Source organism: Hyperoodon ampullatus (assembly GCF_949752795.1).
Source record: "Hyperoodon ampullatus genome assembly, chromosome: 2".
Taxonomy (NCBI): Eukaryota; Metazoa; Chordata; class Mammalia; order Artiodactyla; family Ziphiidae; genus Hyperoodon; species Hyperoodon ampullatus.
The window spans coordinates 115224694-115365525 of NC_136915.1; the positions used below are offsets into that span (position 1 = coordinate 115224694).

The 140832-nt window shown below is 50.6% G+C and overlaps 5 protein-coding genes across 7 annotated transcripts; 2 read left to right on the forward strand and 3 right to left on the reverse strand.

Annotated features, from left to right (window-relative positions):
• Positions 1–7228: 7228 nt before the first annotated feature.
• Positions 7229–20422, reverse strand: MEF2D (myocyte enhancer factor 2D; the record flags this gene model as incomplete). Of its 3 annotated transcripts, XM_079728435.1 has the most annotated exons (11): positions 7229–7355; positions 7682–7988; positions 8462–8684; positions 12638–12767; positions 14033–14053; positions 14568–14758; positions 16420–16476; positions 16695–16905; positions 17954–18091; positions 19552–19755; positions 20369–20422. In XM_079728435.1, the coding sequence occupies 11 exons, from the start codon at positions 20420–20422 to the stop codon at positions 7344–7346; spliced, it is 1548 nt and encodes a 515-aa protein (XP_079584561.1). The 3 variants fall into 3 exon arrangements, with proteins under 3 accessions (XP_079584561.1, XP_079584562.1, XP_079584563.1); XM_079728436.1 differs by lacking the exons at positions 7229–7355; positions 17954–18091 and adding an exon at positions 17762–17896 and having other exon boundaries at positions 7673–7988; XM_079728437.1 differs by lacking the exons at positions 7229–7355; positions 17954–18091 and having other exon boundaries at positions 7673–7988.
• Positions 20423–60736: 40314 nt separating this feature from the next.
• IQGAP3 (IQ motif containing GTPase activating protein 3) lies at positions 60737–99749 on the reverse strand. The gene is made up of 38 exons (XM_079697965.1): positions 99698–99749; positions 97043–97130; positions 92289–92445; positions 91568–91645; positions 90165–90241; positions 89353–89420; positions 89150–89263; positions 88731–88909; positions 88206–88284; positions 87466–87629; positions 86856–86943; positions 85083–85246; positions 83424–83581; positions 81578–81699; positions 81312–81475; positions 79854–79944; positions 78808–78975; positions 78576–78715; positions 78301–78471; positions 75133–75216; positions 74902–74973; positions 74731–74800; positions 71819–72027; positions 70955–71107; positions 70496–70659; positions 69934–70158; positions 68927–69067; positions 67437–67521; positions 66780–67012; positions 66278–66410; positions 66079–66181; positions 65341–65467; positions 64179–64266; positions 63222–63434; positions 62564–62730; positions 62152–62253; positions 61603–61711; positions 60737–60922 (listed from the first exon to the last, which is right to left on the reverse strand). The coding sequence occupies exons 1-38, from the start codon at positions 99732–99734 to the stop codon at positions 60809–60811; spliced, it is 4899 nt and encodes a 1632-aa protein (XP_079554091.1). The 5' UTR covers positions 99735–99749; the 3' UTR covers positions 60737–60808.
• A 3394-nt stretch (positions 99750–103143) lies between these two features.
• On the forward strand, positions 103144–108573 carry TTC24 (tetratricopeptide repeat domain 24; the record flags this gene model as incomplete). Its single annotated transcript, XM_079726416.1, has 10 exons — positions 103144–103849; positions 104040–104243; positions 105062–105190; positions 105343–105455; positions 105811–105909; positions 106954–107051; positions 107208–107308; positions 107970–108066; positions 108235–108390; positions 108492–108573. 10 exons carry the CDS (start codon positions 103144–103146, stop codon positions 108571–108573), a joined length of 1785 nt encoding a protein of 594 aa, XP_079582542.1.
• A 4395-nt stretch (positions 108574–112968) lies between these two features.
• NAXE (NAD(P)HX epimerase) lies at positions 112969–116196 on the forward strand (the record flags this gene model as incomplete). Its single annotated transcript, XM_079697195.1, has 6 exons — positions 112969–113150; positions 113290–113398; positions 113543–113653; positions 113737–113850; positions 114969–115116; positions 115438–116196. 6 exons carry the CDS (start codon positions 112969–112971, stop codon positions 115638–115640), a joined length of 867 nt encoding a protein of 288 aa, XP_079553321.1. The 3' UTR covers positions 115641–116196.
• GPATCH4 (G-patch domain containing 4) lies at positions 116104–120498 on the reverse strand. The gene is made up of 7 exons (XM_079697196.1): positions 120405–120498; positions 119862–119935; positions 119658–119750; positions 119471–119557; positions 117780–117871; positions 117476–117526; positions 116104–117252 (listed from the first exon to the last, which is right to left on the reverse strand). Exons 1-7 carry the CDS (start codon positions 120481–120483, stop codon positions 116535–116537), a joined length of 1194 nt encoding a protein of 397 aa, XP_079553322.1. The 5' UTR covers positions 120484–120498; the 3' UTR covers positions 116104–116534.
• Positions 120499–140832: the final 20334 nt, after the last annotated feature.

Consider the following 140832-nt stretch of genomic DNA (forward strand, 5'->3'; position numbering starts at 1 on the left):
GGTATCTAGTAAAGAAGTGTTATCTCTCCTTATCAAAAGAAAACCAGTGACCTCTAGGGTTGCACCGGGGTCCACCACACCTGACCCTGCAGTTATCCCTGGGGAGCAAAACACTCCTCCCTACCTTTGATGCCTCAAAGAATGCATCAGTGAGCTTTCCCTTTTTCAAGGTAAGCACAAGCCTAGTGAGTCAAGGGACTTCCCTGGTGGTCCAGTGATTAAGACTCCGCACTTACACTGCAGGGGGCATGAGTTCGATCCCTGGTTGGGGAACTAAGATCCTGGATGCGGTGCGGCCAAAAAAAAAAGACTAATGAGTCAAGCAGGCCTTTAGTGAAGTTAGGAGATCACAGATAAGAAATACATTTCTGGTTCTTCTGATCTCTACAACTCAAACTCTTATGCAGCTTGGGGCCCTCTACGAGTCTCTCCTTGCCCCGCCCTCCAGCCTTTTTCCACGGTCCTTGGGGTTCCCACGTCCCAAGGACGACGACTTCACAGGTGACCAACACTATGAATGGCTTCCCTCTTCATAAAAACCTTCTCTCTACCCATGGGGTGACCTCACCCTGCTGGCCTGGACAGGATGACCATCTATCAATACCATAGGAGGGCTTCCACGTACACCTCCAACTCCGTTCATCTGAGACGAAACTCATCTCCTTCGGACGTACCTGGTGGCCTTGTCTGGCGCCACAGCACCACCATCCAGTCAGTAGTCCAAGCACGAGTTTGAGAGTCGTTGACTCGCCTCCCTTTCCTTCGTCCTCTACCCTCACCAGGCAGTTTCCAAGTCGTTATTTTACCTCTTAAGTATTTACTAAATTCATCCTCTCACTTGCAAAGGACCCTGACTGGACCTCAATTCTGCCTGCCTTCCAACTGGTTCTCAGCATTACTGTCTGAGGGAGCTTATACTGGCAGGAAGCTTTCTGAAGTGCAAATCTGATCAAGTCCCTCCTCTATTTAAAATCCTTTGATGACCAAATATCTCCTGCAGAGTAGAATCCAAATTATGGCAATCAAGGCCCTTCACAGTGAGGTTTCCGCCTACCTCTTCAGCTTTCTCTGCTATACCTTTGACCTGTACCACAGTATTTGATTTCCTGAATGCACCATTTTCTCTCCATACTTTACATGCTATTCCGGCTACCAGGAATGACTTCCCTGCCCTCATTTGTACATGTCTTCCAAATCCAGCTCAAATACCTCCCCTAAGTAGCCTCCCCTGATCTGTACTGGCTCGGATTTCGGTGTGCCTCCTCCTCTGATCCCACAGCCCACTTACAGCCTTCCTACATGTCATTTAATGCAGCCTGCTGACTCAAATGTTAACTGTTGGTTCACCTGTCTCTTGTTCCCGCTTAACTGTGAGTTGAGAGGCAGGAGGTGTCTTGTTCCTCTCTCTATCTCCAATACCTAACAAAGAGTTTCACACACAGGAGGTGCTTAATAAATGTTTGTTGCATTTAAGACAGGAGGATGGCATGACTGAAGACTCAAAGGGTCTGTCAAGGAATGGACTGTACTGCCTGGTTGCCCTAGTGGCCAAGGGAGTTGCATGGACTGCGCCTGGAAAAGAGGTTGTGCCAGTTCTTTGAAGGCCCTGGGAGCCCTGCCCAGGAGTTTGGGCTTATTTGATGGGCAGTAGAGAACCATGAGGTGCTGGATGATCAGTACTGTGCCAAAGATGGGAGGATGGATTAGAAGGTAAAGGCTTGGGTTAGAGAAAACGGGTAGCTATTAGCTCTGTCTTCCAGTTGATGAAACAGTGGCTTAGGCAAATGGTGACTACCCGAGGCCACACAGCTGGTAAGTAACAGAACTAGGAGTTGAACAAGTTCTGGACTGCGAAGTCCAGAGATCTTTGTACCACACCACCGCGGGTATGCAGTAGGTGGGGCTTCAAGGTTGTCCCAGTGTGAATGGATACTCCATTAATCAGGATAGGATAGGTTATATTGCAGACACAATTCTGAAAGCTCTGTGGCTTAACATAACACACTTATTTCCCATTCACACGAAGTCCACTGTGGCGCTGGACATCACCTTAAGGCAGCTTAGCCATCCAGGCTGCTTTGACATGCTTCCACAGTTGCCACGATAGGGAAAGAGCACTTGGAGAATCACATACCAGCTTGATTTTGGAAGCGACACACGTTACTTCCAGTACGGTCCACTGGCCAGAACTAGTCTGATGACCTCACTTGACTACACAAGGACTGGGAAATACAGTCTTCTATGTGTCCAGGAAGCGGAAGAGGGCAGGAAATATTTGTGGGCAATAGTAATGCCTACCCAGGACATCAGGGGCCGATGCCTATGGAGAAGGAGGGGTGAGGCCAAACAGTCTGAGTGTGTGAGATGTGCAAAGGAGAGAGGTTTTGCTCAGGATTTGTGTTAGGTCAGGGTTATTCTAGTCACAGGCAGCCAGCAGGGGAACCTCATCCGGGCGATAGTACCTTCTTAACCCTTTCCTGCTCAGCATCTTTCACCTCTGCTCCAGCTGAGGGAGAAGTGAAGCAACATCTGTAATGACCCTGAGAGGGAGGCAGGACTGGCACAGATGACCGCAGTTTTCCGATGAGGAATCCAAGGAATGAAGACATTCTGTGATGTGCCTGCATATGCAGCAACCAAAGCATTAAAACCACGGTTTGTGGATTTTAGGCATTTGCAGGCCTGTCGCCACCATCGTATGTGGGCCCTTCATACTCCATCTTTGCCTCTGCAGCACCTAGCATGGGCCTAGTACAGAAGAGTGGCCAAACCCTGTTAGTAGTGAGCCAGGCCCTCCCTGTGCACTTCCCTCCAGAGCCCCTGCATCTGCCCTACAGCACAGCTGTGCAGGGCACACGGCTTCGGGAGCAAGAGCCACCAGCCCCTGCCAGCCTCTGCAGAAAGGCGCCAGGTGGGGAAGTCCTTTGGGGTATGTGAGGAGGGCAGGGAGAGGCTCCTGGCACTGTTAAAGGGCACTTCAGAAGGGAGAGGTAGGGCAGCTGCCCCTTTGGGGGGGAACTCTGTGGGGGCCGTGAAGGTGGAATCCATCTGTGCCTAACAGAGTGCCTGGGCAACTTTCTGCCGTGGAAAAGTTTTCCGTAGCTGAAGGTCCTCTATCACACTCCTCCTCCACGCACACTCCATCTGTTCCTGACCTGGCCTTGAGTGGTATTTGTTTTTCTTGTGTCCCAGGATCCCTCCTCTGGCTTCTAACCAGACAACCCTCCTGAGTCCTGGGGCTGCTTCAGCTTCTGACCAGAGCACCTGGAAGAAATTCTCACCTGAAAACCCCACCTCAGACATCGTGAGTGTCCGCCCGGCAGGCTAACCGCCCTTCTTTCCTGCTGAGGCGGAGCTCTGGACTCCCACCCTGGCAGGGCCACACGATCCGATCCTTCCTTCCCCAACTCAGCCGACCGCACCAAAGAAACCAGAACCCAGGCCGAAGTATCAGAAACGTGTATTCTTTTTCTTTTAATAGTAAACCTCTTTACAACAAATATAGTGAAAGAGTTTTCAAACAAAACTCATAAGAATCTCGAGGACTTTGTCTTTTCTTATTGTGTAGAATACTAAGAAAGCATCACCATACAGCACAAAAAGAAATATTGAAAACAAATCAACAGTCACACACTTGGACTCGCCCTCCCCAGGACCCAGGATGAGCCCTAGGAGTGTGGGTGATTGTCGGGTTTGAGGGTGGGGCACCTCTGGGCCTGTCTCCCCTGCCTCTCCCTCCCCCCTTCCCTCTGGGACTTGAAATGGGGAAGACAGAGAGAATCCAGATTCTCCGTATGACACTCCAGCCCCGCTCCCCCGCTACAAATCCCATTCCTTCTACCAACTGCTTAGGGGATGGAGAGGCGGCAAGAGGGGAGATGAAGCGTTCCCAGGCTCCATGTCTCCTCCCCTCCGTGAAAGCCTAATGTCACCCCCCACCCCACCCCAGGGGATTCCAAAGAGTCAGTTAAAAATATATAGATATAGATATTTCTAGATACACTTTTACATCATTTCTGTCTCTCCAAACAAATAAATAATCAGCAAGAGAAGGTGCATTACTTCCTTCCTGTCCAAGGTGGGAAGGGCTGGATAAGGGTCAGGGGTCAGTCTCGCTGCATTGAGTGCACTGCTGGGGGGAGGGGAAATGGTGTGTTCCACTGGGGGGGGGGGTGTGTGTATGTGTGGGAGGTCCTCTTGCCCACTATCCCTGAAAGCTGTGGGAAACCTGGGGAGGGGAGGGGCATTGGATGACTCCAGTGATTACTTTGGCAAATGCCCAGTTCTTCGGAGGAAGGAGTGGGTGGAGGCAAATTTGGCTTGTGAGAGGAAGAAGAAATGAAGTCCCCACTTGAGGTCTGGGTTCCCAGAGACCCATTCATCAGGCCGGCCAGGGGCCCCTACGTAACCCCAAGAGAAACCTTGGGATACTGAATTGCAGAAATGTCACATATTCATTCACAGATCGCCCCCTGCTCCCAGGGATAGAGAGAAAAGGACACACACACATCCACACATGGTAATCAAAAGCCAGGTTTGCCATTACAAGGCAGAGGGCAAAACTGGTGAATACTGCACCGTGAACTGCAGGGGCCCTCATCCCGACCCCATGTTTAATGGTGGCCAAGCCCAGCCTAGAAAGGTGGGCAGACTGATGGCGGGAATAGCCTGAGAAGGGAAGGCCAGTCATTCAACGTTTATTGAGCACCTATCATTCACCTTTCACCCAATCAGCATTTGTTGAGCGCTGGCTATGTGCCAGGCACTGGGCAAGGCTCTGGGAATGCATGCATGCATGCACAAGACTACACCCTGGCTTCTTTTAAGGTCCTGATCAAGTCTCATTGATTCTTGACACTCCCTCTAGGAACGTGCAGGAAGACTGGGCATGCTGTGTGCCCAATCAGCAGTTGGGGGGTAAGCTGTAAGAAAGGATCACAGCCCAGGTGAGTGAAAAGCTGCAGAGAGGAAGAGGAACTTGAGTATCATCCTGAAAGCAGGAGGGGGTGTGGGGGGAAGAGGGTACTCCAAGAAAGGGAGCTGGGTATAAAGGCCTGGGGACTGGGTAAACAATTGTGCGTGGAGCTGCGGGAGAGGTAGGGCTATAGGGAGAAGCAAAGAGGGCCAAGTGCCAGATCCCCAAGTGAAGTATAAACATATTATTTAGAGCTGAGGGTGAGAACAGGGGATGCAGCAGGGAAGAAGAGAGTGGGGCTCAGGAAGGAGGGTCATAGAGCTGGAAGCCAGGGCTGTGTGGCTGCAAGAAGAGCCATCTATCCCTCTGTAAACACACACTCAGGCGCGCGCACACACACACACAGGCACACACCCTCAGAGCTCAGTTCACACAGATTCACACACACATGCCCAGACGGGCTCAGAGACACACAAAGGTATACCCATGCAACCATACACACACACACATAAATACAAAGGTACACTCAGACACATAAATACCAGATGCCCTCATAAACACACTCGGGTACCTGTGTGGTCACACGCACCCCTCTGCTCTGGTTTCCTTCCCTGCATCAAGTGTCGGAATACTGCAAGCGGCTGGATCATAGAGGCAGGCAGTGTCGCCTACCACAAAACCGGGCCTTGTCTAACTCTACTTTCCCACCAGGATGAAACCCCAAGGGAGCACTGCACCCCTTGGGCAGAGGGGCTGGGCTTCTTATGTGAAGGAGTGGGGCAGGCCCCAGTCTGCCTGCCCGGGTCACCCCAGGACAGGCCCCTTAGGGCAGCGGGTAGTGGTGGATTGCGGGCCGGGGGCCTGCCCCCTCCAGTTTGATCTGTGATCCAGCCTGGGGTCTCAGGACCCCACGCTTTGGCTGCCCCCACTGGGGAGGCAGTAGAGAGGGCGGACTTGGGGGGAGGGGAGGGGAGCAAGAACAACAGCAGAAGAATCTCATCTGTACAGTACGGGCCGTTTGAGTCATTATTATTACAATATACTTTGACAAAAATAGAATCTCATTTCATATCAATACAACAACAACAACAAAAAAAACAGTTTCCTGGACTGTTACACTGCTAACGTTTTCCAAAGGTTGCTATTTACAATTACAGTAGCCAAGACAGAAGGTGGGATGCGGCCTGGGGGTGGTGGGACAGGAGGTAGCGAGACAATGAGGGCGCCAAGAGCAGGGAGGTGGGGTCAGGAGCGGAAGGAGCTGGGAGGAGGGCTGGGGAGAGAGACCGAAGAGGAAAGAAGGGAGGCGGGCCTTTTGCGGACCTCCTCCATCCCCTCCCACCCTCACACACCACCCCGATGTCCACTCCTCTGGGGATGTGTACGTGCAAGGAAGAGCAAGTCCCCTCACTCACGCTAGTCCCTGGATGGAAGGGTTTCCAGTCCTCAGGCACCCCGGGGTGCCTGAGGCCGCCTCCTGCTGAGCCACTTCACTCTCCCCAGTTCTCCCTGCACTTTGTGGCCAGCTTTACGGGGCTGGTGTCAACTGAGGGACGGGGAGCTATTGCACTGTGTATCTTAGAGAAAGTGCTGGGGAAGGGAGGGGCCCCCGTTCACCCCCTGCCCCAGCCCTTCTGCCCCTCCTCAGCCCCCTCCTCATGGCTTTCTGTCTTTCTCTCCAACTGTGCTTCATAGGGGCCCCACCTCAAGCCCCTCCCCTCCAGCCTCGATTCCCAGGCAGCCTTCCCAGCCCCAAACCTCGGCCAGCACCCGCACACCCTGGAGGTGCAGATCACACAAGAATCAGTTGAGAGCGTGTGGTGTGTGTGCAGGGGCCTCTGGGGCCCAGGCTCGGGTAGTCTGCCCCATGTGCCTGTGGCCACAGGAAGAGCCGAGAAGCAGAGACCTTCTTCAGAACCTCTGCCTCACTTTCCCCCTGAAACACAAAACCACCCATGAGGCTGACTTTGGGGTTTCAGTCTATTGTAAGGGGTTTTTGTTGTTTGGTAGTTTTTGGTTATTTCCCTCTGTCTGGGGGATGGGGTGGGAGGGCCCCGCATGCAGGGCTCGGCACCTGTCCTTTCCCAAGGCCTGTCGGGCCCCCCACCCCCTCCTGCAGCATATGTGTACAACGTGCAAAGTGTCCCCCCCTTCCCGCAAAAAAGAGCCCCCCAGCCAGTGAAACTGGTGGGGGGTGCAGAAAGAGGGGATGGGAGCATCCCCCTCTCCAAAGCGAGAATCCAAATTAAAAAAAATATAATAATAATAATAATAATATAATAATTATACACAAATGTAACCGTCAACAGGACACGGAGCACAAGAAAGGAAGTGGGGGTCGAGCGGGAGGAGCCCAGGACAGGGAGGGGTGGGCGGTGAGATTGTCAACTCTTCATCAGGGAGGCTGAGAGGAGGGGAGTGGGAACCGTCACTTTAATGTCTGTGAAGAGAGGAGATGGAGAAGGGGGTGTGAGGGCATGGCCCAGGCTACGGGGTATGTGCCCCCCACGTCCCTCTCCCAGTAGGGCCAGGATTCTAGTGGCAGGGCCAGCTCTGAGGGGAGGAAGTCATCGAGCAGAAGGACTGATGCTGGAGGGAGGGGAGATGGGCCTTTGGCAGGGGTGAAAGGGTGTCGGTGCTGCCCCATAAGGGCTGATGGAAGGGCTAGCTGGCCACCTCTTAGGTGGGAGATGAGACAGGCTGGGGGCATATGGGCCAGTCCCTGGGTGTAGCAGACGGCAGACTGGAGGGGTGATGCTACAGTACCCAAGTATCGAGCCGCATCCTCTTCACAGCTGAGCCCTCAGCCTCAGGCTCTGGGGCTGGGCGCAGCAGGCCCAGTGTGGGCCCGAAGTCTCCCCGTCCATCATCCCGGTCCCCCGTCTCATAGGAGGCCCCGGCCGGGCTGCTGAGACTGTCGCCAGGCTCAGGGCGGGTAGCCGGAAACACAGCTGGAGGGGGAGGCGCAGGGCTGCGCTCACGGCTTGGGGACACTGGTTCCGACTTGATGCTGATGTGGGGGTGGGTGGTGACTGTGAGGGCAGCACCCACATGGGGCAAGGGGCTGCCGGGGCTGGAGACAGGCAGTGGGCATGGAGGACAGGGGGCAGAAATAGAGGAGGGGAGGGACAGAAAAAGTGATGGGAGGTCACACGACAGGGAGCGAGAGAGGACGGAAAGTGAGAGGATGGGGGTTGGGGGTGGGGTGAGGCAAGTGGATGGAGACAGAGGCAGCAGAAGAGAGAGAGGGCCAAGTGAAGGGAAAAGAAGGAGAAGTCACATGAGTTGTCTTTCCATCCCATGTCGTCTTCTGCAGAGCCGGGAGGGCCCCACACCCCACCCCAAGCCCGGGCTGGCTGGGGAAAAGGCTCAGGATGGCTCTCCCAGGCCTTGACAGGGGACTCCAGGGCTATCACTTAGTGGCTTACGTGCTGTCCACTGATGACAGACAACCTCAGAGGGATCTCAGCTCTCAAGAGGCCCCTCCTCTTCCCACCCCTCAGCTCCCCCTTCCCCAACACTGGCGGGGCATCCCCTGGGACTCACATTAGGTTGCTGAGGGACACGGGGACCAGGTGGGGCTGCTGCTGAGGTGGCGGCTGGGGCTGCTGGGGAGGCTGGGGCTGCGGCTGCGGCTGGGGCTGCGGCTGCGGCTGGGGCTGCGGTGGCTGCGGCGGCTGCTGCCAGGCGGTGACACTGCCTAGCGACAGCCCCCCAGGCGAACTGAAGGCCGGTAAGGAGGAGAGCTCTGCACTGGTCAACTGGTAATCTGTATGGGATGGGGAAGAAAGTGCGGGTGAGCTTCTTGCAGTGGGAGAGAGGACCGAGGCTCCCATGGGGGAGCCGCCTCCAGGACTATCAGGGTGGGGGGAGTTGTTAACAACAGATGTGAATAATCAAATAAGCCTGTACAAATTCAGTGAAGATGGCACTCAAAGCAACGCAAATCTTAATAACCACGAGGTGCTGTTTTTTAACAGGATGCAAAGAGAGGTGGTTTTTTAAAATAGTGTTTAAAATTTTTTTTTTTTAAACCGTGTGTAGGTATCACTTTTAGAATGTCAATTTTAAAAAGGAAGGTGAGGGACTTCCCTGGTGGCGCAGTGGTTAAGAATCCGCCTGCCAAGGCAGGGGACACGGGTTCCAGCCCTGGTCCGGGAAGATCCCACATGCCGCGGAGCAGCTAAGCCCGCGTGCCACAACTACTGAGCCCGCGTGCCACAACTACTGAGCCCGCGCGCCACAACTACTGAAGCCCGCGCGCCTAGAGTCCATGCTCCGCAACAAGAGAAGCCACCGCAGTGAGAAGCCCGCACACCGCAACGAAGAGTAGCCCCCGCTCACTGCAACTAGAGAAAGCCCGCGCACGGCAGCGAAGACCCAAAGCAGGCAAAATTAAAAATATAAATAAATAAATTTTAAAAAAATAAAAAGGAAGGGGAAAAAAGGTAGGTAGGGAAGGTCTAACATATGTCTAATTGTCATCTCTTCAACTGCCAAGTCTTCAAGAGCCTTTCTGAGATTAGAAGGGAATGGCGGGAAATGCTAGGTGAATGGCGCATCTGAAGCAAATGACTGTAACTACCATTCCACCTTCCTCAAAGTCCCTGAGTCTCCTGAAGACTGTCAACACATAAAACAGGTAGGAATAGGTAGCAGCAAGCGTTCGGGCTGCTGTGCCCACAAACACAGAGGACGCACATCTGCCGCCCAGAAGGGCCTACAGAGCAGAGGGGCTGTGAGCGAAACAGGCCTGCGGTGCAACTGGCCAAGGTTCTGGTGGATTTCCCCATGAGGTGGCACTCGTTGTTTTCAAAATTTCTGTCTTAATGAAGAAACTGCGATGTTTACACTGTCACAGAACAAACAGAACCATGAAATGTTTCACAATTTACACAGCTCTGTTATGTTTCATGCTGCAGCCTGTTTGGGACACTTTAGAAAATGCCTTCCCTGAGGAACACAGGCCGACTGCACCGTGGTGTGATGAGGAGGGCACACCTGCCAGTCTTCCCAATGCTACACCACTTGCTCCTACTTGAGGGGCCATCTGCTCCAGCCCTCTGTCTTTACGCAGGGAAGACAGGATTATCTGTGCAACAGAACGGTAAGGTGAAGGGCATGAGCGATGGGGTCAAACTTCCTGGCCACCTCCACTTACAGTCCATGCGACCTTCGGCGAGTTACTTAGTCTGTCCATAAACTGGAGGCAATAATCCTGCCTGCATCACTCAGCTGCTATGAGGACTGAGCACGTTAATACACGTGAAGTATGTAGAACAGTGTCTGGCATATGATAAATAATCAAAAGATTTACCTGCTGTTATTATTAATTTACAAATGGGGCGACTTGCAGCCTTAAGTTTGAGGAACTCTCCCCAGGTCACAGAGAAAGCCAATGGCAGAGCTAAGACACGACCCCAGGCTTCTTTTATTACCTTTAAATCTCACTCTATAGATGGTCCACGCTTGCCTCTGGTCTCATAACAATGTTAAGTAGCCAGGAGTTTTGAGATGCTTACATTTAAAAAGCAGACCAAGGGCAGACAGGGGCCCCTAGGACCAACTATTTACAGCATTCATTTTACAAACAAGGAAACCAACCCTGAACAGTGCAGTGTTGCCCGATGTCCCCCAGCCAGTGCATGGCAGGGACTCAAACCCCCGTCTTGCACTTTCCCACCACACTCCAGCCCTGTCTACCTGGAGATCTGGCTCCCCAGCAGGCCCCTCGGTCTTCTCCTAGAGTGACCAAGCCAGACCTCTGCAGCCAGTGTCAACAAGGGGCCAGGTGTGTCCCTTATCCATGATACTACCATAGGCAGATCACCCCCGGCCAGAACTTGGACTGGGGCCAAGCACTGTAAATAGTGAACAACTAAACAGCAATGCGTTCATTGGGGATTTGTTTATATACGTAGGGTCACCTGAAAACACCTGCTGTTTAAACCGAGGTCTGCTTAACTACTCCTGCAGCAAGAGGAACTGGAGCCCTTGGTTTCTGAGAGGATGTGAGAAAGCCCAAACACTTCCCAGCAGGGCTCCAACGGCAGGCCCAGGGTCAGAATCTGCTTTCACACCAGACTGTCAAATAGAGTCTAAAGTCTGGTCTTGCTGAGCGCCTGTCGCAGGTTCACTGACACCCACTAACCTGCCTCCTGCTTCACAGAGACTGGCGGAGGACCTGAGAAGATGGCAGGAAACCACCACCATGGGATTCCCAAATAAACAGCAGCTCCTGAAAAGTGGCCTGTGCTGCCCTCTACCAACCGCCCCCGCTGGTAGGGCTAGAAGGGCCTCAGAGACCTCCTGTCCACCCACAACTCACAGATGAGAACTCCTACTGGCCCCCGAAGGTGCGGCCATCTGAAGCAGTCCTCTCTGAAGCTGCCCAAGGACATGATAACTTGGGAGTGGGTACACACACGGGAGCACACACAAGGGACAAGGGACTTCACAAGACACCTAGGTGATAAAATCTGGACACCGACCCACATGCCAGGGTCTGGCCTCTCAACACGAGGCAGTTCCTCCAGCTCTCTTACCTGCCCCAAAGGGCTTTCCCACACACAGGGTTGGGTTCTGGATTTTTACACACAGGGAAGAGGTGGGATTTTGTGGGTATTTGTACTGGTGTCTGGGACCTACCTAGCATGGTTCAACTCTGGAATGTGGGCTTGGGGAGTGGGTAGTTTAGGGGTCTTTTGGTCTAGTCTGATCTCACCACAGAACAGCCCTGATGCAAGCCATTCACAGGTGAGAAAAGCTGGGGAACATCAGAAGCCTCTTCAGTGGGAGAAACAGACCAGGTTCCCAGCCACATCGATGCTCTGAAACAAGGTGACAAGGCATTTCCGCACTGGGAATTCCTTCCTGACACAGCAGCTTGGAATGCAGGCAAGGATGGCTGAAAATGTCACAGACTGTTCCTGGGAGGGTGTGAGTGGGTGACAGAGGCCAGGACAGCCCTGGGGACCCAGGACGGCCCAAGCACTGGGTGTCCTTTCTGGATTTTTCTACCCAGAGGTCTCTCCCATGTCTCCAAGTGACTCTTCACCTTCAGATCCCCTCCCCCACCTTCATCAGACCTCCTCCTCCCTTTCCCCCTCATCATTCCACCAAGCCAACATCAGGGTGAGAGACCCCCTTCTTCCTCCTCCGCCCCGCCCTGGAGTCCCTACTTGGCTTTCCCAGGAAGCTGGATCAATCTTCCTGACCATGCTTCCTCTCGGGTCTCCTCAGCCTCCCTGTCTCTCTCTGTCTGTCTGTCTCTCTCATTCCTTCATTATTCTCCTCCAGGAAGCCTTGCTGACCTCGGCATGCTCCCCTCCCCACTCCCCGACCCTGGTCAGCCCGAGTCACCCAGCTGCTCAACCCACCTCAGATGGGAGCTCCCCAAGGACAGGTCTTTCCCTCTCCATTAGCTCCCATTTAAAAATAAGGGATACTCATACCCACTTAAATTTGATTTTCAGACAAAACAATGAATAATTTTTGCACAAGTATGTCTTTGAGACAGTTCCAGTAACACCATCACCATGTGAATGGCATCCGATGTTACTATTTGCTAAATCTGGCAACCTTAATTAGGTAGGGGCTACCCCAAATCAATGGCCCTCCTCAGACTGGGGCATCCCCCAGAGAATACCTCGTGTTCCTTCTCTGGTCCCTCCTGTGCCCCAAGGCCAAGTGCACACAGCTACATGTCACATGAACACTCACCTGTGTTGTAGGCGGTGGGCATGGAAGAGAAGGGGAGGCCCTGGCTGAGTAAACTCGGTGTTGCCACGGAAACCACTGGGGTGGTGAGCGAGTGGGTAGACTGGGAGACCCCAAGGCGCTGGGCATTGTTCTGCAGGAGAAAAGAGTCTGTCAAGAGGTGGAAAATGGGAGGGCTGCTTTACCCAGGCCCCCCATTCCAAGGACAAGCTGGGGTCCCTGAATCTCAAGGCCCAGGAGGGATGCCTCAGCATGGAGGCCCCGCAGACACACAAACACACACTGGTGCATTCACAGAGACACTGAGATCCATGGAGACATGCACATACAGTTTCACTGATGCCTACACACATGCGAAAAGGAAAGTACATATGCTGGCCCTGGGGCCCCAACACCAGCCATGGGCCCTGTCTCCATTCTTCTCCTGGTTAGTCCCCCTAGAGTCTACCCTCCATCCGTCACACTGCAGCACACGCCCTGGTAGAAGTGTGCTGGCATCTGTAAGGGGAATGCAGGGCCTGGCGTGGCGTGTGCCTGCGTGTACGCACACACGTGTGTGGGGCTGTCAGCTCCATCTGCCGCTGAGTCACTTGTTTATTCCAACTCCACGCTGGGGCCGTAACTGCCGCCGTGTTGGCCGCCAAAGCCTGCCTGCCTTTTCCAGCCTCTCTGGCCTCCCGTCAGGGAGTTCGGGAGGGAGGAGCCCCCGCCCCACTCCTGGCTGAGGGTGAGGATGTAAGCGTGTATATGTGTGACAGAGGAAGAGCGCTGCGTATGCCTCTGAGTGTCTGTAAGACAGGCTGCGTGCAGGAGGGAGCACCAGGAGAGAGGGAAGCAGGGAAGCCCCTGACCAAGGACAACTCTGGCCTTGCCTTGGGCCTCAGCTTTCCCTAGAAAACCGACTTTCCTGTCCGGCTGGCATCCCTCCTAAGGAGGTCCCTGTCCTGGGTGGGCATGAGTAGAGTCAGAGGGCAAGCGCAGTCCAACCCTCAGTCCAAGGGCCTAACCCAGGCACCCAGGGATACACTGAGATGGGACCTCTGAGGCCTGAGGCAGGCCCACTCCACTGGCGCACGTGCACGCGTGCGCACACACGCACATGCACACACACACACACACACGAAGATGTGTCTGCATGAACGCAACATCCCATGAAAACATCCACGGACACTCAGGTACCTACATATGCATTGAACCCCTCGCCCCCACCCCGTTCATCTCTCCATCCCACTTGGCAGTGAGCATAGCTCTTGGCAAATAACCAGATAAACAAACACCACACACTACACACACAGGCGAAAGGACAAAGGCACACACATACTCCATGCTGGGGGATCGCAGAGCAATGGGCTAACCCAGAATTTAAAGCCACAGCAAACATCTCATAACCTCACTTACCAGATCTAAATGGTCCTCAGTCTGGGAGCAGAAATAAAACCAAGGGGATGGTTCAGTCTCTGGCCCCTGCCCTCCCCTCACGCCCCTGCCCCCACAGCCATGCCGTCTACCTCTTTGCGTCAGAGCACGATGGCTCTCCAGCCTAGAAGGGCAGAGCTCTTCACTGTCCTGACTGACTTCCAGAAGATGCTATATCCCAATGCCCACCAGTTGGGATATCCTCACAGCCTAATCCTCATCCCTCTGCTGTAAAGGCAGATGCCTCTGATCATCCTCCTATCATCATCAGGGAACCTTTTCTCCCACCTCCTGTCCCTTTTTACTGCCCTTGAGACTGGTACTTCCGTGTTCCAACCTCTTGTAAGGCCCTTCGGGAAGGAAGAGCTCATAAAAAGCCACGATTCCACGATCTCTCTAGGGAAGTCCTAACTGCTGATTCTCTCTCCTGCTAGAGGTCGGCTCTGTCCTCCCACCCTACTGCTCCCCACTCTCCCATTCCCCAGCCCCTGGCCCTCGTTCCAGACACCCCACTCACCAAATGATGCATTAACCCCTTTCCTCCCTGGGAAGTGATGACCCTCAGGTCAGGCTTGCGGCTGGGGGCTCCAAGCTGGGCGCTGTGGGTGGGTGGGGGCGGAGACTTGGCAGGGATGACCTTGTTTAGGCTGTTGCCATTGGCCACAGGGAGAAGGCCAGGGGAAGCCCGGGCACTGACGTAGCCATTCCCTGGAAAGGTGAAGAGATGAGGGTAAAAGGAAAAACATGGACCCACCACTTAGCCCTGTTAACTGCTCCCAAACCAATACTCCTGTCACCCAGAACTTCTCAAAGCCATGTTCAGACTTTGAGTGGCTACTGAGTTCTCTCATTTTCCCCTAAAACCACCCTGGTCTTGGGAGTAAGGGGAGAACACTCCTTACTCCTCAATCATCAGGTTCATCCCCCTGCCTCTAAGCTACACGTGATGGGACTGGGTAGTAGGAGCTGGTCTCCAACGAAAGGAAGTCCAGCATCTGCCCCCAACTGGGCCCATAATGACGCAGGTTGGAGAAGGGTGGCAGCCTGGACGTTGAGACTCAGTGTGGATCCCGGTCACGAGGGCAAATCAACCACTCAGACTGCTCCCCTCGCCTTGAGCTCGGGATGCTGTGATTTGGATAAGCACGTGACAAGATGCCTGTAGCTCTGGGAAAAAGACGAGCCATTCACTTGCAGCGCTGGTGTTACTGGAACTGGGGGACTGATGACATGGGGGACTGATGACATAGCTGCCACCAAAATTAGACTGGTAATAACAAGCAGAATAACCATCTTTTACATTTGTTCCACACTCCATAACCAACACAGGGCCTTCACACGCGTATCATCGTATTTAACCCTCACACTAACCCTGCAAGACGGACAGGACGTGTATCATTAGCCCTACTTACAGACGAGGAAACACCTGCCAACCGCTGGCTGGGAGAGGTGCGATGACCTCTCCAGGGCCACGCAACCACTTTCTACGTGTTGCGCTTGAGGGCCTAGAAGTATCACCGTTCCCTTAAGGTCTGCAGGCACTTCACTGGACCTTTCCTTGGAGAGGGAGGGGTATTCACCCATTCCCCCCATTTCCTGCCCCCTTACACAACTGCTGCCAAGGAGGTAGTACATGGTTCCTGGGGCCAAGCTGGGGAACTCTAAAACCCAGAGATGTGGGGGTGACCAACGTCAGAAGTATCACCTTGCCCTCTGCCCTGAGAGCACACTGCTTCCCTGGAAGTGTGTGGCTGCCTCCATCCCAATTCCCAGATCACTCTGGGAATGGCAGGAATGTTGGGGTGACGTCAATGGTGACATTCGAAGTCATAGTCACCAGCCGGACAACGGCACAGGGCAGGAGGGGCTGTCAGCTGCTGGGGGGGCGGGGTGGCATGGAGCGAGCAGCCTTTCTTCTGTGGTTCACAGACGTGTGCTTACAAGTGCACATCTAATGTCTGGATATTTCCATAAGAGTGAGAAAATGTCCGTACGTGTGTAAGTGCGTGTGAGTCTGCGCCTCTTATCTGTCGACATTGTCAGATATTCGTATCTTCCAGATCCCAACCAGACGCCCCCCCCTACTGAACTGGAAAAATCTGGAACCTCTCTTCCAACTAGAAATGTTGGTCAGTTCTCAGAGTTTTCCCAGAATTCCCTGAGCCTACATCTCTGCCAATCATCCACACCAATCACTGCTACAGACAAAAAAAATCCAGGGGCTTAAAAATCCTCAGACACTACATCCAGCTCAGGCCCTGGGATCTTCCTCTCCCCTAATCTAGGTCACTCTCAGTCCCTGGAACACCTGAGGCCACTGAGCAGGCAGACCCTGGCCCTCCCCCAGGCAGAAGGGCAGCTTTACTCACCGACAGGGCTGGGGCAGGCTCCGTTAGCACTGTTGAGGTCCCCCCCCAGCATGGCCCCTGGAGGAAAAAGAGAACCATAAGCCGACAGGACACCCTCTTCCAGAGTGAGTCCTGGGAACTGGACTCACTGGGAGTCACAGTCCCTTCCCTCTGGAATCACATACGTGGGAGAGTGCTGTGGCGGGTGAAGGGCAACAGTCACTGTGGAAAATGGAATCCCAAAGTCTCACCACACCTCACTGCCACGTCACCTACCCACCTATCAGATCACTTACCTGCGCTGGCTGGCCGCTGGGGCAGGCCGGGAGACACACTGTTCCTCTGTAGTGCTGGCTGCTGGGGGGACAGGAGCCGTGGGTCCGTGAGGGATGACGTCACCAGGGAAGGGGTGACCAGGGAGCCGCTGGGATTGCTGAACTGCAGTGAGCTCTGATTGGACACGGGCACCGTGACGGGCATGGCAAAGTTGGGGGCCGGGACAGCTGACTAGACAGAAGATGGAGAGGCAGGGTCAGGCCAGGGTGATCCCTTACCCTGGACTCACTTTGCCTGGGAGGGCAGGCCAGGGTTCCTCTAGCCTCTGGGCTGTGCGTCCTTGGGCCAGAAGCTCCATCTCTCTGCTCTGGAACCCCCTGGAGTCATGCCTGCCACTCCCACCAAGGAAGTATGCTGGCTGGAGTGCTTTGGGATCCAGCTCTGGCCCAGAGAATGAGAAGGCGGCTCTGCTCACTGCAGAGAGACCCAGGGACACCTGGAACCCCCCTAGCGGAGGTGGGTTAGTCCTCAGCCAGGCAGGACACACAGAGAGCAGGTTAGAGGCCCTGAGTACAGACCCAAACTCACACACACAGCTGTTAAGGATGAGCGCGTGGGTCGGGGCGTCACCTCACTTGTCGTCTCTCATCCGTCTGCCTGCTGCAGAGGGCGTTCACCCACCTCACTGCCTTCCCCTTCAGCAGGAGTCTCTGCCTCCCCTTGACAGTGCTATTGAGTAGCTTGGGCTGGGGGTGTCAGAGCAGGCCCAAAGGGGCCTCTCCCCAAAACAAATCTGGACAAAGAGCACATTCTCTACTTTCCTGTCATCTAAGGGTCTCAGGTCATCTACATACTTCTTGCTGGTGAGGGGGACACTCCAGGCCTCTCCCGGCTTATGCTCCATCCAAGATGAGTCTCAGCAAGGGTCACGGGTTTATCATGACCAACGTCAGAGGTTCCTCAGTGGTCACCAACAGCCCCAGCATGGCTCAGAGCAGAACATCCATCAGAGGCAGCCGAGGGCCGGGGCGGGGCGCGAAGCCACACCATGCACCACAGGGAGGCTCTCCTCCATGCGACTACTCACGGCCAGTCTATAACTCTGCATCATTTTATCAAACTCCTCGTCTATCTTTTTATATTTCTCCTCCGTCTGGGGGGTCAGGGCAAACACCTCGTCCACCTCAGGGCTCTCACATTCCCTGTGCTTCTTGTGCAGCGCCTGGGGGGGAAGGGGCCGGAAGGGGGGGCCAACAGAGAGAGAGTGAGTGGGGCTCACCCCATAGCGCCGGAAGAGCCCGTCGAGCTCCTCGCTGGCGCGCCGGTACTTGTCCTCCAGCAGGGGGCTCTGTTCCAGCGAGTCCTCCCCGTCGGGCTCCGGGCTGTCGCAGCCGTTGAAGCCCTTCTTCCTCAGGGTCTGTAACCGCACCACTACCGTCAGCAGGGGTGAGGGTCCTCCCAGTCCCGACCCCCCACCACCACCGCCTCCCTGGCGTTCCTTCCAGCCCTTCCCTAAAACTCTCTTACTAGGGCACTGTGTGACTGTGTGGTTGGTGGGGGAGGCATCAGAATACAGGGTCACGTGGAAGGTGGGCCTAACCCAGGGAATGCAGCCGGCACAGGGACACGTGCTTCCAAGGTGACAGGTGGGGTGGGGGGTTTCTGGGGGATGAGCTGAGGGGCTGGTGCCCTGAGCCAGCCTGTGCCTGTCTACCCTTAGGTGAGCCCCAGCCAGAAGGCACAGAGCGCTCTCCAGCGCAAGGCAGTCAGGGCTGACTTTGCCCGGCTCAATTCCTGGGCTCTGCTTAAAAGAAGAAGGGGAAAGAGAAATCGAAATGGAGACAGAGAGGTAGAAGAATAAGAGGGAGAAAGACAAAACATTTCTTTGCATTTACTGAGTTTCTACCATGTACCGCCTTGTATGCTGTCCTCGAGCAAAGGCCACACTTTCTCCCATGCACCCACACAAAGTAGGGGATGCACACCTGGTAGCGTGGAGGAGACCCCAAAGCTGACCTCTCCATGCTCAAAACATCCTCACAGATGCTTGTTTTGTCTTGAAAATGAATGTGAATTTTACATTCTAGTCTAGAGTAAATCTGTTTTCTCTAATATAAAAATAAAGGAATTTCTTCCACATCTGTGGAGTGGAAGTCTCACTCCAGGAAGGCAGGCCTGTGGCTTCCCAGGCACCCTTCTTCATCGGCACAGGTCCCGTACCCCCAGTGTGAGAAGCAGGAACTGGGCTGTCTCATTCAATTCACACAACGCCCTTCAAAGCAGGCACTGGCCCCATTTCGTGGAGGTGGGCACCAAGGCTCTGGGAAGCGAAACCACCTGCCCAAGGCCACACAGCCAGTAAAGGCCAGAGCTGGATTCCAAAGCCCACGTCCTTTCATGGTTTACAATGTCAGCTCTCTTTGAAACAGAAAATAAAGCCACAGGGACCCACAAAGGGACAGAGACAGAGCAGCAGAGATGGAAACAAAGAGGGAGACAGAGAAAGGAAGAGTCAGATGCAGGAGCATATCAAAAGATGGAGAAGGAAGGAGAGAGAGAGAGAGAATTTGAGAGCAGACAGAGCAGAGGTGTCACGTTGTGCCTGACAGACATGAAGAAAGAGGCTCAGAGAGGGCTGGGGTGGGACTGGGCTGGGTGGGCAGCCCCATCTGACATCTACCTCACTGCCCTCCTTCCTTCTCGGGCCCGGGGTTTGTAGAAGAGGATGTGGGTTTATATGTGTGTGCGCACAGGTGAGGGGGCTTCAAGGGGCAGGTGTACATGCGTGTGTGCACGGAGAGGTCCAAGTGTGCATGCTGCAATGGGCGCGTGGTGTGCAGTTGCAGGCGGGGGTGGGGTCCGCGTGCGTGGGCCCACCTCGATGATGTCGGCGTTGGTGCGGCTCTCATGCGGCTCATTGTACTCCGTGTACTTGAGCAGCACCTTGTCCATGTCCGTGCTGGCGTACTGGAACAGCTTGTTGGAGTGGTTGAAGATGATGAGCGCGATCTCGCAGTCACAGAGCACGCTCAGCTCGTACGCCTTCTTCATCAGCCCGAACTTCCTCTTGGTGAATGTCACCTGTAGGTGGGCGTGTGGGCGGCCAGGTCTGGCTCAGTCAAGGTCTGCCCAGGAGTCCCACCTACAGGAAGCTGGACATAGCCAGCCCCTGCCTCAGGGTAACCCTGCTCTCAGGAGCCCCTGGTCTGGGCAAGGAACAGGCCAGCACCCCTCTGCCAACACATGGCCAAGACACAGCCCAGGGCCAATTCACTGAAAGCAGAGAAATCCAGATGGACAGAACTCCACACCTCTGTGCTGTGGGCTATAAACAGGTTAGGGAGGGAGAACAGAAGAGCTTCCAGGCTCTTCCCTTGGGGTAGGAGGAGGGGAAGGATTCATCTTTGGAAAGGGGAAGTGCCTGGGTGCGGCCTGAGGTTTGCATATTGCATATGGCAGGGGCTCAGGTCTGCCTGGTTGCAGCAGCAGATGAGTCTTGGGGTTCTGGGATACAGGGTCCTAAGAGCTGCAGGGAGGTGGGGATTCCTCTTCTCCCAACTCAGCCCTTGCCCTTCCATAACACTCCAGAGCCCCCTTCTTCCGGGAAGCCTTCTCGGAGTGGTTGGAAGTGGAGTGGAGGCAGAGGCCAGCTCCCTGCCCTCATCCACTCCGTGAAGCTCCCGGATCCCCTCACCTGTCGGTTCCGCTCATCGGTGATTCGCTGGATCTGAATCTTTTTCCTCCCCATCTTTTCCGGGGATCTTCAGTGCCGGGGAGGGGAGGGGATTGCTGGGTGGCGGGTCTCGGCACACCTTACACTGTGCTCATGAACAGTCTCGGACCAGCACTCAGTTCATGGTCTGCAGGACACCTTCTGCACAGCCTCCTGGGTGGGGAGGGTCACAAGAGGACTGTCAGCCCTGGTAACCCTCAGGCCTGCTCCTTTGGCACATGGGCCAGCCTCACAGCACCCCTGTGAGAGGCTGGCAGCATCTGAGTCCCATCCACAAACTAAGGAAATGGTGGCGACCTGAGGTGATGGCATGCCACAGCCAGGCACAAGCTGGAATTCACTCAGGGCCCAGGACTCTGCTCCAGGCTCCTTCCACACCATCACTGCTGCCCTCAGGTTCTAGGTCCGACAGAACACAATCAGGGAGCTCCCTGGCTCCTAAGGGTCTGGGTCTTAGAGAACATCCCACCCCCTTACTTCTCCCCAGAGCCCACCAGGAGCAGAGACACCTGGGCTCGCCAGCTGCCCCGCTGGCCTAGGATGGTGGCTCCCATACGGAGCCTGGTGCAGAGAACGTGCCGAGTGAACACCCGCCGAGGCTGTGAACAGCTAGCCCGGTGTACCTGCTGCCAGAATGGGAGTGTGTCTGCACCCCTGGCTCAAGAATATACCAGAGCAGGTCTAGAGCAGTGGTCCTCATACCAGACTCATGGAACCCTGGAGCCTGGAGTCCCAAAGTAGGGCTTGGGCTGCAGAACTCCTATCTCCCTTTAACCAGGGCTCCTCTACACCAACCTGTTTTACTCAGTGGGCCTTGACCTAAATCTCTGCTTTGAAGAAAGGATTCTGCTGCTTTAAATCAACCAACCAACCAACCAACCAACCAACCACCCCTCTACACCAGAGGTCAGTAAATTTTTTCTTTAAAAAGCCAAATAGGGACCTCCCTGGCGGTCCAGTGGTAAAGAATCCGCCTTCCAATGCAGGGGACGTTGGTTTGATCCCTGGTTGGGGAACTAAGATCCCACATGCCGCGGGGCAACTAAGCCCTCGCGCCACAACTACTGAGCTCACGCACCTCAACTAGAGAGCCCGCGTGCCACAACGAAGAGCCCACGTGCTCTGGAGCCCACACGCCACAACGAAAGATCCCACGTGCCGCAACTAAGACCCGTTGCAGCAAAAAATAATAATAATAGGTAAATAAATATTTAAAAAAAAGAAGCCAAATAGTAAGTATTTCAGGTTTTGCAGGCCATACCATCTCTGTTGTAACTACTCAACTCTGCCACTGCAGCATGAAAGCAGCTGTAGACAACACATTTAAAAGAACGAGTGTGGCTGTGCCCCCAATAACACTAGATTTATAAGAACAGGCATGGCCAGATTTGGCCCATGGGTCACAGTTTGCCAACTCCTGCTCTAGAGGAGTGGGGCATGCCTAGAACCCAAGCTCAGTCTAAGAGCACTGCCTCCCAACCTTGCTCAACTCAGAGCATGTAGAGAAAATATAGAACCAGTGCCAGACAGGAAAGAGGCTGCTGGCAGCTAGGGGGACACAGGCACCAGGTGGAAGGATCCTTGTCTCAGTACACCTATAAACCCATCATGGCCCCCTGGTTGAAGAGCTCCAATTAAAGAGCCAGGAAGGGAAACGGAGGCCCTGCACTGTACAGCGTGAGGTACCACAGGATGGAAGGAGGCACAGGGATGGCAGCCCAGCCTGAGCCAGAAAAGGTGCATGCTCTCAGGTGTGGGTAGCACCTAAACAGGCTGGGTGAGCCCCCGGGGACCGGAAGGGCCCAGGATGGAGGCACAAGATGACCCCAGGGCCCTTCTCGCCCTGTGATTCCAGAGATGGAATAGTGGGAGATGGTGGAAAGGGGCAGTAGGCATGGGACCCACGCTCTCTAAAGCCACTCTGATAGGGTCCTGGGAGGAGCCCAGACCGCAGAAGCCCAGCCCTCCTCTCCAGAGTTCCCCTTCCACAGAGTCCCTGCCAGAGGGCCCACTACAGAGTCCAGGAAGGTGGGCTCTCACCTCCCCACAACCAACCTGGGCAGAGGGTAGGTGTTTGACGACAGAGACACCTGTAATTAGGAACCCTCTCCCCAGCCCCCGTTTCCAGTGGCTGCTGAGTTTCTCTAGCCTTTACACATCCACTCAACCGTGGGCCCCAAGGTTCCATAGTAGATGCCAAAGTTCAGCCTTGGCATCTTGGCCATAGAGGGAAGGAGAGAGGGAAGGCAGGGAATCTATGGACTTGGGAGGAGCCAGGAATATCCCTCCCCACCCTTTCCTATTACCAGGACTTTCCCTCAGGCATTCCCTAGCCCAGCTGGAAAGAGAGCTTCTGCTCTGTCCAGGTAGCTTCAGAAAACAATGTAGCCCCCTCCCCACTCCTAGAAGGACCCTCCACACCTCCCTCTCTCTCCCCAGGGAGAAATCTTCAAACCCTCTTCCCCTCATCCTTATCCTCGAGGTGCTCCATGGGCCTTGGGCCTCCTACTGTCCACCCTCACACATGCCCTAGGACATCACCATCACCAGCCCAGCCAACCCTGAGTTGGCTGAGCAGATATCTGGACCCAGAACCAGCTCCAGCCACCCCATCCCTCGCCTGTGACCCCGATCTCTGCCAAACACGCCACTGCAAAGGCTCCAGCCCGAGGAGTTCAGCTGCCCTGCCTCCCAGTGCAATCCAAAGGCTGTATTTTCCAGAGTTGCAGTGGTACGGGTTTGGCAGAGAAGCGGGGAGGGCACGCACTGAGGGCAAAGGGAGGGCTGAGAAGAGGCCTTTTCTTTTTTTTCCTTTTCTTTTTTTAATTTTTCAAGAAGGCGGCTTTTTTTTTTTTTTTTTTTGCGCTACGCGGGCCTCTCACTGTTGTGGCCTCTCCCGTTGCGGAGCACAGGCTCTGGACACGCAGGCTCAGCGGCCATGGCTCACGGGCCTAGCCGCTCCGCGGCATGTGGGATCTTCCCGGACCGGGGCATAAACCCGCATCCCCTGCATCGGCAGGCGGACTCTCAACCACTGCGCCACCAGGGAAGCCCAAGAAGAAGGCTTTTTAAATGGGATTCTCTGGCCTGGCCTTGAAAACTCCAATCTAGACTGGCAAGTGCAGTCACCATCACCCTCCTCTGGCTCACAGTATCCACCTTTCATCCCTCTCCCATTTTACTATCTCCTCCTCGCCACCTTTTGTTCATCAGCAAATTTTTGCTGAGAGGTAACCTCTACCAGTTTATGGCCAATGCTATCTCTTCCCTGAAGTTGGGAGAGATCCCTCTCTTTGCTCTCACGATCCTCAGAAAAGTCATTCCTACAATCTAACTTCATTCCTTTGGTTCTCCCAAGATTATTGATTCTCAAGAGTATTTTGTTCTTTTCTTTCTAGCACTTATCATGATTGTAAATAATTACAGTTCTGTGCTTCTATTTAATGCCTGGCTCCCCTACGAGACTGAAGTTTCATGAGGGCAGGAACCACATCTGTATACTTCACCACTCTATCCCCCGTAAGGATGAGCTTGGGAAATGTCTGTTGAAAGAAAGAAAGGATTGTTTCATCGCTGTGACCCTGTGAGAGGTCCTTCTTCTGGTCTAACTTCTGTTGCAGGACCAGCTCCTCCCACTCTATCCTCTGTGGAGAAGAACTCTTCCTCTCCCAGCTGCGCCGGCAGCTTGCCTGTTTGGACGCCACCTACCCTCCAACTACCACTGCTACTCCAGTCCTCAACCCTCCCTACCCTCAGCTTGGTTGGTACAGAGGGTGAGACTCTAAAGTCTTCTAAGGAGCAGCCCTGAGTACATGGAGATGGAGAGAACTGGGTTGCTTAGGCAACTGTCACCTGGCAACCAGCTCCCTGGCTGATCTCCTACACCACCACCCCCACCCCCGCCTCATGCTGGGGGAGCTGGGATGCTAGAGGGATCAGGGCTGAGAAGACAGGGAAGCCACAGAGACCCATTGAACATCCTCTGACAGAGCAAAGTCAGGGTTAAAAAGACCAGGCCTCATCTATACCCAGTAGCCCAAAGCACTTTTTATGATTCCACGTTCCCATGGCGCCTTCCCCATTGCCACTCCTACCTCTGTGCCAACACTGCCAGAGGAGAGATGCCCCTACCTTGGGCAGTCCTTCCTCCTATCTAACCAGGAGCCTTCCTACAAAGCAGGCTCAGTCTGTACTCATCTCTTTCCCCTTCTGCTATCCATTCAACACTGTTGCAATCTTGGAAAGCTTGGGGGCAAGAATGGTAAGGGCAAGAACTCAGCCCTTACTTTGGAAAAGGGGGTGGCTGGGACCTGGGTGGGCACATGAACCCTAAACTGACCCTATCCAAGGTATGGAGGCCTATCTTGTCCAAGCTTCCCTCCTATCCAATTAGGGAGATTTTAATGAACACCTGGACCTCCTTAATTAGCTCTCTTCCTAATTACCTAACCAACTGCCAGGAGCCAGAGGCCTGGGCATCTGTTATCCAGATGTGAGCCTTTTCTTCTTCGCCTGGGCCTGCCCCATTCCTCTCCCCTTTCCAGCCTGCTCCTCCTCTAGGAGGCCCTCCCAGATGACCTGGCTTTTGGCTGCTTCTCCTGGAGGCCAAAGGCTTGGAAGGGCTTAGGGCTGCCACAGAGACGGGGTTATCCAGGATGGCCCTCCTGCTCTGATGGCCCCAGGGCCCACCCAATCCTGACCTCAGGCCACAGCTGTGACTCCTTGGGCTGGCAGCATCTCTGTCACCAAAAGTACCCCCTCGAAGACTCCAGCTGCTTCTGATTCTGATTCACCTACTCAGAGTAGTGCTGGCAGGACAGGATTGGGCAGGGTGGACCTCCTGGGGAGTAAGTGGGAGCAGACAGAGAGAAGGCCTCCCCCAACAGAGACAGAAGGAGCAAAGAGGGAGGAGGATGGCAGCTGGGCTGAGCCCCAGGGAGGCAGGCGCAAACCCAAAGTCTGTGGAGAAGGGTGGCTGCAGAGAAGTCTTTGCAAATGAGACAGGACACAGGGCAGGAGGCTCATCTGACAACACTCTTGACAAGGAGCAGAGGCTGAGTGAGGGGACCAGAAACGGCGGGGGGTTCCAGAAGGACCCCACGGACAACCGGTTTCCTCAGCTGGGCTACAGACCCAATAGGAACATGTGGGTTGTACTGACATGCAAATAAGGTGCAAATAACATATAAAATGTACCCTAAAGGGGATCTTGGTTTGGAGGGGGCATGGGAGAAGTAACATGCTCCTGCCTCCCCCAATGTAACACCACTTGGTACCTGAGCAATATTCAAACCATTCTCAGGTTTCAGAATGATGCTATCTCAGTTCCTGTGTGAGGGTGGCCTGGGGCCAGCGGGAGGAGTTGGGGGGAGCGGTCAGGGCAGCCTCCTGAAGCTGCAGTTGCAGCAGCGCTGCCCTTCCTGGGGGAGTTGCAGGAGAAGCGCGTTCCAGTGGCTAGCCTCCACCTCCTCTCTCCTGCTGTTGTCAGGGGACTACCTACCTCCCCTTCTCCCCTGCACCCTTCCACCCATATCCATCCTCTGTCCCAGTGGCCCAGAGGTTCAGAGGAACTGCAGAGCATCTGCTTTCAGAGCTGCCATACCAGCGCAAGTCAAAATGGAGCAGCTGCCCAGAGAGGCTGAGTGAGCAGCCCCCGTCACAGAGCATCGGGCTTCAAACCCTGCTCTTCCACATAGTGAGAAACTCTCATTAAGCAGGCCCTTCATCCCTTCCTCCCAGGCTGCTCAGGGCTGTAGGCTGTGGACTGGAGGGGAAGGCAGGAGGTGCTGGAGACAGCTGTCATCCCTCCTCCCGCCCCTTCCCTGTAGCTGGGCTGCAGGGCATGAAATAAGCAGCAGGCGCTGGGGGAGGGGGTGACAATCCAATCCACCTGTCACCCCCACAGTCAGGCGGCCTCAAGCAGCCTGCTCACTAACGAGGGAGGAGGCGTGGGTGAGGCAGACACAGAGGGGGGTGGCAGAGGGGGACAGACACACAGACACAGGAAAAGAGAGAGAAAAAGAGGTAGAGAGTCCAAGAGGAAGGCAGAGTGAGGGGCAGAGGCGGACAAGGAGAGGGCCAGAGGAGAGAGGGAGAGGTAGGAGACGAGACAGAGACAGAGATTGAGAGAGAAGCAGGTAGAGAACAGGAGGCAGGTTCAACAACTGCTTGCACGACGCTGATGCTAGGCCGAGCACGTGGGCGAAACTCGACAGGACTCCAACCCTGTCCTCTGAAATCCTGCAGTCCTGCCAAGAGACAGACAAGGGAAGGGCAGGGCCCACCTAGGGCAGGGCAGGGAGAGGCAAGGAGGCCCTCAGGGGCCAGGACTGAGCCCAGACCTGGCCGGGGATAGAGCATCTTGGCTCTTGAGGCTCTGGCTAGGTCCAGGCTCCAGGGTAAGCAGGCCCTGAGAGTGGGCAGAGGTGGGCACAAGGCCCAGCGGCCCTCTCAACGCCCTGGGTACTGCCTCCATTCCTGCCTCACCCTGGGGCCCACAAACCTTCCAAGCCACTCTCTCTGAACCGCAGCCCTCTACGCAGACACACGCTGAGGAGCTCTGGAAGATGGGTGGGAAGGTAAACTCAGTGACCACCAAGAGATGGGGCCCAGGTAAGAGAGCCCTGGGGTTCCCAGCCTCTGGAATCTACACAGAGAGCCCTTCCTTCACAAACACTGTACTAGCCCCGAAGTGGGGGGCATCACCCTCCCCTCGAAGTCTGGGCAAAGGCAGTTCCGGGGTCTCACGCCGCCCCTCTCCCCCACCGCCCACAGTCCAATTCTCACACCCCCGCCTGCTCCCCACCCACTGCTCCCCGGCTCCTCCCTGTTCTCCACTCTCTCTGCCCCCTCTCTGCTCCCCCTCCCACAAGGCAGCCTCTTTTCATTTGCCCCGAAGTTCTTCCAGGGTCTGCTCTCAAAGGCACAGGCGGGTCCCCATCCCCGTCCTCCTCCTCCCTTCAAAGTTCTGTTTGGCAGGCTCACTCCCCAAACCCCTGGTTCCCACCATCCTCCCCTCCCTCGGGGACTCCCTTCCCCCAGCCCAACAGCCTCAGGGTTGGGCAGGGGCTATTTTTAGTCTGGGCACTGAGCTAATTTTAACTCACCGACAAGGGACCTGGGGGCGGACTGTTGGGCTGGGGGGAGGGAGAGAGGGCCAGTCCAAGAAGGCTGGACCTGGGGCAGGGGTGGTCTCAGGTCCCAGGCACCCTAAGAACACAAGCGGAGGCCGGCACTGAAGCCTTCGCTTAAGGGGCTTAAGGGACAGGAATCGACTTGCCAAGAGGAGCACCCAGTGTGGGGAGCAGGGCTAGGAGCCCTCCCTCCAGTTTCCGCTGGACAACTCTCCCGCGCCCCACCCTAGGCTTCCCGCCCTCTTCTCCTTGGCAAATCTCCTGGGATGGGGCCAGCCTGTTCTCTGCCCAGGAGATGCCTCTCCAGTGAGGGTCTGTCTCCCGAGCCGCCTCCACTGCTTCTCCACCCCGGCTTGTCCTTCCTGTAGTCTAGCTCTCATCCTTCCTGTAGCAGCACTGAGGCTGTATGGCCCCCTACAGAGGCAGCCCCCCCCACCTCCAGCACTTCCCACCCCAGCTCTGGCCTTGCCCTGGTGGCCTCTAGGCTGGCTCCTAGGAACCACCCTGCGCCCACAAGTTCCCAGAGCCACCCTGCTGACCTCAGGAAGAATCTGGGGGTAACAGGAGATTGAGTCCTAGTAGAAAAGGGGTAGGTGAGGTAGGGTAATGAACAGCCCAGGGAAATACGGGGACTATGGGTAGGGATTCTGGATGCCTGGGTTCTAGTCCCTGCCCTGGCCCTAACTCACTGTGTGAACTTGAATAAGGCACTGCCCCTGCCAGAGTTCACCCTACTGGCCAGTACAATGGGTAGGTGGAGTGGACTAGGTACCCAAGTGCCCTTCCAGCCTAGACATTCTGTTCCCATAGGAGCAGAATGCTCTTTATAGAGGCTCAAAAGGAAGGGAGGTCAAGACTGTGTGATTCCATGGAGAGATAACAGAAGAGATGGTCCAGTTAGGTCCCCTGACTCCAGCTTAGGAGGGGAGGGCAATGTGGAGGCCAGAAGAGTGGAGGAACAGGCCTGATGAAAACAGAGGTGCTTTCAGAATGATAACCTCCACAACAGATGGCCAAGGGTTGACAGAGGCTCATGGTCAGCCAGGGCAGGTGCCAGGCAGGGGGCACAGGCCCTGGCAGCAGAGATTCTGCCAAACCAATCCCCTCACACACCTGGAATGCCTATCAGACCCAGGGCTTGGGATCCTGCTTCTGGTTAGAGTAGTGACTGGCCCAAGGTCACTGTCATGGTCATTAGTGGGGCCAGCTCTGGAACCTGAGCCTGAGCCTTGCTTCATGCTCCACCCAGCAGGTCAATCAGTAATGACTCACTACTGCTCATTTGCATGGGGATTTGCAGAGTGTCTCTGACCTTATTCCATCAAGTTCTACTTCCCATTCTAGGACCTGGGACACCCCCACCCAGCATCCCTAGGCAGTTAGGGACCCCAAGTGGAGTTCTTGGCACTTCAGGTCTCCAGTCTCATCCTTCTTCTGCAGAAAACATTTCTGAATTGATCTAGTGGTACTGCCTAGAGCTCTTAATCCAACTGGGTCCTCCACTCTTGTCCAGGTCCCCTGTCCAGGAAGGGATTTGAGGGGAGGAGGTGTAATTATGAGGAACAACCAAGCACTGCAGCTAGAGGAATTTGATAAGATTCATGGGGTAAAGTGTGATGGCTCCAAAACTGCCTGGGGGTTCCTCAGGAGAAAAACCCTATTCCCCTCTTTAGTGCCAAGGCTGGGGCAGCAGTAGGACATGAGTGGACTGTCCTTACTTCCACCTCTATCCCCACTTCTAAATTCCACTCCCAAAAGTGCAAAACGAGAGGAAATAGCCTAGTACAGCAGGCGAGATAGATGCAAGACTACAGAGAGGACTTCCCAGGCTGAGTCTTTGAACTCAAAGTAGTCTCTGGGGCTAAAATTTGCTTTGTTAGAAGTTACCTGACTAAGCATGGGCAGCTGGTAACACTTGGGAGGGCATGGCGGCCCCAGCACTGTAGTCCAACTAATGGGAGCTAGAAGACAACCAACCCACTGCCTACCTTGAAGAGGTCAAACTGACTTCTGTTTGTCCAGTTATAATACCTATGCTTCCAGCTGTACCCTCTGAAACAATGAAGCCAAGCAGGCAGTGGTCTCCTATCCCAGGAAGTCCTTCCTGCTATCTAACCACCATTCCTCCCACTGCAGCCAACCCTTCCCCTGCAACCTAAGCCCATTCCACTCATCTAAAGGAGAGTGGTGGACAGGGGCCCCTGGCCATCCGAAGCCTCAGCTGAGGAGAGGTGGGGCGGTTGGGACGGTTAGTGGGTCACCTTCCACCTCCCCACCCAACTTCCCTCTGGGGTCTCAGGAGACAGAAGTGAAAGTGGCAGCTGGGGCCTTGGGGGCGGGTCAGCTTGAGAGCCGTTGGGGTGAGTATAATGCCACCAGTGCTGGGTCTGGGCTGCCTGCCATTGCAGCAGGCGGGCTGGTGGTTAGATCAGGAGAGGGACTGCCCATGGAAATGAGGGCTTGGGAAAACTATGGAGCATGGGCCCCTGGCTGAAGGAAGAACAAGCTGAAGGGGAAAAAGTGGAGAAAAACAGGCAGTAGACAGTCTCAGAAGGGCACTGTATTCCAGGGCAGTGGTCTGTCCCCTTGTTTAAAGCAGCAAGATCCTTTTTTTCCCATCCACAGAACAGGGGCAAGGCTGCTCTAGCTGAAGCAGATGAAGGGGGTCCAGGTCCTGACTGCTGGAACGTGAGAGCAAGGAGAGAAGGGAGGAGGCCTGAGGCCTGGACCCACAGACTGGACAGCACCAATTCCGTTGGAAGGGAAGGTGAAGGATGAGAATGTGAAGTGTTCACCTACAGTTGCAGACAGCAGTGTCCCCCACAAAGAGGCCAATCCAATCACGGAAAGCAAATCCTCCTAGAGACATCGTGACCTCAGGAAGCCACCGGGGATTTAAAGGGGCCGCTCAGGGTGGCAGCTGGATCTCCTTCTGACTCAAAGGACAGTCCTCTAAGCCCCTGGCAAGGGAGGGCCGGCAGTGCGGCTACGTGGGCCTGCTGAGGCGGCCAGCCAGGCAGCTCTTATAGGATTAGCTTGCTGCTTTCAGGAAAGGTGCCAGGTGAGGCTAAGATGCCCAGCCAGATGGAGGCGCCCCGACCCCGCCACACTAGCAGGCAGCGGGGGGAAGTACCTACACACACCTAGGCAAACACTTGCCCCCAGACTTGATCCATGCCCCTCACCAATACCCAGTTTCTCACCCTTTCATGAAGATATTGTGCAAAGACCCCTCTGATTTCTGACAGCTAGGATCCCTATGTACTCAGCATTCTCTGCCATTCCTATGGTCAGGATTTATCCTTCCTCTGAGTGGGAAGTCCTGCCTATTGTCTACTCTCAATCCCTCTGCTACATTTTATAACCAGGGCCCCACCCCAGGGAGCAGGTGAGGAGGCCAAGGGGTTCCTCATCTCTGCTCCCTGTCAGCTCCCCACCCTCTGGGCTGACAGGTGGGGGAGACAAGAGGGAACAGCTGGGCCAGGACACCTGTCCCCACCCAGTCAGCCTGGGCCCCACAGGCCTGCCATGGGGTAATGCATAGGGGAGTCAGCAGAGAGGCAGGCAGCTGTGGGGGATGGAGAAAAGGGGCTCAGAGGTCAAAGAGAGATGTGCCTGGGGAGGCCTGAGGCAACCCTTTCAAGATCAGCCCTTCCTCCTGGTCTACCCCCAACCATTAACACACGCATGCTTTAAAGGTTTGAGGTCACCTGCTCCATCCCCTTGCCTCCGTGTTACTCGATCCAACTGGAGTGGGAAGACTCCACAAAGAGACCAACCCTCCTCTCCCCACCCACACCCACTCCCGCCCAGTATGTCTTCCCTTGAGATTTGAGGATGAGCTCTCTCTTATTCCTTGTTCTCCCAACCCTCAATCCCAAGTACTTGCTGGCAGGGGTGGGGGCAGGGAGATCATGAGAGATAAGTAAGCACGCAGCCAGAGGGATCTGGTAAGACTCTGGGGTGAAATGTGGAGTGGGCAGGTTCTGAGACAAGGAGGCAGCTGGCTGGGGAGGGCAGAGCTGGGCTCAGCTTCCCAAGCCCGTCCCAGGGTCCTCCTAGGTCCCCCTCACATCAAGTCCCTACCCAGGACACTGCGTGCCTCCTCCCCACCTTCTGGACCGCTGCCTTAGCAGGCAAGTCCAGGGCCAGGTTGGAGCTGATGTCTGGAAGAAAGGATGCAGCCACTTCCCAAGCACCCACTCCGTGTTGAGTACCACACGTTTTCCCATGGAACCTCCTTCCTTTTCCAGGGGAGGCATCTCTGTTTCATAGAAATGGCAACCAACTCAGAGATGTGCAGGGACATGCCCAAGGTCACCAGGAATAAGTGGCAGAGGAGGGCTGACTGCTGAGCACAGCGCTTCCCCGCACAACTTGGACAGAGAGCAGGCAGGTTCTCTCTCCCAGGAGTAACAGCACATTCCTTCCAGGGCAGATTCCCTAATATCTGGGCCTGGGAGGCTCAAGTCAGCCATGCCTCTTGCCTTTGCACAAGCCCAGGACTCCTGTGGCTCAAGTCTTTCCTGATCTAGTCTCTCCCCTCATCCATCTCATATGGCAGCTTTAGGGGGTACTAACTGGTACCCAGGAAGGGTCTCTGAGTGTCACTTGTGTTCCTGCCTACATACCCCTGCTTTGGGGGCTTCCTCCCATGGCACTCAATCAGAAGACAATACCTTCTCAGGGAACCAAAGCATGTCCGCCCCACCCCCCCACCCCATCTTGCCACCAGACCCTAATCCTCTGCACTCCTGCCAGGGAATCCTACTGGGTTCGTTCTTCCCTTCAATGTATCCTCCTCCTCTTCCCAGGTCTCCCTGGGTCTCCTTTTCCACTGCCCCTCCTGCAGGGCAGGATCCTTCCCTTAACCTTAGACAAAAGCCCTTAACACCTCCTAACTGGGAAAGCTTGAGCAAGTCACTTAAATCTCTGACTCAGTCTCCTCAATTACAAAAAACAATGTGGAGAAAAATAAATGAGTCTTCCCATGTTTCCATGCCCAGCACAGAGCTTGGCACACAGGGACACAACAAATGGAAGTTTCCTTCCTCCAATCCCCAGGGATCTCAAAAGTTTTAGTTTTTGGTCTCCAAAGTATATTGGAAAATAGGGTGAGTGGGGTACTGCCCTTGGGTAAAAGTGCTCATGACCAGGGGGCAAAAAAAGTTCCTTCTCTATATGCTTCCCTGGTCTCTCCACCTCCTAGGGGAGTGGCCAGAGCACCCAGCCAGAGGCACCGAGCCAAGGTCAGTGAGCAGGCCTAGAGCCTGGAGCCTCCTGGGAGGGTGAGTTTAAATGAGTAAATATGGTCCCACCTGGGTGAGGCCAGCAACAGGCCAGAGCTCCATACAAGTCCTTCCCTTCCCAGCCTACAACAGAGGGGAGAGAGATCAGACAATAGGCACAACTGCCACCCCCCAACCCCAGGCTATCAGGGTCCTGTGCAGAGTCAGTAAATGCAGCCCCCTGTCTCCACACCAGGCAGGACCAGCCAGAGAAGCATGGCTAGGCTCCCAGGAAGGAGAGGTTGTGGCTACAGCCTCAAGAAAAAGAAAAATCAGATGCAAAGGGTCTTGGGGATCACCCGGGCCAGGAGTTGGCCCCCAAACGCTTGAGGGCTCAGATGTAACCATGATACCTCAGAATGGCCTTGCGTATCTGGGTGAGTGGGGAGGGCAAAAGAGACCAGTGACAACCCACCAAAACACCCAGGTGCTCCGCTCACCACAAGGCTAGGTGAAACTCCCGTACATCTGGAAAGGAGACTTACCCAAGGACATGCGGTTCGAGTGAGGGGCCGAGGCAGGCTGAGCCAGGCTGAGCCAGGGGCACAAAGAGGGATAAATGGTGGCGGGGGTGGAGTGCTGCAAGGGGCAGTGAGGGAAGTCAGCCTGGGCTCCCCAACTCACACGCCATGCTCTCTAGGTCTAAACTCAATCCCTCTTGCTCGAGTCAACACTCCTCTCTTCAGAGTTTTGCATGCCTCTGCCTTCTTGCCTCCAGTCCCCTCACCCTGTCCCCAGTCTCCAATCTTTTAAATATCTTTGCCTTTCGCTACCCCCACCCCCTACAGGGTGCAGCTGCTCCATGGGTTTCTACACACTCGTGTGTATGTGCTGCACACCTCCATGCATGTGTGCCACTAAACGCTGTGGACCTGCCAAGTGCATCTGGGCATGCCAGTCTGCACGAGACCCCCACCATGCCACCATCAAGGGAAAGGAGCCCAAAGGCTAGCCATCCCACAGCTCTCAGGACAAACTCTCCTCAGGATACTTTCAGTCCCAGGCATGGGGGAAGAAGAGAAAATAAATATTACAGGAGCCAAACAGCACCATCCCCACTAGGCCAAAGTTCAAGGCCTTTCAGCAGAGCCACCAAGAGCCACTGTCGAAGAAAGTATTTTGAGATCCCATCCTTCCCAAGTCAAGTTAGAGCTCTCTCTCTCTCTCCTATCTACCTCCACTGATAAGTTCTTCCTGAAGTCTAAGCTCCATTCTGCCTGCTGCAGTTGTGGACAGACAGGGGGACATCCACCACAGAAAGGTGTTCAGCTCCCAGAACAGAACTACTAGCACCTAACGCCTCCCCCTCACCCATGAGTAAGTCGCCAAACTGGGACAGAAGGACAGACTGTTGGCCGGACTCCGGCCCCATGACTGGCTCATAAAAGTCACCAGAGGTTACAGTGATGCTGAGGCTATGCTGGCCCTGCCACCATCTCCTCCTTCCCTCTAAAAGGGAGATAATTGCCTCAAACCAGTTGGCCTCAGAGAGCCTGGAGAGTCCCAGCTATGATCGCAAGGGGTGGGGAGAACCCGCCACCACAGTGCCACAAGACCCACAGTCTGACCCTTGAGGATGGATTCTAGGCCCATGTCTGATGCTCTTACCCACTTCCAGGACCCAGGTGAACAGCAACTATGACTTGTTCCCAAGAGGTCGAGGCCTCTATTACACATCCCCCACTGACTCCCCTTCTCCAGTAAGGCCACCACCCTCTGGACTAGAGGGGCAGAGAAGCAGGGAGCCCGGCTCTAAATACAACTAGGGAAATGCTGGACCCACCCATTTGTTCCTGACTCCTCTTGCCTCCACAGAGGTACACAAGTGGGTGGCAAAGTGTCCAACACAGGGCCCTCCCATACCAGGCCAGGGTAAGCACTGAGATTCTGGACCAAAGCCAACCGGGGAGGGTAAGGGGCCCAGCTGGCCAGAAGGCTGGCAGGATGAGCAGAGGGGCAGGCCTTTCTGGGGGCACAAGGCCCAGGGATACCCACAGCAGAGAGACCTTCCCAGGGCAGGGTCGGGGAGGAGGGTGGGAGAGGCTAGGCCACCATCAATGAGGGCCTAAACCCAAGGTGTCCTCTTTCCTGTCCCCCTCAGAGGCCAGGAGGCCTCTCCCAGCTTCCTTGCTACTGGTCCTCCAGCCCCAACCTGGGGAGTCTACCCTCTGCCTTCTCCCCTCATCACACCTCCCAGGAAAGACCCAGGGAAGATTAAAAAAAAAAAAAAAATCTTCTGGCGAGATTATGTAACAGCAGCCAGAAAGACTATCATATCTCCGAGCCTATGAGAAAAACCAGGAGCCAAGAAGGGCAGAGCTGGGAAGCCCAGGCTCCTCCAGTCCAGGGACAGCAGGTACAGAGCAGTGTAGACAACGGGCAGTCCCCGCCACCCTCTCATGTCCTCCACTACTCTATTCCAGGCACTGGGCACAGCAGTCAGAAGGTCTAGCCCAACCTCTCATGCCCATCCCCCAACACAAGGGTCCTGCTTCTCCACTTGGACCAGGGCCTCCAAGGGGAAGGATTGTGTCTTCCTTCCTATGGTCTCTCTCTGCTATGAAGCCATGCCTGAAAGAGTGGTGCTTGGACTAAAGCTCTGACACAGATTTGCTGTGTGACCTCAGATTAAAAAAAACAACCTCTCTGGCCTCTAAAGGTATGTAAGTGAAAGCTCCCCCTTCTCGCAGAGAAACCAGAGACCCTGCCCTTTACAAATGCACATGCATATACATATATACACACACAAATACACTAACACACACAGGCTGCGTTGGGGGAGGGGTGGCAGGGAAGTTACAACAAAGAGAATATGACCACTGAGACCCGAGGGTCCAAATGTCTGCTGGGGAAAGTGGAGAAAGAGCTACACATAAGCTCTAGTGACCCCCGCAATCACTCCAGATAAACGGGTCTTCAGCCACCCTCACACTGATCCCACCCCACCCCCATCTCCTGCCCAACACACTGGGAAACCACAGGAAGGAAATTCATTCCCAGGCAGGCCGTGGGAGCTGGGACAGCCAGGCTAAGTCCTGGGGCGGGTGTGACCCGGCGGCCACAGGCGGGTAGACATCTGTGAGCACTGACATGTGCCTTTTTCAATGCTCTCCTTGACTACTAAGACTTCTCTGTTGGGGGTTTGGAGGGGAGCGGGAGGTGGACAGCTTCCTAACTTCAAAATACCCAATGTTCTGCTGGCCAGGGCTCCCCTGCTATCTCGAGGCCAGAGCAGCCCAAGGTCACCGCCCCAGACGGTAAACTTCCCATAGTCCAGGCTGGCCCCTGAATAGCCTAGGAGACCCACTGAGGGGATGGGGGAAGGGGCAGCAGAGGGCCACTCCCCCAAACCAAAGAAACCAGGCCTACAAGGAGACCTCAAAAGGGGGCTGGGCACTGAGAAGGGGGACACAGGATCCACCCACTGTACCCTCCCCCAACCCATCAACAATGGGCTGCTTAAGAGAAGGCAGAGAGAGTCCCCCACTCAAAGGACAAACCTGGGATAACCGAGTAAGTGGTTGCAAGGGTGCCCACACTCAGGAGCCCTCCTTCCATTGGGAAGAGACCTCGGGAGGCCACTGAGAGATGAGCTTCAATCACTAGGGGAAGGGAGACCCTGGAAGACCAAACCTGATAGGAAAGGGGCTAGCACTGGGATGAGAGACTAGATGCTTCTTAGCTTCCTTGGCCCTCCCTCCCTAAAAGCCCCCCAACACTCACTAGACCCCCACTCCCAGCCCAGTTCAGCCAGCCATAGGTGGAGAGAGGGACTGGAGAACTCTTGCCCAGATGTTGAACAGCTGCAAACTTCTGGCCGGGGGTTCTCCAGCTGGGGCTGCTGACAAACCAGATCAGGGGTCTCGGGAGCGGACTAGGAGGTCCCAAGGAAGGGTCCTGCGTGCCCACCTCCGTGGTGACTCCGCGTCCCAACTCCACAGGCGCCGGGCAAACCCGGGCCCCGGACACACACACACTCACACACCCCAACCCACCACCCTGGTGTCATCTGAACAACATCCCCCCTCCCTCCCCCGCTTCCCAAACAGCTGCGGCTCCCCCCGCCCCCACCCTCCCGCCGCCCTCCCAGGCCCCCTTCTGCACCATTTCGGGCCAAGGAGGAGGGAACAGGCGGCGCGAGGAGGGAGAGGGAGGGAGGGCCGGCTGTTAAAATGTCAGTCGCTCCCGGCTGTCACCAGAGACCCCCTCTGAGGATGGCGCCCCTTCCCAGACCACTCGGGGATCGCCCTAACCCCCGGACACCAACAGACCGGCGCGCCCCCAAGCCCCCGGTCCCCACCCTGACCCCAACACCCAAGGGAATTACAGCCCACACCACTTGTCCCCCACAGCCGACTCCCTCACCCAAACAGTCCCCCATATAATCTCCCACCAACGCCACACGAAAACAGCCCGCTCCGCGAGTTCCTCCCAGTCCAGAAGGCCACCCCATCCCACCCTCAGGGGGACGGTCTAGACCACCCTCCACCCCAACCCCAGGACGGGGTGGGGGAGGGGGCCTCTTAAAGTGGCAGGCTCATTATTTTTCTATACTCACCGGCCCCACTGGGGGAAGGGGGTGTCACGGCTGGGAGTGGGTAGCCCTCGCCTCTAGTCCGGGGGATCTTCAGCACCTGGAAGCCGCAGCTCCGGGCGGGGGGAATAATAAATGAGGCCGGCGTCCGCGCGGGCCCTGGGCGGCGCCGGGGGGCCTAGGCCCCCGTCGTGCGCGCGGGGGCGGGCAGGCAGGCAGGGGACCCGGGCCGAGCGTCCGAGTCGCCCCGGCTGTTGTTGATATTTTGCTTCCTTCCTCCTTTCGGGCTCCAAAGGTAACTCCTCCAGCCCCCAAGAGTCAAGGCCGACGTAGGCACAGCTCAGCCTAGCTTGAGGGGTGGGGGGAACAGGGGTGATGGACAGGCGGGGGGCCAATGGGAGGAACCCGTGGGGGTGTGGGGGCGGGGCCGGAGTAAAGGCGGTCCCAGGGACGCGGCCCCGCCCCTCGCTTTCCTCGGGCCGGCCGAGCCGGGCCGGGTCGGCCCCCACCCCACCGCCCTTCCAAGCTAGGCTGCGGCGCCGGGAGCGGCAGATCCCTCCGCCAGCCGGGCGGGAGGGAGACAGCGACGGACCGAGGCAAAGTAGGCACGCGAGACCCAGAGGCCCCTAAAGGGATCGGCCCGCGCCCGTGGTGCCCCCGCTTCGAGCTGGCCGGACGGCCGCCTAGCACTGCTGCCACCGTGCGCTCGAGGAGGTCCTTTCCCGGGAGCTTCCTCGGACTGCGTGCATACTCTCGCATACACACACACGCTACCTCGACAGCTCCCCCCATCCCCCAAGCCCCAGGAGATTTGGGAGGTGGGAGTCTAAGTAGATAAATTAAGGGTAGACGCTAAGTGTTGAAAAGATTCCATCTCCCTCACTTAGGGTGTGCCGAAGCTCCACTTAAAGGGGCAGGTTCATTTCTGGGGGGTTACCTGGAGAGCTCGCTTGCTCCCTCTACCTGAGACAGGCCCCCTCCCCTCCCGGAGCCCGGCTCGGCAGACGCCCAGCAATTTAAAGCGACAGCTCATAGTTCGTGGGTGACCTAATCCCCAGTGCCTGCGGCCCCAGAACACTTACAGCCGAGGGGGGCAATTTAAAGGGGTGTGACCCTAATTTCCCCCAGCACAGGAAACGCCCAAAAGCATCTTATTAAAGAAGCAGTAGTAGCTGTTTTAAAAAGTTTTTAATTCCTGTTTGCACCGGGGTGTGGTGAATCTTCTCGTGCCCTGCAACAGGAGTGTGGGTGCCATGCCTGCTGGACAACTGACCCATCAGACTTCCTCTCCCAGCATCCCTGTTACTCCAACGTCTGCTTCCTACCTTGAGCTTGAGGAAATGATGGAATCTGGCTTAGATCTCAAAGCACCTTGGAGAACAGAAGGGCTTCTTCACACACCCTGATTTCTATCTGGCTGGGTCTGATTTACTGGACAAAGACTCAATTCTAGGTTAAGGGCTGAAGAGACGAATATATCCCGAAAGAGGCAGCATGTTTTGGTGATAAGAGGCATCAACTTTGGAGTAGTCAAGCTACCTTGGTTCAAATCCTTATTCCACCATTTATTGACTGGGAACACAGGCACGTTACTTAACTTCCCTGTACCTCATGATCCTCATGGGTAAAATAGAGATGATGATAATAGCACCTAACTCATAAATTGGTGTGAAGATTAAATTAGTTCATACAAGTAGATTGCTTTGAACAGTACCTCATGCTGCATTGTAATAATTCAAGGGCTGGACTGTCAAGACCCCCTTTAGGCCCATTATCTCATACAAGCATCAGCGGAGGCAAGTTCAGTGGAATTGCTTTGCAAATAGGTTGGAGGCTTATCTTGTATGCTTGAAGACAGGAAGCCAGCAAGCTCCTATTTCCTTGGCCTCAGTTTCCAACTCTTCCACTTGGCCCCTCCTTCAGGAAACCTGATTTAAAGTGTCCCACTTTATCCCCAAACATAGCTTCTTAGTTCCCCATTAGATTTGAGAGATGGGGCCCCAGCACCAGATGTCAGTCTTCCCTACCAGGCAGGGCTAGCTTGCCTGAAGGACCTCAGTGTAGGCAGGGGGAGCCGATCTGCCCTGTCCCCAAGGACTCTGAGAAGAACAGAGCCTTGTGCCAGGCCTGGGGCTGTGGCAATAGCAGGATGGGAAAGTGCCCCCCCCTCCCTCAAGTGGGGAACCTCCCCTCACTTGTGGCCTCTATTTTTAGTGCTTCCCCAGGCTCTAGCTGGAGAAACCGTTTAGTCATCAGGGTGTTTATTTTCCGGCTGTTTCCGACGTCGGGAAAGCAGAATGTTGAGACTGGAGAGATCCAGGGCTGCTGGAAAAGACTTCTTAGGAACAGGCCTGGGAACTCAGCCTTCAGACCACTGGGTCCCAGATCACGGGAAAGAAAAGTGGGCAGGGGGCAGCCAAGCCCCCAGGACACTGAGAAAGCTGGGTTCTCAGCCTGCCTCCAGTTTTGAGGCTCTCAAGCTAGAGACCCCTCTGGCCCCAGCTCTATTGGAAAGATTCTTTCCAAAACCATTAGCAGTCCCAGAACAAATTATTTCCCAGGGCTGATTCCCAGAAACCCCCTCCCCAACATCCTACAGATCTGAGTGGTGAGCCTCCCGCCAGCCACAGCTCCAGCCAATCTCAAGCCCTAGGTAGGTTTGCCAGGGCTGTGATTGGCCAGCTGGTCCTCCCTGCCTTGGAATGTTGGGTCCTAAATAAAGGAATGAGGAAGGAAGGTAGGTGAGTCACCTAGGAGGGTGTTAAAGGGCCAGGAACAGCAGGAGGGAGAAAGGAGGGCAGGGAAAAGCTCAGTGGGGGAGATGGAGTGTCCTGGACCCTGAGATGCTGAAATGATAATCCACTAGAAAACAGAGTAGGAAAGAGTAGGAGAGGCTGACATTACAAGTAGAATAGAATTTACATATACATGTATTTATAGAGAGAACTTTATAGGAAAGGAAAAGTAACAAACATGAGGTCTTGATTTCCATGGAGGACTAAGAAAGGATCTAGGGAGTGTTGCTGGAAGTTAGATTATAATAAAGACTTCCTGAAAATGACTCACTACATCTTTTCCTTCTAGCCCCTGGACTACCCATCCCAGGATGTGCTAGGTGGAAAATGCCTAGGCAGGCTCAGATGGCTGGGTCTCATTTTTCCTTCTCTCCCTCTGACTACCAACTCAAACTTTCTTAGAGAAAAGTCAACTAACGTTGCTATAAAATCCCCTGTGAGTCGGACAGATGCCCACCAAAGTCCTAAAAAGTGTGTGTAAACTCCTCTGTACAGTATCATCTTCATCAATTTATATGGCAAAGGTACATCAATAGCTCCCTTTATTCACACCTCCCCAAGCATCCCTATCCAACTTAATTTGGAAAGGTCTTCCTCATCCACAAGGGCTGCTTCTCTCCTGACTGTTGTTTCATGACTATGGGAAGCCATTACCGTTGTTTCAGCCTCTAACTGGCTGCTTGGTTAACCCTCTTGCCTTCTCCACAGTCATTTGGACAATCTCCATCCTCGCCTCCATCCATGTCATCCTTTCCATTGGGCTGATCATTCTTCCTCCCAGTTTTCCAGTAATCCCAGCAAAGGCCCCCAATCTCTCCCATCTTCCACCTCACTTGTGAGGGGAAGGGCCATCAGCATGGGTAATATACTGGTGATCCTTCTGTGTACATATTCTCCATGTGGACCTGTGTGTCTTCCTGTACCTCTGCTTCTGTATAGTGTTCTCCACTCTGTGTATCTACCTCATCAGTACACACTGCATTGTACTGACATTTTTGGTTTCTAATTTACTCTCCTTCACTAGATTTTGAGCTCCTTGAGGGCAGCAGTTTAACTCAACTTTGAGTCTTCAGGGCTTTTCAGGGCCTGGCATGGAATGTGCTCAGCAAACGTCTGTTTCATGAATCTGTATATGTGTTTGTAGCTGTGTATCGGAGTTAAGACTATAAAAACGTTATTGAACACTTCTAATTGTCTATTGATAACTGTGCTAGTCCAGGGATGGGGCTCTAATCTGGGACCGAACAAGTCCCGTTTTGGGCGGGGGCAGGGTGCGGGGCGGAGTCGGGCAGAGAGGTGTCCAAGACTGTGTTGGCAGAGCTGTGCCCCAAGCTCAGTGCCAGGGTGCCTGGGGCCAGGGCAAAGGGCAGACGCCCCACCCTGGAACTGAAGGAGGTAGGGAAGGGGTGCCTAACCTGGGTCCTGGGTGAGTGCCCCCCCCCACGAGTTCCCTGCCCCCGGCTGGGCAGGATGTGGTGGCAGCTGCAGGAGGGTGGGCAGGATGTGGGGGTGGGGGCAGCTGAAACGAAGCCTGACAGTCGTCTCCCCAGCTCCTCCCTTCTTCCCTCTCCCCACCCCCCACCGCCCCCTCCATGTCACGTGGTTCCAGCCCGGGCACCGACGGACTATTTCCCCCTTTCCGCGGAAGGACATAATTGACATTGCAAACTTGAGTCACCACCGACTTTAGCTATACCACGCCTTTTTCTTGCCCCATAGTGCAAGACGGAAAGTTTTCCAAATACACATTTCTTTAAAGCCTTGATCGCTAACCCTGGAGTGGACCCTTTAAATGCAAATGAACCGCCCTCTCCCTTTCGCCCCCCCCCGCCCCCACCCCATCTTCGCTCCTCGTGCCCAGACTCCGCCAGCTGCCATTGACGTCACGCGTGCGTCAGCGTCGCCAGCCCAACCAGACGGCACGTGGGGGGAAGAAGGTGGCCTTAAAGGGCCAGACGCTCTCGGGCTGCCGGGTTAGTGCTGTGAGATTTGGCCTTGAAAAAGAGGAATGAAATGGGAGGTGGGGAACTCTGTTGGAACAGAAAGAAATGCAGGATAGACGTTAGGAAGGACTTCCCAGAGTAGGACGGACAGGCCTTTCCTCTAGATTCCCCAGAAGTTTGGGTATTTGCTCCTGGGAGAGAAACCCAGGAGGAGCAGAACAACTCTGAGGGTAAAGGAAACTTGGCATTTACGACTCGCGCAATTATAATTTCAGCCTTTCCTCTATCCCTGCCCAGCATGTCCACAGCGCAAGGACTTCGGTCACTTCGGGATCCTCAGCACCAAAAAGAAGGGCGTAGTAGATACTCAATTTAAGTATTTGTAGAGTGAATGGAGTACAGTGCAAAGCCACCTCTTTTAGGAGGCTTTCCCTGATTGCCCCACCCAGCCACGCGTAGCACATACCCGAAGCTAAAGGCAATCTCACTCTCTTTTGAACACCCACGGCGTTTAATGAATCTTCCTTCCAGGCATTAGCGACCACAAGGGCAGTGGTTAAGAGCACGAACTTGGAATCACATAAACATAGGTTCCAGTTCCATTTATATAGTTTACAAGCTGAGTGACTTTGGACAAATCTCTTCATCTTGGTTCTAATAACTGTCAAATGGGGCTAATGCTACTTAGACCACAGATTTGTTATGAGGATTAAATGGGACAATTTTTGTGAAGTTCTTATATGGTAGCTAATGCATAGTAAGCACTCAATAATGGTGGAGGAAAAAAAAAATAATGGTGGAGAGCAGGTTTTAAGATGGCCATCTCCCCCACTAAACTTAGAGCCTCTTGAGAGCAAGGAGCTTGCCATACTAATTTATTCCCAGCACCAACACAATGCAAGGCTTATAGTTGGTGCTTTAAAAACGTTTGTTGAATGAATAAACATGAATGGATGAGTATTTCAGTATTTCCTGAAATCTGACCTCCAAACCCACCCCTGAAGTTGTTACCAAAGGGAGAAAACATTACAAGTGCCCCCTCTGGCCCCAGGTTTTAAGCTCTGTGGTAGAGCCTCAAGGTAGAGTTGGGGTGAGGCCCTAATCTCTGCGGTTGAACCAAAAGTATTATGCAAACAAGCCTCAAATGATTGGTCTGCAATGGAGACCTGAAGGGGCCCTCCCCACCTCTCCCCATCCCCAACTGCTAGAACCCTGTCCCAGAAAACCCAGGCTGGGCATCTGCCAGGAACACGGGACACTAGGGAGCTAGAAGCAGAGAGCTTCTTGCCCCTTCAGAGTTTCTCAGCCCCAACACTAATCCATCTTTGGCCTTTTCTTCCCTGGAGCCTAGTCTCTCCCCCCATCAATTCATCTCCCCAGCTCTGCCTCCCATCCCCCACTCCAACCCTCATTCCCTCCACAGCTTTCCAACAGTTACGGTGGAGGGCGATGGGGACACAAGACCTCCTATCACCTGATTCCAGCTCCTTGGCCAGAGGAGCAGTAGCCACCTCGTCCTGGTTCAGCCTGTCCTGAAGCTGCTTATCGATCTGATTTTCAATATCTGTCACCATCTCTGAAGTAGAAGGGCTGACAGACAACAGAAGGGACTTCCTGCCAGGGGAGGAGCTATGAGCAGAAGGCAGTGGGAGCCCTCTCCTTCCTTGAAGACCAGGAAGATGTGGTGAGACCCTCCTCTGGCTGAGAGCAAACCTGTCAACCCAAGGAACCCTGGGGGGTGCGGGTGGGTTTCCCCCACAGGAATCTCCCATCGGCCTTCATGCTGGCTCCACCCCCTGCAGGGGTAGGGTGCCGCCCAGGAGCACTCTGTGTTCCAGAAAACCCCAAAATAACCCGCCTTAGCTGTCCGGCTACTATTTCTGTCCATCTTGTTTAATTATTCAAACCCAAGTTGGGGAGTGAACTATAAAAAGCTCTCCTACATGGGGACCCAGGAGAGCTGGGAGACTCGCCAGGTTGCAAAAGCAGCAGACCACAGGGTTTGGGTGAGGTCACTCAGTCCAGCCTCCTGCCTGAAAGTTCCATCTGCTGTTTGCTGGCTTCCTCTGCTAGAAGAGGAGAATCCAGGCCTCCCTCCCTAAATCTCCCTCATGCTCTCATTTCAGCATCCCTCCAACCCTGCCGTGCCTGGGCTCCACCCGGTCTCCCTTTACTCAAAGTATTTCCTCTCAGCCATCTCTTTGCTGACTGCTCCCTAGTCCTGGTTCTTAACCCACAGGTAATATTGTCAAACCCAAGCCTAAGGGACTGTGGGAGGTGGGGTGGCAGGGAGTGTAGGTAAAGAGGTCAGGTCAGATGGAAACAGACAGGGAGATGGACACCATGCCCTGGGAGGGCACTCTATCAGCTGGGGGCTGGGCAGCACTGTTCTGGGTGGGGCAGGTTCCTGCCCACTGCAGGTGCTGAGCCTCTTCAGGAGCTTCTCTTGGGGACTCTGACATTGTAGCTGATCGGGTGGAGGGAAGGCAGCAGGGAGGACTTTCTTTCTTTTCTGGTCTTCTTCTAGTTGGCCAGAAGTCCGGTGTCAGTTTCCATTGAAACTGAAGCCCAGGGCAGGCTGAGTGCAGAAAGCAGGATTCCTCTGGGGACCATTTCGGTGAAGCCCATCCCACCACAGACCTTTCCTGGAAAGGTGGTAACAAGGGGTGTGGTCATGGTTGCTGGGGCAACATGGGGTCATCCCAGTGACCAGTCTTTGGAGGTGGGGAGTGAGGGGATTGGTGTTAGTGAAGGGGAGACAGGCAGTTAGTTACTCAGTCTGAGCAGGAGGGGCTAAAAGAGAACCTAAGACAGCCACTGAGACCCGAGAGACAAACACACGTGGATGTGGAGTTATAGGATGACAAAGGACAAGGGGCCTTGAGCCTCAAGAGGGGAACAGACCACATGGGGCATATCCAGAGACCCAGGGCAGAGAAGGCACAGCAGTGGGGTGAGATGTCCAATGTGGGAGGGGGAACCAGCAGCCTGGCAGAAGCTAGGGACAGGGGAGGTTGGCAGGACTTTCCGAGAGTCAGTGTGGGACCTGTGTGTTAAAAAAGAACCTTGGGTTTCACACCTGGGCCTATCTGAGGGCTTGTTCCCACACATTCCCTTTCAGCAGCAGCAGCAACTCCTGGCAGGTCCAGCCTGGCTCTCCCTGCTGTGGCTGCTACTAGAGCTACAAGGGGAGGTTGCTGAGGTAGGGGGAAGAGGCACGCCGTTGCTAAGCAACCAGAGGCTGTACCTGTGTGGCGGCATAGGAGGGAGCCCTGGCACCGTTTGTAGGGGGCAGGGGAGGCAGGGAGACAGTAAATGAACAGGGTGGACAAAGCTCAAGGCTCCCTCTCCCGTCCTCCTCATGATGGTTACAGAGGAGAGATATACTTGTCACTCCACGTGTTAATGAGTGTGTGTATGGTCCTTCTCCAGGATGCTATGATTGTGTGTGTGGGCTTGCCTGTGAGGTACTCATCTCTTTTTATTATTATTATTTATTTATTTATTTATTTTCGGCTGTGTTGAGTCTTCGTTGCTGCGCACGGGCTTTCTCTAGCTGCGATGAGCGGAGGCTACTCTGTGTTGCGTTGCGCGGGGTTCTCATTGCAGTGGCTTCTTCTGTTGCAGAGCACAGGCTCTAGGTGTGCGGGCTTCAGTAGTTGTGGCTCCCAGGCTCTAGAGCGCAGGCTCAGTAGTTGTGGCCCGTGGGCTTAGTTGCTCCACGGCATGTAGGATCTTCCTGGACCAGGGCTCGAACCCGTGTCCCCTGCATTGGTAGGTGGATTCTTAACCACTGCACCACCAGGGAAGCTCCAGACTATCTGATGTGGGCCGTTGAGGGTGGGGACAGGAGGTAGGGGACAAAAGACCAGGTCAAGCATTTTTCATCGGGTGATAGAAGGGGTCAAGGATTTGCCCCATCCACTAAAAGGTAGGAGCTTCTGCAGAACAGCACAGGCCAGAGGGTAGAAGCTTGGCAGGAGTTGGAATGGGAGGAGAGGCTGGCTGGAACCTGCACTGGCCTCCCAGTCAGACGGAGGCTCTGCAGAGGAGAGGCAGCCTGGCAGCGGGATCCCTCACTCTTCCTGGAAGTCTCAGTGTTCTCAAAGCTGAAGTTCCCCACGGTATTTCATTATTTTTATTCTATTACTTTAAATTTATTTTCAAGTTGGCTGGAGTTTGACAGAGGTAACCATCAAAAGGAACGACTCTATTGTTTCTCCTTTGAGCCCTGTCACCCATCCAACCACACCTCTAACAGGTCTATCAGGAAGCAGCTCAGGCCTTCATGCAGTGTCGACACAGGGCCATCACCATTCTTCTGTCGCTTCCCCCATTGGCTCAGCCCCTATCCCCAAAGAGCATCTTCATTTAACAAGTTTTACTGAGCACCTGTGACAGGGAGCTGGGGAAGTGACGAGGGGTGGGCACCGTGGTGGTCCGTACCCAGCTCCCCGTGCGGAGTGCCAGCCTGCCCGCTGGTGTCTCGCCAAACTCTGTTTCTTCCATCACTCTCCACTCACACATGTTGCACATACTGGTTAATAACTGCTTGCGGTCTGTCCTGGCGTGGTCCCCAAATTCCACAGGGAACGGGGTGTGCTTCAGCCCCCTCCTGCTCTCAGTAAGAGCTAGGAAATTGCTCCATCTCACACACTCCTGACTTGCCCCTAGAGGGCTGTGTTGCTGCGAAGATGCAGGGGCCAATGAGAGGCCACCTTAGTCCTGATCCATGAGAAAGTTAAAAAATTGAGGATAAAAAAGGTACAAGCTTGTTTTGTTTTCATTCCTGCTTGATGCCAGGCACTCTGAAAGGCATTAGAGGCACTGTTCTCATCCTCCAATAGCCCATCTGACATAGAGTTATCATCCTCATGTTACAGATGATGAAACTGAAGCTCAGAGAGGTTAAGGAACGTGTTTGTATTCATACAACAGGTGGCTGTGGGATTCCAACCCAGGCCTGTGTGTGCCCAGTCGGGGCAGGGACAAAATGGTTTCACTGTTGCCAAATAAGAGAACCCTGACTACGTGGTTACAGGAACACTGGAGGGGCCCAGGACTCCACACGGAGGGGAGACCCCAGGGCGTAGTTGGGACTGTATCCTCATGAATTCAGGACTGAAAGTGCTAATGAGGGAGAAAAGGGCACTCAGAGACCCAGTATGGTCACACAGGGACCTCAGAATTGCTCAGGCTTAGAGAAGGCCTGGGGAAAATGCTGAGTCAGGCAGGTCTGAGATCCAATCCCAGCTCAGTCATTTCTAGCGGTACGACCTTAGGTGAGTCACTGACCCTTTCTGAGCCTCAATTTCCTCAGTGATAACGTGAGGGTGGTAATCATAAAGTACTGCAGAGATTACAGTAGTTAATGTAAATAACGTCTATATGGTGCCTTGCTACAAAGGCCCTCTCCTTCCATCCCCTACAGAAGGAGAGGGTCACATGTAACCAAGGCCAGATTCCAGAGTGGTGCAAATCTGTTGCTATAGTACCAGGATGCTCAGAGCCTGGTGGAGGTTTGTGGACCATCTTAGAGGTTTCTCTCTTTCTCTCATGGCAGGGGATGGGGGAAGGTCACGTCTGGAGCAAAAGTGTTGAGAAAGGGCCAAAAAAGGGTCCTCTGCTGGAGCAGGCTGAGTAATGGTGACAGATGACAGAGGGAACACAATTCCCAACTCCTGTTTTCTACCCGTTTCTCTCTTAAAACAGATATTTAAAGTGGAAATGAGAGAACTGAAGTTCTGGAAAGGTGAGAATCAAATCTACAGCCCATTCGTTCAGCAACTTCCTTTCTCCACCCTGTGAAGCGGCACAGAGGGAATTTGCACAGATGGTTGCGGTGGCATGGCCCCCGATCTGTGAAGAATTCTGGAGAATAGAAGGGGAGCCGAAGACTGGAGGTGAAAATAGGAGCTTCCAATCTTTAGGGAAGGACTTCCTTGGCGGTCCAGTGGTTAAGACTCCACGCTCCCACTGCAGGGGGCGCAGGTTCGATCCCTGGCCGGGGAACTAAGACCCCACATGCCTCACAGCCAAAATAAATAAATTAATTAATAATGAGGAGGAGGAGGGAAAGATAACCCCCACCACCATTTTGGAAGGTGAGAGAGGAAAGCAGGGGTCATCAGGAGCTAGCTGGGGTTTGCTAATCCCTGACCACTCAAGTGGGCACAGGCATCACCTGGGAGATGGTCAGAACTGCTGAGAATCTCGACCCACTCCAGACCTACTCATCACAACTTGCATTTTTTTTTTTTTTTACCTTTTTTTTTTTTGGCCTGGCCGTGCAGCATGAGGGGTCTTAGTTCTCCAACCATGGATCGAACCCATGCCCCCTCCATTGGGAGCATGGGGTCTTAACCACCGGACCACCAGGGAAGTCCCACAACTTGCATTTAACAAGATTCAGAGGTGATTCGAATGTACATTCAAGACTGAGACGCTTATCACAAGGAAAAAAAAAAATTGGAACTATGTGTGGTGATGGATTGTGCTGGTCATTTCACAATATATACAAATATAGGATCATCATTATGTTGTACACCTGAACCTAATATAATGTTATATGCCAATTATACCTTAAAAAAAGAGAAATAGAATAAAAAACAGACAAGAAACACTGCTGTGACCTACTGTTGGACCCTCTATGAGGTGAGTGAATTTTTTTTTTTTTGGCCATGCAAGGGCAGCTTGTGGGATCTTAATTCCCCCACCAGGGATCGAACCAGTGCCCCCTGCAGTGGAAGGGTGGAGTCTTAACCCCTGGACTGCCAGGGAAGTCCCAAGGTGAGTGATTTTTAAATGTGTCATCAAAAGCTAGGAGTTCTTTCAAGGAAGGGTCCCTCCCTCTATGGAATGTAGTGAGGAGAGGCTCTGTCTGGGACCCAGCAGCTTTTTTCACTTGTTTTAAACAGTGGGCTTCCAAGAATACTTTTCCTTTGAAGAGGCAGGCCACAGCTAAAAGATGTTTGAAAATCTTCTATGCCCTGTTATGGAATATCTATGCTATGGAATGCTGCACAACCTTACAAAACATGGAGTGGATCTGAGCCCACTGACACACATCAGTCTCAGAAATTGCTCAGTGAAAAAAGCAAGTTTCAGAGCAATCTATATAATAGTAGGTCATTTATGCAAGTAAGCATAATATACATAGGTATATGTATATTAATCAATTATCTAATGGTTAGTGGCTTTTTCATTCAGGGTCACACTCTGATAGGGGTTAAGGTGAAAGCTTCCTCACACGTCTGGCACATGGGGTGGGAACACTCAAGCAGGGGTCCGGAAAAGCTATGACCTATTCCCTCTGTAGTCTATCTTTGTGGTCTCTCCAGCATGGGGGCTTCAGGGTAGCCAGACTTCTTACAATGTGGCTTACGGCTCTGGAAGTATGTGTCCTAACACAGACAGCCAAGGGGAATCAATATTGCTTCTATGACAAGCCTTCGGTGTCACCTAGCACCACTTTCATCACACCTTAGTGAGACAGGCCCAGAGGTCTGCCCAGGCTGTGGGGTAGAGGACAGAGCCTCCACCTGAGGGGGTGTCGTAAGGTTTTGGAAGAGCATGTGGGATGGGAAATGTTGTCATGGCCATTTTTGGAAAATACATTCTGCCACAAAAAGTTCATATACATAAATGCAAATAATATATATAAAGAAGGTCTGGAGGGATCCATACCAAACTATCAATAAACCTTTCCTCTGGGGAAAATAGCTTGCAGATATGTTTTAGCTTACCTTCATATCTATTACTTGAGTCTTTTACATTGAGATACAATATACATTATTTTATTTGTTTAATGAAAAGGAAACTGAAGAGAAGAAAAAAGTAAAACTTTGCTGTAAGCCTTTTATAATAAAATTATTTAATAGATTGGTATTTCTGGGGAATGTTGTATAATGCATCTGAATTTCATGAAAGCATTTAATTAGGTTGATTATAATATATTTAAACAAGATGCAGAAATGTGGACAGCATTATTATTTTATTTTATTTTATATATTTATTTTTATTGGGGTATAGTTGTTTTACAATGTCGTGTTAGTTTGGACAGCATTATTATTTTTCTGTCTTTATTAAGATATAATTGACATATAACGTATAAATTTAAGGTGTACAATGTGATGATTTGATACATGTATGTATTGCAAAATGATTACCACAACAGGGTTAGTTAACACCTCCATAAACCTCACATAATTATCGTGTGTGTGTGTGTGTGTGTGGTGAGAACATTTAAGATCTACTCTCTTAGCAACTTTCAAGTATAGAATACAGTATTGTTAACTGTAGTCACCATGCTGTACATTAGATCCCAGAATTTATTCCTCTTATAACTAGAGGTCCGTACCCTTTGACCAACATCTCCCATTTCCCCACCCCCCATGGATAGGATCATTCATTCATTTAACAAATATTTATTGAATACCTACGTGTGTTAACTGAACAGCTATTCCCAGAACATTTTTGTTCTGAGTCCATTTTGAGGGACATCTCTGGTAGTTCCATCCATTGTCTCACCCTTTTTCACATATTTATCTGGAAAGAGAAAAGCCAGGCTTGGTAAGGAGTGTCATGTTGGTGTAAAAAGACTTCAATATATTAGGTAAGAATAGTGAAAATATTCAGCCTCACTCTTCCAGTTATCTATTGCTATGTAATAAACCACCCTACAACTTAGTGGCTTAGGGGACTTCCTGATGGCGCAGTGGTTAAGAATCCGCCTGCCAATGCAGGGGACATGGGTATGAGCCCTGGTCCGGGAAGATCCCACATGCCACAGAGCAACTAAGCCCGTGCGCCACAACTACTGAGCCTGTGCTCTAGAGCCTGTGAGCCACAACTAGTGAGCCTGCATGCCACAACTACTGAAGCCCACGTGCCTAGAGCCCGTGCTCCGCAACAAGAGAAGCCACTGCAATGAGAAGCCAGCGCACTGCAATGAAGAGTAGCCCCCGCTCGCTGCAACTAGAGAAAGCCCACACAACAAAGACCCAACGCAGCCAAAAATAAATAAATAAAATAAATAAATTTATAAAAAAACAAAAAACGTAGTGGCTTAAAACATCATCATCATCACCACCATCGTCATCATCACAATCATCACCTTCATCACCATCATCATTATCGTTATGGTTCTGGGCTTGCTTGAGCTCAACCAAGCAGTTCTGTCTTAGGGTCACTCATGGGGTAGCGGACAGACAATGGCTGGAGTCTTCCCAAAGGCTTCCTCACATGTTTAGTTGTCAGCTAGGACCTCAGCTGGGAACGTCAACTGGAACCTACACTTGACTCCTCTGTCACCTTGGCTTCCTCACAGCATGGCAGTAGGCTACCAAGAACAAATGTTCCGGGGCTTCCCTGGTGGCTCAGTGGTTGAGAGTCCGCCTGCCGATGCAGGGGACATGGGTTCATGCCCCGGTCCGGGAAGATCCCACATGCCGCAGAGTGGCTGGTCCCGTGAGCCACGGCCACTGAGCCTGTGCGTCCGGAGCCTGTGTTCCGCAACGGGAGAGGCCACAACAGTGAGAGGCCCGCCTACTGCAAAAAAAAAAAAAAAAAAAGAACAAATGTTCCAACAGGGCTGGACGGAAGCCATATCATTTGTGACTAGCTTTAGAGGTCCCAGAGCCTCACTTTCAGTGTAGTTCTAGGCCTGCCCAGATTCAAGGGAAGGGAACATAGATGCCAACTCTCAATGGGAGGAGTGCCGATGCCATGATAAGGAGAGCATGGGGGCTGGGAGAGTTTGTTATGGCCATCTTAGAAAACATAATCTGCTATTTCAGTAATTATCAAAAAATGAAAACTAAACAATGACGCTTGTAGTTTTCAAACGAACAATAGATTCGGTTAACACAGAGTCAAAGCCAAGTCCTTCTGTATCAGGCCAGATGGGCTAAGTTGTGCTGCGGTGATGACCACACCCCAAATCTCAGTAGCTGAAGATAGTAAGTCTCAGTGCCAGACAGTGCCTGGCTGTCTCTCCAGGGTGCCACCAGCTGGTGACTCAGCTCATGACACTTGTCACACATACGATAGTAGGGGAAGGTTGTGCTCCATGTAGCCACTCAGTAGTGACCCAGGCTGATGGAGCCTCTACCATCTTGTAGCTGCACTCTCTGGACCACAGATACCGATGAGGGAAAGAAAGACCAGAAAATCACATGTGGGATTATTGTCGCCTGTGAGCCTGGAAGTGACACACTACACTTCCTCTCACATTGCATTGGTCCAAACTGTTCATATAGACCTGTCTAGCTGCAAGGGGCTGGGGAATGTAGCAGAGTAATTGGGGTTTTGGGTGAGCATGTGGTGGTCTCTGCCACATCTTGTGTGACCCCAACAAGGCCATACACGATCTGTCCTTCCACCTTATCTCTCAAACCTTTTCTTCAGTTATCCACATGACTTACCTCTTCACCTCCTTCAAGTCATTGCCGAGATGTCTCCTCCTCAATGAAGCCTCTCCTGATCACCCTACTGAAAATCGTAACCCATCCTTTATTCCTCTCCTTCACCCGTGCTGTCCCTTATTCTGCTTTATCCAAAGTGCTTATTACTTCTATTTTTTCCTTTAAATTTCTTTATTTTTGGCTGCGTTGGGTCTTCATTGCTGCGCACAGGCTTTCTCTAGTTGTGGCAAGCAGGGGCTACTTTTAGTTGCAGTGTGTGGGCTTCTCATTGCGGTGGCTTCTCTTGTTGCAGAGCACAGGCTCTAGGTGTGCGGGGTTCAGCAGTTGTGGCACACGGGCTCAGTAGTTGTGGCGCACAGGCTTAGTTGCTCTGTGACATGTGAGATCTTCCCAGACCAGGGCTCGAATCTGTGTCCCCTGCATTGGCAGGCGGATTCTTAACCACTGTGCCACCACGGAAGTTCCTACTTCTTTTTTTTTTCAATTGAAGTATAGTTGATTTACAATATTGTGTTAGTTTCAGGTGTACAGCAAAGTGACTCGGTTATATATGTATATTCTTTTTTCAATTCTTTTCCATTATAGTTTATTAAAAGCTATTGAATATAGTTCCTTGTGCTATACAGTAAATCCTTGTTGTTCAAAGCGCTTGTTACTTCTAACATACAAAATATCTGTCTTTCTTTGCAATGTCAACACCATGAGGGCATCAATCTATGTCTGCTTTGTTTAATGAAGGATCCCAAGTACCTAGGATAGTGCCTGGCACAGAGACGGCACTTAATAAATATTTGCTGAAGGACTGAATTTTTAAAAATACTTGCTGTTGGCAAGGTCGTGGTAAGACTAACACTTCTATGCCCTCTTAGTGGGACTATAAATTGGTGTAATAGAGTTTTAAATAAAATTTTAATTTTGGAATAGTTTTAAATTTACAGAAAAGTTGCAAAAACAGTACAGAGAGTTCCTGTATATCCCTAAGGTTAACATCTTACATTGTTGTGGTACATTTGTCAAAACTAAGAAACCAATATTAACATATTATTATTAACTAAACTCTAGACTTTATTCATTTTCACCAGTTTTCCCATTGGTGTCCTTTTTTCTGTCCCAAGATTCAGTCCAGGGTACCAGATAGCATTTGGCAATCTGTATTTTTAAAATGCGTGTTCCTTGCAGAGGAAGGGGCCTTCTTATGCTACACTGGGAGTGGTAGGAAGGCAACTGAGAGGTTTCACAAGCCTCACGAGGGCAGATTTGTGTTGATTTGCAAGAGTCAGGTTGGGCTTCATTCTGGTTCAAGGAGTACTGGCCCCATAGGGTGTACCAGTTTTCTCTCACCTTCTGTGCCCTCTTTCTTTGTTAATTGATACAGATTTTCTGGAGGACATTAGGTCACATGCAAAAAGTGCCTTTAAAAGGTGCCTACCCTTGGACACAGCAACTTCCCTCCTAGGAGTATAGTCCAAGGAAATAAACCCAGGCACAAAGATTTAGGTAGAAAGATGAATCAGGAAGGAATCTTTGTAAATAATAAAACATGGCGCTGAGGAATTTCAGCAAGCAGGGATCTGTTGGGAGATGCTGATAGCACTCAGGGTTGTAAGGAGTGAGATGACTTGACCTGGGAAAGATGACACGCTGATCCCTCTAGGGATCTCAGTGCCAGACACTGGTGGCTGTCTCTCCAGGGTGCTGCCAGCTGGTGACTCAGCTTCAACTGGCTTTCCTTCCTGGGTGCTGCCCTCAGAATTCAAATTCCGATTGCAAAAGGGAAGGGAGTCTGTGTCTATTCTATAGCCTTGAGCCCAGTGTCCTGGTCAGGGGGAGGCAGATTCTGCTAACCATTAATCCCACCAGTCATTTGGAGGAAGAGAGGATCAGTACCCTAAAGGAAAAGACTCAGGACTTCCCTGGCAGTCCAGTGGTTAAGACTCTGGTTTCCCCTGCAGGGGACACAGGTTCGATCCCTGGTCAGGGAACTAAGATCCCGCGTGCCGCATGGCGCGGCCAAAAAAAAAAAAAAAAAAAAAAGACACAGAGAGAACAATGCCAACAGAGCCCCCTACAAGGGATTTGCAACATAACATTCTTCTATATATCAAAACTTAACCCTTTAGATGGTTATTTTATAGTGGATGGACTAAGTAAATTATGGTATATCCCATTTAATATGGTGAATTGTTTACAGTGTTAAATGGAAAAAGCAGGTTACAAAATAAGAATCGTAGTGTGATTCTAATTACAAATATGATTAAAAGAAAATACATCAAAATTTTACCAGTAGCTATCATTTGTTGATGGTATCATGAATTATTTTAACCTTTTTTTGCTTTTAAAATATTTTCTAAATTTTCTACAATGAATATGTATTATAATCTGGAAAAACCTAATTTTTTAAAATTTCATGCTCTTTGATCTAGTAATTTCTGTCCTAGCATTCTAAGGAGATAATTAGAAATGTAAATAAAGATCTTATACCCAAGGATATCCATTGCAGAATTACATAAATTAATGAAAATGGAAAACAGTCTAGTATTATGGGAATGTTAAATATATGAACTATATGGGCTACGTTATAGACATTAATAACGTTTTTGAAGAAATTTTTTTAAATTAATTAATTAATTAATTTTATTTTTGGCTGTGTTGGGTCTTCGTTGCTGCACGCGGGCTTTCTCTAGTTGCATTGAGCGGGGGCTACTCTTCGTTGCAGTGTGCAGACCTCTCATTGTGGTGGCCTCTCTTGTTGCGGAGCACGGGCTCTAGGCGCACGGGCTTAAGTAGTTGTGGCATGCAGGCTCAGTAGTTGTGGCTCGTGGGCTCTAGAGCAGAGGCTCAGTAGTTGTGGTGCACGGGCTTAGTTGCTCCACGGCATGTGGGATCTTCCCGGCCCAGGGCTCGAACCCATGTCCCCTGCATTGGCAGGCGAATTCTTAACCACTGCACCACCAGGGAAGCCTTGAAGAAATTTTTAAGACATAGAGAATGTTTTTCACAGCTAAATGAATAAAGCAGACTCTAAAATTGCATATATAGTGTGATCTCAGCTACTCCATTCAGTCCCTCTGGTTTAATTCAACAGTACCAATGTGGGACTTCCCTGGTGACTCAGTGGTTAAGACTCTGGGCTCCCAATGCAGGGGGACTGGGTTTGATCCCTGCTCAGGGTATTAGATCCCACATGCATGCTGCAACTAAGAGTTCACATGCCACAACTAAGGAGCCCACAAGCCGCAACTGAGGAGCCTGCCTGCCACAACTAAGACCTGGAGCAACCAAATAAATAAATATTTTTTAAAAAACCCCAGAAATCCCAGTGCTAATGCATTCTTTTTTTTTTTTTAATAAATTTATTTATTTATTTTTGGCTGCGTTGGGTCTCTCTTACTGTGTGCGGGCTTTCTCTAGTTGCGGCGAGCGAGAGCTACTCTGTTGCAGTGTGTGGTCTTTTCATTGCGGTGGCTTCTCTTGTTGTGGAGCACAGGCTCTAGGCATGCGGGCTTCATCAGTAGTTCTGGTGTGCGGGCTCAGTAGTTGTGGCTCATGGGCTCTAGAGCGCAGGCTCAGTAGTTATGGCACACGGGCTTAGTTGCTCCACAGCATGTGGGCTCTTCCCGGACCAGGGCTCGAACCCGTGTCCCCTGCATTGGCAGGCGGATTCTTAACCACTGCACCACCAGCGAAGTCCCTGCTGATGCATTCTTATGCCACATGACTAAAAGTATTCCCTGTAGAACAGTTCTTCTCAAACTGTCTGTAATGAAGGGTGACATCTTAAAATTTCCCATCTGCTATGGACTGATATTTTCGTGAGATACAATAAAAACTAGTTATTAGAAAAATGAGATGAAAAGACATAAAATATAAACTCAATCTTTTATTAGATTCAGGGGTAAAACTGCTGGCTGTGAGTTTCTAAATGCTTGCTCTCAATTTTGGTATGTGTCCCAGTAGCGGACCAGGAACAGCTTGTGGTGCCTAATCCCAGCATCACTGCTGTAGAACAAGGGACACGCCACTCCTCCGCGATGTTCACACCTCAGTTCTAGAGCCGTAGCGTGCGTTGGCTTTTCTTTTCATAAGACTAGTATAAGCTCACTGTAAGAACAGCACAGAAAGATACTTCCTCCTCCCCAAAGGTGACCACTGCCACATTTCTTGTGTATCTTTCCAAACAACATGTACCATTGACAGCTTTTAATATCATTGCACTCAGATCTAGCTCATCATTTCTATTGGCTGAATAATGTACCATTGTGTGGCTGCCCTTCTAAGATCATCACCATTACAAATAATACTGCAACAAACACTCCAGAGCTCTTTGCTCCCTTATCCAGGTGTCTCCACAGGAAAAATTCCTTACTGGGTATGTATGTTTACATTAAAAAAATAAATATAATTCACATACCATAAAATTCACCCTTTTAAGGTGTACAATCAGGTGGTTTTTTTACTATATTCACAGAGTTGTGCAGCCATCACCACTATTTAATTAATATTTTCAACATCCCCCAAAGAAACCCCATATCCATGAGCAGCCACTTTCCATTCTCCCCTTTCCCCAGGCCCTGGCAACCACTAATCTACTTTCTGTTCTGGACATTTCATATAAATGAAATCATACAATATATGACCTTTTGTATTTGGCTTTCACTTAGCATAATGTTTTCAAGGTTCTTCCATGTCGTAGCATATATCAGTACTTCATTTTGATGGCTGAATAATATTCCATTGTATGGATATATCACCTTTTGTTTATTCATCAGTTGATGAACATTTGGATTATTTCCACTTTTTGGCTACTATGAATCATGATGCTATGAACATTTATGTACAGATTTTTGTGTGCACATATGCTTTCAATTTTCTTGGGTATATACCTAGGAGTGAAATTGCTGGCTTATATGGTAACTCTATGTTTAAAATTTTGAGGAACTGCCAAATTGTTTTCCAAAGTGGCTCCACTATTTTACAAGCTCCCTAGCAATATATGACTTGTAATTTCTCCACATCCTCACCACTTGTTATTACCTATTTTACTTTAGCCATCCTAGTGGGGGTGAAGTGGTATCTCATGATTTTGACTTGCATTTTGTTAATGACTAATGATGTTGAGCATCATTTCATGTGCTTATTAGCCATCTGTATATCTTCTTTGGAGAAATGGCTTTTCAAATTCTTTGCCCATTTAGTTGGGCTTTTTATTTTTGAGTTGTAAGAGTTTCGTTTTTTTTTTTAAATTTCTTCCTCCCTCCCTCTCTCCCTCCCTCCCTCCCTTTCTGTGTTGGTTTTTTGTTGCCCAGCACGGGCTTTCTCTAGTTGCCTTCTCTAGTTACGGCGAGCGGGGGCTACTCTTCCTTGCGGTGCGCGGGCTTCTCATTTGGTGGCTTCTCTTGTTGCGGAACATGGGCTCTAGGCATGCGGGCTTCAGTAGTTGTAGCGCATGGGCTTAGTTGCTCCGCGGCATGTGGGATCTTCCCAGACCAGGGCTCGAACCCGCGTCCCCTGCACTGGCAGGAGGATTCTTAACCACTGTGCCCCCAGGGAAGCCCCGTAAGAGTTCTTTATACATTGTAGATATAAATCCCTTGTCAGATATATGGTTTGAAAATATCTTCTCCCATTTTGTGGGTTGTCTTTTTATTTTCTTGAAAGTGTCCTCTGAAGCACAGGTTTTGAATTTTGATGAAGTTCAATTTATCTATCAATACTTTTTCTTTTGTGGCTTGTGCTTTCAGTGTCTAAAGAAACCATTGCTTAATCCAAAGTCATGAAAATTTATATCTGTGCTTCTTCTAAGAGTTTTATAGTTTTAGCTCTTATGTCTAGGTTTATGATGTTTTAATTTTTATGGTGTGAGGTAGGGGTCCAACTTCATTCTTTTGTATGTGGATATCCAGTTGTCCCAGCACCATTTGTTGAAAAGACTACTCTTTCCCCCATTGCATTGTCCTGGCACCCCGCACTTATATTTCTGATGTTGCCAAATTGTCCTCTGAGGAGGTTGCACTGGTGTATAGCCCCAACCATTGGAGCTAAGTGTCTGTATCTCAGATTGGGCATTAGGAAAAGACTTAATGAACTGAAGCTCATCAGGGACCATCACTAGAGTCGAGTCGGTGAGCCTGGAAGAAGCGAGTGGCATGAGAGTGTGGGGTAAAGGAAGTGGAAATGCTTTAGAGAAGAGAAAAATGCAAGGGAATATAATCTGAGCAGATGGGCCTGAGTATAAAGACTTTTTGCCCCTTACCAGCTGTGTAGCATTGGGTAGTTATCTAATCCTCTGAATCAGTTTCATCATCTGTTAAACAAAAATGGTGACTGCTTACCTTTGTAGAGTTGTTGTGAGGAGTAAGTGTATGTAAATATCCCAGCAATAACAGTAGCTGTTGTGACTTTTCTACATGTGGTGCCTGCAGCTGAGATCATGTGACTGTGGGGGGTGCATCACAGTGGGATAGTGTTGGAGCCATTTGGTGAGTGTGAGACTTTTAATGATGACTGATCATGTGTAGAAACTTGGATCCACTGGTACGTGTCACTGTCACCCAGAGTGAGGCGGTACTTGAAGTTTTTACTGTGACATGTTAAGGGGGGAGAGGATGTGACTGAGATTGAATGTGACAGCAAGACAGATCCTGAGTGACAGAATGGAACGGAGTGCAGGGAGATGGGCTGCACCGGGCAAACTTGTGTGCGCCCGCCCAGTAGGAGCTGCTTGGGAGTTCAGATGTCAGGACAGGTGTCTGTATAGACTGTCCCCTCCTCCAGACTCCCCTCCATGCTTCCTGAAACCTGGGAGGAAAGGAGGGCGGCTTTCCTCATGGACACGGGATTTTGATCATAGTGTAGAACCCACGATACTAAGAAGCTGTGGCTCAAGCACCTTTGGTGTCATCACCCAAGGCTCAGGAAAAGAATTTGCAGCAAATGTGTGCAAAACGGATGAAGTAGAAGCTGGACTGGTTTCTCCTCCTCTTGGCTTTAGTCTTCAGAGCGGCCGATAAAAGCAGAATCGAAACCTAAGCATTCCTTCCTACTCTCTGTCCCCTGGGGGAGGGAAGAGAGGAATAAATGCCACATCTCATTAAGCATTGATGAGCTCAGGCAGGCAGAGTGGGCCCACAGCCGAGGCAGGCAGGAGGCTGGGGGAGGCTGCAGGAAGGGCTCCCCAGCTCACCAGGGAACATCTGTCCCAGAACTTGGAGGCCTGCTCTGCAGGAAGTGAAATAAGGGCTTAACAACAGATGTGGGGGTAACAGCTGCTTTTATTAAAATGAAATCAGAAGGGCCACAGGAACAGGAAGCTGGGTAGATGTGGGGACAAGAGAGAGACAGTGGCAGAGACAAGACGGCAAATCTATGGAAACTGCCTGGAAGAGTCATCTCTAAGGTGCAAGAATCCTGAGGGTGAGAAAAGGGGAAGACTGCTCTTTGTACCATATGAAGCTGAAGTAATGAGATCTTAAACACGAGTGATCCAAGGTGACTTTATATACAAGGTATAAAAGATTGGCACGAATATTAGTTTGAGCAGGGAAATGGGAACTCTTTCTCTGAGCTCAAAAAGAAAGAAAGCCATGATTAAGGCTGCACAGAGTATAGGGGTAGGAGAGAATAAATACCCTAGTGACCCGCATGTAAAACAGAGACTGTAAACAAGGGAATGAGATTTGAGGTTAACGGAGGGTCATCTTGCCTAGGCCGCCTTGGACAACCGTTGTCACAGTGCCACGTGGGCATTCACGAGCGCTGTCCACCCGGTGTGAGGGTGACGGGCTGGAGGGTGTGAGGCGTCACAGCAGCAGAGTGGCCTGGGCTTCAGCAGGGCAGGAACACACACTGCTGATGAAGTGGAAGTGGGGACAGGGAGCCTAGCCCTGGCTTTGGGGTCTGCGAAGGGAAGGGAGGCAGCAGGAAATCAGGCCGCTGGGGCAGTGCTCATGGTATTGGGAGGGCAGCAGCAGACGCAAGAGGAATAGCTAACTCAGGTCAAAGGGCAGGCCCTAGGTTCATTCCCTATGATCTGGCTGGAAAACCGTGGGGTTCTGGGACTTCAAAGCCACACAGCCAAACTCAGAGACAGGGTTCGCTTGATCCAATTAGAGTCCCTGCCTGTGGCCAGGTAGACAAACTCCTCCCAGCTGGGGAAAGGGTGAGACTCCTCGAGCCCTGCCCAGTCCTGACCTCTGGGTGTCTGCAGGGAAGTGGAATAGTGCATTAGTGTTAAGAAAAGTATCCAGCGAGGTAAGAAAGGCTTGGGTAGCACCCACTGCCTCTGTCACTTCCGCAAGAATTTCTTGTTGAGGAGGAAGATGAGAAGGTTGACGTTGACCTTGGCCTTGTTGAAGAGTTTCATGACAGCCACACCCTCGTACTGGAGCTGCAGGAGGTCCTAGGGGGGAGGGAAGGGGCAGGGAGGCAAGTTTGAGGGTTTCTCACGGTGGCCCATACAGCTAGTCTATAAAACACTAACATATTGGAGCCTTACACAGTCATCCAGTGGCACTGGCCACTGAAGTGGGCATTGAAACCCCCTTCACAGATGAGGAAACCAAGGCCAAGAGACAAGTACAGTGACTTGACCAAATGTCAATTCAAGCAGAGCCAGGGCTTGAAATCATTTAAAAGACAAAACAGCAGAGCAAAAAGATTTGGATTTAAAATCACTGCTTCCCTGAACACTGGCTTATGACTTAGGCCGGCTTCTTAACCTTTTAGTCTCAGAGCCTATAAAATAGGGATAATGCTTGAGAGCTTCGGAGAGGATTAAATGAGGTAATGTGTAAAGTCCCTGACATGTGATAGGGCTTCAAATATTAATCCTGCTCTGACATCACCAGCCCACTCCACTCTCCTGATGCTTGGCAGTGGGGTCTGGGTCAGGGCACGGGGACAGAGAGGCTTGGGCTACACAGACCATCACCCTTCTCTTCAGGAATAGACGATATGGATTGGGTGGGGAACAGAGCTGATGTCATCCGCGGCCCAGGGAAGCCAGGCGAGGCTGCCACCTTTAGGCTAGCACCGAAAGCCCATCGGGTGTCTTGAGGGCTCATGGGAGTGTCCCCTCACCTGATAGTGAAGCTGAAATCGCTCCATGTCCACACCCAGGAACTTGGCATTGACTTCGAACTTTCCTGCCTCATCTCCAGGGGTGATGTCAAAGATCACATTTCTGAAGCTATCAAGAACAGGATTCAAAACAGGAACCCGCTGCCTCCTCCCAGGGCCACAGCCGCATTCTTCCACCCACTGCTGCTCATCCCAGGCAATGCCGTGAGTCACCCAGAGCCAGGCTTCCCCTCTATCACTCTCTTTCTCCTCCCACTTTTACCTCTGCTTACACCTCAGCTCTTTTCTCTGCCCAGCCCTAATCAACTGTTCTCTCCACCAGGACACTTTCCCAGCATCTTCTGCCTTGGGGTGTCTAGAACTGTGCCAGACCACACCCACTGCCCTTAACTCTGTCTGGCAATGTTGTGTCTTCCCCATTGTTCTAGCAGCTCCTTCAAGGCAGGGACCATGCATCTCCTTCCCTCCCACCTGGTGCCCAGCCCAGAGCCCCAGGCCCAGATTAGGATATGGGAAAGGTCTGACATTCTGCCCTCCAAAGACACGTACTGACAGGTGGGAAGATCTTCAATTTCCACCAAGACACCTTTCTCCAGGAGCTGGGCAGCAGTGTAATGGAGAGATGGCTGCTTCTTCCCTTTCCCAGAACTCCTGATGAAGAAAAGGCCCCAGAGAATTTATCTAACAAACCCTTCAACACCAAAGACACTAGTTCTCTCTGTGGCTGGTAGGAAGGAAATTAGACCCCGAGGAAGACTTCTCACTGGTGGAAGACAAAGGAGGGGGCTGCACTTGAACCCAAGACTTTGCGAGTGAAACTCAAAGACCAGAGTCAGGAAGGGACCATGCTGTTCTGGGGTGAGATGTCCCTATCAAAGCTGGTAAAGAGTGGGGCAAAGGTCGACATGGGCAGGAGGAGAGGTTACAGGTAAGCGTCAAAGTGTAGGAAGGGAGCACCTACTTGGAGCTGGGGGCCAGGTGGTCCAGGCAGGCCTGGAGGTACTGGCTGTAGTAGTCGCCCTGCTCCTCATAAAAGGTGGTCTTAGTGCTCAGGGCCTGGAACGTGGCCTGGAGCTTCACCAGCTCTGCCTTCCGTCGCTGCCGGTGCCTGCGCTGGTTGCGGATGTCCTGGGGTTGGGGGCACCAGGGGAGGGGTGAGTTGACCCTTCCTGGCAGGAGAGCCTCAGGGTCTGACTCAGGCCCAAGAACAACTCACTGTAAGGATCTTCAGGAAAAGCAGGAAGAGGAAGATTTCAAGGTTGTTTTCCCTAGGAGGAGGGCAACCTCAAGGACCCTATCCCAAACCCTTGAAGGATGTTTCCAGGGCCTCTCCCCCATTGAGGAGTAACTGTTCCATGGCTCCTTGTTTTTTAATGAAAGAGCGTTTCAAGAATACTCCCTTCCCTGATGAATTTTGAGACCTTTCCTTCAAAAAGGACCCTTGGAGATTGCTTGGCCTTCCCCTGGCTGGTGACAATTTTGGGTAGGCACTCACCAGGGAGAGGCCTGCCCTTGAGGTGCCAGCACTATGGACATGCGTGCACACACACACACACACTCTCACTCCCTCTCTCTCTCTCTTTCTTGCCCTCCCGCTCCCTTCAGGCCCAGGCCATTACCTTGGCCAGTTCGTCTACCAGCCCCTGGTAGCCGTCGCTGGCGCTGACCAAAGCCAGGCCCTCGAGTCGGCGCAGGTTCCGCAGGACACGCTGTTGCTTCTCTGCCAGCGGCAGGAGGGAGTGAGCTGTCAGCGAGCGGTGTCGTCGCAGCGACACTGGGGTCTGGGCTTCACAGGCCTGGCGTCGGCACATCAGCCGCTTGTGGGCTGCTTCCTGGGGGGCAGAGATGCTGAGGGGACTAGCAGGCCCTACCATTCTGCCCCCAAGCCATGGTCCAGAGGGGGAGGGGCGGGGTGAGGTGGCTTGTGAAGAACATCAAAGTGTACAACCTCGCAGATGCTGAAGGGCCTCGTGGGTCACCTGAGAGGAAGAGTGGCCAAGGGGGACCCACTAGGAGTACAGCATAAAGGATTCCGGTAGACACTGGCTGCGACTTCCCAACGGAGCTTTGTGATGGCTCCAGGGTATTTGGGGTTCTCTCCCTCCTTCCGTCCTGCGTTTTGGGACAGGCCTCTACTGGTTGTCCCCACCTGTTCTCTGGGAAGCCCCTGGCTGAGTCTGTACTCCAGCTCGCCCAACTTGCCCCTGGCCACCCACCACTCAGCACCTTCTCCTGCCTCCAGGCCCTCAAGCAGCCCACTCCCTACGCTGAGCACCAGCCCTTCGGCGCTCTTCAAGGGAGCCTGCCCAGACTGCCTCTCTGCACCCCCAGCAACTCCTAGCACTGCCATCAGGGGCTGAGGTCCCTGCAGGGCTCACTCTTATTTCAATGGGGAGTAGGGAGGGAGATGGAGTCTTGGCACTCTGCAGCCTGAGGGTCTCTGGGGGTCAAGGGCAGAGGCCTCGGCCCCCCAGAGCTCGCATTACTGGTGAGCACAGGTGTCTGCCCGGGAAAGGCATCAGTCATGCTGGTGGGGGGCGAACGAGACAGTACCTGTGGGCCAGCCTGCCGCTCACCTGCTCTCTGGAGGCCGAGAGGGACAGGATCTCCTTGAGGGAATCCCCAGAGTGGAACTGCATGATGTCAGCCAGCATCTGCTTGGTGCTGCAGGACGGGAGCGAGGAGGGAGAGGTGAGGGACAGGGGGAGGGTCTGGACATGGGGCTGACTAGGGAGCTGAGAGTAAGTGGACCTTGCCCCGCATCGTGGCTGCCAGGGATGCTTGGGTGGTAAGAAGAGAGGGTGCGATGGAGGTAGATGTTGTGAGGAGAACATAACCAGGAGGAAGACCCAGGAGGTGGGTTGATGGGTCTGTGATACAGAACTACCATGGTTCTGAACACACTGTGCTCTCTTACACCTCTGTGTCCTCTGCCTACAATGCCTCCCACAAATGGTCTTCCTTTGAGTCCTTTGGCTGAAGGACACACTTCCTCCTGTGAGACCTTTCCCTACCTAGGTGTCCCTCTGAGCTCTCACACACCTGACACCCACCTCCCTCTTGGCGGCTCTCTGATGCGTGCTCACCCCTAGCCTCGCCCCACTGTAAGGGCTTTGATGGCAGGACAGAGCTGAACACCCGGCTCACTGGTTTACCAGGTGAATGGGTGAGCAGAGGGGCTGCCTTGCTGGCAGGGGGATCAAAGTGGCAACCTGGCTCCTCTTCTGCTTGGATGACCAGCCCAGCCCTGCTGGGGGTCCTCCCTCACTTTTGCAGAACTGCGGTTGAAAAGCTCCATGCCCATCTCCTGACCATCACTCGTAAGGACAGGGAATTAGAACACGAGCTCCTCCACCGACTGGCTGTGGGACTTTACGTAAGTCACTTAACCCAAGTTTCTTTCCTCCACTGGAAGGCAGGGAAACCATCATCTACCCCACCGTTTGTCCCTTAGGTTAAATGATGTATAAGAAAGCATTTGGTAAACAGCACAACAATATGCAAACAACCGTGTTGCCAATGTCCTAACTATTCCTTTGCCTTCAGCCACAGGACAGAGCAAAAAGCTGAGGCTGCCAGAAGGAAAACAGCTGAGACTGCAGCAAGGGGAAGGCCAATTCGGCTTCAGGGAGAACTTTCTGAAGGATAAGAGAGCCCAGGAAGAAGGTGGGATGGCCACTCCAGAGTAGCCATCTTACTGGCCTGGGGAGGCTCAGAGGGCCGAGGCTGCTCTCCCACCTCAGAAGCAGGCTCCGGGCATTGGTGTCGTCAGCATCTGTCTCTAGCCCTTCAAACTTGTTGGTCAGTGTCAGGGACACTTCTAGCTTGCTCAGATCCACGTTCCCATCCGCAGCTACGTTCTCCCCTGAGGCAGGTGAGGAAGGAGAGAGACTAGCACACTTAAGCACAGATGGGGCCACGGTAAATAAATACACTGCTCCATGAGCCCCTCTTCCAGGAAGCTTTCCCACACTGCCCTGCGGCACCACCCTGTACCCTCAGCCCTGAGCACCAGCGGAAGGGCTGTTACCCACAGAGCTCACCCTTGCATTACTGGGGCTGTGCTTCCCCAAGCCTGGAGCTCCTGGCTGTCTCCCATCTGTCACCACCTCCACCCTGCCCTTCCACCCCTGTAAGCCAGCTTCCTTCCATTCCACAGCTCCTGAAATCCCCCCTCATCAGAGACACATTTTAAGACCCAAGACAGGCCCTATCCCTCCACGGCTCTCTCGCATGATTTAACTGGCCATTTACATGATGGTACGGGGTCCCCTACTGTTTGTCCACTTTCTCCATATAAGTCTGTGCATCCCAGGACTAGAGGGAGAGAGGGAGAGCGTGTAACCAGCTTCCTGGCACACGTCCCCGACTGAACAAAAACTTGAGGGGGCACGTTCCCATGCCCTGCTCACCTGACTGCCCACCCCTGCCTGCAGGCCCCTGCCGCCCACCCCAGCTGTCAAGGATGGCACGCACCAATGAGGTCAGGGACGGTGGGCAGCTCCCCAAGGTCCTCCAGGAGCTCGTGCAGGGGGTCGCGGTGATCAGGGGCGATCGAGTCCTGGTGTTCTAGCAACAGCTTTAGGACGGAGGGAGAAAAAGAGATGCAGAGTTTGAACCAGGCCTTCCAGGGCCAGCCCACCTACCCAGTGCCCCCCAGGTTGCCGCCCCTCACCCTGTGCGTGTTGACCAGCTCCCCCACGGTGATGTACACCACAGGTTTGGCCACAGCCACCATGTCTGAGTACTCATCCATCGCAAAGCGCTCTTCTGGCTCTGGCACGTGGCAGGCTCGGCAGATGAACCTCCTACTTCCAGAGGAAGATCATGTGAGAGGGTGGGGCGGGCCGGCACCCCGCCACATTTCTGTTCCCATCAGCCTTCCGCCGGCCCTCTCCAGTGACTGCTCAAGCCAACTGTGACTCTCCAGTCTCGGCTCCGGCCCTTCTGTGCTGCTCTACCTTCTCTCCCGGTGGTCCCCTCAAGCCAACTTCCTTCAACAGTCTTCTTTTCTCTCCACTGGGGAGTCCTTCCAACAATCTATCCTCCAACCCACTAACTATACTCTTCACCTCTATGCCTCCCCTCCTCATGGAGTTGAGAGGGGAAGTGGTACGTGAAAGAAGATGGGAAAAGGAGGAGGGGACAGGGAGGAATAGGATGCCAGGACCCAAGACCTGAACTTGAGGTGTGTCTCCTCCAGATAGTCATTCAGGACCCGCAGGTGCTGGCTCTCCCTGGAGAAGGCCTTGCCAGCTGCAGCATGCTGCAGGAGTTGAGCCACAGCCCCCAGGGCGTGGCGCTGGGGGGTAGCCAGGGCGCCGCCTGCTGCCATGGCCACAATGTCGAAGGCGTCGGGGGCCACTACAGCCGGGTTCAGGAAGCGGTAGTACAGGAGGTTCCCTACGACCTGAGGGCACAGGATCTTAGAAGCACCTGGGGTCTGCCTCCACAGCCCCAGCCCCGGTCTCCCAGCTCACCTGGCTGGAAGGACCACCTGCGTCAACCCCGTTATTGTACAGAAGAGTAAACAGACCCAGAGCAGGCCAGGAACTTGCTCAAGGTCACGCAGCAAACTTGAGCAATAGCTGGGACTGGAACCCAGATCTGACAAGTCCAGGGTTGGCCACTGTTAACTCACGTCCTGGGTGCCTTTCCATCTGCTACCTGAGCCCTGCTGGTGAGCCAGGCTCGACTGACATGGTGGAGAATATTTTCCTTCTTAGATTTTTACAGCATAGGGTTTTCCGTCCTTTTGTGTCAGTCTGGGGGTTCACAGGCACCATTGGGGCAAAGGAGAGCACAAGAGGTGGGGGATGGGAGACAACACTTGCCTTATAGACCTCATTCTCTGTGGAGTCGGGGAACTTCTCTGCCAGAGTTGTCTTCAGGACCTTGGCCACATATCGCATCCCATACCTGGGGGCAAAGCAATAGGTGTGCTATGGCCCTGCCCACCCACCCCAGAGTGAGGGCCTGAGTGTCTGCCTCTCCTTCCCCGGGCTCAGCCACCCCAGAGCTGAGCTCAAGCACTGGCCCTCCCCTATCCACAGCCAGCTCCCTGCTGCCTTCCTCCAAACATCTCTGGGCCTTGTCCCTCACTCCTGCCCTTATGTCAGCACCGAGGACCAGGGCCCAGTCAGCCACTAAGCTCTCACACAGCCTCCAACCTGGCCTGAGAGCCTCTTCTTTGGTCCCCTTTAGTCTCCCCTGGGAAACACCCCAGATCCCAATATTCATCCCGCATTCCCCACAGAGGCACCTTTAGCCTGTACCTTGGGTGTCTGACACCCACAGCCAGAATCCCATCCCAGGACAGCCTGGGAGGCTCTGAGGCTGTTCTCACAGAGCATCTATGAAGGGCCTGGTCTGGGCTAGAAGCAGGGGCCGAGGAGCACAATGAACTGGAGTAGAAGCATCCAGTCCTGATTCCACCACTAACCAGAGATGTCAGCTTAGGCTGTTCTGCTCCGCTTATAAGTTTGTTCCCTCATCTGGAAAATGGGAATGTTCATTCTTGCCCTCTCTATCTCATAGGGTTTTTATGAGGATCAAGTGAAATTACATCTGTGAAAGTAATGGTAGTGCTATTCAAACATGCTAGACTTAATTATTATTCCTATTATGGGTGTGCCACCTACAAATTTAATTAAATACCTTTAAAAGCTATTTCCACCTCCTAGGGTGTCAGGGACAGAAGTTTACAGCTCACTGTGTCCTTTCCTTTATTAGTCCTAGGACAACCTTTTCTGAATCCTAATTTTAAATCCTTAATCCAGTCCTCCAGGTTTGGAGAGCAGGGTACTGAACTCTGTGGGCTCCCCTCTGCAGCATCCCCATCTTGCCCCGTGCACTACTGAGCACCAGAAAGGCTGGTTGGCTGAGTGATGATCTAGATGAGGCCCACCTTCTCACCATTTTCAATCATCTGTTTTCAAAAAATAATTATTGACTAAATTTTAAGAAAGGAAAGGACTTTTATCAAGTGTTTACTGGTTTGAAGTTTTCTTATTTTTGACTTTGTGGACTGAAGAGTTTTATATTGCCCACCATTTACACTCAGACAATAATATGTCCCCATAATCACTTGAGGTTCCCTTCTCTGGCCCAGTGATATCCTGACTGCCCACACAGACCTGCGTGCTGTATTCCAGCGCAAGTCTCTAGCCGGGGCTTTGGGCATTCTCCACCCATCTCCTGAAGCCCTTGAGCACCTCGAGACCAGTTTCCCTTCCTGCTTGCATCCTTCAGCTCTGCTCTCCCCATTGTGGCCTGGCCCTCGTGAGATCCTGTGCCTAGGCTGGTGTGCAGCTGTTGCACATACGGAATTTGGTCCGCAGATGAGATGATGGCTGCAAGGAACTTATCGGTCATGGCAAGGAGGTTGCGGAGGGAGATGTCCAGTCGTCTCTGGACCTCGGGGTGGCTCAAGGCCTGCTCTGGGGTGATGTCATAGGGGAGGTGGCTATGGGCAGAGAGAGACAAGTTATCAGCCAGAAGCCCCTCCCATGGCCTCCCCTCCCTAAGGCTCTACCCCCTAAATTCATCTAACAACAAGATCTCATACATACACACTGAGGGCAGCCCAGCATATGCTTAAGGGGATTAGGCCAGAATAAGAGAAAGGACTCGGAGAGGACTAGAGTGATGTGGGTGGAAGAAGAAAGAGATGGAGCACCCAGGGGGAGGTGGAAGAGTGTAGGAGGAAATGGAGGACCTGGAGTCTGTGGAAAGATCCTAAAGGGAACCAGAGGAGACGAGGGCCACCCTGCATATCTTTGGTAGCTGCGGTGGTGGGGAAGGCTGGGCCAGGCCTTGCAGTACCCCCAACCTATATGCCTGCGTGCCACGCAGAGAAGCCACCATCACTGCCTACTCTCCTCAGCGGCTCCATTTCCTTAGTACCTATGCATCTGAGTTAATGCCTCCAATCTATAAGGCCAACTTATTTCTCCCACTATCTCATTTGCCTATTCATCTATAAATTTGAATATTCAACTATACTCCTATCAATAAGGAGTCCATATCCCAACTCCCAGTAAATCTGACATATCATTTGCAAGCACTGACATGGCAATTAAACACATTTGCATATTCATCTGTGCTCATTCTATGTGAAGCACACCAGGTCTGGTGTCATTTACAGCAGTTCCATGTTAATTACCAGAGGGGGTCTAAAGGCTACCATATTTCATCCTATAGGGCTGGTGTCATATTTGCATAAATCAGCATGCTCATTTATATGCCACCTTCAAAGCACGCTCAAGCTTCCCCAGTGAGGCCCAAGACTGAGCTGATCAAAGAGAGCTCTCCCTCTGCCCGTCTGCTCACCTGCGCTGCCCTGTCTGGGCCTCGGTCTGGTTGATCCAGCTCTTGTAGAGGTGGACAGGGTCTGTGTGGATGCTGAGCATCTTGTCCTCCAGCACATCCTGGATCACCTTGCCCAGGATCTCCTGCAGGGCACTTTGTCCCCGCCCGTTACGATAGAATCTCACCACCAGCCTCACCACCGTTGGGTTGCCTGTCACCATGTCCTGGGGCTGCTCCACCTTTGACCTATGGGTCAAGAGGTAATTGAAGCTGGTCTCCTGCCTCTGTGTAAAATAGCTGCTTTTCCTTTTGAGACTTTTGGCTCTTTAAAGCCTGCTCTGGTATCCCTCCTGTTAAGGAATGTCTTGTTATCTCTGTCTCAGCCTTTGTGCTAACATGTCAGCGCATGTCCTCCCTGCATGCTGTCCCAGGAGATGGCTTGTCTCCATAGGAGGCAGAGAAAAGAGGTCTTCTGATTCCATTTCTACCTTCAAACCTCAATAAATTGTCACCTTGTGAAGGAGCCAATAGTGGCATCTCTTCACCCATTCTCTTCCCATTCCTTTGCATCTGGAAAACCTACTTGATTTCCTCCTGGAGTGCTGTCTTGAACAGCTGGAGCAGGAGATAGGCCTCTCGGCGGTTGGAGGCATAGTTGTATAGACTGAAAATCACTGATTCCATGAACTTGGTGGTTTTGTTCTGTGGCATCTGAAAGATCAGCTTGGCCAGGTAGATGGGTTGAGTCTGTACGCAATGGGGGAGATAAGAATAGCTGATAATGCACCTTGAGGACTAGTGATCAGATAAAGAAAGGCTTTGCTGATTGGAACTTGGAATAGAGAACATTGTCACACTTTCTGGGGGGTACTGGGAACATTCCAGACAAATGAACAGAGGTAGTCTCTTTCCCTGGGTACAAGGCATTAGGACTGTGGGAAAGAATACCTTACTTGCTGGTAAAGGCACAGACATGAAGGCCTCAAGTTCCCAGACCCTCAGGAGATAGTGGAGATATCTCCTTCCAAAGTCCTCTGCTCACCTGGAGCAGGTAGAAGAGGTGTTGGTAAGCTTCTAGTTTCTGCCGTTTCTCTTTGCTCAGCGACTTTAATCCCTTCTGCTTGTCCAGAACCATCATATCGGACAGCTGTTCCTTATTCTTCTTGGTCAGCTTCTTGCAGTGGGAGACCACTTCCTGCAGGGGTGGGGGAGCGGGTGATACAACCGACCCAGCCCAGCACAGAGCACAGAACATATGGTCTAGAATCAGTGCCTTGAAGAGCCAGGGCTTTCTGCTGTTCAAGGTATTCAAGGAATGAGCCAAGGGAGATAAACAGTTCTAGGGTGAGAAAGGGCCTCCTACTGCCCCGAGATTCCATCTGGCACCTCCGCTGTCACAGGGTGAGTCCCCAAAGAGAAGTGGGTTACCAGACTGAGGCACCGTGTCTATTCGTTTCTGCTACTATTTCTTATTAGACTGTTGTACAGATTTGAGGTGGAGATATCACTAAATCACTTCCACCCCTTCACTGCATATTTGTATGGTAACTTACAGTTTAAGGAGCTTTCCTATCTGTTTTTACATTTGGCCTGGTGAGCTAGGCACTCTCATTATTCCCACTTTACTAATGAGGAAACAGACCTAGAGGTTAAATGACCAGCCCGCAGTCCCATCTCTAGGAATCAGCAGAGCCAGCCATTCCAATTTTATGTCCAGTGTTCTTTCTGCTATATCATGTGCCCCAACAAATTACTAGAAGGGCAGAGGACCACTGTACAAGGACCTGAGCCATGTGATAAAATCCAGACATTTAAAAAATATTTGATTAGCAACCAGAGAATGGCCAGCATCACCTCTCCAGAGGCAGCTAGATTTGGGAGAAGGGTGGGCCAGTGGGCCTCTCACCTGCAGGGTGATCCGATTCTTCACCAGCAGGCCAATCTTGATGTCCATGAGATTGAGGTCCTGCTCCAGCTGCTGATTGGACCGGATCTTCCTGACCACCTCTTCCTGGAGCTTCAGCAGCTCTGCCTCAGCCAAGAAGTCCTGGTGGCTTTGATTCAAGAGGTGGGCAAATCTGCGTACCACGCTGAGAGGGGGATGGGGCGCGTGGACTGGCAGGAAGGGAAGAGGCGCCAGGATTAGACATGGCTTCACTAGAGGCTTCCTCTCCAGCCCCCTTCCCCAGTAATCCCTCCCTCAGTGTCCATTCTGCTTGAGGCTAGAAGGTCCCCAACCCCAGTCATTTTCTAATTAGTTCTGCCTGCAGTTGGAGGGCAGTGGGCAGCCTCCCAGCCAGTCCTGTCCCCGAGCTCCTTATCTTATAACTAGGGATGACACAAGAGCTGTCCTTCCCCTGCCTGGATTCACCCCCAACCTGGGCCTATCTCGGTGACCTCCCACACCAAAGTCAGAGCCCTAGCATCCTCTGATGATCCGTTTAGGCTCCCCTATTCTGATCCACTCCCCACTGCTGCTGGGCCAACTTACTCATCCTTCATTCCAAGTTCACTTCCACCTATCAGCCCCCACTCAGCCCTGCCTGACCCTCACACAACCCTCCTCTGTCAGGAGTGTCTGCGTCAGGGGAGCACAGATAGAAGGAATGTTCAATGCATTTTATAATATAGGGAGGTCAGAGTTAGATGGATTCTCCTTGAATCTCTTTTGGAATGATATTTGAGCAAAGAGAAGCCTATGAGCTAAGCTATAGGGAATAACAACAAAATATCAACTAAGACATATAATGTTCACTATGGAACAGAAACTGTTCTAAGTGCTTTAACATACTTAAAACAACCCTGTGAGATCAGCACACTGTAACTTACTGAGGAAATCACTCTGGCACAGAAAGGGTAAGTAACTTGCCCTAGGTTACACAGCTAGTAAGAAATGAAGGAGTCAGATTTGGAGGATAAACAAAACCAGGCCTGGTCCTTAAAGGCAGTCCAGTAAGGGAAGCAGACAAATAAACCACAATTCACCACAGTGTGGTTAGTGCTCTGAGAGGGGCAAGCATGGGGACCTTTGGGAAAGTGAAAGCGGGCCACCAAAGGCTACCTGCGGAGTGAAGAAAAGCTTCCAGGAGGAGGTGAGACCCAACCTGATGTCTGTGAAAAAGAGTTGAGAGGGAGTGCACTTGGCTGTTTTAGGAAGTACTAGAAGTCCATCATGTCTGTAACACAGTGCGGAGGGCGCAGGTGCTGAGGGACAGGGCTGGGGGTCAGTGAGGTCAGAGGTGCAGGGAGAGGTTGGATCAGAGAGTTTTGGAAGCTGTGCTTAGGAGACTGGACTTTATCCCCAGGGCAATGGGGTGTTGCTGACAGGTTTTAAGAAGGAGAGTGACAAGATCACGGGTTTAATGGACTAATCTGGCTACTGTGTGGAAGACAGATCTTTGAGGAGTGAAGAATGGATAAACCAATGGAAGACAGCTGATGGCATCTTGGATTCAACCAGATATAGCACCTTAACTCATTTAATCCTCACTACAACCATACCTGATCATTATCTCCATTTTATAAATGATAAAATGGAGGCAATAAAGAAGTTTAGTAACTTGCCTAGGGCCACATGGCTAGTAAGTGGCAGTGCCCTGAGTGGAGCTGGGGCTAATGAAATTGGGAGACAGACCTGGGAAAAACAAGTTCTTCCAGAAAAACTATAAACTAAAGAGATCAAGGATGGTCAGGGCAGTGGTATTAATGCAACAGCAAGAGAAAAAACAGAAAGGGCCAGGCTGGGGAGAGGTAAGGAGGGAAAAGCAGCTAGCTGCCCGGAAGCAGATGGACCGAGTGTCTATGGCTAGATAGGGGCAGATGGTACCCTTACCGGCAGGAAAGGGTGGGAAGATGGACTAAGGAGGTGAAGGAGATGATTCCTGAACAGTGTACTCAACCTTGAAGCCCACAGGTGTGGCCTCAGGCCCAGGAAGGAAAGGGGCCTACCTCTTGGGAAACCCACGGGCTGGAGGTAAACCTGGAGATAGACCACTAGTCCACTTCACCAAAAGGAGGGGGACCTCCAAGGCTGGGTTTCTGGGCTTTAAGAACAGGAGCCAAGAGCAGCCTAGAAGGACCTCTTTAAGGCTTTGCTCAACTACTGGGAACCGTGGGGCAGGAAGAGGGAGCTCCCTCAAGTGCCCCTCCTCAAGTTTCCTAGCACCGCAGAGAGGACCCCAGGTCCCTCGCCTGGCTTCCTGTGTGTTGGGCCACAGAGGGCGGGAAGTGGAGGAATCATGGGTCAGGGAAGAGGGCAAAGTTGGGGAAGGCTGGAACTCTAGGGAGAGGAGAAAGATCCTTTTCTTCCTTCCTTCCTTCCTTCCTTTCTTTCTTTCTGCTTGTGTGGTAGCAACAGGAAGATCTAAGACTGGTACAGAGGTACAGACAGAACCTTGTTAGAGGGGCTTTTCCTGTGATGAGGCTATCTCTTACTGGGGTGGCGCAGGGGGCTTTTGTTACCACCTCTGCTCCACATTCCTGTACAGACAACTTGTACCTTCCCCTTACCCGCTGTGTGGCCCCAGGAGGGATATCTAGACCTCCCTTCCTCTCCCTCCCATCAAATTGGGGTATCTGTAAAGGCAGGAGCACATCTCCCCATTCCTCCACCCACCCTGGGTCCTAAGGCACGCTCAAGGTTGGGAACATCAGCGGTTGGTGACAGAAAAAGGCTTAAGAAGGCTAGACAACTTTTCTAAGGTCCCAGTTTGTGAGCTGTGGGGTCGTGTGACTTTCTACCTTGTTAACTGTTGAAAGCCAGGAAACTCGCAAAGACAGACACTTGCACAGACAGAGGAGGGAAACCAGGCAGTTTACCTAACATCCTGTAGTCATCCCGGGCTTTCCTGGCTCGGAAAAATGCCTGGATCTTCACGATGGAGTTAACCTGCCAGGAACACAGATGGGAAAAGGGTTGCTGGCTGCCTGTGCTCTGGTCTCATGGATAAAGGTTGGTTATGGGGACAGGAGGAGTGGGATGACACTCACATTCTTCTGGAAGTAGCCCAGACGCCTCCGGTATCGCCTCCGAGCTGCCCACATCCGGGCCCAAGCCTGGATCTGGGGGCAGAGACACACTGCCTCAGAGCTCCAGGGTCAGGGCCCGCTCTCCAGGCCAATCCACCCGTCTCTAGAGGTCATAGGAGGTGAGGGGACTAAAAACTGTTCTCAGAGAGTCCTTCAAGAGAGACAGGAACCCACCCAAATCATGATAGCTACCTTGATTACAGCATTCGTGTTTGCTTTTAAATACTGCAACCGTTCCAGGTAAATCTTCCGCTGTCTGTAACCCCGCCAATGAGCCTGAGATCAGAAGGGAAAAAGCGGTAACCCCAGCTGGTCCCTGTTGGCCTGAGAAGCCTGTGGGAAAAGCCTCGTCCTGGGATCTCCAGGGAAGGGGCGGGGGGTGGGGGGAGGCAGGAAAGTAGAGGGGGAAGGAAGGGGAAACTGGCCCTGTTCTCAAAGAACTTCCAACTTCAGGGGGAAGACCAAACATCTGCATGTAGCCAATCACACCCTCTGCCACACTCCCTGCCCCCCCCACACTCACGCTTGCACCGTGCAATCAAACATACACACTCATGCTAAGCAACACCTCCTCATAGAAACAACTGTTAAGATACAAGCGTAAAATATATTAATAAAGCATACATCTATCTACTCACCAGCTTCACCACAGCATGTACCATAACCCCCCCAACATACTCATCCACCCACATAAAGACTACCCACACTCTGTCACACACTCCGTGGTCTGGAGAGGCACATGGTGGCACGGGTGGAAAGTGTATGCAGGCACAGAGCTGTGTGCCCACCATCTCTGCCAATGGCCATATGGGCAGCAGGTCATTCATGCTCTCATAACTCACCCTTCTCTTTACAACTCTACCATTCAGCTCTGAGCCCCAGCTCTAAGCAAATCTTCCCTCTAAGGCCCCCAGTAATTCAGCTGTCAGGCTGATGCCCCTCCCCACTGCTAGTCTACTGCAAAGGGTCTAAATGACCATCTCCTCCATAAATCACATCCCCTTCTGTCCCTAAGACACAAATCTCATGGCTCCCTTCTGTTTTGGTCTCCTTCCTAGGGGCCTCTTCCCTTTCACCCCAAGCTTGTGTGAGATTAATTTTCCTAAAGTACCACTTAGACCATGTTTCTTCCAGCCCCAAAGTTTCCAGAAGTTCTCAACCATCTGACCCCACACTCCTATCTGTCTACTGATCCCTACTTCCTTAAGGATTTTAACCACCTCAGACATTTCACTTTCTTCTAAACATGCCTTATGATCTTCTGCCCTGAACCTTTGTCTGTGCCCACCCTCACCCCAGCCCTGTCTCTACCCACTGAAATCCTGTCTTTTAGGGAACACATTAAACATCTCCTGAGAGCTCAGGCCCTGGAGGACACTCTGCCGCTGACATTGCCATGGCTTGGTGCATTAAGAGCATCCCCTTTCAGATAACTGTCCCTCCCAGCCCCTTCTAGAGCCAGCTCTCTTGGCCAGGCTTTCCTCTAAGACTTACACTGTCCTTCTGTTGGGAAAGGATATAAAAGAGACAGCTTGGCCCCATGATAGCAGCTGTCCATCTTGGAGCCTAGAGGCCAGGAAGCCCCAAGCCTGTGCCTTTCCTCAGCACTCCTTCCCCTCCTACTCCAGGTGCTGCCTGACATATTGTCAGTTGCTGTGGGGAAAGGCAGAGGGGTCTCCTCTCTGCTCTTGCCACCTACCCACCCCCACGTGGCTGCTCCTTAAAGAGAAGGCCTCCAAATCTGGATTGGTCAGAAGTCAGGACCCTGACTGGGGTCCTGGCCAGGGTCAGACCTCTTGGGAGAGATGAAAGTCTCAGCACACCCAAGCTGCTTCGTTTCTGAGTCTCACCCGCCCCCCAGCTGGAGAGCAGGCAGCCTGGGGCTCCGGGCCCCTCTCCCTTCCTCTGTCTCCCAGGACCCAGGCCAGAGCCGGCACACATCCAGGCTCAGGAGCAAACTCGCCTTCAGACGTTGTGCCCTCTCCCACCGCTGCTGTGGCTCTTCTGCTCCGTAGAGTTGCTGTGAGACGCCAGGCTGTGCTCAGGAGGGAGGAATCCCTATGATGTAGACCACTAAATGCTGATTATTAAGGTGCTGTTTTGAATTCTGGGACCAATGCCCCGAAATTTAACGTCTCGTGATGGCCCCCACCAATAGAGAACGTACTGCACTAAGTGCTACATGTAATTTTCCTACTTTACCCTCACAGTCAACATGAGGCGAGTACCACCATGATGGATGAGGAAACTGAGTGCTGGAGAGGCTTAAGTAAGGTGCCCAGAAGTAGCAGGACCAAGAGGTACACTGCAGCCTCTGACTCCAAAGCCTGAGTTCTCAATGACCACCACATGTCCCAGATCATAATCAAGGGCCATTGGCCACTCTCAGTCTGTGCTTCTGTCTCCCTTGGGGTTCTCTGGTGTTATCTCTGCGTCCCTACTATCACAATATCTCACATCCACTGTATTCCAGTTCCTGCGATGGGAGAGATGTGATCACTCACCTGTGTCTCTCACACCCATCTCTCACCCTTGCCCAGTGCCAAGTGGCATCCTTCGCAGACACTGGGCATTTGGAGGTGTTCATTAAATAAAGTCTCTTTTACACTGCCAACACTGCCACGAGGCCCTCCAGGTCACATCTGCCTGAGGAGGTCTCTGTTTGCTCAGCTCCCACTGTTCCTGGCTTGTAAAGTGCCTGGGCCCGAGGCCTATCTTCCCAGTTGGCCTCGTGCCCCAGTTACTTGGGGATTGGTCTCAGAGGCCACACTGGACCATCCACAGGTTGGGAGAATAAAAATGGAAAGGCTGGCTGGAGAGAAAAGGTAGAGTTCTTTCCATAAGGGATTCCACTCCTTTTCTGTTTAACCACCACCACCTCTTCACTACTCCTTTTCTAGGCAGGAAGTCTTCCTGGTGTCTATACCCTGATGTCTCACTAAATCTTTTACTCTCCCCCTGGAGAAGCTAAAAAGCAGCTCTCATACCCTCTGGATAGTGATGATGATGACAGTAACTAGCATTTATACTATGTTCTTGCCTATCTGCCAGGTACTGTTTAGATGTACTTTAGATATTACCTCAGAACCCTATAAGGTGGGTGTTACAATTTCCAGATTCCTAGTTTTCAGATAAGGAAACTGGGAGAGAGTAAGTAACTTGTTGAGGTCATGCAGCTAACCTGGTGGAACGGGGATTCAAACCCAAGTAGTCTGGGCTCCAGAATCCACGCTCTTAACCACGACTGTTCAGAGGCCAAAAGATCATCCCAACTCCACTCAGCAAAAAGTAAGTAGGGAGAAAACCCTGCAGCTCAGGTATGTCCAGGCCCTGAAGCCTCAGATGGCCAGAGTCTGCTACCTGGATTTTGACGATTGCTGGGAGCCAGGTCCTCAGAAAGTGGGAACGTTCAGCAAACTTCTGCCGAACCAGGAAGCCGCGGAGGCGGGCCTGGAGCTGGATAATGAAGCCCACATTGGCCTTCCAGAGCTGTTGGCGGTCGTGGGCAGCGGTGATTTTGGTGACAGCCAACTGCGGAAGTAGGAGAGAGAGCCTTTGGTGTCCTGGTGGGTGGGAGCCTCTCCCGCAGGAAACTTCCCATCCATGAGCCCCCTCCTTTGCAGGGGCCTGCCAACCTGGATCTCCTCCCGAGTCAGGTGGGAGGTGTTGAGGCGGCAGCCGGGGGGTCGCTCCCAGGTCCCCTGGAAGGTCTGCAGATGGAAGTAGTAGGCGGTACCATCCTTCATGTCATGTTGAACCCAGAGCGCTGTATCCCCTAAGCAGAAACCAAGTAAGCAGAGAAGGCTCAGAGGAGGCTAGAGGTGGCTGAGGCATGCAGAGAAAGGAGGGGCATGGTAAGGCCACTACCTGGGCGCCGCTTCTTTGCTATGGCATCTTCTAGGACTTGCTGGTAGCCGTAAGCACAGTCAGGAACCACCCCTCGGAGGCCCACGGAGGGGTTCCTTAACACCCGTTCTGTCTGGGCTGCCTTGCCCTCCTTGATGGCCTGATTGATGGCGGCCACACCAAGAGCCACTAATAGGGGCAGTGGGAGGAAGTGGTCAATTTTTCTGAGCCCCTCCCAGAGGCCCTGTCCTGTCTGTTGGGAAGGGATCCAGAGAAGGACACAAAACCACTCTGCCTGATGGAAGGGACAAGGACATCCCAGGATGGACACAGATGAAAAGAAGCAGCATGCAGCTGTGCTTGGAGGAAAAGGTAGCAATCAAGGAAGGCTTCCTGGAGGAAGGCCGTGTAGGGCTGGGCTGGGGCTTGGTAAAAGGAAAGTCAGCTTGTACAGAAGCTCCAGGGCAGGATATGGTCAGAGAGCCTCAAGACAGTCTTTTAGGAGGAGAATAAAGTCCAGGAAGTGGGGGAAGTTGATGAAGCCCCTGCCTTCCAGTCACTCACAGACAGACAGATGGATTCCAGACACTGAAAACTAACACCATCAGCACCCCACACCAGAAATAACATCAGTGTCTATTTGTACTGACCTTGCCTAGTTTTCCTCAAAGCCACGCCCTCTTCGCCAACTTCAAGACTAAACATTCTCTAACCAGAGCTGATTGTTGGAACCCAGACTCAAGCTACCAGTAGAAAACGGGATGGGTTTTTGACTCCCATGTGGTTTCACATGCTCACATTGCAGGAGGAAAGTGTACACAGGAAGGCACAGAAGGAGGCAGTGGGTGGACTATGGGCTCTCGACTCCTGAGGATTTCCTGCCCAGCTGACTGCTAGGAAATCCATCCTACGGTCGAAGCAGCAGCCCTGTTCTCATTCTGGCCTGCCTCCCCAAAGAGGTTGAAATGGAGAAGGAGGTGACTGGGGAGGCTCCTGCCGAGCCCACATCTCCTCGCCTCCCCCAACCCCTCTCCCCTCCACTCCTGCCCCCACTCCCGCCCATTTACTCCTCTGAGCTGTGTTTGTGTCTTGGTTGGCTCTAACCACTTCCTGGCGGATCTCTTCCAGCCATAGCACAGCTCCAGGATCCCCTGTCACCTGGTAAATTGAGAGAGATGGGACAAGATGAGAGCCCAAGCTGGTCTCCCCAAGCCCAGCTGCCCAGGGGAGCCAAACTGCAGGCCCACATTGGGAGCCACAGGCTAGCAGTCTCCACTCCCCTCTGCCTACCCTGCGTGGGCATGGCCTTGTGGCTCCCTTGGACTGCTGCCAGGTTCACAAGGTTCTTTCCTACCCTGCTTTCAGGCCAAGCATCAGCTCGGCTTGGCCACAGCACCCCCAGAACCCTCTTAAACCCTCAGCATCCGCCATCCTCTCAACAGCTCACTTCCCTGCCCTTGTGCCTCAGCCATGTCCAGGGAGAGCCCACGCCGGAGGCCCCACTTACCTGCCCTTCCTCCCCATTCCCCTACGCCTCAACTCACAGCTTCTTGGGCCCATCTGACCCTGACCTCCACCCTCTCCTTCCCATTCCTCTCCACGCTCCTCTGCCGCACAAGGCAGTGGGAAGATTGCATGTGACCACGGGTCAAGAGAGCCCGTGCCTGCCACGCTGTCAGGCTTGTTCCCTCCCTTGCTGTAGCCACAACCCCAACCCCAGACTCTACTCCCTCCCAGCTCTCCCCACTAATAGAGTGAACGTTCTAAACTAACATTTTATTGAGCACTGTGTTCCAGGAAGTGTTCTAAAGCACTTTCTTATGAACTGAAACTTGCAAAGCACATAAGACAATGCCCAGGAACAGAGTTAGAACTCCATCAACCTTAGCTAGTACTCCTGTCATATTACCTCACTCAAACCCTATAACTCTGAGACAAGTTCACTATTATCACAAGCTTGAAGGTGAGGGAACTGAGGCCCAGAGAGGGTAAGTAACACGTGCAGGGTCAGGTGCCAGGATGCAACCTGGAGTTGGATGCAACCTGGACGAGGATGCAGGAGACCTTGTCCTCAGCCACTGTCTACGCTGCCGCCTGCTCTGGATGTTACAGGTTTAAAACCCTGCCACGTTCTTCAACTCACTTGGTTTTTACCCTCATTCCAGTAGGTAGGTAGGACCAGGGCATGTAGTATTTTATAGATGTATAAGGAGAGCTCAGGGATGTTAGGGAATTGCTATAAGTCACATGGTCACTGAGTGTCAGAGCAGGGAATCCAGTCTGGGTTTTCTGGCTCCCAGACCTGTGCTCTTCCCAAGCACAAGGCCCCCACCATTCGCTCTGTGCTGGCAACCAGAACTCTGCCCTTCTTCCCCATGGCCAGATCAGAACCCCCACTGCCTCGCATCCCCAGAAGGGACAGTGTCCATCAGACTGGCTTTCCCAGGGTGCATACTGGGCATAGCTCTACCCATAGGGGATATTCTTCCTGCTCTGGTGACCAACCCAGCCAGCCCAAGCCTCACCTGGGCCTTCTGCTTTTTGGCCGCCACGAGGAGGAGATGGTACCGCGGGGCGACAGGAAGGCTGACATCGTCCAGGCCAGCCGCAGGAAGCAGAAGGGAGGAGAGGGTCTTTTCAGGGTTGTTCTGTTCCAGAGCCTCATTGATGAGGCTGATCGCAAGGACCTCTGGGAAAGAGAGATATAGGTGGGCAGAGGGCCCAGACTTATGGCTAAGGGATGGGGCTGTCCACATTGGGCCATCTTCCCCCAGTACTGGACTCCACTCACGATTGGTCTCTTCCTGGACCTGGGCGTTGACCTGACTCACGGTGGCCTGAAGATCATTCCAGCTCAGGAACGCCCCATCCATTCCATGCACCTGTTGCAGCTTCACCAGAGTATCAAAGTACCTGGTAGCCAGGTGAGTGAGAATGAGGGGGGTAGTATGTGCACCATCAGCCAGAGGTCAAGGGAAACTTCTGGACTACTTTCCTCACTTGACCTCCAGGACGTCACATTCTCCTGGTTCTTGTCTTGCCTTACAGGTTGTCCTTTCTAAGTCTCCTCTGCTGGTTCCTCCCTCACCTCTAAATGTCGGAGCAACCCAAGACTCAGTCTTCAGGCCTCTTCTCTCTCCGTGCTCACATCTTAAGTGATCTCACCTAATCTCATGGCTTGAAACACCACATTCTAATGACTCCAAAAAGTACACCAATAGCCCATTCATAAATGCCAGCTGCCTGCTCGGCATCTCCACATGAACACCCAAATTCACCACAAGCCCACCAGCAAACATCTAAACTCCCGATCCCCCCCATTCAACCTGCATTTCCCACAGTCTTTCCCATCTTGGTAATTGTTTACTCCAACTTCTCAGGCCAAAAATCTTGGGAGTCAAAGCTGTCTCCAGTCTCTCTCACACCCCATATCCACCACATAACCAAATCCTGTCAGTTCAGCTATCAGAATATACCCCAAATCTGGCTCCTTTTCACCACCTCCACTGCTACTGCCCTAGGCCAAGCCTCCATCAACTCTCGCCCAGGTTACTCCAATAGACATTTAACAGGTTTCCCTGCTTCTTCCCTTCTAATCCGGTAGTCGATTCTCGGCACAGCAGCCAGAGTGATCCTGTTAAAAGTAGGTCAGATCACCTCCCTCCTCGCTCAAACCAACCCCGTGGCTTCCTTCCTCACTCGGAGTAAAAGCCAGAGGCCTACATGGTCCAGCCTCTGCAACTTCTTCTCCCATTATTTTCCCTCCCTCCCTCCACTCCGCCTTGTGGCTTCCTGGTGTTCTTTGAACACACCAAGGACACTTCTTTTTCAGGGTCTGTGCCCCAGATAGCTCATGGCCATCACTTATGCCCTTTAGGTCTCTCTCCAAATGACCCCCCTACCAAAGAAGGCTTCCATAACCATACTGTGTAGCAGAGACAAACTGCCCTTACCATGTCCCCACCCTTTATCTGCTTTGCCCTGTTTTTTTAATCACCACAGCTCTTCTAATAATTTGACATGTTTGTTTTTTGTCTGTCTCCCTCTACTAGCACATAAGTTAGAGAGCAGGGAACTGTGTTTTGTTCACTGTTGTTTCCCAGCACCTAGAATAGTACCTGGCAGGACTTACCTGGTGGAGCAGTGGTTAAGACTCCGAGCTCCCAATGCAGGGGGACTGGGTTCAATCCCTGGTCAGGGAACTAGATCCCATATGCATGCTGCAACTAAGAGTTTGCATGCCACAACTAAGGAGCCTGCTGGCCGCAACTAAGGAGCATATGTGCCGCAACTAAGGAGCCTGCAAGCCACAACTAAGACCCGGTGCAACTAACTAACTAAATAAATAAATAATTGAAGAAAAAAAAAGTATCTGGCACATGAGTGGGTACTCAAACTTTTGCGATAAAAGATTAAATAAATGGAGGAAAGGGGAATGACTGTGAACCTACCCACTCCCAGGAGAAACACAGGCCAGGGAACTGCAAATAGACCCAGAGGGTTGGCCTGTGCCGGAGAACAGGGCATCAAGCAGAAGGCTAGTCTCTGAGCACAAGAACTTGGACTCTTGACTACATTCCCTCCATCACCCACCCAACCCCTCTCTCAACATGCGGCTAAACCTTAACCTTTCTCACCGTTGAGCATTCTCTCCTTCCACCTCGGCCAGCCCTGTGGCGGGGTTCACCAGACTGCTCCAGAAGCTGCTGGCATCCCTGGCCTCCAGAGCTCGGTTGATCAGGACCACGGCTGAGAGCATCTCCACGGCCACGAAGAGCTCCTCCTGGCCAAGCTCCTATAACAGAGGGAGGGCTGATTCCCTAGCGGGCTGGTGAAGGGCCTCGGGGGTCTGCCTGCCATCCTGCCCCCAAGACTCTCCCACATCCCAGAGTCTCTGTCTCAAAACACCTATGGCCTAATCCATTCACTAATAATTAATCATACTTGAGAGTGCTCAATGTATAAGTACTTCGCGCACATTATCAGTTAATTTTCCTAACAAGCCAAAGAGGTAAGTATTGTTAATATCCCTATTTCACAGGTGAACCCATAGTCAAGTAATATAAGTTAAAGCTAACTGCCGGGTACCAGAGCGCACGTTCAACCAGTGAGTTCTACCTGCTCCTTTCTGGTCCCTACCACACACCAAGAACTGCACTAGGCCCTGGGCACACTGAGACCAAGATAAAGAGGGCTCCTCAGTGCTGTACTACATACCCAAGGGCCCCTTCCCTGCCCAGTCTTCTCCTCCATCTCAAATATCTGCTTGTGCTGTTCCCTGTCTGGAGCACCCTTCCTGTCCTCTACCAATAGAATGCTGCAAATAATAATAATAATAATGATGATGATGATGATGATGGCGGCTAAAAATTTCACGCCAGGCTCACTTCTAAGCACATATGTTAACTCATTTAATCCTTACAACAATCCTATGAAATAAATATATTATTGTTCCCATTTTATATATGAATTGAGGGGCAGAGGAGGTAAATAGTTTGCCCAAGGTCACGTAGCTAGGAAGCAGCAGAGCTGAAATTTAACTCCAGGATTATAGCTCTAAAGTCCACATTGGTCACTATGCTTTACTTCTTAGGACTTATTTTATGCTTCCTTGTACTATAGTCTCATACACTGAGACCATGTGCTTCCTGAGTGTCGTGCATGGAGTCGATGCTCTAGAAATGCCTGCTACGGTTAGGATTCTTTATTGAGTCTCCTCTCTTCCAGGAAGCCATCCCAGAATTAGCCTGGGCTCTGCCCCTGCCATCTCCCTAGTGTGAAGTCATCTCCCATTTACATCATCTACTCCTCCCTGTGTCTCTGCCTGGACCCTCAGGTGTATTCTAACTCCTCCAACAGGCTGGGAAGTCCCTACCGGAGGGCCCTATCACCTCACCGTCAGAGAAGCTGTATGGACAGGGGGAGGTGGGACAGCAGAGTGGTTAAAAACATAGGCTTCAAGTATATTCAGCTTTGCATGCACTCCCAGCACTGCCAGCCACAGCTGTTTTGGGCAAGTTACTTAACTTCTGTATCTGTTTCCTCATCTCTAAAATGGAAATAATAATACTTATCTCATAGGGTTCTTTTAGGATTAAATGAGTGTTTAAAGCAGTGTTTGCTCAAAGGTATTTGCTATTATAATACACTCGGGATGGCAAGGATGGTAGCCCACCTCCCACCCCTAATCTCTTGCCAGAATCGAAGGGTGCCCTCATGGGTGCTCTGGACTGACTGCTCTGATCCCTCCAGCTCCTTGGGCACCCAAGAGCTGGATCCTCATTTCTAGGGCTTACCCCCTGCTGCTGCCGCTGGAGCACTGCCAGCTCCTGCTGGTATACAGCTGATGCAAAGGGGTACACTGGAGGCAGCTGGGCTTCCGGGCACATCAGCTCCTTCACGGTGTCAGCTGCCACTCCCCTCCGGATGGCTTTGTTGATCCTCTGCACAGCCTGGAGCACTGCAGGGGAGGAGGGAGCGGGTGCACAGGCTGGGCATCCAGTGCCATTTCCACTCTCCTGGCTAACTAGGTTCTGCTGGTTATCTCTGAGGGGAAATGGCTTTGAACCTCTGCTAGGTTCAAAATGTGTTTCTAAATGTTCAGGAGGGAAAGGGGTTGGGTCGCTTTAAGAAGAGGCTCCGGAAGAAGCAATTTGTCAGGCCTAGAAGTTGAGTAGCTCAGCAGGTGGCTGTCATAGCAGAGGTGAATTCCTAGGGTGGTGAGCATAAGATTGACAGGAGGCTGTGTAGCACAACTAAGATGAGGTTAGTCAAGGGGCTCCAGGGACCAAATCTTGATGACAGCACAGAGGAATAGGGAACTAGCTCCAAGGTCGAGCCATTTGGGCTGCAAAGGGCGAGAGTAAGCTAAAAAGGGGCCCTGGTGTACCTATGTAGTTTTAGTTTTCAAATGCTGGGGCTTATAAAATGCCAAGCAGATATGGGCATTGACATCAAGGAGCACAAAATCCACTGGGGAAAAATAAGGATACAAAATTACCTACACTGCATTGCTGTCACTGCTATGTGAGAGGTACTTCCCCTCCCCGCAAATCCACTGGCAGCGCGGGGGAGGAGGGAGTCTAGGGGGAGAGAGTAGGAAGATTTCACAGAGGAGGAGGCATTTGAGGCAGCTCTGCAGGATATTTTCATCTGCTTTCCACTGGTGAAAACGTGGGAGAACTGTAATCCAGAGGACCAGAGGCCTGGCAGTGGGCAAAGCTGCGGGCAGTCAAGGAAGAACAGGTCATCTGATTCAACTGGGCTGGTGGGATGTGAAGAGAAGGGTTGGGGGAGACATTTGGAAGGTCTCACCTACCATGCTGAGGAGATGGGACTAAAGTCTAGGAGAAATATGGCAGAACCCATGAAGGTCTGAAGATGTTCAACAAAGAAGCTAAGATCAGATCTGTGCTTGAGCGATTACTCTGGCAACAGCAAGGAACTGAGCGATGAGCAGGCAGTTAGCCAGGAGCGGCCTGGGGGCTCCATGAGATAGCCACGGAGAGCCCTGCCAGACAAAGGTGAAGGGGGACTGAGCAAGTCCAGTCGGAGGCGAGCACGCGTGCCAGGTGTGGTGTCCACAGGCTGCTGCGTTGCGCCTCGGCACTCTATTTCTCTTCACGCCTGCTATCCAGATCGATCCCCTTGGAGGGAGACAATCGCTAACCCACATCCTTTTAATAAAGAATTATATCTGTATATCATGTTTTTAAGGGAAACTGAGCTGGATCATGAGTTTCTCTCTCGTCTGGGCCATCACTATATTTCAGAAGCCAAAGGAACTCAACCAAGTTGAAACGGTCAAAATACAGGGGAGGTGCCTAGAAGGAAACTGCCTGCCCTAGAAGTCCAGCCTGGTGCAGTACTGACTGTCATTATCTCCAGGGCCTTAATGAACTTACCTGTAGCATCCCCCCAGGCGGCCAGGAATAGGGCAGACTAGGTGGGGAGTTGGAAAATCGGGCAGCAGTCTACCTTGCTCTACACAGAAGCTGGCAAAGGAGTTACATGCTCTCCCAAGAGCCAGTGATACACCCAGACCAGGTCTCAGTCTGGAGATGACTTACTGGCTTGTTCCTGATCACCCTTTATGTTGGCTGCAGCGACACCAGCTTGGACCTCCTCCTTTTCCAGAAGCTCCACCAGGCCCAGCTCCTGGAAGAGGGAAGTGATGCAGTAGAAGAGAGTCCTCCTGGGACCATGAACATACTTCAGGAGCTGCCAGCATGAGCTCCAGGTCCACCCAGTCACCCACCCTCAACCCCACCTCTCCCCTTTAGGCAGACTAGCCTGGCCCACCCATCCCTCAGCACTCATCTCTAACCGCTGGCTCTTTCTTACCCAGCAAGCATCTGAAATAACAACACGGGCAACACGACTATAGTGTCAGGGAGAAAGTCAACAGCATTGAAAATAAGATTGCTAACTTGAGGCCTCAATTCAGCAATGCGGAAGCATATCACTGCCTACTGGACTGCCCCTGGGTCCCCCCCCCGGTCAGTATGAGAGATTCTCAGAAGGCAGAAGCTGATCAGCCTGGTCCATTAGGCTTTGGGGTAATTTAACCATTTAAACATGTAGTCAGCACTTACTGAATACAAAGAATTGACAGTGGTGAGGCCCTCCCCCATCCTATAGTCAGATAGAGGAGGTAGCAGGTCATAGACAGAGCCTGACCTGCGCTTTCTGCTCTCTGTCTGAGCTCAGCTGTTCCAGGTACCAGTCTGCAAAGTCTCTCCTCACTCCTTGCAGGGCCAGGACAGGGTCTTGAAGCGCCTCAAGCAAGGCCTCAGGGCTCTGTCTTTCCAGGGCATCATCAACAACTTCTAGAGCCCCATGGACTGAAAAGACCAAGACTCCATAACGGATAGTGTGAGAAAGCCCACCCCATAACATCCCCAGTTCAGCCCTCTTCCTGCCTGCCCAGGGTTACCCTCACCCCTGCCCCCTGGGCTCCTAGGGTCCAGCCCAAATTCTTCAGCTTGATCTTCACAGCCTTCCCATCTCACTACCCCATACCCTGAGGATATCCTGACCTAAAAAGGCAGAGACACACTCCATCCTGGGCTTTCAAGCAGCCTCTCCTGCCCTGATCTCCTACCCCCATCCATTCTCCAAACTCTCTTCTTGAAGGACCCCAGACCAACTGCACCCAGGACCAAGAGCTGAAAAGCCTGCCCCTTTGCCTCTGTCCACTCTATGGATGTCCATTCAAACAGAAGCCCCCTTGACAGCGACCACTTCTCCAGACATTAACAGACGTAAAACAGAGCACACACAGCCTTGACTTTGATATTCCCTTGAAATAAGTGTTGGCCCAAGTGAGGTCATGGATCTTCTGACCTGAGAGAAGCCAACCCCATAACTCCCTAGGCGGGGGCTTACCCTTCAAGCCCCTCTTGGCGTTTCTCTCTTACCATTGACATGGTTGATGTTGCCCTGGATTTCAGCCTGAGTTAGGTAGCAGTCATAGATGTCCTGGCTTTCTCCATCATTCTGCAAAAACTACATTGAGAGGGGAACCTGGGAAAACCAATTCGATCTTTCTTACCCCTCCCTCCCTGTCTATAACTATTTCTTCTTCTGGGGGTCTTCCCAAGGCCAAAGGTCAGTCTGGTTGGAAGGAATCTGGGGAAGTCGTGGGATCTTACCCCCTGGCACTGATAGAGTTAAGTTGAACTACCCTTTGGAATCTCCAGTCTAATCTCATCCAGTTCTACATTCCAGTCCCTCAGCCCTTGCCCCAGAACATTTTCCCCTATCTTCTCTTTTGAATTCCCATTATTCTCCTGAGTTCTTCTCCTGTTCCTCAAAAATAACTGACAAGTTAGTTTCTCTAGGCAACTTTGGATTCTGGAGACAGGACAAATAGGAGTCCTGGTTTCACTTGCGATTTTCCAGGCCACCCAGCTTTTCGGCTCCTGCCATCCAAGGCTCCTTACGCGGTTCCTGGCATTGGCAGCCTTCTCCATCTTGGCCTGGGCCAGCAGCTCCTGGTAGATGGCTGCCAGAGGCTCTCGAAGATTCCCCAGCAGAGCACTGGGATTCTGCAAGGCAGCCAGGGTGTCCTTGACCACTCCTCGCTCCACTGCCTCATTGATGGCAAGAACAGCTGCATGGACTAGGAGGGGACATGAAGACAAGGTCAGGATGCCAGAGCAAACCCCAGTCCAGCTACAGCGTAACCAGCTGCAGACCACTCTGACATCATCCCCTTTCTCCATCCATAGGGGCCAGGCAAGCCAGGTAGGCTGTTGGCCCTGCCTATGATGAGAAGTATTCAGGATTTATGCAGGGGCTATAAGGTTCAGAGTCCTCCCATACTCACTGAGCTACCCCAGCAGGGGAGCCTGGTCTCTACCTGCAGCTTCATCCACCGAGAGTTCATTGGCCAGGATGCCCCCGATCTTGCTGAAGGCAGGCAGCTGGAGGCCATATTTAGCTAGTTCAGAGGCCATGTTGCTGAGTTCCTCAGCTGCAATAATAGCGCAGATGCCCTTCATCAGGCCCGGAACCCCCAAGACCTGCCCAGACTGTGGTGGTTGGGGAAGGAGCTGGGCTTACCTGTGAATTTCACTTTCCCATATAGATCATGTATCTGAGGGGCCAATCCCAGCCGGAAGAGGAAGAGACTAGGAAAGAATGGAAGGCATTGGGGCCTATTCATTTTCACATGCTGACTATAATAGGTTTGCAGGAGATACTGCGGAGACTTGGAGATGAAGACCATACAGCACCTGCCCACAAGTCATCCCCCATTCACAGGGAGAGATGTTATTGTAAGTCAGCACAAGGCAATGCTATAGCAGAAAAATAAGATGCTGTAGGAGCTCTGGGGGGGTGCGAAGGCTTCACAGAGAAGGACACATTTCTGTGGCAGGTCCCTGGATGGAGATGGAGGATGGAAAGGGCATAGCAAGCAGAGACCCACTAAGCTAAGGCACAGAGTCCTCAAAGGGTGTGGGAAATGAAGTCAGGAAGAGATGACATGATGGACATAGGAACTGGTCAATTACTTTCTATGATTTAGCCAACTGGTTGCTGATGGCTGGCTGCGAGTAGGACTAAATAGCCTTCGCCATTCACACTGACGACATGTGACACTCCAGATGCATCCTAATCTGACTTCCTTGCACCCCAGTCACAAGCTGAACAGTCTTCCCTGCCTGCTCTTTCCCTTCATCCACACAGATCACACATAAATGTGCCCTCCAGCATGCACATAAATCTAAACAAAACTATGTAGATCAAAAATGTCACTCTGAGAAGTGTTCCCTGTGGTCTATCTTCCATCGTCCCTGCTGCAATGTTTGTTGCTGTTGACAGTTGGTTGCATCCACCTAGAGGAACCTGGATGATAAGTCTTGGTCTCTCACCTGAGTGCATGGATACAGTAGACCACCCGGGGCATGTTCTTCTTGTCATAAATGTCCGTGGTCTCTGGGAAGAAGGTCTAGAGGGGAAACCAGCCAATTACTGCCATTGAAGACTTTGAAGCAGCACCAGATATGGAGAGAGGGGCTGAGGAATGGGTCTTCCTCTCTGATCTGGGGTGTGTACTCCTTTGCTGCCTGGGGCTTCTGGGTCAATCTCCCTAACTCTTTACAGTCAGCACTGCACCCACGCACTCAGTGTAAAAGAAAGGCATTGGGGACACATACTAAGCCAAGACCCAGCCATGGACACACATCCCCAGATTAACCAAACACCAGACAAGGCTATCAAGGCTATAGGACGCAGGCCACATGCTCCAGGAGAAACAGGCCCCCTTTTCATCCTACAGACACAGCCAGCCTGTGCCCCTCACCTAGGACTCTTGCCAGAAAGGTGGCATGCTAGGAGCTGGCCATGACTCCACAAGGGGCCTAATGAAACACACTGCCAAGGACTGCAAAGGGTCAGGGCGTGCCATCCCTGTCTTCAAGCCAAAGGTCTCTGATCAGTGGGGGCCCCTCTAAGAACTGAGTAACCCCAGGCATGATTTCTCATGCCACCTGGCTACTGTAATGAGGTTTAACCTCAATACCTCTTGGTTACCTTAGATAGATAAGAAAGGACCAAATCTAGAGACTTAAAAGTGTTCTAGCCTCACTGAGAACACATGGCCTCTATTGATCTGCCTCTCACCAAAGCATCTGTCTTAACTGTTATTTCCTTGTCTTATAATTGCCTTCTACAGTGAAGAAAAACACTACAGAATCTTATGCCCTAATCTGTCTAGTTCTTTATAATTCACAAAAGGAATTCACACAGATCATGTGATCTTCCTGACAACCTTATAAGGAAGACAGGGGAGGGATTATTATCCCCATTTTACAGATGAGAAACAAACTGAGAATTAAAGAGTGAGAGGACATGCAGCATGTGTCCAGTTGGGGTCCTGGCCTAGGCTTCCAAGTCTACCGCCTTGGGATGTGGTGTGTCCTTGCTTCACGCTATGAAATTCTGGTGGAAAGATGGCTGGCCAACATGAGGCCCACCTCCTGCATTATATAGGGGCCTCACTGACTAATGGGAACAATGGCAACAATGCATCCTGGGCCAGGTTGCCTTCACCTCCCTTCACTTCCCTTACCCACAAGGAAGTGAAGATAGAGACCAAGTAACATGGTTCAAAGACATACAGCCTCAGGGAACTTAAACTCTTAGATTAAGTTCATTTAGAAGACACATGGAGATGAGCACTAAAGAGTGCCAGGGAGATAAAGCATGTGTGTGGTGGAGGTGCGAGTACTGGTGAAGAGCAAAGATGAACCCCAATCTTGAGACCCAATGTTACCGAAGGCAGACCGATGTGGGCTACTGCAGACAGCCAAAAGTTGATGTTGTCTGTGTGACGGAAGTGCAAGCCAGTTGCCTAAAAGGGAAGGAAAGAGAAGAGAGTCTATTTCCACAGTTCTCAGGGTTCCCTCTGGGTAGAGCCCAGACCACAGCTTGAAGATTCAAGGGGTGGGGGCAGAGGACCCTGTCCTATGGATTTCCCATCCCCCCAGGACAGAGACACAAAAACAGAGAGAAACCACCAGGGATGGATGACCCAGTGGGTTATTTGGGAAGGATGGCACAGGGATGGGATTAGCAAGCTAGTAAGGCTTCCTGGAAAAGGGGAGTCCGGAGCTGGGATGGGAAGGAGAGGCGGGTTGGGTTGACTAGAGCACAGGGAAGGGGCAGCATGTCCTGGAAGTAACTTCAAGGTGGCAAAGCTCACAAGCCTCTGAGTGTAGACTGTGGGTGGAAAAGTCTGCTTGGATGTTCTCATATCAGAGGCATCTCAAAGCCCACCTAGCAAATGCCACTTGCTGCTAAGCATAGTACACACCGCCTAGCTGCAAGGCACCAATTGAAACCTGTTGTTCCAGTGCCATGATTACTAGCACCCATTTTATCCTCAAAAGTACCCAGGTTTGGACAATAAATTATATGGTCACCCTACTCTCACAACTTTGAGAACAGATAGTTTGAGAGGAAGAAGGTAGAAAGTAGAGACCTCTGCACCCCACCTGGTACCGTAGCTGCTCCACGTCATAGATCTTCTTCAAGGGAACCACAGAAGGTGCAAAACAGTGGCCCAGCTTGGCCAGCAGCACTCCGTTCCGGAGGCTCTCCTCCAGCTCCACCGGGGAAGGAAGCTCCTCCTTCAGGCAGGCCTCCATCCAGCTGAGGGCATGAGAGCAGCTTCTCACCCCCTCTGGCAAGCCACAGCACTTCATTCCAGCCACAAGACCTTCCCTCCCTCCCTCTCTCCCCCTAACCAGGCTCTCACTCTCTCCTGCCTCCTGTTCCTGCCCTACTCCCAACTCCCCTCTCTGCCCATTGCCTGGCTGTTCCCACCTTCTCCCAAGCTGCTCCAAACACCTGGATTGGCCTATCTTCAGCCCCCACCCACTCTATACATCTTCCCTGACAGATACAGCTGCCCATCTTCAGTGAGGCTTAAACAGGCTCTTACCTGTTACATGATATAACCTCTCACTCAGTCTGGTTATGCATTTGACTGTTGAACCAAATTGTACCTGCTCACTTCTCTTATTCTGCATGTTCTGAGAACCCAGGTATACAAAAGTCATGTCTACACAGCCCATAACCCAGCTTTGATGATGATGAGGGGAGTAGGGAAGCCCCAGGTTTGAAGCGAGGGGAGCAGCACAAAGGGACAGAAAGGTCACAGCCCTTCGAATCAGAAGACCTGTTTTCCACACCATCTCCCCCACTTCACCTCTCTGGGCCTCAGCTGTATAATCTGCAAAATGAAGATACCACCTGTACCTCCGGCTTCAGTGGGCAGCTGCCAGGATTAAATGAGTTAATGAATGTGAAAACACTTTGAATATAAATGTAAAGTATTATTATGGCTGATGATTGTATGAGGGAGAGAATAAGGGCTTCTCCACATATTGGGGCCTATAGGAAAAATCTGTTTTCAAAGAGAGAGCCAGTCACACCTCCCTTCATGCCTTCCCTGACACAGACACCCTGGTTTTCTATCTACCCCATCCTACCTACTTTCTTTGGAGAACATTAAAAATATGCTATTGATTAAAAGGAAAGAATTAAGCATTTATCCTGTCTTTAGAGCCAACATCCATTCACAGGAAATATGGGGTACAGAGGAACAAGTTGAGGGACACAGGAAGTGAATAGACAAAGCCAGAATGTAGGATGTTCTACAGGACAAATGACCCGGTTTCTTCAACAAGTCAATGACATAAAGAACTGTTTATGTCAGTTCTAGATGAAAGAAGACTTAGTAGTACATAACAACCAAATGTAATGTGTGAACTCTTTCAGATCCTTAACTGAATAAGCCAACTGTAAAAATAGATGATTTTTTTCAGACAATCAGGAAAATTTGAAGATGGCCTGGGTGTTGATCTTCCAAGGATTAATGGATAACTTAGGTGGGTATTATAATGGTATTGTGGTTATGTAACCAAGTGTCCATATATAGAGATATGTATTAAAGTATGTAAGGGGATAAAAGGACATGATGTTGTCTTTGTTCACAGATGGCATGATCGTCTTTGTAGAAAATCTGAAAGCATCATACCAGAAAATTTGTGGCGTTAATAAGTGATTATAGCAAGGTTGCAAAAGACAAGGTTAATATATAAAAGTCAATTGTGGGACTTCCCTGGTGGCGCAGTGGTTAAGACTCCGTGCTCCCAATGCAGGGGACCTGGGTTTGATCCCTGGTCAGGAAACTAGATCCCACATGCATGCCACAACTAAGGAGCCCGCGAGCCACAACTACAAAGCCCGCCAGCCACAACTAAGGAGGCTGCTGGCCACAACTAAGGAGCACATGTGCTACAACTAAGAAGCTGGCAAGCTGAAGCTAGGAAGCCTGCGAGCTGCAACTAAGGAGCCCACCTGCTGCAACTAAGACCTGGCGCCACCAAATAAATAAAATATAATAAATATAAAAATAATAAAATAAAATATTATATAGCAGAAACTAACACACCATTGTAAAGCAATTATACTCCAATAAAGATGTTTAATAAATAAATAAATAAATAAATAAAATAAAATAAAAGTTAACTGCTTTCCAATTCACCAGCAACAAACAAGTGGAATTTGAATTAAAAACACAATACCATTTAGATTAGCACCCCCCAAAATGAAATACTTAGGTATAAATCTAACAAAATGTGTACAAGATCTACATGAGGAAAGCTACAAAACTCTGATGAATGAAATCAAAGAAGAACTAAATAAATGGAGAGATAGTCCATATTCATGGATAGGAAGACTCAATATTGTCAAGATGTTAGTTCTTCCCAGCCTGAGCTACAGATTCAATGCAGTCCTAATCAAAACCCCAGCAAGTTGTTTTGTGGATCTCCACACACTGATTCTAAAGTTTACATGGGGGCTTCCCTAGTGGCGCAGTGGTTGGGAATCCGCCTGCCAATGCAGAAGACACGGGTTTGGGCCCTGGTCCGGGAGGATCCCACATGCCGCAGAGCTGCTAGGCCTGTGTGTCACAGCTGCTGAGCCTGTGCTCTGGAGTCCTCGATCCACAACTACTGAAGCCCTCGCACCTGGAGCCCGTGCTCTGCAACGGGGGAGGCCACCGCAATGAGAAGCCTGCGCACCACGGTAAAGAGTGGCTCCTGCTCGTGGCAACTAGAGAGAGCCTGCGCAGAGCGATGAAGACCCAACTCAGCCAAAAATAAATTAAAAAAAAAAAAATAAATAAATAAAAATAAAGTTTACATGGAGGCACACCCGGCTAACTCAGTCAGTGGAGCACGAGACTCTTAAAATTACATGGAGAGACAAAATACCCAGAATAGCCAACATGATATTGAAGGAGAAGAGCAAAGCTGGTACACTAACACTACCTGACTTAGCCACAGTAATCAAGACAGTGTGGTATTGGTGAAAGAATAGGCAGATAGATCAGTGGAACAGAACAGAGACCCACATAAATATAGTCAATTGATCTTTGACGAAGGAGCAAAGGCAATACAATGGAGCAAAGATAGTCTCCTCAACAAATGGTGCTGGAATAACTAGACATCCACATGCAAAAAATGAACCTAAACCTAGACCTTACACCCTTCATAAAAATCAACTCAAAATGGAGCATCAACTTCCAAGTAAAACGCAAAACTGTAAAACTCCTAGAAGGCAATGGGGAAACCTAGATGACCTTGGGTATGGCAATAACTTTTTAGATACAACACCAAAGGCACAATCCTTGAAAGAAATCATTAATAAGCTAGATTTCACTAAAATTAAAACTTCTGCTCTACAAAAGGCAATGTCAAGAAAATAATAAGACAAGCCACAGACTGGGAGAAAATATCCGCAAAAGAAAATATTTGCAAAAGACACATCTGAGGGAACTCTCTGGCAGTCCAGTGGTTAGGACTCGGCACTTTCACTGCCAGGGACCAGGTTCAATCCCTGGTCAGAGAACTAAGATCCCGCAAGCCACATGGCATGGCCAAAAACAAATAAATAAAATAAAATAAAATAATTATTAAAAAAAAGACATCTGATAAAAGATTGTTACCCAAGATATACAAAGAACTCTTAAAACTCAACAGTAAGAAAACAAACAGTCTGATTAAAAAATGGGACAAAGACCTTAACAGACACCTCACCAAAGAGAGATATACAAAGAAGATATACAGATGGCAAATAAGCACCTGAAAAGATGCGTCACATCATATGTCATCAGGGAAATGTGAATTAAAACAATGGTAAGATACCAATATACACCTATTAGAATTGTCCAAATCTGGAACACTGATAACACCAAATGCTGCTGAGGATGTGGAGCAACAGGAATTCTCATTCGTTGCTGGTGGGAATACAAAATTGTACAGCCACTTTGGAAAGCCGTTTGGTGGTTTCTTACAAAACTAAACATACTCTTACCATATGATCCAGCAGTTGTGCTCTTTGGTATTTAGCCAAAGGAGTTGAAAACTTACGTCTACATAAAAACCTGCACAAGGATGTTTATAGAAGCTCTATTCATAACTGCCCAAACTTGGAAGCGACCAAGATGATCCTCAATAGGTGAATGGATTAATAAACTGTGGTACATCTAGACAATGGAATATTATTCAGCACTAGTAAAAAATGAGCTAGGAAGCAATGGAAAGACATGGAGGAAATTTAAATGCATATTACTAAGTAAAAGAAGTCCATCTGAAAAGCCTACATATTGTATTATTCCACGTATGTGAAATTCTGGAAAAGGCAAAACTATGGAGACAGTAAAAAGATGAGTGGTTGCCAGGAGTTGGGGGTGGAGGTGGGGCAGAGGGAATGAATAAATGAAACAGAGACTTTTTAGGGTAGTGAAACTACTCTATGATACTATAATGATGGATGGCTATATGTCATTATACATTTGTCCAAACTCATAGACTACAGCATACAACATGAAGAGTGAACTCTAAGGCAAACTATGGACTTTGGAGGATTATGTGTCCAAGTAGGTTCACCAGTTGTAACAAACATACCACTCTTGTGGGGGCTGTTGATAACGGGGGAGGCTATCTATGTTTGGGGGAGGAAGCATATGGAAAATCCCTGTATCTGTCTCTTAATTTTGCTGCGAACCTAAAACTGCTCTAAAAAATAGTCTGAAAGAAAAAAAAAAAAGATGCTATTTCAACTTTCCCTTTCCCATAGAATGGACTCTTGTCTTTTTGTATTTGCTTTGGGGGCAGGTGCCTAGGGTGGGCAGGGTGGGAAAGGGAGACCAGAAAGAGGCGGTCGCTCTGCTCACCGCTTGGCTTCCTCCAGCCGGCACAGGTACTCATAGGCGACGTTCTGCCGCCTCTGCTCATCCATTTCCTCGGCTGTGAGGCGTTCATCTGAGGAACCAAGGAGGGGAGCATTAGACAGAGGGCTGTAGCAAGCTTCTTCTTAACAGACTTTCTAAGGCAACTCTGCTCGGAAACCGGAGGCATCTCCCACATGTCTGTCCCCCTATTCCCAGGACACTGGCTCCAATCTTCTCTCCCATCCAGTAAAGCTATCCTAGTCAGCACCCTGTTAAAGGGAGGCCTCCCCACCCTTTAAGAGGGGATCCTTCCTGTATTGGAGGCATTCCTTCCCTTTCCCCTCTAGCCATCTTCCTGACCTCCCCCTTCCAAAACCTACTTCACGGCGCTTCCCTCAGTACCTCCTAGTAGGAATGTCCAGATCCTTCCTTGGCTGGGAACTTAGCTCCTCATTTTATCCCTAATTAGATTCTGAGTTCTCCAAGAACTGTACTTGTGTCATCCTCCTCAGGTACTCTCCCAGAGGCTAGGTTAACAGGACCGACTAGAACTCATCATTCATTCATTCAATACCTCCTATATGTCAGGCACTGGACTAGCGGACCCCTACTCTCAAGAAGTACAAAGATTATTATTAGAAGAGAAAAACATGTAAGTAAAAATCTTCAACCTGATGTGAGAAGTGCGATCATAGCTCACGAATAGTCTATGGACGTAGACATAGAGAACGGACATGTGGACACAGGGCGGGAAGGGGAAGGTGGGACGAACTGGGAGAGTAGGATGGACATATATACACTACCATGTGTAAAATAGATAGCTAGTGGGGACAAGGTATAAAGCACAGGAAGCTCAGCTCGTTGCTCTGTGATGACCTAGATGGGTGGGATGTGGTGGGGGGGAAGGGGGGAGGTCCAAGAGGGCGGGGATATATGTACACATATAGCTGATTCATTTCATTGTACAGCAGAAACTAACACAACATTGTAAAGCAATTATACTCCAATAAATAAATAAAAATCGTCTATAGAAGCAGCAGAGGAAGCAAAGGATTCTACCTGTGAGTAGAATCTTAAAGAATGAACAGGCAGAAAGGGAGAAAAGGCAGTTCAACAGAGGGAACCACATGAAAAAAAGCCACTCACTTGGGTTTAAGCGGAAGGACAGAGAATTTTAAAAGATCACAAAGGTGTATTTACTCTCTCTTTTGGTATAGGTCACCTGAGGAGTAAAATAGTCTCCAAGCTAAATAAAATGCAGACAATCTCTGACTCCCAAACTCAAGAACAGGAAATCCCTTAAATGAGACAGCATTCATATTCTGCCTTAGCCACAGCCTCCTTTTATTCTTTTCCCCCCTCTTCTCCCCTATCTCTCTAGTCTCCTTAGGGAAGACAATACAAAAGCCGACAAAATGAGAGAAAGCTACACACATACACCAAGAAAATAAAGTCAGAGAGCTTGAAAACAGAGACAGAGCTTAGCAAATGTCTTTGACTCAGCTCTTAATGTTGTTCCCACTCTTTATCTCTTTTCATTATGTTGTATATCCTGCAATATGATTGGGGGAACGGCAGGGCTTCTTTGAATTGTCAGTTAAGCAAGTTAAAACACACACACACACACACACACACACACACACACACACACCCCTCCATGTTCAAATTGGAAAGCACTGGCCAATCGCAGGGAATCCATCAGTTCCTCTGAGGGGGGTGTATAAGAAACAAGTGTTGGTTGCTAAGCATGGAAAATAAACCAGTAAGTGAGTGACATCACTTCAGAGTTATGAATTGAGGACTGTGAGACATGGGCGGGACTTTGTACATATACACAGAGTCTTAAAAAAAAAAAATCAGTTTTCCTGTCCTTTTCAGATCTGGAACTAGCTTTCCTTCAACAGATAGGTGGAGGTGGACTTCGCTTTTTGAATCCTAATGGAGAGGAAGGGAAAGGAGTAGATTTTGCTTTTCTTTCAGAAGGTCAGATGGAAACCTTTCTGCGGTCCCATTTTTAGGACCCCAGTCTCTCTTTCTAAAGCAGTGTTTTTGAAAGTGTGGTACTTGGACTACCCGCATCACAATTACGTGGGGTGACGGAAGAAGCACAGCGGTGCTTGTTATAAATGCAGATTACGGGCCCAAGTCGAGACCTATAGTTGCTAAAGACCTGGGATAGGATTCAGGAATCTGCATTTTAAATTAGCTCCCCGGGTAATTCCGACACCGTAAAGTTTGAGAGGCATTGTCTCAAAGAAGCATCAAAAAGTCAAGGAAGCCCCCCAGGCCTTTTTAGGCGTCCCGTCCCCTGGTAGCGCTTGGCAAGTATGATAGCCATGAGTAACTACCGAATTTTTAAGGGGCCATCCAGACCACCTACATTCTCCCAGCCCCGGAGCCCCAGAATTTGGGAATAAGGGAGAAAACTCTTTGTAAGCTTTGAAGCGCGACACAGAAGTCGAAGCGTTTCGCAGCTCACAGGTTTACTCCCGCCCGCAGGAGTCCGGACTGAGTGCTCCCTCCCCACTGAGCACAGTCCGGCCGCCCCTTGCTTGGTTGGCCCTGCGCCCAATCCCAGCCCCAACCTCTCCCAGGACCGCCGAGTCCCCGACCAGTGGCATCACTGCCGGACCCTTCTCGGCCCCTTCTGGCACTCACAGGTCGCCCGGGACGGGCCCGTTCCTCTCCCCTCCATGTTCCTCCTTCTTCCAGGTTTGAATCTCCCGCCGCCCGGCCACCGCCCCTCATCGTCGCCACAGGCGGACAGGATACTTCCGGTCTGTGCCGCAGGGGCCTCTGGGATTTGTAGTTCCAGGCTTGGGAGGTGCGCCGCCAGATGGGGCGAAGGCTACCGTCCAAGACGGGGAGGGGCGCTCCCAGAGAGGAGCTCCCGTTCCTGTGGTATTTTGGGTCGCTGTTTCTCCAGGGCTCCTTCGCTGCTAAACCGTCTTATTTGAAGTAGCCCCTGCGCCTACCCCTGCCTCTATCATTTCCCCCTGGTATTCCCATTAACCCCCCCTCCACTTCCTATCTATAGTGTTCTTTGGTCCCTTTAACTTGAGGGCCTACTATATATATATATAATGGAATATTAGCCATAAAAAGGAATAAAATATTGCCATTTGTAGCAATGTGGATGGACCTAGAGAATATTATGCTTAGTGAAACCAGACAGAGAAAGGCAACTACTATATGGTATCACTTATACATGGAATCTAAAAAATAATACAACTGAATGTATATACAAAACAGAAACAGACTCACAGACATAGAAAACAAACTTGTGGTTACCAAAGGGGAGAGGGAGGCAGAGAGGGACAAATTAGAGGTATGAGATGAACAAACTACATAAAATAGAGAAGCAATGAGGATTTACTGTATAGCACAGGGAATTATACCCAATATCTTGTAATAACCTGTAATAGGATATAATCTGCAAAAGCACTGCATCACTATGCTGTACACCTGAAACTAACACAATATTGTAAATCAACGATACTCAATTAAAAAAATATTCAAAGGACTGGATGAAGTTTTTGAGGAAGAGCATGTAAAGTAAGAAACGAGCAAAGGGCAGAGTGTTGGGGAACACTAGCATTTAAGAGGTGGACAGAGGGCAAGCAAAGGAGATGGAGAAGGAGTTGTCAGCACAGGAGAAGGACAGCCAGGACACAGTGGGTCATGGAACCAAGTGAGGAGAGAGTTGCAAGGATATATCAGATACAGCAGGGAATCAAACAAGAAAAATGATTCAGAAATGATCACTAGATCATTGAGAGGTCATTGGAACCTTGGTGAGAACGGTTTCAGTCCCTGCTCCTTCCCCAAATCCTCCTCTCCCCTTAAGAGAGGCTACTCAGTGAACAACAGACTGAGCTGCATATTTGGCTCTGGCTATGCTGTGGTAGCATCCTGAAGGTCCAGCCCATGGGCAGAAGCTGCAGGCTGCTAGGAGAGCCGGCCTTGGGCATGGGCACCATCTGTGGCACACAGCACCAGGCCTGCATGCAGCAGGCACTCAGCAGAGGCTGCCTGGCAAATGCAGGTGAGCCCAAGTACTTCCTTATAATTTTGTTTCTGGCCATGGCCTCTACTTAAAAGAGGCCTTTCTCCCAGATAAATGAGGACATTTGCTTTCTGACGCAGGCCACCCTTGGTGAGTTAGGGCAGTAGGTGCCTGTCGTCCTGGGGCCTGCTGTCCTCTCATTAAGCACAACCTGGAGGTTGCAGATCAGTGGAGCTGGAAAAAGGAGTCCGGGGGCAGAGAGGCTCTTCTGATCTCCAGGTCCTTCCTGACCATCAACCTTTCACCCTGTTTCCAAATGTGAAACCACCACACAGAAGCACAGTGTATAAGAGTGTGTGTGTGTTCGTGTGTGTATGTGTGAAAGGGTTCACTTCTGGGACAACCCAAGCCTCATTAAAGCTCACAATCACGGTTAGTGGAAGGGACCTTAGGCTAGTTAGCCCAGAATCAGAAAACCTGGGCTCTAATCCCAGCTACATGAGTGCTCTGTGACCTCAGGCAAGTTACATCTGCTCTTCTGAGGTCCCTTCCTCTGTGAAATGAGGGAATGGGATAGATGATCTTTGAAGCTGTGACTAGTAACAGCCCTTGATGCTTTGATTCTTGCCTGAAGTGAAGGATTGATGCGTGTGTCTGCAAGGGTGGGGAGAGGTGGGGCAGGAAGGGCAATGGAATCCAGGTATCTGTGTCCAAGCACCAGCAGGGTTCAGCACTAAGATAGGGCATTTGAGCTGTCAATCAAAGAATTCCCTAGGAGTGGAGGGCGGTACCTGGTTGTCTGGGAACCCCAGGGGCTCTGAGCTAAGAGATAAGGGAGGTAACCCTAGCCTGAGGGACCATTCCAGAAAGCCAGCTACAGAGAAGATCGAAGGAGGTAAGGCGTTTTGTGTCTGGGGCCCCAAGGCCTGGTGGGGGCAGCTGGGAATGCCTCAGGAATGCGGGTCTCAGAGAGACAGGATTCCTGGCTGTTCTTAGGAGTAGGGGGAGTTTCTTTAAAAAGAAAATGTATCACTTCTGCCTGCTTGTCCTAAAGAAAAAAAAAAGGGGGGAGAAGAAGAAGCAAATGGGAGGGGCTGAGAGCTCAGCTACTGGATCTTTTCCACTCCTTTTCCTGTCTCTTGGGAGGAGAGTTCATGAAAAGGCTTTGCCTTTCTGGGGGAGAGATACTAATGAGAAACACATGCTGATGAGAGAAATGTGTTTGGGTTTAAGAGTTGCCCTGGAGACCAGAGCAGGATGTTGGGGGACTGAAACTAGCAAGCAGACAGAAGCCAAGGAGGTAGGGGAGAAAGAGGTTCCCCTTGAGATAGGGAGTAAACAGTAAATGGAGAGACAGTAGCCCTGCCCCTGGAAGTTGGCTCCTTGCCAATTCCATGGCCTATGCAGCTTTGTGCCACCAGTGCCTTGTGTGGCTCCCGGCACACAGCAGGAGCTCACTGTTTGGTGAGCTGACTTGAACTATACCTTGAGATTAGACAGCAGGAGAACCTAGATATGAGTGGATGTCTTTGGAGGCACAGGGTGAAGGAGATGGTGGAGAAGAGGCCCTGTACGTGCTCTGTTCGTTCATCCACCCATTTATTCATTCAATAAACCTTTTTTATTGTGGTAAAATCTATATATATAATAATAATAATCTAATGATCTATAAAGCTTTTTCATCTCATTCAATAAGCATATATTGAGAATCTATGTGCCAGACCCTTCAAGTTGCTCCAAATCTAGTAGGGGAGATAGACAAGAAAGTCAATAACCCTAAACCCAGTGTGATAAATGCCATAAAGGACATAAGGTGCTATGGGAGTACAGAAGAGGGACCCAGTTGGCTGAGGGGAGGAGCCTTCTGAAGGAAGCTTGAAGTGAGTCTTGGAGGATGAAAAACTAGACTGGACATTAGAGTGAGAGTTAATATGGTGTTCAATGGGTTAGATGAAGCAAAGTGAGATGGCAGAGAGAAATCCTTGACACCCCGAGGGTCACACCAGGGCAGAGGTAGAGCTGAATTGCCTAGAGGGATAGTGCTTTGGAGGAAGCCATGGATGACGTACTGACCCCTCTGCTCCCTATCGTCAGCACTATGTCTTCCCTCAACACTGAGGATACCCCGCAAGAGCCCTCGCCCTCGCCTTCAAGCTCCAAGAAGAAAAAGAAGAAAAGAAAGTGGCCACGGCAAGAGGCCAGCATCCAAGCCCTCACCAGGGCTGGCCACAGGGCCCTATTGGCTGGTCAGAATCACGAGGCCTTGACCAGCTTCCAGAGGGCCTTCCTCCTGGCTTCCAAGTCACCACAAACCAGGGACACCCCTGTTCTCCGGGCCTGTGCCTTCAACCTGGGGGCTGCCTATGTGGAGACTGGGGACCCAGCCAGAGGGCTTGAGCTGCTCCTACGAGCTCAACCTCAAGAGACAGCCCAGGGCGGGTGTCATGGCGACCAGTGTTTCAACGTGGCTTTGGCTTACCACGCCCTGGGCGACCTGCCTCAGGCTTTGGCCTGGTATCACAAGGCCCTGGGCCACTACCAGCCACTAGGTGACCAGGGGCAAGCCCAGGCAAAAATGGGAGCCTGCTACCAGGCTCTGGGACAGCCTGAGCTAGCAGCCCACTGCCTGCAGGAAGCGAGCCGGGCCTACGCCCAAGCAGGGCAGCCCGGGGCTGCAGCCCTGGCACTGGGGGCTGCAGCAGGCTGTATGCTGAAGAGCGGGCAGCATGGGGTGGGTGATGTGGTGCAGGTGCTGGAGGAGAGCCGGAGGCTTGCTGAGAGGACCACTGAGCGAGGGCTGCTGGGTGAGGCCTTTGGGCAGAGAAGGTGCGGGAGCTGGGGAGATTAAGACTTGGTGATACTCTGAGAAGTGGGGTGGAAGCAGAGGCATTTCTGAGGGCTGGGGGAACCCTGGGAGAGTGGGACAGAGGCTGCAGCAGTACAGCTTCAGCTGCATCTGACCTGGCTACCACTGACCTTGGCCATGCCCTCTAGGGCGACTCTATAACGATCTAGGCCTGGGCTATTCCCAGCTCCAGCTGTTCCCACTAGCAGCAGAGGCCTTCCGGCAAGCCCTGCCCCTGTGCCAGGGGCCAGGAGAGGAGGCCACGGTGCTAAGAAACCTTGGGATGGCCCACAATGCCCTCGGCAACTATCAGGAAGCCCGGGAGTTTCACCAGAAGGCTGCCGACATGCACGGTGGGTACCAGGGGCTGGGGAATGGGATTGGGGCCAAGGGACTAAGAAGGGGTTCCAGCTGGGGCCCGGAGGCTGAAGAGTAGATGGACGTTTAGAACTAATTATGGGACTGGGAAGTCCAGAACGGGGGAGTGAGGGTGTGCAGGGGGTGCAGGAGATGGGATAGCCAGACAGGACAGAGGGTCATGGGCCCAGAGGCTGAGGCCTGGGGGTGGGAAGGCATCAATGGGCAGAGGGAAGAGCCCTGGCTGGTAGACGAGGCCTGAAGTGGAGCCAGTGCTTCCTCTAAATGATTGTGTGACATTTAGCGAGTCATTTTTGCTTTCTGAGCTTCAGGTTCTACATGTATAAAAATGGAGCTATTAGGGCTTCCCTGGTGGCGCAGTGGTTGAGAGTCCGCCTGCCAGGTTCGTGCCCCGGTCCGGGAAGATCCCACATGCCGCGGAGCGGCTGGGCCTGTGAGCCATGGCCGCTGAGCCTGCGTGTCTGGAGCCTGTGCTCCGCAACAGGAGAGGCCACAGCAGTGAGAGGCCCGCGTACCGCAAAAAAAAAAAAAAAATTGGAGCTATTAATACGTGCCTTGCCTGACTCCCTGGATTTATACGTGGCTCAAACTAGCATGGGGGAGGCATTCAGATCAAAGCTCAGGACTGAGGAGAGGCTGGGTTTCAAGCGTTCAGGCCTCTGTGGTGCATCTGGAGGTGTGCCAGGGTTGAGCACAAAGACTCCTGGCAACCCTCCCTTTGTCTTTGGGGGGAGGGTCCTGATGCCCCAGCAGCCAAAGTCCTCTCTTAATATGGGGCGGGTTCTGTCACCAGGCTCTGTGGGGCAGCGGTGGGAGCAGGGCCGGAGCTTTGGAAGCTTGGCATTTGCATTGAGCCAGCTGGGAGACCACAAGGCTGCCAGAGACAACTATCTACATGCTCTGCAGGCTGCCCGGGACACTGGTGAGGGTGAGGGGGTTTGCAGGTGGCTTGGGGTGGGACAAAGGCTGAGGATCCTTGGGGCTGGTGGGGAGGCAGATAGGGGGACTGGGGGTGGGGAGTACCTCTGGAGGGATAGGGAGCTGTGGGAGGACCTCTCAGCCTGTCTTCCCCAGGGGACGTGAAGGGGCAATGGCAGGCCTGTGAGGGTCTGGGGGCTGCTGCAGCCAGACTGGGGAAGCATGACCAGGCTTTGAAGTACTATAAGGAAGCGCTGGCCCGGTGTCAGGTGAGACCTTCCATCCCGGAATCTAACTCTTCTCCAATATCCCTCCAGCTGCACTCCTGCTATCCTTTCTCTGGCTGACATTCCTGCCTTCTCCCCACCATTCATTCACTCGTCCAACGTGCACTGAGCACATTGTGTGCTAGGTCTTGGGACACTATTGAGAGGAAGAGTCCATCTCTGTCCACAATTCTGGGCAGGCGGTGGCAGGACCCTGGCAAAGGCATGGGGATGGGCTAGAAAAGAGGGGAGACAAAGTCCCCTTCCCTCCCCCTTTCCTGTTTCTTTCTTCCCCGATCCCCAGAGGACCACAAAGCCCAGGCTTCCTCCATTACCCCATTATCCACTCTCTCCCCAGAAGGAGCCAGATTCTGTGCGAGAGCGGCTGGTGGCCAAGCTGACAGACGCCATAAGGATCCACTTGGCCCGGGGTGGGCTGCTCCCGACCCACACCCTGGTGAGTTGACACCTGAGACAAGGAGCGGGGGGTGGGGAGAGGTTACCCAGAGAAAGGGGTGGTGGTGAGCAGAGCTGATGTCCTCAGGGCTGCTGCTGCACTTGACTGCTCATCTGTGTTCATCCGCCCTGGGGCCTGCACATGGGACATATATCACTTTCCAGAGGCCACCTGGGGGTGGGGAGGTGGGCGGGGGATTGTGGCACGTCTCCAACACTAGGGCTGTGCCAGGGCCTTGGCTGAGTGGTAACTAGCTCAGTGGGTGAAAGCCAAGGGGTGCCTTCAAAGATACTGAGCCAAATCTGTGAGCAGGTGGAAAGGTTTGTCCTTGGTTGCAGTTCCCCAAAGGGCCACAGGATGGGAGCAGTGCTCCAAGGACGTTCCTCTCTCCCCTCCCTCCTTCGCTGGGGGGCATTTCTCTGTGGGTCTCTAGCCGTGCCCCTCCTTCTCTGACTCCTCCTCCTCCTCTCGCTACCACCCAGCCTCTCTCAACAGGTCAGTGTCTCTCCAGCTGCCTCCTCCCTCACACTCTGAGATTTCTCAGGCAACCTCCTACGCCAGGAATTGAAATTATACTTTACTATTTGTTATATTTATTTACTAGGTTTTATGTTCTCTCTTATTTGAAAGACTAGGACACCATATTTATAATTTGCAAGTAAAATTAAATTAGCCTGGTATAAGCAGAGGACTGGATTGGGGGTCAGAAGACCTGGGTTCCATCTGAAGTTGGCCACCGACTTTGTGTGACTTTGTCCCGGAGGCCCCAGGCAGGATGAGGTAGGTGGTCATTAAGCTCTGGCCAGTTCTGATAGTCCATGAGCCCGAGTTCTAACTTGAGAGTTACTAGAAGGGACCTTAACACAAAAAAGGGCCTTGCCCTGTAATTTCATCCTCAGACACAAGGCACAGCCCAGCTGTCTCTAGCACTTCTCTGTCCCTCTGGGGCCATTGTGTGTGGAGAGAACATACATGCATACCACAACCACAGCTGGGATGGCCATTTTTCTCAAACTGATTCCCTTTACTCCCCTTCATTCCCAGACCTCAGCTCCAGGGGGGCCCCAGGCTCCAGGTGGGGCCTGCCCCGTGGTGGGGACCCCAGCCAGGGTGGGAAAAGGCACAGCAGGAGTGCGGCACAGGTGAGTGAGTAGGGCAGGTAGGAACAGAGCTTCAGGTGTGGGTATGGCCTCTGGAGGGTGTTGGGAGGTGTCATAGCCTGGCAGTGGCCGGTGGGATCTGGGGAGGAGGGGATCTGGCTGGAGTGCCACTCTTCCCCCTGTTCCCTGCCCCTTCAGATCTTCCGATAGGTGGGAAGATGAGTTAGAGGAGGGCCACGAGGGGAAAGAGGAAGAGTCGGCAAATGTTCTCACGACGCCTTGGGCACCAAGACTGGAGCGTGAGTCTAAGTAGGCTGTTTCCAGCTGTGCATAGCGTTCCCCCAAATGGGAGACTCTCATTTCCTTTATCCCCACGCCCCACTTTGTCATTTCCCTGCCTCAGGTCTGATACTGAGGCCGCACCCCACACACATTATATTCCCAACCCCAGGACCAGCCCTCCCCACTTTCTGCTTGTCTCTCAAGGCCCTGGCTCATTTTCCCTAAACCCTTTCCTGAGTTGCCTCTTCCTCCCTGCTTCCGAGGCTTTCCTAACATCTAGAACTTTGTATCTTAGGGCACCAAGGCTTTCACACCTACTACATGCCAGGCACTGGATGCTTTTCTTACCTTAGCTTACTGTTTACTAGTCTCTTCCCCCAAAGGCTTGGCACTCTGAGGACAGAGTTCCTTGCTACTTGGTGACTTGAATTCACTGATGTCTTCTTTTCAGCGTGTTTTCTTCCAGGCATCAGTGACACTGGTGAATCATCCCCAACTTTAGTCGGCCCAGGTTTGCCAAGCACCTGCCCTGTACAGGTGTCTCCTCTGTGTACAGTGACCAATACATCCCCTGATACCCACCCTCCTTGTTCTTCTCCCAAAGATGTCTCGTTTCCACCATGATGGTTCTTGGTGCAGAGAGGCCTGTGATGAATGTGTTTGGTCCTTTCCATTCAGGTCCAAGACCCGGGACCCATCTCTCATCTGGAGGCCAAGGCCCCCTCAGAATGGAGAACCCTGGCCTTCTGGTCACCAACGGCCCCCACAGCAAGAGGTGGGTCCCTGGGGGAAGGAAAGAGGCCTGGAGAATGGATAAAAGAAGTAGGAGAGGGTGTGGCTTTGGATGACTTTAATGGAACATGATCACTGTTAAAGTTGGGGGAAGATGTGGTCTGGTGCTTAGGGATATGGTGCTTTGAGCCTCTTTGTCTTTGCGCTTTAGCAATCTGAACAGCCCTCACCCGGCTCTGGAGGCCCAGTGTGTCCCCTGCCTCCTGCACAGCCTGAGTGTAGGCCTCAGCGAAAGGGAGAGTCCTGCTGAACTGGGGGACAGGAGGCTTAAGTCTACTCCCTCCTTCCCTGGAGCCTACGAGCAGAGGTAAGGGTCAGAGAGGGTAACAGAAACGGGAGCCAGGGCAAGCTGCCTTCTGTTCGCTCCCTAGTCACTCCCATTGGCAAGCCCTTCTCTGCTTCCTTCAGGTCATCCAAACAGCCCAGGGAAATCCCCAGTAGGAACCCTCAGAGGAGATCCACTGAGTCTGGCTTCTGCATGGTCATGTGACCCTCCCCTGCTGGCCACAGCATGGCCCCTGCAGTACCTCCTCAACATACGCACTTCAGGGGCTTCTGGGGCTGAACCCCTTCCCAGTCATTCCCAGTGAGCACTGTATGGACATAGAATACAATGTCAGAAAGTGGCTCCGGAGCAGGCTGGACAAGGGCTTTGCCGTCTCAGCACTGAGGCAGTCTGTGTGCTCCTCGTTGGGATTTTTGGACTCAATAAGCAAAAGAAAAATGGAAAACGGGTGGTGAATTTCCCCCCTTTCCTTCTGGATTCAAACCTCACAATTGCTAAGGCCCTTGCCAGTTCTTAAAACTATGACATCTTGGTTAAGAGGCTTTGGAGTCACTGACTCCATTTTCTCACATGGGAAATGGTGACCTAATGCTACAGAAGATACGCGTTAACCAACCAATGGATGCATTCCTCTTCCTCCAAGAAACATAGCAGATCCTGGATGCAGTCCCCTCAGGCCTGTAGCAAAACTGCTGCCAGCAGCTGCAACAACAGTATTATGTAACACTGATCACTTAGCACATGCCACACACTGTTCTAAGTGCTTCACAAGTGTCTTCTTTAATCCTCACAGCAGAAGAATCCCCTTTCACAGATGAGGAAAACAAGGCACAAAAGTTAACTGGTTTGCCACCCAGGTCACACAACTAGTAAGTGAAGCTGCGATTCAAACCTAGGCAGTGAGTACCTTCTAGAATGCTGTGCAGTCAGTTCTACTCCCCCAGTTAAGCCATTGCTTACCGAGTTGGTTGTGTTTGATACCAAATGTGTTTATTCCAGTTGTGTTATTGTAATATGTAATTTAATTAAATTGATAAACTAAGAGTGTGAAAACAAGCAGTTTCTATGAAAACTAAATTGAATCCTTAGAAGACGTGATTCAGGTGAGTCACCTTAAAAACTGCTGTTGAATTAGATGTAAGCAGGGAGACTATTACAAATTGGGGGAAAATCACAAAAATCTAGATTAATTTTGCACTCAGTTTGCTTCAAATATACGATTAATTTTTTTCCACCTTAAGGACACAAACTGCAAATTGCGGGTGATATGTAAGTGGTGAAGTTTACAAAGAAGATGGAGACCTACAATCTTTGGCCCTATCCTCAAAGACAAGACCCTGGTCACACTTTGACAGATGGCAAATGAATGGGTTTTTTTTGGCCGTGCCATGCGGCTTGTGGGATCTTAGTTCCCCCACCAGGGATTGAACCCTGGCCCTCGGCAGGGAAAGCGTGGAGTCCTAACCACTGGACCACTGGTGAATTCCCTGTATTTTTTGTTTTAATTTGAAATAAGATCATCTACTCCCAGTCATGTCAGATAAGAGCATGTACTGTACTGTGAATTACTTCACAATGAAATTTTGAGGATGCATTAAAATGTTTGTAGAGGACCTACTATGTTCCAGGCACAGAACTAGGTGCAGGGGACATAGCTGTTAATCTTCCTTATCTAAATGGAGCTTATTATCTTGTCAGGCATTCAGGATGTCTTGATTGGGATGCAGATTCACTGACTGTAACAAAAACCAATATAACTTTGCCTTTAAATAGAGAAGACTGGATTTTGAGGGACAAGTAGCAGCATCTGCCACACGAGAGTATTGCTACTGGGTCAGGCCAACCCAATGTCAACCATCATTGGCTCTACCATTTCATAGCTATATTATCTTAGGAAAATTACTTGACTTCTCTCTGCTACTCAATTTCTCATCTCTAACATGAGGATAAAAATACATCATAGGATGGACAGGATTAAGTTAGATAATATATGTAAAGCATCTGGAACTCAGCAGGTGCTCAATCCACCTGCCCTTCTTGAACTGGTTTTGAAGGCATTTCCCAAAGAAAACTCCAGAATCTGAAAGGCAGCAAGGTGGACTAGGGCACTTGGGCACTGCCTTCCTGAGGATAGCCCTCATTTGGCTGTTTCATAAATTGTGAGTGTGTGTGTCATAATTTTATAGTTACGTCTCATCAGAATGAAGTCAGCAATTGACAACCCTTTAGTTACATAGTTCTGCATTTGGAGAGGCATTTCAGCATAGAATAATGCTTAAGACTACATACTCTAGGGGCTTCCCTGGTGGCGCAGTGGTTAAGAATCCTCCTGCCAATTCAGGGGACACGGGTTCGAGCCCTGGTCCGGGAAGATCCCACATGCCTGCCGCGGAACAACTAAGCTTGTGCGCCACAACTACTGAGCCTGTGCTCTAGAGCCCACGAGCCACAACTACTGAGTCCATGCGCCACAACTACTGAAGCCCGTGCCCCTAGAGCACATGCTCTGCAACGAGAGACGCCAATGCAATGAGAAGCCCGTGCACCGCAACGAAGAGTAGTCCCCGCTCGCTGCAACTAGAGAAAGCCCACGCACAGCAACGAAGACCCAACGCAGCCAAAAATAAATAAGTTCATTAATTAAAAAAATAAATAAAAATAAAAACACTGAAGAGCACTGCATACACAGCAGCCCTTAAAAAAAAAAAAAAAAAAAAAAGACTACAGGGCTTCCCTGGTGGTGCAGTGGTTGAGAGTCCGCCTGCCGATGCAAGGGACGCGGGTTTGTGCCCCAGTCCGGGAAGATCCCACATGCCGCGGAGCGGCTGGGCCCGTGAGCCATGGCCGCTGAGACTGCGCGTCCGGAGCCTGTGCTTCGCAACAGGAGAGGCCACAACAGTGAGAGGCCCGCGTACCGAAAAAAAAAAAAAAAAAAAAAGACTACATACTCTAGGTCAAGCTGCTTGGATCCACTGACAGCTATCACTGTATCATTGGACATGTCATTCAACATCTTTGAGCCTCAGTTTTCTCATCTGTAAAATGGGGATAATAACAGAGTTGTGAGGATGAAATGAGATGATTCATGTCAGCACTGGGCACATAAACTCAAAATGTTATCTATGTCAAAGAAGCATGTATTGTGTTTTAGAAATGAATCTTCAGAATTACCAAATTAATTTTCTCAAGTAGGCCTGTAGGGAGTCCTGACTAATATATAAAAGTGAAACTACTTATATACCGGTGAAGTTATAAAACAAAGTTAATGAGGTCTTGGATAAGATTATCCAATTGTAATGTAAACCCTACATTTCAATCTAGATGAGTAAACTCTATGAGTAAACCACAAACAAAGTCTAACAAAAACAATTTTCCACCGCAATCACAGTCTGATACATTCAATTTTCCACAACAAACATGTAAAACAAACATAGATGAAGGCCAAGGGTACAACCCATAGGAGATGTTAAACCTCTTGTAATTAAAAAGGAGACTATCAGAGGAGTAGTTAAAAGCAGGAGGGGTTCTTGTTTTCTCAGTGAACTAGCCGGGAATGGAATTCACGATACAGAAAAAGAATATACTAGCATAAAAACAAGACCTTCAATCCTGTAATAAACCATAATGGAAAACGGAAAAAAAAAAACCAAACACAAAAATCCAAGACCTTCATTCCACCTGGATAATTATCTTTATCTTAGTGCCTTAATGTAACTGGTCTGTTATTCCCCATACTTCTCTCTTAACCCGGCAGGAGTGTGTTTGCATTCTTAAAAGCTCTTGGGTTACAAGTTTAGTCTTCCTCTCCAGGTTTTTCTTGAAATATTATCGTGACCTGGAGTCTAGGGTTTCAACTACATTTTTAATCTTGGCATACTCAACCTATTTAAGGTTTATAATTTTCTATTTCCACAGCTATTACCCAATAAAGAGGGATAAGTATTATGTATGATTAGGGAAGTACAGCGTGCTCTCCTGGTAAACAGAGATAGGGGAAGCTAATTTGGTGGGGAGAGGGGTCCTAAGTTATATGAAATGCTTAGCAGTGTGGATAAGAACATTAATTTATTGAGCCCTATGTACCAGGCGCTGTCGACAGCTTTGCATGGATTACCACCCGATGAAGTATGTACTCGTATCCCCATTTTATAGACAGGAGACTGAAACCTGGAGAGCCAAGTTCACTCAGCCACTAAGTGGTAGGGGAGGAACCCGGGCTAACTGCTATGCTATACAGCTTCCTGAAAGAGCTACGAAAAACAAGAATTATTATCAAAGGGCGGTTGAAAGCAAAGCACTTCGGATCATCTGTGAGGCAATATGAAAATGCTCCCGCGAAGGGCTGGCATCTAGACAAGGCGCCCAGACGAGGTGGGGCCGGGGCGGGAGGGCCACCGGGGCGCGAGGGCAACCGGGGCGCTGGCGCGCACACCAACGCGCGGAGGAGCTGTGGAGTCCCACTACCGGTCCCGCCAGCCCCAGGACCAATTCCGTCAGAGGTGCGCGCGGCCCCGGCCTCTCGGGGGCGGGACGAGGGGCCGCGCATGCGCCGGGTGGGGTGGGGCGGGGCGGGCCGGGGGCGCGCGCTCTGAGAGCTGAATGTCCGGGCTGCGGGCGCTCCTGGGGCTCGGGCTGCTGGTTGCGGGCTCGCGCCTATCGCTCCTCAGAGCCCAGGCCGGCGCCTGTCGCGCGGGAGCCACCTGGTGGGGGCCGCAGCGGCTGATCTCGGGTGGCCGCGGGGACTCAGAGGTCATGGCGAGCTCAGCAGTGAAGTACCTGAGGTTGGACGGGCACGTGCTCTCTGGGCGGGCACGCGGGACTTGGGTGGAAGCCCCCCCCCACCAGGGGCGGGACCTGGGCCGCGCCGCCTGCGCGACGGAACACCTGAGGGGCGGGGACTCAGGCTGTGGGTTTCCTCAGCCAGGAGGAGGCCCAGGCCGTGGACCAGGAGCTGTTTAACGAGTACCAGTTCAGCGTGGACCAACTTATGGAGCTGGCCGGGCTGAGCTGTGCCACAGCCATTGCCAAGGTCAGTGGCACAACTCTCCACCTAAGGGGCAGTCACTGTGCGAGCCACCTGGCCCAGGCACAATGAAGTGGGAGGGACGGCCAGACCGAGACTGGGCTGTCACTGCCCAAAGCTCTTCTGAATCCCCTTTGACTCTGCCTTCAGGCATATCCCCCCACGTCCTTGTCCAGGAGCCCCCCTACTGTCCTGGTCATCTGTGGCCCCGGGAATAATGGAGGAGATGGCCTGGTTTGTGCTCGACACCTCAAACTCTTTGTGAGTATGTGGGGAAGGGCTGTCGGGGAGAGTATGAGGTTTCCAGGACCTGGGCTTGAATCACCCCTTTCCTTTCCTCATAGGGCTACCAGCCAACCATCTATTATCCTAAAAGGCCTAACAAGCCACTCTTCACTGCACTGGTGACCCAGTGCCAGAAAATGGACATCCCTTTCCTTGATGAAATGCCCCCAGAGGTAGGTGGTTCCAGTTCACTGCCCTTCTCAGTACTGCTGCCTGTGTTCTGCTCTTCCCTCACCTTTCCAGACTGAGCTCATTTGCTTATCTTCCTCTCTAGAGGATTAACTCTTAGAGGGCAGGGATAGTGCCTGACACAGAAGATGCCTAAAGCATGCTATCTGAATGGAAGTGGTGTAAGAGCCTTCTCCATAAGGCGTGCTCCATGAGTTCCCAACACTACCTTCTCTTCAGCTTCATTTCCCCTTAATTTCCCCTGGTCACTTTAAAAAATTTATTTATTTATTTATTTTTGGCTGCATTGGGTCTTCGTTGCCGTGCGCGGGCTTTCTCTAGTTGCGGCGAGCGGGGGCTACTCTGCGTTGCGGTGAGCAGGCTTCTCGTTGCAGAGCACGGGTTCTAGGCGCGTGGGCTTCCGTAGTTGTGGCTCGTGGACTCTAGAGCGCAGGCTCAGTAGTTGTGGGGCACGGGCTTAGTTGCTCCACGGCATGTGGGATCTTCCCGGACCAGGGCTCGAACCCGTGTCCCCTACATTGGCAGGCGGATTCTTAACCACTGCGCCACCAGGGAAGCCCCACTCCTGTAACTCTGCAGCCAGTTCCTCTTCGCCTAGCTTGCAGTAAACACATCATCTGCATCTCTTGGGAGCTGAAGTGACTGCCTCATCCTAAACCCTTTCTTCAGATGCTTCAGATCTTGGATTTAGGAGTGGGAAACTTGAGAACTTCTTTTTAAAATTCCTTAATACATTTTACAGATGAAGAGACTGAGATGCAAGAGAAGGGAAGTGATTTGTCCAAAGTCACAAAACCAGATCACGGCAGAGCCAAGACCAAAACCTGTCCCTCCTGACTCCAAGTCTCAGGCTGTCCTACACTGTAGCCTCCCCAATGGTTGGCAGGCACTCAGAACAGAAAATGTGACTGGACTCAGCTTGGCCTCAATCAGTGACCCACTTGCACTTAACTCTAGGCCTCAGAATGCCATCTGAATGAGATAAAATTATATTTGTGGCTATGTGAATGGTCTTTGGGTACAAAGGACAGCCCTCTCCTGTTAAGGGTTCTTTGTGCAGCTGCTGGCTCTGACATCCTTTCCTTTTTCTGCTCTACCACAGCCCCTGCTGATTGATGAACTATATGAGCTGGTGGTGGATGCCATCTTTGGCTTCAGCTTCAAGGGTGATGTTCGGGAGCCATTCCGCAGCATCCTGAGTGTCCTGAATGGACTCACTGTGCCCATTGCCAGCATCGACATTCCCTCAGGTGCTGGGACCAAGGAGGTTGGGGGGATTGGGGCCCTGCCCTGCCTTGAGGTAGGTACTAGGAGTCCTGGTTCCTGACTCAAGGTTCAGACCAAGTGTAGAGGCGCATACCACAGCCAAAGTAGGGCTGGGGAGCAGAGAGTTCAGGAATGCCCTTTACAGTGACCGTCAGAGACCACAGCCCAGGAGTACATGAACACGATTTCCTCAGGTGGGGACCCAGGGGGCTTCCCACTCTTTTAGGACTAGAGTAGAGCAAGGTGTGGAAGGGGACTGGACATCTGGTCTTTTCCGCTGTTTCTGAATACCACCTTCTTTTCAGGATGGGATGTGGAGAAGGGAAACTCTGGAGGGATCCAGCCAGACTTGCTCATCTCCCTGACAGCACCCAAAAAGTCTGCAAGCCAGTTTACTGGTCGCTACCACTACCTGGGGGGTCGTTTCGTGCCTCCTGCTCTGGAAAAGAAGTACCAGCTGAACCTGCCACCCTACCCTGACACCGAGTGTGTCTATCGTCTGCAGTGAGGGAAGGCGGGCGGGCATTCTTCCCAGTAGATTTAGTTCCTCTCTCTCAGAACTGTGGAGTCCTGGGAGCTCTTCTGGCAATAAAGGTTAAGAGATGGCCGGAGCCAGAGAGCAACACTGGAGATGTGGTGCCCTCTCTCTGGGGGAACAATAGGCAAGAGGGGTTGCTATGACATTTGGGGGCAATGACAATTCACTTTCAGATGCTAAAAAAGGCTCCCAAGTGAGGTGTGCTGTCCTTTACACACACACAATTCTTAACAGGGATGCAGACAGGGAGCTGGGTGAGGTTCTCTAAACTTTCTCCTTCCACTTAACAGCATAGCAAGACTACAAGAAGTTAACAGAAGGAATTTCTTCAGAGGCCTCCAAGGAAGCTAACTTGTATTCAGGACCTTCTCAGGCTGAGAATGGAGATGATGGTCAGGACTTACATATAGGCTAGGAGACCAAGCTCATGTTTATTCAATTTGGTATAGTTAGAAACTGGCAACCTATGGGCTGAATTTGCATGTCTTTCTTAGCCTTCACAAAATTAAAAAATCAGTACATTTCCCATAGGTCTACATTTTCAGCTTCTTTTAGCCAAGATGCCCCTTCAGAGGCTGTCTGCATTCCCGTTCCCACAGCCCCCAGCATCCTTGTCCCTTAGCTGCCCGGGCCCTGCAGGTGCTTGAGTTCACCATCTCTGGGTTAGATGCTGTAAGGGGGAATGTGCTCCCTCAAGTCAGACACGGCACTACTGCTCTTCTCTCAGCGGACTACTGTTCCAGAGCTGTTTCCTCCTTGGGAGGGACTCCTCACTGAGAGGGTACACAAGACCTGCACCAACTCAGGTCCCTGAGGCTTCAACTCCTGAAGAGGAATCGATTGGGCTGCATCTTGACCTGGGCTTCAGTTTCTCTTCTTCTGTTTCTTCTTTTTTGCTCTCTGGTCAGTGTGGACTCCAAGTCTTTCCTCCTCTGGTTGCTTCTGCTTCTTTTTACCTCTGCCACTTGAGCCCGTGTATGCCTTGCTCTCTGCTGTCCTAGTCCTGCCATCTTCCTCCTCTCCTTCATCCCTTACATGCAAGACGTCCTCCTCCTCCTGACGCCGCTGTCTTTTCTTCTTGCTTCTCCGACTTTTCTGATCACTGCATGATCTGCTTTCTGCTTCTCTGGTCCCGCCATCTACAACAGCCTCCTCCATGTTCAAGTCTTCTTCCTCATGATGCCTCCTCTTCTTCTTCCTTTTCCTGAGGGACTGATCAGTTTGTTCTCTGTTTTTCAATTCCCCAAGACCACTTGTTGCTGTGGTCTCTTCCTTATGCCTTACAGCTGTTCCCTCTCTCTCATCTGTGACACTTTCTTCTTGATGCCGCCTTTTCTTCTTCTTGCTTTTCCTGACACTCTGGTCAGTGTGTTCTGGGTACTCTTCTGCATTCCTTTCAGTTGCCGTGGTCTCTTCCTCCTCTTTCTGCTTCCTTTTCTTTTTCTTTTTTTGTGGGGGCTTGCTCTCAGACTGCAGTTGAGGGACCCCAGGGTCCTGGCCTTTGAGACAAGCCAGGAAGGCCTGCTCCTGGGCCTCTAACCGAGCAAGCTTAGCCTTCATCGTGATCCCAAGACGGGCAGCCCTGAAACAGATGGGGCCCAAGTCAGAGGGATGGTATTGGGGAAAATAGGCCTAATCTCTGAGACTGCAGGGAAAGTTCGTAAGGGAGGAGCTGCCTATCTTCAGGCAGCTTCAGAAATAGGCAGAGAATAGGAATCACTTTCTCTGGGGTGAAAAGAGTGGCACAGGGGTGGGCTTGTGATGGGGAGAAAAGAAGGGAGCCCAAGAAGCTAACTGCTACTTACTTGTGTGCTGTTCGCCCCTCACAGGCTTGGAGCATCATCTCATCAGTCAGACTGTTGGGGAAGGGTAGGAATCAGGAATTACAAACAGATCTGGTGGAAAGGCTTGACCTCTCCTCCCCTCTAAAACATTCCTTCAGCACTGAGTTCCTATTCAGGACCTGGCACTTTTCTAGGTGTAGGGGTTACAAAGATGAGTACAACACATTTCCACCCTGAAGCCCACAGTCAAGCATTACACTTGGTCCTTTCTTTTGAGATTGGAAGGCATCTCCCACATGCCCCTGGGACTAAAAAGAAGTCTCACATCTTTGGAGGCTTGGACCCCTGGCTGTCGTCATCACTGCAGCTTTCCAAGTCCTTGTCTGGCTTCTCCCCACTTGAAGTCAGTGTGGCCGTCTAGAAGGAGGAATCATGGGGGTGGACAAGGCCCACTCAGCACCACCACCATTGCTCTTCCCTCCTGGAAAGGGAAGAGCAGTGGTGCCACTGCCACCCTGAACAGCCACTGGCACAAATTTGTCAGCCGCCAACATCGCTCCTTGCAGCCCCACACAAGAGATGTGCCAAACTGCATACATCAACTTGGGCAGGAGATGGGCTGCGGTTGGGGGCGGGTGGGGTGGGGGCAGTCCTGGCCTCCCTGGCTCACAGCCAGCTAGTGGGCAGAACAGGAAGGGAGGAAGAAGTGCTCTGGGTCATCAGGTCTTCACAGTGGGACAAGTGCCCCCTGGCGGTCATCCCATGGTGCCAGTAACGGACAATAAAGATGCTACTTTTCATGCCCCCTCCCCCCATACCTATGCACAGTACTTTAACCAGGTTAAGAACCTACTCTGGGCTAAGAGGTTGGGGATAGAGTGGAATAAGGACGAGATGGTTCCAGCCCAGATGGAATCTACATGGTTGAGGGGTAAAGGAATGTGGCAGAACATAGAAAATGATGATTAAAGTGTTGCCTGTGCTAGAGGAAGGGTACCTGACTCAGGCTTCAGGGTTTGGGGAATAGTTTCTACAAGGAGCTGAGCCCTGGAAGACAAGAAAAAGGTCAGCAGGTAAAGGGGCAAAGGAAGCAGAATGTCCCAGGCAGAGGGAATAGCATGTGCAAAAACTTGAAAGTGAAAAAACATGGTACCTTGAAAAGATTCAGAGTCCATCTGGCTAAAGTGTAGAGGTCCTGAGAGGTGGCGAGAAACAGGCTAAGAAAGAAGGCAGGGACAAGGCATGAAGGGCCATGTGAGCCAGTCTGACACATCTGGACTGTGTCATCCTAGGTCAAGGAGAAGCCAGTGACAGAATGAAATCTGTGTTTTCCAGAGAACACTGGATGCTTTTTGGAGGATGAACTAATCGCGGTGGGGACTGAGACTAGAGCGAGGAGCCTAGTTACGAGGCTGTGAAAGAAATGAGGCAAGAGAGGATGATGGTCTGAACTGGGGCAGAAGATGGCCACAGAGATGAATGGGAAGGATTTGCTAGATAATACATAGAGCCCTTAAGGACATAATAGAGGATCGTTAAATGTTAGCTTCCTTCTATTGGCAGGCTAGAAAAGGGGAGTCTGAACACCTGGGTTCTAGTCCTGTCTGCCATTACTAGCCAACTGTGGGCTCTTCAGCGAGCCACTTTCCCCCCTTTGGGCCACATCTGCAAAATAAAGACAATGGGTCAGATGATCCCGCAGGTCTCCTCTGACTTGTAAGTCCTCTGAATTAGACATCCCCTCCCTGCCCTGCTCTGACAGCCCCTGACTGTGCCCCACCCCCCACTCCCCATTGCTGCCCCCTCAGCAGATGGCAGGGATCCATTCAACCTGAAGATTTCAATTCTTGCTGAGGGTCTGGGCAGTCTAGGTAAGCAACAGCAAGGTTGGTCACAGGATCCCACTGTTAGGACAGTCCTGAGAATAGGTAGGGCGTACAAGGCAATTGTTCAGGCCCCAGGGGAGACCAGGGAAGGAAAAAAAGGATGGGCCCTCGCACCCCCAGCCTCTAATACCTTCACAAACTTCTGATACAGCAAGTTGGGCTTGGCATGATCATGACGGGTGGTCTCCTTAGACAGGCACCTCATCTGTACGCCATCCTGTGGGGGAGTAGCCGTGAGTGGGTGACATGCCATGTCTCCCTCACCCCCACACGTCCCAGGCCCTCATGGTTCATGTGCCTACTATTAGAGCTTATACCTGCCCAGTTTTCACTACCAAGCTGGCTGCAGTCTTGTTGAAGAGATCATTCCACCAGTAGTTTGTGAACTCTTCAGCAGGGTCGTGTCCCACCTGTCAGAGGAAGAAGTATGAACTCAGGACCTGTCAGTCCCCTCCCTCCCCCTAACCTCAAGGCCCCCCTCTCCCATCCACACTGACCTCCCTCAGCCTGCCCCGTCTTACCCCATGAGTGTCCTGCTTCAGCGTTACCCTGAGGGCCTGGGTGATGCCATTCTCCTTCCGGCCCAGGCCTTTGCCTGCAAACACAGTGAATGATTTGGCTTATTCCACTCCTGCCCCAAGCGCTCACAAGACACCCCCAGCACATGCCACTCCTTGCCATTCCACATACCTAACTTCGGGCATGCTCCGTCCATCTTGGAAGCCCTCCCAGTTGCACTCTTTCTAGCACCTCTCCATGCAGTCCTCCCATCTTTGAGCCCAAATTATCTTTCCTTCATAATTCTCTCAGGACAGAAGTCGTGTCTCTTCCTCCCCCTCCCAGTCCTCTGAAACACTTCTTTCTCACTATCCACCATCGTATTTCTTCCCTTCTTCCCTTTTCTGGAAATGTCAGCAATTTTCTTCTGCAAATTTCCCTTTAAACTAACTTTCCTCCTCCAGTTGAATGGACTACATAGGGGTTAATCCAGGATGATGCCTCTTCCCTGGGCAGAGGGTAGTGAGGGAGTTGGGGGGATGTGAAAGGGGCCCCATGGGAATCACCTCGAGTCCATCCATGCTTTAGCAGCTGCTCCTCAGCAAACTTCATCCCACGACTCTTGACCTCTGGGGTGACACTCATGGTGAGAAAAGAGTCACTGTCCTCAGGCCCTCACCAGAGAAGAGAAGAGGTCACTATCTTCCCTTCAAGAGGAAAAAAAGAAAGTGCCCAAATCATCCATCAAATCCATCCTGACTGCTCTTGTAAGAATTCTTTCCTGAAGCTGGAGCAGAGACAGAGGAAAGAGGCCTGGTCCTTGGGGAGCTCCCTGTCTGACCACTGAGAGGTCAATGTCAACATGCTGAAAGCCAAGGAGACCTGGTATTAATAATAACACCCAAATGTATGGAGAACTCCCTACACGCCAGGCTGTGCTAAGATTTTACATGGATCATTTTGCGTACTCTTCCCAGCCCGGGAAGATTTCCTGAACTTTACATTCAGGAAAGTATTACATCTCTGTTTTACAAATGAGGAAACTAAAGCCTAAAGAAGTTAGGTGACTTGCTCAAGGTCACACAGCTGATACATGTAGAACTCAAACCCAGGCAGCTTGTCTGCAGAGTCCCCACTCTTTACCACTACCTGATAACATCTCCCACGATTTATTACCACGTAAAAACAAAGCAAGGAGGTGCTTGTTAACCTGAGTTATAAGACAACAGTACTTAACAGAGCCCATATCCTATACCTGTGCCCCAGCATTTACACTTTCCTCTCAATGTGAAGGCTACATGCCTCTTCCCCACTGTCTTTCAGTTCTGTTGGAGCACCCCTTTTGAAACTCTCCAGCTTAGGAAGGGCGCTCTTATTGACCATTTAAAGCATAACAGAGGGGTTACGCATATTGCTATACTGTCTCATTTAATCCTGACAGTCCTGTGAGATACACCGTATCCTTATTTCACAAAGGGTTTTTTGCCTGGGGTTACACAGCTGGTAAGAGATGGAGCTGGAATATGAGCTCCGCTTGCCTGACTCCAGAGTGGCCCACTTTCAAACACATTCCCAACTACAGTCATCCGTCAGTATCAGCGGGGGATTTGTTCCAGGACCTGCTGCGGATAGCAAAACCCATGGATGCTCAAGTCCCATACTTAGCCTTCCGCATCCCAGGATTCAACTAACCACTGATTATGTAGTACTGTAATATTTACTGAAAAAATCCACATGTAAGTGGACCCATGCAGTTCAAATCTGTGTTGTTTGTCAAATGTAGTTGCATTTGTTTAGAGTCGTTCAGGTGTTCCTCATTTTGGACTCCACAATGGCACTGTCCAACTTATATACCAAATTTGCCTCTGAAACGGTTAAGATGGCTTATTACACAAGACATTCAAAACTAAGACTATCACCGCTGACTTGAGTCACTAAAGTTAACTTGTACTAAGATAATTTATTACAGGCATTGCAGACCATTTTAAAAGCTGATTAATGGCACTCCTGGAGTAACCCTCTGGCCTCCCCAAGGGACAACTCCAAAGGCTAAAACTTTCAGTTGTGTTTAAGAATGTCTAGTGAGTATGCTAATAAAAAAAAAAAGTCAGACATATCAAGTCACCCCTCCTAAACATTACATATTAGGCTTAACAACGATGACCTGTCTGGTTAGGTATGAAGAGTAGCAAATTTAGGATGAATCACATTTCTGTTCACATTTCTACTGTGAAGGATGATTACTTGAAAACCTAATTGACACCTTGAGAGTCCCAACAGAAAAGCACTAAGTGAAGAAATGGCCCTATCTTGCTTCTTGATAATGCAAGAGAAGTAAAATTCAAACACTGAGGCCTCTGAGGCCACCTCAAACCTCTGCTTCTTCTCAGAAGTTATTTCTAATCTACTAGCCCCCAGATTTCAATAACAACAAGAACCAACATATGCATTTACTCAATGCCAGCCTGCTGCTAATTGCTGCACACACATTATCTCATTTAATCCTCCCAACAATCCTATTAGGAGGTTTTTTTTTTTTTTTTTTTTTTGTAATTGACAAATGGCGCTGAGAAGTTTAGTTACTTGTCCAAATCAAACAGCTGGCAAGTAGCGGATCCAGGATCTCAGGCATTCCAGAACTGGTGTCCTTACTCACTACATTGCTCAGTCTCATTGACGTTTGTACTTTACGCTGTAAAAAACTACCTCTGCCTGTCCCTTGTCGCAGTAATTCGAAACTATACGCCCTGGTTTTATTACCCAACCCCGGTGTACTTAATGCAACTCCAAGAATCGAGAATGCGTTTAGCGTCATTCGTTGAACTGAGTGACATAGATGGTAATTGCTTTAACCGACCTAGAATGGATAACTGGACAGAAGCAACTAGATCCCAGGCTGTGCGCCGCAGTCTTTGTGAAGGCTTCTAGCACACTTTCAGGAACTGTTTTCTTTCCAGTCAACCTGAGTTTTCTGGATAAGGGGCCCAGGGCCACCTTTCTTACAGCGATTCCAAAGAACCGGCAACCCTTTCCCTAGGCCTCCTTCCTCTTGAGGTCTAAACTCCAGCCCTCCTCCCGCAGTTTCACTTGAGTAAAACTACTCTCCTGCTCTCACATTTGCTCCTGAGCCCGGGCTCTGACAGCCACCGTTCGGGGGACTGTAGGCTCTTACCATTAGTGCAAGGTCCCCTCCGCAGAAACATGTGCCAGGTGTGATCTGTGCGCCGCCATCTTCCCGGAAGTGCCGTTTCGGTCGTTCTAGGCTGTCGAAACCATAGAGACGCACGCCGGAACCGAACTCTCGGTAGTCCCCGGAGGAACTGTGTTGTGCACGTTACAGAAGATCCGGAAAGTGTTCTGTTTACTTCCTCCCTGCAAGTCTGAACGTCCGTGGGACTTAAGTCCTATCCGGCTCTATTGGGATGCTGAGAACAGGTTTGGGTCCGACACTGACTAGTTCCAGGCACAAATATGAGGAAGGAAAACTTTAGGGGAAACCATCGAGAGTGGCATGATAGATTCGTGGAGGCAGAGAAGGAGGTGGCACCTCTGAGGTGATTTGCGGGGATGAATACTCAGCCTGCAGGGACAGTTATTTATAAAATCCTAGAGATGAGAGATTTCAGTAGGTCCATCAAACACTTTTTTTTTTTTGGCGGTACGCGGGCCTTTCACTGTTGTGGCCTCTCCCGTTGCGAAGCACAGGCTCCGGATGCGCAGGCTCAGCGGCCATGGCCCACGGGCCCAGCCGCTCCGCGGCATGTGGGATCTTCCCGGACCGGGGCACGAACCCGCGTCCCCTGCATCGGCAGGCGGACTCTCAACCACTGCGCCACCAGGGAAGCCCATCAAACACTTTTTGACTCACCACTCTGTGCCAAGACCTGCCCCCTTTTGGTACTGGTGATACAAAGATGCATAAGAGAGAGCCCTGACTTCGGGGTGCACCTAGTCTAGCCCAGGGAAAATCGGGACCTCGAGTGGGACTGGAGGGAGAGGGAGGATCCCGGAATCCATGCCAGGTTGAGGAGTTTGGACTTGCCTTTTAAGTATTAGGGTCCATTGAGCAGGGGAGGGAAAGAACATATTGCAAACAAATCAACAAGAGAGGCTGCACGTGCTCTCATCCCCACAAACTGTTCCTAGGCTTCACTGAGCCACCCAAGAACTAAAACCTGAAAAAACAAAACAAAACAAAAAAACCCTTGTTTGCGTCCCTGTATCAGTATTTACGGTAACTTAGAGCCTGACCCACCCCCACCCCTACCCCTAAGGAACTTCAAAAAGAAAAAGTGCCGTTTCATAGTAAAGTTTTGTCATAATTGCTCAGTATGTCATACTCCCTCATCCCCATAGGATTTCTTTTTTTACATAAAATTAATTTTACTTTTAAAATATGCTACCTGGGAAGGAAAAATAAAGGAGGAATTCCCTGGCGGTCCAGCGGTTAGGACTCCGCGCTTTCACTGCCAGGGGTCGGGTTCGATCCCTGGTCGAGGAACTAAGATGCAGCAAGCCAGAGCAGAGTGAAAAAAAAAAAAAAAAAAGAGAGAGAGAGAGAGAGAGAAAATTCCACAGATAGGTCTTCAGTTTCCACCATTTTCCCACTCCATCTCTCCTATCTATCTACCTATCTATCTCATATATTATACTGTGGGCATAAAAGAGGTTTGAAAACTCCTGAATAGGGCAACCTCAAGGGCCCTTTCCAGCCCACAATTTCTGTGTGGCATACTTTGCCAGCCACTCCAAAAACCTAATGGCCATAATTCCTTGACTCAAGATTCTTCCTCTGGCCTAGGACCTTGAACTCCTGTTCTGCCTGACTCACTCATTTGATAAACATTTATTAAGGGTCTTCTGTAGGCCAAGGGCTAATAATTGTCCTGTTGGACCTCACCGTCTTGTGGGAGTGTAACAAGTTACCAGGCATTTATATGAGTGAGTGATGAGAGCTGTGGCAAGGTCAGGACACAGTGCCACAGGGGTAAGAGGAGAAGCCAGGGCCCCTGAGGGCTTCCTGAAGGAGCCTCTCCCAGCCTGTAAGCCTGTCCCTGGGGGCTATGTGGGACTGCAAAAGAAGAAATGGGCCTCCAGGAGTTCCGTGTTTCATGGGGTCTCACACTCCTCACAAGAGTTGTGAGTAATAAAAGCCATTGTAAGAGAACAAGAATACATGGCTATTATAAAGTGAGCTTAGGGTCTTTCTATGCCGCCATCTTGGCTGCTCTCAGTTCTGCATGCTGGGAAGTCCAAGATCAAGGGACTGAGACGATCACCTTCTGGTGAGGTCCCTCTTCCTGATTCATATCCGGCACTTTCTTGCTGTGTTCTCTCGTGGTGGAAGGGGCCATGACTACTTATAAGGAAATAATCTAAAATGCAGACATAGCAAGATCAATAGAAATATTTATTACGGGAATATTTATAAAATAGAAAAATTGTAAAGAATTTAAATATCCCACAACAGGAGAATTGCTAAATAAATTATAGTGTAACCGTAAAATGCACTAATATGTAGCTTTAAAAGGAGTCTTAATAACTTGGGGGAAATGTCTATGATATGATTGAAATGAAAAAAGCAGGTACAAACTGGTTCCTGCATAGTAAGAGCTCATCTATGTTAAAAATTCATAGGCAATGGCACCAAAAGGAATAAAGCATGTAGGAATTTAACACAATATAACAGAAGAAAAGCAAGAGTTGCACACTGAAAATCACAAAATGTCATTAAAAAAACTAAAGAAGAGCTATGTAATTGGAAAGATACATTTGTTCATGGGTTGGAAGACTTAAGAAGATCACAATATTCTCCAAATTGGTCTACAGATTCAACACAATCTCTATCAAAATCCTAGCTGGCTTTTTTTGCATAAGTTGACAAGCTGATTTGGAAATTCAAATGGTAATGCAAGGAGTCCTTTTCTCGAAAAAGAACAAAGTTGAACGACTAACACTTCTCAATTTCCAAACTTACCACAAAGCTGTAGTAATCAAGACTGTGGTTCTGGCATAGGCTAGATATAAAATCAATAGAATAGAAATGAGAGTCCAGAAATAAACCCATACATTTATGGGCAATTAATTTTCAACAAGAATGCCAAGACAATTCAATGAGGAGAGAATAGTCTTTTCAACAAATTATGCTAAGACAACTGGATAGCTACATGCAAAAAAAAAAAAAAAAAAAATGAAGTTGGACCCCTACCTCACATCATATGCAAAAATTAACTCAAGATGAATCAAAAACCTAAGTGTAAGAGCAAAACCTCTAAAGCTCTTAAAAGAAAACATAGATGTAAACTTTCAAAACCTTGGATTAAACAATAGTTTACTAGCTATGAGTCCAAATGTACAAGCAACCAAAGGAAAAAAACATAAATTGGGCTTCATCAAAATTAAAACGTTTGTGCTCCAAAGGACACCATCAAGAAGTAAAAAGACAGGGCTTCCCTGGTGGCGCAGTGGTTGAGAGTCCGCCTGCCGATGCAGGGGACACGGGTTTGTGCCCCGGTCCGGGAAGATCCCACATGCCGCGGAGCGGCTGGGCCCGTGGGCCATGGCCGCTGAGCCTGCGCGTCCGGAGCCTGTGCTCCGCAACGGGAGAGGCCACAACAGTGAGAGGCCTGCGTACCGCAAAAAAACAAAAACAAAACAAAAAGCAAAACAAACAAAAAAAGAAGTAAAAAGACAATTACAGAATGGAAGAAAATATTTGCAATCATATTTATGATAAGGTTCTAATATCCAAAAAATACATAAAGAACTCTTACAGGGACTTCCCTGGTGGTGCAGTGGTTAAAAATCCGCCTGCCAATGCAGGGGACACGGGTTCAATCCCTGGTACGGGAAGATCCCACATGCCGCGGAGCAACTAAGCCCATGCGCCACAACTGCTGAGCCTGCGCTCTAGAGCCTGTGAGCCACAACTACTGAACCCGCCTGCCACAACTACTGAAGCCTGTGTACCTAGAGCCCGTGCTCCACAGCAAAAGCCACCACAATGAGAAGCCCACGCACTGCAACGAAGAGTAGCCCCCGTTCACCGCAACTAGAGAAAGCCCTTGTACAGCAACAAAGACCCAATGCAGCCCAAAATAAATAAATAAATAAATAAATATTTAAAAAAGAACACTTACAACTCAATAATAAAAAGACAACACAATTTTAAAATGGGTAAAAGATTTGGATTGACATTTCTCCAAAGAAGATATACAAATGGCTAATAAGCACATGAAAACATGCCCAACATCATTAGTCATCAGGGAATTGCAAGTGAAAACCACAATACAATATCATTTCACACCTTCTAGGATAACTATTATTTAAAAAATGAGCAATAACAAGTGTTGGTGAGGATGCGGAGAAATGAGAACCCTCTTACATTGCTGGTGGGAAGGTAAAATAGTGCGGCTGCCTTGGAAAACAGTTTGAAAAATTCCTCAAAAAGTTAAGTATAGAATGTATGACCCAACAATCCCACTCCTAGGTATATACCCAAGAGAATTGAAAATATATGTCTATACAAAAACTTGTACACAAAATTTCATAGAAGCACTATCTATAGTAATAGCTAAAAAGTGGAAACAATCCAAGTGTCCATCAGCTAATGAATGGATAAACAAAACATGGTAGATCCACAATGGAATATGATTAGGTCATCAGAGGAAATGTGGTATTGATACATTCTACAACATGGATAAACTTTGAAAATATGTTAAGTGAAAGAAACCAGACACAAAAGGCCACATACTGTATGATTCCATTTACGTGCCATGTCCAGAGTAGGCAAATCCATTGACATAGGTCAGTTGGGAAGAGGAAAATGGAGAGTGGCTACTAATGGGTGGGTGGAGGGTTTCTTTTCGGGTTGATGACATGTTCTGGAATCAGTGGTGTTGGTTAAACTTGTGAACATACTAATACCCACTGAATTGTACACTTTAAAGGGGTGAATTTTATGGTATGTGAATTATATCTCAAAAAAACCCAAAACACCAAAAAACCACAAGCACAGTAAAAGAACAAGAGAAGAACACTAACATGTTACAGGCAGTCATTCTGAGATGAAGGAATTATGAGTAAGTGCATACCCTTCTTTATATTTTTTCTCTGAATTTTAGTTTTTTCTACAATTAACATATTTTATCAGGAAAAATAACTTTAAAACAGCAAATAAATACAAATCAGAGTTCCTCAGTGCTGAGGAACTTGGTGCAGAAATGAGGAGAAATATGATTGGCAACAGGGAGACCTTCACGAGGAGGTGAATGTGGCCCTAAGATGACCAACTCTTTTTTTTAACTTTTTTTTTTTTGCGGTACGCGGGCCTCTCTCACTGTTGTCGCTCTCCCGTTGCGGAGCACAGGCTCCCGATGCGCAGGCTCAGCGGCCATTGCTCGCGGGCCCAGCCGCTCCGCGGCATGTGGGATCTTCCCGGACCGGGGCACAAACCCGTGTCCCCTGCATCGGCAGGCGGACTCTCAACCACTGCGCCACCAGGGAAGCCCTAACTTTTTTTTAATACATTTATTTATTATTTATTTTTGGCTGCGTTGCGTCTTTGTTGCTGTGCACGGGCTTTCTCTAGTTGCGGCAAGTGGGGGCTACTGTTCGTTGTCGTGCGCAGTCTTCTCATTGCGGTGGCTTCTCTTGTTGCGGAGCACAGGCTCTAGGCGCGCTGGCTTCAGTAGTTGTGGCATACGGGCTCGGTAGTTGTGGCTTGCGGGCTCTAGAGCTCAGTCTCCGTAGTTGTGGCACACGGGCTTAGTTGCTCCGCGGCATGTGGAGTCCTCCCGTACCAGGGAATGAACCCGTGTCCCCTGCATTTGGTAGGCGGATTCTTAGCCACTGCACCACCAGGGAAGTCCGAAATGACCAACTCTTGAATTCCTTTCTGAATTTCTGGAGCAGAATGAAATCCTAAAAATTAGGTATTGGGTTATCTTTTTATACTCTAAGTCCGCACACAGTGTCATAAAAATCATACTACGCTAACAAATCCCTCTGGTGCATAAACTTGTGTAACATTTTCCTCCACCTCTTCTCAGTTGTTTATTCATGTATTTATTCTATTACTGAAATCTGAGAATGAAGGAAGAGAAAAGAGCTTGTGGTTGCAACTACAACTGTGGGGATTTTTTTTTTTTTTTGCCACACCATGTGGCATGCGGGATCTTAGTTCCCTGACCAGGGATCTATCCCATGTTCCCTGCAGTGGAAGCACGGAATCTTAACCACTGGACCACCAGGGAAGTACCAAATGTTGGGATTTTTGAAAGCTTATATCACAAATATTGGCAATGTTTACCTAATATAATGTTATTTTTCTTTCTGTTGGGAAAAAAAAAAGGTGCGCCTATGTGTCTTAGGGTTTTTTCTTAGACTGATGTTATTTCTTAATCCTCAGGCCTAGGCAGTTTGTAATTTTCCTACTTCATTAACCATTTAAGTTCATAAAAACAAAAATATTACAATCCCTTGTGCAGAGTGCTTTGCTATTTAAAAATAGTGGGTTTTGGGGACTTCCCTGGTGGTCCAATGGCTAAGACTCCGTGCTCCCAATGCAGAGGGCCTGAGTTCGACCCCTGGTCAGGGAACTAGATCCCACATGTACGCCGAAACTGAGAAGTCGGTATGCCGACAACAAAGATCCCGCGTGCCACAAATAAGACCCGGAGCAGCCTAAATAAATAAATAAATAAAAATGACTCAAAAAAATTAAAATAGTGGGTTTTATTTAAAACAGTGGTTCACAGTTTAAAATATCATTTTCACAAACATCATTTTATTTGATTCTCAGCCTAATCCCAAATTGTATATAATCTTCCCTATTTGTAGGTAAGTAACCTGAGGGCAGTCAGCACAGAAAACAGAAATGAAATGGTATCAGTCACAGATGGCTGTTCTTCTTCTTCTTCTTCTTTTTTTTTTTTTGCTGTACGCGGGCCTCTCACTGTTGTGGTCTCTCCCGTTGAGGAGCACAGGCTCCGGATGCGCAGGCCCAGCGGCCACGGTTCACGGGCCCAGCTGCTCCGCGGCATGTGGGATCTTCCCAGACCAGGGCACGAACCCGTGTCCCCTGCATCGGCAGGCGGACTCTCAACCACTGCGCCACCAGGGAAGCCCTAGACGGCTGTTCTTTGATGCAATCTGGTGTGGGTTTCTGCTTAACAAACATTTATTTCTCTTTGAAGCATCATTGCCATCTGCCCCTTGGTACCACGCTTCTCTCCAATTTGGGTCAAGACCTGTCTCTGAGTTTTGCATCACTGTCCCTCTAGTTCTTGTCTCTGTCGTTCCCTGGCCTCAGTGTCTCCTTCTGTGAAGGGGCTTGGAAACCCCAGTGTGTGTACATGCTGGTTGTGGTGGTGGAGTGGTGAGAATGGATGAGGGAGGGAACTGCAAAAGGGGTCCTCTTTCTTCTGTAGTTCTTGCTGCCACTTCTAGAGTCGGCCTAGAGAAGTGAAGTTTTCAAAGCAGCAGACATTTCCACTTGGCTTGTTTTTTATATTTTTTAAAATAAAATGCTTCCAGGGACTTCCCTGGTGGTCCAGTGGTTAAGAATCGGTCTTGCAACGCAGGGGACGCCAGTTCCACCCCTGGTGGGGGAACTAAGATTCCACATGCCGCGGGGCAACTAAGTCGGGCGCCGCAACTAGAGAGCCCACATGAACCAACTACAGAGCCCACGCGCTGTGGAGCCCTCGTGCCACAACTAGAGAAGCCCGTGCACCGCAATGAAGAGCCCGCGTGCCACAATGAAAGAGCCCGCGTGCCACAACTAAGACCTCATACAGCCAATCTATCAATCAATATTTTTTTAAATGAAATATTTCTAGATACATCAGTAAAAATGCCATGGAAAAATTTCTGAACGGGGGCAGTATGAAAGACACCAGTATGAGTGGAAGTAGAGGTGGGAAAAAGGACCCTGCTGGAAAGAAAAGCAGTAGGGTATCCCACCTCATTCTTTCTCTTGGCACTGCTGCCACAAATACGAAGGAAAACGCTTTGAGGTATTGGGACTCTCTCCCTCTGAACTGAAGCTTAGCTCAGCCTTGTCAAAGCGAGTCTGAAGGGCGCTCTGAGTCTGGAGGACGCCCCCAGAACTTTCAGGTCTCTGCTATAGCATTCCCATCTCTGAATACGGTCCGCAGTAAACAAGCGGTGATTCTCCAACAGTGCACAGGACTCGAGCTGTATGCGGAGCCCAGCACTCTGCAGGGCCCGTCAGCTCCGGTAACGCTGCCTTCTCGCGCCACCTGCTGGCTATCAGATGTATTGCATATTAAATCATGAAAAAAATTCATACACATAAATACATAAATGCCTTGAAAGTTTGGAAGGACAGACAACAAAATGTTAAAATTTATTTTCTCTGTGTGATAGGATTAAGTTCCATTTTTAAAAAATACTTGCTTATTTATTTGGTTGTGCTGGGTCTTTAGTTGCGGCTCTTGGGCTCCTTAGTTGGCGGCATGCAAACTCTTAGTTGCGGAATGCATGTGGGATCTCGTTCCCTGACCAGGGATCAAACCCGGGCTCCCTTCATTGAGAACGCGGAGTCTTAACCACTGAGCCACCAGGGAAGTCCTGGGATTTTCCTTTTTAAATGTTTTTATGTTTGTTAAACTGTCCACAATTAAATGCATCATTGTGGAATCAGTTTTTAAGAAAGCAATAAAAGTTGCCCTCCAATTTAAAGATTATTATTCTATGACTCATTCTGGCTTCATTTTTACATTTAAATATTTGAGCTTCCAGGAATTTATTTAGTTTAAGGAATGAATTATGGATCATATTTTTTTCCCAAGATGGCTAACTGGTTGTCCAACCTCTAGCAGTCTCCAACAATAAGCATCTCGTTAAATAAATTATGCTACAGCCACCCACTGGAATACTATGCAGACATGGAAAAGAATGAAGAAGCTTTATGTCATATGCTGATAGGACTGATGTTCACAACATATTATTAGGTTAAAAAAACAGAAACAAAATAGGGAGCAGTTTGTATATGATCCCAATTAGATTAAAAAAAGAATATATGCATGATGTATGTTTCTATTTATGTGAATTCTTGTAGACTCTTAAAACCTTTATGGGAGGTACAGAAGAAGCTTAACAATGGTTTAATTGTTCCAGGAGGAAGTAAGAAGGAAGGAAGAAAGGAAGGAAGGATTTTACTTTTCATTTTATCCCTTTATTAGTGGTTTAATTCTTTTTCATTATGTTCATGTATTAATTTTGTTATGTTTTGTGATAAATAAAAATAAGTGGGACATTGACATTGATTTGTATGTGTTTATGGTTTTTAAAAATCACGTGATCCCTTAGGATCAATCAGTCAATATCTGTGTTTTGATTGATTCTGTTCCCTTTGACACTTCTTCCCCTCACCAACAGTAAGGGCTAAAATATATTGAGTGCATTCTATGAGTCAGGCACAGTTCTAATTATTGATGCCATTATCCTCATTTTCAGAGGAAACCAATGAAGTAAAGAGAAGGTTGCCTAATGTTATCCAGTTAGTAGTTTGCCTGAGATTTATCTCCAGACACTCAAATTCCAGAACCTGTGGAACTTAACCATTATGCCCTGCCCTTTGGTTAAGCTTGCAGAAATTAAAGAAAGAAAGAAAACGTCAAATTTATTTATTTATTCAGTAAACATTTTCTGAATGCTAGTATATGCCAGGTGAGAAAACTGTTAAATTGTTTCTTGGGAGGCTTCCTGGAGGAAGAACAATGGATGCAATTTAAAGTCTCTGATGTAGCTAATGAAATTGAGTTGCTGTAAAAATGGTGGCCCATTGGAGCAGCAGCCTTCGTAGCCTTAACTACAAGAAGGCACTGTAGAGGACTCTTGCTGAGAATGGCCACTTCCTTCTAGTGCCATTGCTGGTCCTCTGCAGGCTGGAGATACAAAGTATCCTCCCCTCAAGGAGTTTCAGTCTCTCAGGGCACTCATGTGTTAGTTCTACAAGTGGATCTGCTATTCCAGGGAAGCAGAAAGCACTAGGATGTTGCTTTCAATATAGGGAAGTTGAGAAGTGGAAAAACAATTCTCAAAGTTATTTTTTAACTCACGTCAAAGATTTATTTAACTCATTAATGGCAGAACTAGGAAGAAGACAAAAGAGCTGCTTTGAAGAGCATTTGAGAAACAGGGATTTATATAGTCAGTAAAAAAAAGAATGCCGAAATGAGATTGCTAATTTAGGGCTTCCCTGGTGGCGCAGTGGTTGAGAGTCCGCCTGCCGATGCAGGGGACACGGGTTCATGCCCCGGTCCGGGGGCATCCCACATGCCGCGGAGCGGCTGGGCCCATGAGCCATGGCCGCTGGGCCTGCACATCCGGAGCCTGTGCTCCACAACATGAGAGGCCCGTGTACCGAAAAAAAAAAAAAAAAAAAGATTGCTAATTTAGATATGATTTGTCAAGTTTCCAGGACAATAAAACCGAAACACCTTTGTGGTTAACTTCTCTGTTGGGCAATAAAACCCTATCATTTTATCAACTTCTCCAAGTTAACCACTAACCATACAGACTGTAAATGTTTCATCTTTTTTTGGTTGTAGATTATTCATCAAATATACTATAACAACAAAGTTACATTCTCCAGGAGAGTCAGTTGAGTGTCAAGCAAGCTTTTAGACAATGCTCTAGAGCGACATCAAACCAAACCAAACCAAAACCCCCCTCCCCCCAAAACAAAACACCCAACAACCAACAAAAAAAGCAATTCTCATTTTACCTTTTCTAAGTTTGGAGGAATTATTCTTCCACAGAAGGGAAGAACTCATCTAGCTTTGGAGATGAGCTCCCTGGGTTACTCACTAACAATTAACTATCTTTCTCTAGACATCAGTTTCTTTGTCCATAAAATGGGAATGTTAATACTGTGAGAGTATTTATGTTTCCCATGTGAGAGAATGTAGAGCTATAAGTTAGGGCTCACTTTTTAAAATTATTCACATTCTGGCCTGAAAATGGTTGACTAATACTTGCAAATCTTCTTACTTCTGGGCTTAAGTTTGACTAACGTGAGACTGGGAGTGAGAGTCTGTACAAAGTAAAGTCAGATCCAACTTAGACTGCCTTGAACGAGAACAGAAGCAGGGATTTGAGAGAGCAAGCCTTGAGGCCTGGGAGTGTGAGAAGGGCTGATAAAATGAGGACTCGGGAATCTCAAGGTATTTGCAGAGGTAGATGAACAAAAACACAATTTTATTTTTTTAAATTGATTTTATTGAAGTATAGTTGATTTGCCGTGCTGTGTTAGTTTCTGCTGTACAGCAAAGTGATTCAGTTATACATATATATGCATTCTTTTTCATATTTTTATATGGTTTATCACAGGATATTGAATATAGTTCCCTGTGCTATACAGTAGGACCTTGCTGTTTATCCATCCTATATATAATAGTTTGCATCTGCTAATCCTAAACTCCCAATCCTTCTCTCCCCAGCCATCCTCCACCTTGGCAATCACAAGTCTGTTTTCTATGTCTGTGAGTCTGTTTCTGTTTCATAGATAAGTTCATTTGTGTCATGTTTTAGATGCCACATATAAGTGATATCATATGGTATTTGTCTTTCTCTGTCTGACTTACTTCACTTAGTATGATAATCTCTAGGTCCATTCATGTTGCTGCAAATGGCATTATTTCATTCTTTTTTATGGCTGAGTAGTATTCCATTGTATATATGTACCACATCTTTATCTATCTATCTATCTATCATCTGTAAATGGACATTTAGGTTGCTTCCATGTCTTGGCTATTGTGAATGGTGTTGTTATGAACATAGGAGTGCAGGTATCTTTTCAAATTATAGTTTCCTCCAGATATTTGTCCAGAAGTGGGATTGCTGGATCATATGGTAACCCTATTTTTAGTTTTTTGAGGAACGTCCATACTGTTTTCCATAGTAGCTGCACCCCAAAAGTACAATTTAAAAGGCCCACTTGAATATAGCCATGAACTGACTATGACAAACAGAGACATGATTAGTAATATGTAAAATATAATTGTTAAATCTTAGTAACCATGAAAACAACTTCTAGACTTTTGTCTTTTACTGTTCTCTGCACTTTCCAACATTTTATTTTACCCTCATCTACCTCTGCGATAGGACAGGTGTTATCTCACTAGCCTGAGCACTTCATAAGGTCAAGAACTTCCTAAGTTCATTTACTGCATTGCTCACACAGTTGTCTACACCCTGAGGCCCTTCAGAAAAGGGGGACTTCAGAAAAAGCACTACCCTGGCCACACCCCTCAGCCACCACGCCCTCAGGATAGAGATGGTTGAGGAACCTGAACATTTGCCAGGTTGAGATGAGGACAACCAGATATCCCCACTGTTGTCTTTCAAGACCCTTCAGAGCCAGGAAGAGGCTGCCCATAGAGGCAGCCAGCTCTTCCCTCTGGATATCTTTGCTTCTAGTTTCTAGGTTCTGATCAGTACTGAAGTGGGCACTGTGGGTCCCACTTCTCAAGAGCCCCAAATCAAGGGGCGGGAGTGACGAACAGGGAACTGAGTTCTGTCAGGACTCCTGGGCTGGGCGGGGCAGCTTGAGATGGGGCAGGGTCAGGGCTCCACCTGGCATCTTAGGCATGGTGGTGACATCCTCCTGTTCTTCACAGAGATAGAAATAGAGTAAAATGGAAATACAGAGAGGGACACCCTCACTGTTAAGAAAGAGACCCCAGCCCCATGAGGGGCCCCCGCTGTTCTTGGAGGGTGTGTTTCAAGGATGCTCAAGGATGAGGGGGTCTAAAGGATCTCAGCTCTTTCCCATCTCATTCTCCCCTTCTCTAGCAGTTTTCCAATTTGAACTCACGATTATAACAATGAACCTCATTCACAGTGTGCTTTTCACTGGGTAGAAGGCTGCTCCATCACCCTCACACCAGCCAGTCCCATTGGGCAGGTGTGGTGCCCATTCGATAATTAGAGAGACTGAAGCTCCAGGAGGTTGGTATAGAGTCTCATAGGAAGTCAGCATCTGGCTAGAACGGGATTCCTGATTCATGGTCCAGTGTCCTTCCCATTAGCCCATGTGGCCTCATGCCCCCTCCAGACTGGCAGCCCACCCCGCACCCAAGGGCATGGGCCACATCTTCCCCTTCCTTCCCACCCTTGACTCTGTCTACAGGACAAAAGCTGTTCAGGGTACAGTGAGGCATCTTGAGCGGAAAACATGTCTTCCACAAGGCTGACTCCCCCAGGCTCACCCCGCACATGGTCCTGCAGAGCAGCCAGGATGCAGCCCCACAAAAGGCCTGAGCCTGGGTTAGAAGAAAGAGGAAGCCTGGGGCCTCCCAGGGAGGAGGAGAAAGGTGAGACGCAGCAGAGGAGGAGCGAGAGACGGCCCTGCAGCGTCTGCTGGAGACTCTGCGGCGGCCGAGGCAGCTGGGTGTGAACGCAAATTTCACTGGAAGGAGAGGGAAGCCCCACCCCCACCCCACCCCGGCACACCTGGCCCTTCCCTGCTATGCGCCCTAAAGTACCATTTTGCCGACTTTCCAGTCCTTCATGCAACAATCCCGTAGTAAACTGGGCCCATGCTTGCCGTCACCAAAGATCCAGAAAATGTCTGCTGAACATGCCTGGAGGGTGGAGGCTGAGTCTGGGGTGTCAGGGAAAGAGGTGTCAGGACTCCATGCTCCTCCTAGATGATTCCACCTCACCCTGGTTGGTAGGCAGCAGGAGTAGCAAAGCCCTCTCCTCAGAAGATGCCAGAAAAGATGCCAACTCAAGCTTGAGCAGTCTTACCTCATTCCTGTCTCGTAGTGTCTTCAGGAAGAACTGAGAATGAACGTGACCTGAGCAGACTGAACAGTTTGGTTATTCACGCTGTATTTATTCTTGGTCTGTTCCTTTCTCATTCCATCCTCAAGGGGTTCTCTTTGCATCTATCGCATAGTTCTAGGCCTTCCTCCCTGCCAAACTCAGCCTTTTACGGATTTATACACCAGAGACTTCCGAACCGCAACTCAGAAGTGGTCTGGGGAGAAAGGAGCAGCGAGGGGTGAGCCTGGGAATCAGGGTGTGACCGGTCAGGCCATGGAGGCTTTATACCTCCCCCTCCGCGTAAGACTGTTTGTTTGTATTGGGCGGAAGCCAATCAGATGCGCGGGATCAGGGTGTCCTGGCAGAGGAGACAGGCGGCTATTTGTTCTTGTTTGTCCTTCTCTCTGGGAGGAAGAGGGAAAGGTTTAGGAAAGGATGGAGTGGACAGGAAAAGACAGTCAATCCAATCCTTAAAGAGCACCGTTGGAGTGGGCTCCATGCTGTCAAATGTGGCCCCAGTGAAGACCTTGCAGCTCCGGGGCTGACTCAGAGGGTCGAGGAGATGAGTGCAAGAGGGATTAGCCGGAAAAGCAGAACGTTCTAGGCTTGACTCAACAACTGCATTCTGTGTGGTCTTGGACAAGTCACTTTCCCTTCCCTCTGGTAAATGAGGAAGCTAAGGATCCTGAAAGTGTAGGATTTAGTAAGGTGAAGCCACTGATGTTGGGTTGCAGAGAGAAAAGAAGGGCAAGAGGCGATTTGAAGCTCGAAACATTTCTAAATGGCTATTTACGGAGGGAGTGCTCCCTTTGCATTGACAGCAGACAAAAAAGAAATGTGCTTATTCTGGGTGTTGGAAACGTTCTATATCTTAATCTGGGGCTGGGTAGTTACAGGGTGTGTACACATGTCAAAATTTATTGAGCTGTACCCTTAGGATCTGCGCTTTGTTGTACATAAATTCTATCTCAATAGAAAGGTTTAAAAAATGAGCTTAAACTCCAGTAGGAGTTTAGACTTCCAAAAGAACTTCCTAATAAGAGGGATTTTAGAGAAGTGAATCTTCACTCGGGGAGGTTAAGGATCTCCCTTCTCTTGAGAACTTTAAGATTATTCATCTGCTGAAGGAGGCGATGGGGAACAAATAAGATGCCCTCTCTCGGAGAACTTTCCAAAATCCTTCCACCCTCAGAAATTCCCATGTCCTTCCCAGAGACAGCAAAATCCTCTGTGCTATCTAATTTCCATCTCTCCCCATGCAATGCTGACTGCTCACTCTGCTCTTCGTGGAGTTCAGCCATTTCCCCGGCCTTACACAAAATCTCTTTAGAGCCGTGAAGCTTCAATATTGAGGGGGACCTCATTTCAACCTTCTCACAAAACTTCTCGCTCTCCCTCTCCCCATTTTCTCCTCCTTGGGGATGTCAGTTCCTGTTCTGAGCCCGCCTCCACCCAGGCCCTTTTTCCGGTGGCGTGTGCCAGCCGGTCCTGCATCCCACATCCCCAGCTGTTGACATTTCGTTGCCATTACCCACAGGATAAAGAAAGGGCCCCTGTTATTCAACAATAGGGGAAAAGAAGGAGACAATGGGAAATTGTGCTTCCGATGGGGTGGGGACAGAGAAGGAAAGGACAGACAGATGACAGACAGGGGAGCTGGACAGAAGGGGTCAGGTTTTTTGAAGCAACTGGAGGTCCTGGAAGTCTGATTCCCACCTTGAGAGCCTCTTCCCATAGGCAATGCGCACCCAGGCACCGGAGGGCAGAGGTGAGGGCTTTGTTGGGGGAGGTGGAGTGGTGCTGCGCAGAGTAGGCCCGTATGGAAAAGTGGAGGCAGCTGGAACTTGACACTTATGGATCTTTGAGCCTCATTTGTAGTTCACTCCATGCCCATCAGTCCAACATCCTTATACCCACCCATTAATCCATCCTTTCTCTGGTCTAAGAGCATCTAGAAGAAACGAGGAACCCCATTCTCCACAATATTCCAGGTAATTATTCCTGGGTTGCCTCCTTTACTCCATCCCTCTTCATGGGTTCCCATGCCTCTTCCTAAGCCGTATCTTCCCCTGGGCCCAGGACAGTGAGTGCCACAGACACAGTGCCTGGCCACAGAGCTGGACCCTAGTCACTTAGGCTGGCTTAGTGGAGTGATGAGTGGGGGAGTTTTTGGTACCTTGACTTCTTTGAACTCAGGGCAGAAGCCTTTCCTCAAAGGTGTGAAAGGAGAGAGCACGATGATCAGGGGCCCAAGTCCTGGGGCTCTTAGATGCTTGGACCTCCCAGGGGCCCAGGCAACTCCTTCGCCTGGAACCTCTTCCTCCAGCAGGACAAAAAGCTGCCAGTCACTGCTTCCTCCATCTCTGTGAAGAGGCTCACTTCTAACAGGTCAGTGTCAAAATATCTTACACGGTACTGTTGATCAGAATGTTCATAAAATAATTATCAGTGAAATAATTTTATTCTATACCTAAAAGTGTCCCATAAAAATTATGAATATTTCTCTTAAATAAAACTTTATAAGTGGAAAAAAAAATGGTGGGGGGAGGCACTGGAGCTGTTGGCCGCTCCCTCATTCTCTGTAAGGGGTATGAAGAAGATATGTGTGCGCCTGCTTTGAGAAACAGAAAGACAGATCAGTGACTAAGAGCTTGAACTTCATGTCAAGTCTGGATTCAAGTCCCAGCAAACCCTTCCTCTTACTAGCTGTGTGACCTCACTCAAGTATCTTGACATGTGAGCACCTTTGAGCATATATAAATGGGATCCATAGTTGTTCCTACCTCATAGGACTGCTAAGGGGAGTAGATATAAAAGTGTACATGTAAAGTGCCTAGAGCAGTTTCAGGCACGTTAAACTTTAAACATGTTGCTGTTGGCTGTCATTACTATGGGTCCCTCAATCGGTCTCATTTCCCTCTATCACTGTGCTTACCAGGTTCTCCTGTACAGGAGATGTGTCCTCTCGCTCAGGTCCCAGTCCCAGTTGCTTTCCTTTTTAACCATTGGGAAGTCCTTTCTGCACCTAAACCCTGTCTTTTCTGCTGCATGCTCAGCTCTGGCCTTCACCTGCAAGAAGATGGAGTCCAGCTCCTTAGCTTTCCGACTCCTCCTCAGTCTTGCCTTCCTCTTGCCATGTCCCTGTTCTCCTTCCCAGAAGTCCTTAATGTGAGCTCATTCATTAACACACATATTTAGTTAGCACCTACTGTGTGCCAGAAACTATGCCGGGAGCTGCAGATAACAACTAACATGTACATAGCCCTTACTAGATATCAGGACCTATTTAAGCATTTTACATATATTCTTCTAATCCTCACAGCTGCTCAGTGAGGTAGGTGTGCTACTATTCACCACATTTTACTGATGAGGACATTGAGGCAGAGAGAGGTTAAGCAGCTTGTTCAAAGTCATGCGATTAAGAAGTGGGGGAATCAGATCTCAAAAAGGAATAAAACTAGGTTAAGGGGTCTTTAGTCTAATTTAAAAAAAATGGCCAAGGTGATAAAGAATAAAGAATAGAATAAAGAAAGGGGGAAAATCAACTACTGAAATAGACAACTGTGTCTGAAATCATTTTTAATAGCCTTATAATTTTATACTTTATAATTACTGGAAAGCTCACTGACATAGTCTACATATGCATATGTATTACTTTCAGATCCACACTGCTAATTTAGCTGCTAATAGAAATACTTCTAAGAAAAAAAGTCCCCAGTCCAAGGCAGTAGGGGAATCAGAGGAGTAGACCCCAGTGCACTACAGCGTGATGAAGTAGGGGTAAGAGGAAAGGTTTCCCAGAGGAGGTGAGGCCCAAACTGATTGCCTTTAAGAAGAAGGTGAGGGTGAATTTGGACTGTGTTGGAGCCAGAACATGTCTGGAGCACAGTGCAGAGGGCACAGGTAGTGAGGGGTAGGGTAGGGGGGCAATGTTGGAGGTGCTGGGAGAGGCTGGATCACAGAGAGCCTTGGAAGTTGGGTTCGGACACTGGATTTGATCCTCACAGCAACACGGAGTCACTGTTTTAAGCAAGAGAGTGACAAGACCATATTTACTCTGGCTTCAGATGAAGAATGGGTACTGGGAGAGGACAGAGACCACAGTTGGCAATCCAGAAGGCAAGACTTGGGAAGTACAACTTGTGCTGAGAATGGATAGGTGGAGGAGGTGCTAAATTAGGACCTGCTGACTGA

Excerpts from the sequence above, each read along its gene's own strand:
- GPATCH4 (XM_079697196.1), bottom strand. The coding sequence starts at position 120,483 with ATGAGTGTCACCCCAGAGGTCAAGAGTCGTGGGATGAAGTTTGCTGAG. Across the intron at positions 117,527-117,779 it reads GGGTCCAAGCCTCCAAAGAT|TCTGACTGATGAGATGATGC; the intron begins GTGAGACTTCTT and ends CTTCCCCAACAG. Across the intron at positions 117,253-117,475 it reads GAGGGGCGAACAGCACACAA|GGCTGCCCGTCTTGGGATCA; the intron begins GTAAGTAGCAGT and ends CATCTGTTTCAG.
- IQGAP3 (XM_079697965.1), bottom strand. The coding sequence starts at position 99,734 with ATGGAGGGGAGAGGAACGGGCCCGTCCCGGGCGACCT. Across the intron at positions 78,716-78,807 it reads AGCAAAGAAGCGGCGCCCAG|GGGATACAGCGCTCTGGGTT; the intron begins GTAGTGGCCTTA and ends GTTTCTGCTTAG. Across the intron at positions 70,660-70,954 it reads ACCTCTTCTACCTGCTCCAG|ACTCAACCCATCTACCTGGC; the intron begins GTGAGCAGAGGA and ends CATTGCGTACAG.